Here is a 144,179-nt window from a genome sequence, read left to right on the forward strand (position 1 = left end):
TTTGAGTGCACCTTGTGTTCATTATGCCCTTTGTGTAAGGGAGCTTGTGTGTGTGTGTGTGTGTGTGTGTGTTTCTCTCTCATCCCCTACTTGCAAGGCTCGCCCCCTCCTTTGTAGGAGTTTTGAAGACTTTTTGGTACACACGCAAAGACCTTTGGACACAACCTTTGAATTTTGAAACCTTAGCATTTTGGAAGTCTTAATGGGCTGGACCTTAGGGTCTTTAAATCCCATTGTTGCACATTGCTCTTTTGCAGATGGCCCCCCCATTGGATCCCTATTTTCCCTCTTGTGGATACCTGCCTACTGTGGCCGGTCTGCTAGCTTAGCTAATATTCTAGCTTTTTCTCCCCTAGTACTTCCCCATATTAAATGATCAGTTTAACATGAGAAGATCATTTAGGAGAATTAGATAGTAGTTATTATGACAGATTTTGGACTTGAATGTTTCCTCTTGGATTGCCAATAAGAGAGGAGATGCACATAGATGTCCTCTGTTTTCCACTTGTATGGTGCAACATCCTTAAATACTAGAGGCTCTAGCTTGTTATGATTTTGTCGAATGTTATTCTCAATTTTCTCTCTCTCTTCTTTTTTAGGCGTAGGTCCTCAGGCACACGATACCCTTTGAACCTTTGTCGAACCAACCGATAGTTACTAAGCATAATAAAATGTTGATCTTCGAAGTGTTTTTGTAGAATTTCTTTTCCATACAGCTTGTTTTTAACCCTATTCTTGGTCTCCGGTGGCTTGAAGATTTTGTCATATGTGGATATAGGGATAGTATCTACTTTTGACATAGTTGGCATGGCTACATATACAATTATTAAAATATCAGTACTTGATTATTATAAGATTTATTAAAAATTACAAACAAAATTAATATATCAATTACAAGTGATTAAAGAAAATTGTACCTTCTTGCTGCTTCACTAGTGGACACGATGAAGTATTGTCATGCAACAATGAGAAAATCATATCTCAAAAGCTCTTATTTGTTTTCATTTCTCTCCTCATGGCCTCCATTGTATTCACATTGAAGCTTGCCATTCCAATCCTATATAAAAGAGACATTTCATCAATTAAATTGATACTTTATTGAAACTTTGGTTATATGTATTTTCACAAAAGTTGATCATACCATGTACATAGTCATGATTGCCACATAGTAGAAACTAACTTGGATCCTCCATTAACAAAGATAAGTTTCTTTTTAAGTATGTGCCATCTCTTTGGAGGATTTACACACAACCACCAATCTTTCCATTCATCATCCTCTTTCATTACCTTCCATCTCTTCTCCCTTTCATGTATTTGTCCAATCCACGCAACCTTGACCTTTTTGTGAGCATTGTCTACACTTTGTATGACTACATATTTGAGATCCTTTGAGGAGCATAGAGGATCACAATTTGGCTTCATCAAAACAAGATCATCTTCCTCTATCCATGGAGGAGTGCATCCAATGCATTCTAATTGGACTAATCAAGTTCTAAGGGCCAAACCATGAGCTTCATATGCAATAATATGAGAACCATGTTTCAATGGCACAAACTTATGTAAAAGTTCACTTATTGGTCATATACAATCCCATCTATAGGGCATGAAAGTGGGTTGTAAAATACTCATACCTATAGTTTTGTCAATATCCAGGCTTTCATGAGCTCTGACGAGAGATACTTGTTGCCGATAATAGTCAGCCCCAAAAAATAATTTCAAATCTTCATTGTGCTTGACAGAGAAAAAGACCTTAATGCAAGCTTTCCAATGTCCCACACTAGAGGAAGGAGTAGTCTCTTCATCACACGAAACCACTACATTGTCACCTATCTTGTACACCTCTCCTTTAAACATTACCTTATTGTGGATTATCACTCTTGAGATTTCAAGCTGCAAGCACTTTGCAACAAACCTTTTCTCTTCAATGGTGGAAACCCTCCTTATTTGTTTCTTGCCTCCAATGAGTATACCGTTATTTTGTATGATCTTCAAACGAGGATAGCTTGTAGATAAACCGATGGATGACTTCCATAGTGATTTTGTGTTCTATATGGAGGACACCTTGAGTAATCCAAACTCATGCCATGCTAGACAATGCAGACCATTCTTTTCTAGGTAGTACGCTTCTGGAGCTCTCAAAGCACAATGAAGCTCTTTGCATATGCGTTAGGGTGGAAGTAATATGTCCTTGTCCACTTGAACTTGAGTAAACACCCATGTAAAAATCAAGTGACAATGGTAGTTTATGAAAGAGATCTCATATTCCTTGTGGTTGGTCATGATATTCGCATATATAGACACCATGCACTCAAATATTTAACACCAATAAACATCATGACTTCCATCGCATATAATGTCATCCAAAATCTCTCCATTGCTTGAGCATAAGAAGAAAGTTGGAGATAAAGGATGAGAAAGAGAAGACATAGATGCAGTTTAAAATTATTAATTAAGACACAAGGTGAAACCTGCTGCATGCTCCAAAGGAGCGGAGTTGTACCTGAGTAATTATTCCGATTGTACTCTCCAAGAGGACAAGAGGGAGGGCACCACCTCTATTGTCTTTTGAGACCATCCATGCTTATGTGAGTAGTTATAGAAGATGTGGGCAATATCTATGACAACTAGACCCAGATTATAGAAAACCTTGGGAATTTTGGGGACCACACATAGAACAAATGGCAAGCACCATTGAATAAACTTTTGATTTTCCTCTGCCTTGTAGATTTCAAAATATTTTCTTGGAAATCTTGGCCAACACCCATGTCGGATAGATGGGGGTATGAGGCCAGCTACTCTATGGGTAGCATCATCCATTTTTCTTTTGATCTCATTACTAAGCACATTCATGAGGGAGCTGATGAACTTGGAAAACATATTCAATGATAGAATATGCATGCAATCATATACCAAATCTAAGTGAGGATCAAATCCATATAGCTCATACAATCTCCACAAGCTTGATCTACCAGAAAGTCCACCTAATTCTTTAAGAGTTTCTTCTCGTTGGGCTTGAGTGCATGCTTTGTCCACTTCACAGAATATTTTGTAGGAATCTTTTGCAAATCTTTGGAAGGGGGGATACTTAGACTAAAACCTGTTGTTATCATAAAAGTATCGCCCACATCCTTCATTTTCCAAGTTTGCTTTAGCTTTGTCCCTGCGACAAAAGGATTGGCCACCTTCCTTGAAACAACCAATTTTACATTGTGCTGGGTGATCACCCGTCACAACCATCAACATAGCACGAGCAGTGAACTTCTGAGAGAAAGAGTTGTCCAAGCCAGGATAATTGTAGTCGATCTCAACTCCATGGACAAATAGATCTTTTATCTCTGCTATTAAGGGAGCTAAAAAGACATGGAAAATCTTGGCAGAGCTTCCAATGATCTTTTTACAACTGAAAGGTATGAAAAGCACTGGTAACACGCCAACTTCTGAGTTCTTTCCATAATTCAAAACCTTCACCTCAACTGTACACCGCTATTCTTTTGTGTTTTCTTGGATGACTAAAAGCCATCCCAAGGTAGACATAAAGCAAAATTGTGTGGGTCTCCCTACAAGTTGGAAAAACACTTGGAATTATGAGTGCCATTTTTTTTGTTCAAAATCCTTTGATGAAAATGGTTGAAAATTATGTAGTAATGATCATTACCTAGCACTTTTTCTGTGTAGATATAAAAGGACATCAACAAGACTTGCCTCTGACATTGTAGATCACCATGTTCATGTGTTGTTGTTCACTTTCAAGGCAAGTGGATCTTCCATTAGGTGGCTATGCATGATATGCTTGCCTATAATGCTCTTTTGGGAATATGATAGGGAGTTCAAAAAGTGATTGAGGATCCCAAAAGTCTTTAAGCTCCTTGCACTTTGCCCCATCCCAAAATTCCTCAATGTTTGATTGAAGATTATTATTGGGATTTGGCATCCACCTGTCCTTGCTCCGCCACATTGCAAGAAATTCATGGCATATAGTCCGACTTCTTGAAATCCATCTCAATTGAGCTCCTATGGGTATGTAATTGAAGCAAAGCGTGTCCTTTCTAGGAGACCCACAAGTGGAGCATTTCTCACAACATACTAAGCAATCATGCTTCAATTCCTTTCTTGTATTTTCATGACACACATACACATCTAATTGTGTTGTGACTATAGTTATCTTCCAAGCTAGGTGGATAAAGAAGAGGAGCATGTGTGGAGTCCTTGATGCTTTGACACACTCTGTATCGCATAGACTCAACCGTGCCTAGGCTTGTAAATAGTGTATTTAGTTGGTCAAGGCACGCCGGTACATGTATGTCTCCAAGAGATCCATCCCATGTGTCTGGAAATTGCACAAGAAGCTTACTCAAACTTGGCTTGTTCACATCTTGTTCGTGTCCAATGACTCGAGGCCTCCCATACCACCGAAGAGGATTCTAAGCATGCTATCCTGAAACTCTAAGGACATTTGATGTTTGTCCCATAAAGCTTGCAATTCAATTATTCTCTGGACTATTTGATCGTCCGGGAGAGATCATTATCAACATTATGATTGGATCCACCAATCTCATTAAGAACCTCATCATTACTAGCTTTTATATTCTCTACTTCAATAGTAGCTTCATCTAAAAGGACACTAGAGAAGGTGGTGGAATTTGATCCCAATCCAAGGTTAGAAGAAAACTTTTCAAATCTTTCAAGGTCCTTTTGATGCCTTGCATAAGTAGCCAAGCTAACTAATTGTCCCCCTTTTGCAAAATGCCTTGCAAGAACACCACATGCTCCTTGCCTGATGGGATTTTGGTATTGAGGGACTACTAGTTTCCACAAATGTGTTGCTTTCATTGGTCATAGGAGGAGGTTTGTGCATTTGGATAGAAGGGTGAGTGTTCCCTTGCGCATCTTGTTGGTAATTTGCATAGAATGTGCTTCTACTAACATTTACATATCCAAGTCCAGAATGCGACATTTGTAGCTACATCGACATTGATAAACAATGTTGTTCCCTCCCATCTGTAGCAAATATTGAGAAAACATAACTTTTTAAAGAGTAATTTATGGGCATTATTGGGGTGCCATGACTTTTTATATCTTTAGATTTGAGCCAAAAAAATTGTTTTACTTCGAGAATGGATTTGAGTACATGGTTGTGGAAGACAAAAAGTAGCCTATTTAGTTGCAATTGGATAAAACTGTCACGAGAGAGAGAGAGAGAGAGAGAGAGAGAGAGAGAGAGAGAGAGAGAGAGAGAGAGAGAGAGAGAGAGAGAGAGAGAGAGAGAGAGAGAGAGAGAGAGAGAGAGAGAGAGAGAGAGAGAGAGAGAGACAGACAGACAGAGAGAGAGAGAGAGAGAGAGAGAGAGAGAGAGAGAGAGAGAGAGAGAGAGAGAGAGAGAGAGAGAGAGAGAGAGAGAGAGAGAGAGAGAGAGAGAGAGAGAGAGAGACTTCCACAAATTCTTAAGTAGGAGTTTGCATCTTGAAAATACATAAAGTACTATGTCTTCTCAAAACAATCATACATCACTAAAAATATGGTTTGTATGCACCTCGAGAAATAATGGGGTCGGATCACAAAATGTTATTTTTTTCCTAGGTAACATAGTCATCAAATATCTAAGCCTAAGGCCCATTACATAGGTGGGTACAATGTTGCAGCCGCGATAAAGAAATATTTTAATAAGACACAAGACCCATTGTTTCTTTGATTAAAGTCAACCCTAGATTCAAGTACCATTCCTTTGGGTCATCCAAGAAAATGGTAACTCCAATGGTGCCTGGCGTCTTCTTCGGCTTTAAGGACTCAATTGCTTTCTTGATTTCACCAACTATGATACCTCAGTCTAGTTGTACTGCTAAGTGAGGGGGGATCACTTGTTTCCTAGAATGTCTAATTTGGGCTCGGGCAGAGATAACCTCATCATTCAGAGTTTCCTTGGGAATGAAAATCAAGGAGAAATGCTCCTTGATAGTAACCAAATTCTCACTTTCATTACAAGCCTTGCCATTCGGTCCCCCAAACAATGGGATGGCCTCTCTACTATGTTTCTTTCTGAGAATTTGAAACATTTCTTTAGTAGGTTTGTCAACTTTGCCTGCCCACCAGTCCCTAAAAAAAATTGATGCATGTTTGAGGGTGAGGTCCTCTTCAAACCGAAGTTGGTGCCTAAGTGTAGCAATCTTGTCTTGAGTATTAGTGTTCAGGCTTTTGCTACACTCCAACTCAGCCAGTTCGCTATAGATTTGATCCTTGCGTTTCCTTCTTATTTCTGAGACTTTCTTTCTGAACATTATCAGATTTTTGTGAGTATTATCTATAGCTACTGTCCATGCCTTAGAAGGAGTGATCCCCTTGGAGAAGGCCTATACCCAGATTGCTTGTCTATACTTCTTCCAATTGAAACGGGGAAGGGTCCGTGTGAAACCAGTGATTCATTATTTTCTTACATTTGTCATCCAGGGTAATCACTAGAGGATAGTGATCCGAGGTACAAGAAGTGATCCTAGGTTTGGCCTTGATTCTGTTGAAGCTTTTGGCCAATGCAGTGCTAAGGTAGCATCTATCTAACCTTGCTTTTCTAGCATTAGGACCTCTGGAGCATCAATAGTTCCAACATCTCCCATCTCAAAAGCTTGAATGCCCAACTTGGTGGCCAACTCGATTGATAATTCTGCCAAGTGAATTCCCCAGGAGAGTCGACATCCCAAGGTCAAGGTGTTCCTTTAATCGATTCCATTCATGTTTCTCTGCTCCATTGATCACATTACCCCGGTGAAGAAATCGGTCTTCTATATTCTCTACCATATTGAAGTCCCCTATGAGAATGGTGGGCTCATTTAGGGTAGAGAGTTCCTACCAAAGTTGGGTTCTGTCTCTGACAGAACCCACTGCGTAGAAAGACAAAATCATACATTGCACCGGGGACTCAATAGCCACTCCTACCCAATAGGTACCTCTACTTGATTTGTCTGCATTTACTTTCCATGATAGAGGTGTGCCAATGGCAGTGCCTCCTGATCCCTTATCATGTGTCGAGCATGATCATTTGTGGTATTTGGAGATGACATTCAGCCTTTGGGAGAGCTCGTCTCCAGCAGTTTTTATTTCTTGCAACCCAATGACATCCACAGGAAAGTTTCTGAGCCATCCTTTGACTTTCTTGGCTTTGAGAGGGTCTGAAAGACCCTTAATGTTCCAAGAGATTACTTTCATCTAGGAATACGTTTCTCCTTGCGGTTTTTAGTCTTGGCTCGAGGAGAGGGTTGCGACACTGATTTGTGGCCCCTCTTATTGTCCTTCTGGACTTCCATAGGAGAGGTGAGTCAACTTTCTTTGCATCTCTTACTAGCTTAGCATTTAAGATCCATTACATCGAAAAAAGTTCGAGGAGGGTTGTCTCGACAGAGGAGTTGGCTAGGTGCTATGGATTGGAGGACCGCCAGGGCTTGAGAAAGAGAGTTGGCCGCATGGGGTGGTGGTGGTGACATCAATTGGATTGAACATATGAAATATGGTTGTATGCAAAAAAGGGCTAGATTTCTCGCATGCTTCATGCCGCCACCACAATTGCATCATTAACAGAACTACTAGTACCTTTGTCATAAGCACTGGATTCTGCATCTTTTGGAGGGATCGCACCTTGACAACCTTCAAGTTGCATCCTTTGAATAGAGATATTAGTTTCTAATGGATAATTGTTGTGCCCCTTACACGCGGAAAGTGGTTATTGGAGGCCCAAAATCAATGGATCTTTAGAGCGGAAACAACAAGACTTAGCAGCATTGCATCTACAATCCATTACCAGTTCAAGATACCAACCACAAATCAACAGTATCCCCTCTCTATTCATGAGACCGATGAGATATATTTGGACATAAAAGAGGCAAATATTATAATTATAGACAAGCTATCCATGCTAACTGAAACAACTTTTGACCTTATAGTAAGAAAAAATATCAACGTAACAAGCGTTACATTCACTACAACACGTCACACAAAAATCAAAGTTTGTACCGATGCAAATAAACATGATTTAAAATTAAAATGCATCGGAATAAGCATCCCTATATGCGTCGGACTTATAACATCGATATATGCATCGGTATAATCACTTTCTATATTGACGCTCATACCAATGTCTGTACAGACGCTCACACCAATGCCTTTATAGACTCTTATACCGATGCCTGTACAGACACCTGTACCGATGCCTGTAGAGACACCTGTACAGATGCCTGTACATACGCACATACCGATGTCTACACTTGCAAATTTTTTTTAGCAGAGAGTAGTGTCATTTTTTGCTACATGTGCTGAAAGGCACAACCTCTCTACTCAAAAGAAGCAGGTAAATGTAATCGCACTTTGCATTAATATAGATTCATAGTGCATCATAAAAAAATAAAGAAGTGTTAAGCAAACGACCATAAATATGAAACTAGAAATTTCAATAATCAAAACCATGATAACCATAACTATTACCATTGCCATAAATAAACACAAAACTATAAGTATAACCATAATGATAACCGTAAGAAAGATCATAGCCTTAAATTTAAACACAATGATTACCTTAACCATAAAAAACACATAATCTTAACCAATGCCAATGACATAATTATAAAAAAAAATCATGATCATTGCCACTATCATAACCATAAACAATATAAGCATAAGCATGACCATAAAAGGGTGTCAAAACCATGACCATTGCCACTAACATAACCGTATAAATACCATATCCAAAATTGTTGTTAACACCATAATCATTCCCACTATCATAAGCATAAGCATAAGCATAACCATGACCATGACCATAAAAGAGTTATCAAAACCATAACCATTGTTGCTAGCATAATAAAAAATAAACAATAACCATTGATAGTGACATAGCAAAAAATAAACCATAAACATTATCATAAGCATAAGCATAACAATAAACGTATTGTTAGAACCATAAACATTTTCATTATGTGCATCATAAGCTTAATCATAATCATAATTAGTTATGTGTGTATATTTATGTGTACATGTGTGTGTGCGTGAAAGAAAAAGAAGAAGCACTCACATTTAAACTATGTGAGTGTGCGAGACATACGAAGAGTCAAGCAAATACCTGCAAAAACAAAGCATAAACATTTTTACCCACACATAGAAACACAAATATTTATGTGTGTGTGTGTGTGTGTTCATGAAATAAAAGGAAGGAGCACTTACAACTAAAGAATGTGAGTGTGCAAGAATTACGAAGCAAGCAAATACCTGCAAAAACAAAGCATAAGAATTTTGTTATCCACACACCCAAACACGAATTTTCTCACACAAATACAACAAAAAAATGTACCTTCTCTATGTAGAAATTTGTGGAAGCATAGATGAGAAGTCAGAAGAGGCAACTCCATGAAGGTCTGCAAGGAGGAAGGAGGAGGAGATGGGGAGGAGCTATGGAGGCGGCCACGGTGTGGAGAAGAGAGAAAACAAAGAAAATGAGCTCTTGGGTATTGTAAAGCAGCAGGTCGTCGATACAGATGTCTATAAAGGCGTTGATATAGACGTTTGTATACACGTTGGTATATGCGTTGATTTAAAAAAACATTGGTATAGGTTTCGGTATGAGCGTTGGTATATGTGTCGGTATGGCGTCTGTATAGGCGTTGGTATGAGCGTCGCTATAGGCGTCAGTATACATGACGGAATTTAAAATTTGAATTTTGAATTGAGCAATGTCTCCCTCCATCTTTATGAACGCTTATACTGGCGCTCGCCAGTATATCGACGTTGGAAAAATGGCGTCGGTAACCAAGTGATCCCTTGCAGTGATTGGTAGATCCCTTCAGCAACAAATGTGCTCGCTTGCTTGATGATCTTGCCCAACTATCCCCAGTTTGTAGTCACGCACGGGATCTTTGTAACACATGCCATATCACAAGCTCAGTCCATTGGCTACATGCACCTTTGTACAAGATGTCATGCATTGCAAGACATGCAATGGACCCTGGATGGCTTCAATTGTTGACCATTATTCATGAAAGAAAACTAGTCGTAGATGAAATCAACTATACCTTGGGTGTATGTATTATAGATTAAGCTCATGTACATGGCTACATCAACAACTCTGCTGCGATAATTAATCTGTACTCACAAATCAGACGTCCAACACTATAACAACCTTGCCTTGAATAAGTTGTACAATCAAACTGACATTACAAAAGTTGAAATGAAGACAAATGCGGTTACCAAATGTCCTTCAGTAGTGGCTTATAGACCCTAAGTTCAATGAGCTAGATTTGATCGCAATTGGCGTGTGCTACATGAGCATTCTATAGATGTTATATAGTAAGGCCCACCAAGCAAGACTACTTCCTTGATAAGGAATAACTTTGATGAGGGTTGTTGTATAGAAGCTCTGATGAGGGTTGTCGTAGCCATCCTAAGTTTCAAAAGAAAACCCGGATGAGCTTATGAAGCTCTTTATTATATTGAAAGTACCATCCTCCATTTTGAGCGAGTGAGAGTGACATAGCTTCCTCAAATGGCATTGTCGTGCTGGATGGGTGGTACAGGTGGGAAAATGCGGGCAACATCTACGGTCACAAACTCTGGGTATTGCAATCGAACCTTTCTAGGTTGTCACATATGAAGGCCACTTTGCTCCACATATTATTTTCTAGGCCCCCACATCCTCTTTACATTCTCTGCCTGTATAGTGGACAAAGTTTGTGAAAATTGGAGCACATGAGGATTTCTCCTCCATGGGGGCACCAAAACGATGTCGAGTCCAAACGACAATGAAAATGAATGCCCCTATAGCCTTGCACCGATCACACCGTTGGAAAGAACAACAGCTGCACCGTCAAATTCACCTGTGTTAAACACGTGTAAAGCTTGGAGAAGAACAGCTCTAGCATAAACCAGACTTGGAATTAGGAGAATTAAAGAACATGAGTGTGTAGATTGGCTCACATAGATGTCCGTAGAGCATCCATATGCTTGATTCCGATAAGGAATGAGCAAATTACAAACATTTGAAGTTCGGGGGTTTTCAAAAAGCTCCAAAAAAGAGGTCTCTGGAAAGTGTCTCCAGGTGTGCAGAGAAATGCAGCTATTGAAGGGGGATTTTTTTGGCTCTTATCCCACGGGATTTTCTCTCCCCTCTTAGCCGACTTCATTTCCCCCTTTAGGCACCTTTTTATTGGTCCATTTTGAGCCTTTTTTGGGTAAAAAATGGGTTGTCGGCCACTTTTTGACCAAGGCAAGTGGGGGGGGGACAGTCTTCGGGGACCAAAAAATGGGCCAGGCGCTTGTCCAGGTAGTGGGAACACATATTGGGCGCCCCCTCCTCTCCCCAAAGTCCACGAGCCCTCTCAAGCAAGGCCAAGAAGCTCGATTAACTCCTTTGATACACTCATAGGGGGTACCCACTCCCCCCCCTTATACCCTCCATTTGTCATTTGCTCCCCCCCATGTGGGGTTATTCCATTTCCACTTGGCACCATCCTCCCACCTTCCCCAACTTCCCCATGTCCAAATCTGAAATTTCAGTTTTGCCCCCAACCTGAGCCATTTTCTCGGAGGCGTAGCGGGTGCCCCCGACCACCAAATGTAGCGCCGTAAAGCATGGCTTGGAGCTTATTACCCCGGCTAACTCCAGAAATTTCTAAACATACCATTGCTAAAAAAAACCGTCAAGTCGGCCCACCTGCCGTCTTTCCCCGTGCATCCGCCGCCACTTTTTAAGTGAAAAACCATCCACTTCGAGTGCGTGTAACTCATGATGTCGGAGTGTGATTTGCAATATATCAAGCACGGCTAGGAATTCTCATTAAAAACTATTTTTTGAAAGCTCGACCAACCCAAAACTCAACTAACAGCTTGACCAAAACCAAGCCTTTGTACATAAATTTTACAAGAGCACTCCAAAAAACTCAAAGCATTATGTACATCTATGTACTCGGGGCTAGTGAGCAAGATTTTTAGCATGGATTAGTAACTTCATTTCCACCCAAAAAATGCCTGAGCACATCAATATTTTGTGACACTGCCTCTGGACTGTCCACGTCCATGAGTGTTTGATCCCTATGCATCATTCATCTGCTATTGTTGTTGGTCTTGATTTTGGTTGCCACGGCGTCGACCTCGTCCTTGACCTGCACCACGTCCTCTACCTCTACCTTTGTTTGAGTAGAAGGCCTACTCAGAACTGTTTCAGCCTTGTGAAGAAGATGCGTCTTTACCAAGGTTCTTTTGTTCAACAATCAGCATGGGAATCCAATCTGAAAAGCTAGGAATATTTTCCCTAGTCTGAATAGAGGTCTTGAACTATTTGAATGCAGGTGTCAAGCCACGCAAACATACCTCAACTTTATCATTATCCTCAACTGTCACACGAACTGAGCCTAGAGATTCGCATATTGCTTTGATCTTCAAGGTGTAAGCATTAACTGACAAGTTGTCCTTGATTGTATTCAGCTCATTCTTTAATTGAATCTTCCTTGCCTTTGTGTTCTTAGTATCAAACGATACTAACCTATCCCAAGCCACTTTGGGTGAAATGGCATCTTGGATATGCCTAATCATGCTATCATGTATGCTCACAGATAGCCAATACATCACCTTCCTTGCTCCTTGATTCCAATCTCTGAATGCCTTTGTCTGCGCAGCAGTGGCATTTCACTCAGGTACAATTGGTCACCGTCTATGTACTCCCAATAGCCTTTACCCATCAGGAAGTTGGTCATCCTAAACTTCCAAGCATGGAAGTTGTTCTTATCCAACTTGTCACCAACAATCTTGCCAAGTGCATCATTGTTGTCCATTTCTACAAATAGTCAAAAATCTGCACAAGCACTCAATTGTCTGTTGTGGTACATGCTGTCACCACAATTTACATACATATACCAAGTAGCACCTGCAATTCTCCTGTGCAGTGCGTACACTGTCCGTATGCCAAAACCTGATGTCTGCACACAAAAAGTTTGAAACCTACAGAAAATCAAAACTTACTCGTGAGTTGGCGATAGGTGTGCCATCATTCTCGGTGGGTAGACTTGTCGCTCGGTGAAGTACATCTGTAGTATCACTGGCAAGGATCGCCAGTGATGAATGTCGGTCGGGAATCAGCTAGGTGGACCACGACCTGCGCTTGATGTCTTAACACAAGATCTCTGAACAATGTAGGATCTATCAAATCAATTTAAATCCTGAGAAATATAAATTTATGGTCCGCCAGGCCAAGATTCTAGGACATATAGTATCCGAAAATGGCATTTCGACGGATTTGGAAAAAATTGAGGTCATTGTTCATCTTCCATGACCAACAAATTATAAGGGTGTGCAAATCTTTATGCGCCATTGTGGCTATTATCGGCATTTTATTTACATGTACGCAGCAATTGCACGACCTTTACATGCACTACTAGTTGTTTTCAATTGGAGAAACTAAAGAAGGCTTTAGTTAGTGGACCTATTCTAAAAGCTCCAAACTGGAACACCCTATTCCATGTTCACATTGATGCTTCAAATTTTGCGATCGGGTGCATATTGGCTCAACCAGGGGAGCACAATATGGACGTCCCGATGTCATATGCCAGCAGGCTGTTGAACACAGTTGAAAAGAACTACACCACGCGTGAAGGATTGATTATGGTGTATGCGGTCAAGAAGTTTCGACATTACTTACTGGCAAACCATTTTGTCTTTTTCGTCGACCACCAAGCTCTCCTTTACTTGGTAAATAAACCTTGCAGCACAGGATGAATTGTTAGATGGATTGTCATTCTTGTAGATTTTGATTTCACAATGGCAGTCAAGAAGGGTTTAACGCACAAACATGCAGACCACATGAGTAGAATCAGAAATGATGAGGAGCCTACAGGGGTAGATGATGATCTACCAGATGCAAATCTATTTCACATAGAGTCGGTACCCAAATGGAGCCGAATGATTGCTGAATTCTTATCCACTACATCTTTAACACAAGGCATAAGAATGTCCAGGCTCAAGCCAAATTTCTTGGAAGCATGGAATCGCTTTCAACTAATCTCTGGACGGCTATATCATTTAATGGATGATGGAATCTTGTTCTTAGTGCTAAATTTAGAAGAATATCCTAGGATACTTCAGGACACGCATGTGAGTTTCACAGGCCAGCATAGATTGAGGCAAGGAACCATAACTCAAATATTATGCAGTGGGTACTGGTGGCCAACAATGAACTTTCATGTCGCTACTTTTGTTATAAAAGTATGCAAATCATGTCAACTTCACCCACTGTATTCACATGCCACTCTTTACAAGGTTACTCCTATTAGGGGATGGGCTAAAAATATTGTAGCATGTATCGTGTCTGGAAAGGACATTCTCTTACACATACAAAAACAATTGCAGGCTGATGCTAAGGACTATACATTATTCGGGGATCACCTGTATAAAAAGGACATTGATGGCCAACTCTTTTTGTGCGTAGGCGACAAAGAATATATTCCTATCCTTCACCAAGCTCACTCAGGAGTAGGAATACCAAAACACCCCTCTAATTGGTGAAAATTCCCAAAATACCCCCAATATTTTGTCATAAATTCTTAAAATGCCCTTCTAATTTTTCAAAATTCCCAAAATGCCCGTGGTTGTGAGATTAAATTTCTCCAAAGATTTTTTTTTCTTGTTTTTCATAAGAAGGCTGACTGTCTTTCAATACAAGATGCTAAAATTATAACTCGAGTTGGTTATGTAGGTTTCGGAAATGAATTGCTTTGCTATTTTTTGGACATAATTGACTTCTTTGCAAGGTAATTTGTGACAAATTACATGCTAAGCACTCAAAAACAGATCTCAATTGTCATAACGGAATAAAGATTAGAAAATCTTGAATAATCCAACCGAAATAGACACAAAGAGTATTTTATGAAATTTGAGGGGTATTTTGAGAATTTCCACAAATTAGAAGGGTATTTCGATAATTTCTCCTATTTCCTATCTAAGGAATATATTCACTTCATTTCCTAGCTAACATATGATTTCTCTATACAAGGAACTCAGTGGCATATTCAATTTCCTAGTCAACAATAAGCTTTCTCTATGTAGATAACTCAATTTTCCTAGTTGCACTATTCAATTCCCTAGTTGGTAACGTGCTTTCTCTAGATATATGGCTTTTCCTAGTTATACATATGGAAAACTTCTCCTCCTATCTAGCAAACGACCAAAGGATTCCCTGCATAAACATGGTTTTCATATATAGAAAACAAGTTAAAGTTTCTTGTGAACTTGTGTTGTCCATTTGGCCACCCCTTGCTTGGTTGTGCCCTGTTCAGTCCGTGCCTGTAATACACTTGCACCAGCAGTAGTACTGCTGATACCTGCCCGCCTCACCCAGTACTTGCAATTATTAATTGATCAACACAACACAGTTACGCGGCTCTCTCTCTCTCTCTCTCTCTCTCTCTCTCTCTGTGCGCGCGCGCACGCGCGTGCGTGTAGGTCTGCATAGGCAGTCATGGCGCCTTCTTCTCCCTAATCTCTACATGGTATCAGAGCGACGTTTCGTGGTAGCCTGATGGGCCCTTTAGCTTTCTCCGCCAATTCTCGTTGCCCACAAGCTGGCGTACGTGTAGCAATAATAGCCGAGTTATCCCTTCCCTTCGCACCTAGCAATGGAAGTTCCGTCGCCCATGGGGGGTTTACGCGCCTTCCCAAAAATTCTAAATATAGCTCCCTCTACCTCAGGAACCTCTTACTTCGACATTATTTCAACATGGTGAGTTTTTTTGTCAAGAAAGTGGACAATGGCCATCCCAAACAAGAAGGAGAAGACGCCGGAAATGCAGCTCAAGGCCTCAAAAAGCTCCTAATGTACCTTTGAAAGATGAAGCCCAAATCCAACTCTCAACCTCGCATGCAAGTTATGTGATGTCACTCCATTCTCACTCTAACTCTCACCTTCTTTCTGAATCCCTATTTCCAACCTACCTCACCAATCTCACTCATGCTGAACCTGTCATGATTTTCTCTTCCTTGAGGGGGGCAAATGTCGCACAAGTCTCTCTGTGTGTGTTCGTCTGTCTGCGCGCAAGTCTGCATAGGCAGTCATGGCGCCTCCTTCTCCCTAATCTTTACATTGCTTCTACACCCCCCAACAACAAGCGTCTCCTCCTGCTTGTAGCTAGCCTTCTCAAATTGCTCTCCCTCCCTCTCCTCGCTTGGGTCTTCTGTGGCCCGTTCAAAACCCTTTCAAGCCAAAGTCCCTACTACTAGCTGGCTAGGAGGAGGAGGGGGAAGGAGGGGGAGGAGGGGATGAAGGTGCCCGGATAAGAAAGCCAACTGCTACATAATAATAGGGCGCACAACTTCATGCCTCCTAAGTCCTCTGGACTCATGAGTCCTGAGTCCAGGCCACTCAACCCACATGACCATAGCTTAATCGCATCAGGCATATATACATCCCACACCGAGCATTGAACGAAGCTCTGGTCCGTGTAGGTCACCTCTCTATTACTTGCCTCCGCACACACAACTTCTACAACATGGCGGTCATCAAGGAGCTCGTGCTAGCTATTGGAAACACTTATGATCTTCCCGCAAACATATGATGATAGGGCAAGAGGTAGAGAGAGAGAAATATCTCAACAAAAGACAAAAAAGAGGACAAACGCCCTAATAGCCACAAAAAAGAAACGTGCCCCCTTGCTAATCAAATTAACAAGGTGAAAACTCACTATGGCCTGCAAAGGCAATTTATTAATTGTAAGAAAGAAAAGGCAACGAGAGGATTCAGGAATTGAGAGAGAGAGAGAGAAAGACTAGAGTCTATTGAGAGAGAAAGACACAGAAACAAATAAACAAAGGTTGAGCAGCTAGCACTTCTCTCTTAATGCATGACATAGGACATGTGCCATAGATTATGATTGTAAAGTAATAAAGGAGCCATGTGTCACAATCACATATATTAGATCCAACGGTTCAAAAAAAGAACCAAGATTGGGATGCTTTACTAAGGGCCTTATGCAGCCCAAAAAGCTCATTTTCTAATCAAATTAAAATCTCCGTTGTTTATCAAATTAAAAATATTAAATATTGCATCGTTGGCACACACGGGATAAAATTTATCTTTTGATACAATTAGGGGCTTTGGGTATTTTGAATCCCAGTCATATGTACATGGTAGAAGAGCCACATTCAGTTGTAAACTTGTTTGGCACAGCTACTTATTGGTATTTTATGCCACATGGACAAGTGGGGCAATTTGGGGGACTCCCGCTAGATTCCCCCTCCCCCATTGATCCCAAATATCCCACCACCCCCCATGCACCCCATGCAACACCTCCTCTGTCATTGCTCTATCGCTGAACCCTTTGCCTCTGTCGGACAAATCAGAGTTGTGGGAAGAAGGTCTCTTAGCAGATCGCAGCTCTCTCTCTCTCTCTCTCTCTCTCTCTCTCTCTCTCTCTCTCTCTCTCTCTCTCTCTCTCTCATGCGCCTCTCCTCTTCTACCTCTCCTCTCAGCCTGCTAGAGACATGATTAACGTCGCTTCCTTTGTAGATTGTGTGGGCTGTCTCACTGGCCAACGCCAGCAGAGGGCAACGTTGTCGGAAAAACCACCAGCAACAACATTGATGGCAAGGCATATGTTGGGAGCTTAGATAGTGGCTCGCCTTAGAGTAGCGCATTTAGGCAGAAAACGCTAGTTCAACTAGCTTGTCCCACCCAAAGCACAGTTGTCCTTGGTGGACATGACTTGTGCAACTTGTCGAGGCACCTTGTTTTCTCTCGCCTTACCCTAAATACCTAGAGACGGCAGAGCTTTGGACCTCTTCCGCCAACAATATTTTGTGCTGCAACGTGTTCCATGCTCTGCTCTCAGGTCAAAGTCTACTGCTCCGCCTCCTTCATCCAAGCCCTCATCAAGATGAAAGTGTGGTTGCTCAGCCCTTGCTCATGTCGCATGTGCATCACTTGAACCTCGGCACACACAGAGATGGAGAGATTGCTCACCTTGGGGCCTCCCTCTCTTGGGCTTAGCTAGAGTCAGCTCCTCCGCCTCTCAAGTTGGTCTCCAAACGTGGGACGCCGCGTCACACAGCAGAAAAATTGCTACACACGCGTCTACACACACACAACTCTCTACAGACAACAGACAGAGAGAGAGCTCCTAGATTCGTCTACCCTTTCCTATAGACACGAGAGCGAGAGAGAGAGAGAGAGAGATAGATAGATAGATAGATAGATTGGATTAACGTCCACGGAGGTCATATATGACCTATGGGACCAAAAACACAGACATTACAACGATTCATTCTCAGTGTGGGCTGATACATATCAGTTAAGGACTGAGGGTCCATCAGGAGAGTAGGGTAGGAAAAAAGGAGAAAACAAACAAAAACCTAAGGGTCGGTTGTGGAGAGAGCTGGTTTGGGATTTCGGAATTCTTGGATGATCGCTTTGCCTCCTCGATAGACTGCCCATTTGCCTTGCTTACGCGCTTCATGCACCTTCTTAAGCTCGCTCGCTTTACTCTTGAGTTGATTCATGGTTAGTTCTTCTGCAATCCAAAGCTTGGTTTCTTTGAGAAGGCGGGATTGACGTAGAAACTTTACCCGCTCCTCTTTGTTCTTGAAGGTAAGGACACAATGCTCGGGACGTACATGACGATGTGTGTCATTGATCCAAGCGACATTCTCTGACTTGATGTTGACTGGCTCAATAATATTGTTGAGTTTGATGATTGCCTCTTCAAGGGTGTCCTCAACAGTGCACCACTGCAAGGGGAGCCCACCGATGCGTACCTTGAGGGCATTATCTTCTTGAGATTTTTGTTCGGAGATTTCCTTTGTTACACACGTCCTTACTTGGGCGATGGTTGTTGAGTGAACCTGGTTAACCTTTGCCTCTACCTCCTTTACCTTGTCGGTGGTGAGGTCAGCCATAGAGTTGAATTGTTCTTCTAATTTGCTCAGGCGAGATTTGAGTTCAAAGTTTTCCTCCAAGACTCGATCAAGAGTTGCTTGCAACTGCGTGATGCGATCAAGTTTGCTAGGGGCTGCCAGTACTGTTGCAAAGCTCGGTCTTGCTTTGGCGGGGGTCTTTGGAGTAGCCATCCCTGTGCTTGAGGAGATCGAAGGGAACCGACCACTGACTCGCAAATTCCGGAGGGAAAAGCCTTTGAGAAAGCTCGAGGCTTCACCCTTTGAAGAAGTTTTGAACTCCTGTCCTCGGCCGAGTATCTTCTGAAGGGCACCACAACCTGTTGTACTTCGCAGGGCTGAGGCCGAAAACAAGTGCCGGCACCACAACCTGTTGTACTTCGCAGGGCTGAGGCCGAAAGCAAGTGCCGAAAACGCCTTAAAGCTTTTATGAATGCTAAAAGCTTCGACAAACCTTTGAAAAAGCTATTGTTCTTTTACTGTGTCGTAACCTGCAGGACAGGGGGTCTCCTGGCGGGCGTCGCAGGCTACTGTACTTCGTAGGCAGGGCGTCGCAGGCTGCTGTACTTCGTAGGTAGGAGATCTACTGGCAGGCGTCGCAAGCCAGGGGCCGAGGCCAATGCTGAGGCCATCGCACGGGCTGAGGCCGTTGTTGTAGGGGCTGGAACCACTTAACTGTGCGGGGCTGGGGTTGGGGCAGGCTTCGCCACAGAGCTTGGGCTGTTGAGGGGGGCTAGGCTCAAGCTTAATGCCTCCCCCAGGGCAGCCCTTCGCCCAAGGGGGGCTGAGGGAGACGATGTTAGGGTTACGGTGGACGTGAACTGCTCAAGCGAGAGAGAGAGAGAGAGAGAGAGAGAGAGAGAGTCTCCGCTTTCCTTGGATAGGCCATCCCACTTTCCTTGGGCATACCACCCCACTTTCCCTCGCGTCTTCACTTTCCTAGTTAATAGCCAGGGAATCTTTGTAAGATTCTCTATATTAAGGCCAAAAAACCAATCGAGAAACATACTGGACTCCATGTTTCCTAGGAAATGGATAACAATAAATGTGATCAAATATTCTCTTCTTTCCCTCAAGAACCCACGCTACTCAAGATTGAAACATCTAAGAATAGACTAGCATTATAGACCGGCCTTCCGACCAGTCTGTCTCACTCTTTTTTGGCCGCTTCACGAAAAAAAAAAGTTATCTTCAGTCGTTTTGCGGCACAATCTGAGTTTTATCACTTCAAAAATTTTACCACCTGTGTGTGTGTGTGTGTGTGTGTGTGTGTGTGTGTAACAATGGCCGGTTGGCTTTGCCCATGACACTCAAACTTTGCATCCTTGCCATGTTACCTGTTACAAACATATCATTGGCAACCCATCATTGCACTCAACTACCTTGTAGCTTGAAGTCCTCTCTCCTCTCGTTGACCAACCACCATTACAATTGTGCTAAGCTTTGCAGTCCATGTTTTGAAATTATAGAACTATTGTGCTGAGCTTCACACTCCATGTGCTAAGAAATTTATTAATTGATGATACTACTACAATGGATGCTTCTCTCTCTCTCTCTCTCTCTCTCTCTCTCTCTCACACACACACACACACACACACACACACACACACACACACACACACACATGCACGATTGCAAAGGTGAGACTGGAGGTTTGGATGGATTTTGTGTGGCTCGAGGCTAGAAGCATAGAGAGGAGGGCGGGTAGGGATGTAGGGAAGTTAAGCAAGCAGGTTGGGGCTCGAGGAGGCTAGGGTGAGGTACGGATGAGGGTTTACCCAACCGCAAAGGTGGCCAAGGAATAGATGAATCCTTGATTAGGAGGAGGTGCAAAGAAACAAGTGCAAGGAGGTGGAAACACTCACGTCTCTCTCTCTCTCTCTCTCTCTCTCTCTCTCTCTCTCTCTCTCTCTCTCCAACTAGCTTCCCCTCTACCTACTCTCATGCTCCAACTATAATCCTACTTTTGGCAACTACATATGTTATAGGAATCTTCATGTAGTTATAGGAATCTTTCAATGTTTATATCACATGAACACACTTGCACTGTGACATACACGGGAGACAAATTCACAAGAACTTTATAGGAATCTCTCTACACAGGAATCCCTCCCCCTTTATAAGTCCTCTCTCTCTCTCTCTCTCTCTCTCTCTCTCTCTCCACAGGAATCCCTCTCCCTATTATCTATAGTATAGATTATAATTTGTCCATGTTTTCTTCTCCATTCGATATTTAGATTAAATGTTCGTGTCTTTAATGCAGGTATGGATGATGATGAGTTTCTTTCTTCTTTGTCACCCCAGCATAGGAGGTGGTACAAGGTGGTCATCACTTTGGAGCACCATCATGTCGTTCCACTCCTTCAGTGTCTCCCTCTGTTTCGGAGCATTCAGCATGCTCTTAAGCTTTGGTGTCGACGAGACGATCTTCACACTCGTCTAGGCACCGATGAGACGATCTTCACACTCGTCTAGGCATCGACGCTCTAGTGGTGGCGACGGCGATTGCTGTGGGGATGCCGCCGCCGATGCCTCGGCACCGCCTTATGTTCCACGAGGCTCCTTACCTTCCCCTTCTTTGCCCTCCCCCACACCAGCCACGACATCGCAATCTATGTCAAGTTTTGCGCAGCTATATACCGGTCCTAGCTACACACCACTAGCTACTCCTCTCCAGAGTCACCCCACTCTTTTCTTTTGCTAATTTTTTGTGTCATTCTTGGTGCCTTTTTTGTGTCATTCTTTTATCATTTTTTGTGCCATTTTTCGTCATTTGTGTCATTATTTTTGCCATTCTTTTGTCATTTTTGTGTCATTCTTTTAGTCTATATTGTGCCATTCTTTTTGTGACGTCGTGTCTACCATCACCGTTTATTCATTCATACCAACCCAAAAGACTATCATTTTTTTTTTCCTTTTTCGCCTTTTTTTTTTCCTTCTTTTGTCATTCTTTTGCCATTTGGGTGCCATTCTTTTATGTTTAGTCTTGGATTTTTATCAACTTTATACCATTTTTATGTCATTTTTCTCATGTTTGTATCATTCTTTTGCCTTATTTATGCCACATTTTTTCATTTTTTGTGTAGTTTTGACATTTTCATATCTTCTTTTACCCTTTTTGTAACGATCATTTGGGTCTTCTATAGTATTATATGAATTCCAATAAAACTTATATGATGCAACTCTTCTTGATCACTTCTATTTGCTTTTCTACTCAAAGTCAACTGAAGCATGGAAGCAATAATAGTCTTCAAATTTTATCATCCAAGCTACTACATCCAAAAGATCACCTGAAACAACACCTTCAATGACAACCATACCAAATCTGAAAACCAAGATACAAATCGATGTTTCAAGTAAGAGCATTGACAATTTTATCTCAAAATTCTTAAAGAACATGATAAATCAAAATGCTCAAGAATCCACATCATTTAAGGTTTGGTAAGAGCATGTCCATGAGCTTGATTAGCATACAAATGCATGCACACTATTTAGCTAGCACAATACTCTTTAATACCAATACTAGTAGAAAGTAAATACCAGATTTTCTTTGGATGATGCCACAAATTTTGGATGTACAAATATCACTAAAACATGTCAAAAACTTGCTTTAACTAGAAAAGTATCTTTGGGATCAAGACCTTGGAAGCATCTTGCTTTAACTAGAGAAGTATCTTTAGGATCAAGACATTGGAAGCATCTATGAAAGAGTTGAGACAAGCTAGGTAACACAAATAATAAACTTCCACACTAGACGAGCTCACCCACACATAATCACCTAGGAAAATAACCCGTATTTATGGACCTTATATTACCAACATAACCCCTTAATTTTAGATACCAAACCGTCAAAATAAACCCTTTTCTTGTAACTTTCTCTTGGTGAGATGAGTCCCCCCATTATATATTTGGTCATTATATAAAGTACTTTAAATTAGATGAGACCCACTGTTTGATGCACACATGAGCATTTCTAATAGGTTGAGCGCCATATATAAAATGAAAAAAAAGTAGTTGGACAAACCTTACATCATGAGACCCCCCTCAATCCCCCTAGGAGATCAGTTAGCTCTTTGCCATGCTTGGATTACTTCCATAATAGATTTTCATCTCTAGATGCTTTGCACCCTACCTATAGGCTTCACATATTCACGTGCAGTAGCCCTTGTTTGTGGGTTGGCCACTCGTATACTTGTTGGACAGGGATCTCATTGTCCACTTAGGCCTCTTTCTTGGGTCACTTACACATTTTATATTGGATGGTTGCATTTTTTGGTCGTGGGCCCTTTTCTAGTCAATGTCCAACTTGGCCCCAAGCACTAGCTACAACAGCCCTTTTCATCGCCGGAAATACTCCCTCTTCCACCAGTGTTTTTCGTAGTCGTTAGCTTTTTGGGGTGCAATGCGTTTTTTGGACGGAACCTACGTTTTTCAAACGAGGAGGGAGGACGTTGGACCTTCTACCCTTTGATCTTTCTTACCCTCCCCCAACTTCGCATTTGGTGCTTTGCCAAGCCGCATCCTCTTCTTAAAGGCCTGTTTATAGTCATACATACCTATTGTTTTCTCTGTTCCCAACCCATTAGGGGCTACTACTTTGATTCACCATCCTCCCTAGACCCTCTGCATTGCTCCAAACCTTGTAGGGAGCGTACAAGCACACTAAAATTTGATGGACACCAACGTTATCATCACCTCACAATTTCATTTTTGGGTGGAAAACGACCACTTGGTTTTAGTTTTTCAGAAAGGATGAGGCTACCTCCTAACATGTCACCATCTGGTGGTGGTCCATGCGGTTTCTTGATGCAGCACACGGTAGCTTCGACAACAGCTTGATCATCTACGAGCATACGATACTTGGGAGATCCATTCATTCCAACCATTCTTCGATCGTTGCGCACTCCAAAGGGGGCGGTGGCTTGTGGTTTGATTTGGACACACCTATGAAGTCATCAGAGGAGTTCACACGAGATATGGCCATGCTCATGGCATATACGGGCTCATGAAATTCCCAGAGAAAACACCACCATCTTGGGTGGACAGACACTTACCACTTGACCTTGACACGTCAGATCACTTGCTTACACAAGAGCATCTACATGGACTTAAGGAGAGGATCTTGGATCTTTTCTTGGACAGGTTCATTGCCTACATCTACAGACTAGAGTGTGCTTTGGACTCTCTTTGGGAGTTCACCCACAAGATGCGGGAGATCAGGTATCGTATAACTACATTCAGATTCACCCGGAGCTTGACTTGGATGATAGGTAGTTTCTCTTCTACACTCTTGATCATTTGGATTGCTACCGTCATAGTTGCTTACACTCACCCTTAGTAAACCCACAACAGATTTATCCCCCGATCTGGGCAACAGGTCACTCCCAATTCATGCACATTGAGAGCCACGCCGAGTTGTAGTTTGGTGACGTTGTTGGCATGGATTTTGATTGGGTTGACACCGATGGATTGGAGGCAGGAGGTACAAGCAAGGCCACACAGACATATTGATCTAGCCACTCCTCTTCTCAGAGATGATTCACAGCTCAGATTGCCACATCTAGCTTCTCTTCTTCAAAGCGGATGATCACAATGCAAACAGCTTGGTCTGACCGCACCTCTTCTCGACGGCCTTCACAATGCAGACTATTTAATCTGGTTTTACCCTCATCTTGGATTATCCTACCTACTAACAAGACACCATCCGATGGTGGTCCCTGCGGTCTCTCAATGACTGTTACAACTTATGGTATCTTCTATAGTGCAGACTGCTTAGTCTAGCTTTCTTGTTTTGGAGGACATTTACGAGGTAGATTTCTACATCTGGTCTTCCTGGAGTTTTTCATAGCCTTAGCCACTTGTCCACACTAGGTTTCACGTTCATTCATTAACATGCTTTTGTGCATGCTCATGACGGTTCCTGGGCTTCCCCATTTTCTCTAGACGTTGTTTTGACTACAAACCCCACAGATCCTACTGGAGGAGGACACTTGCAAGCCTATTGGCACTTCTTTCATGACAAGGAGTTGTTTTCACACTTAGTTCAAGAACTTCACCCAGTACCACCACTTTGCATTGGTGGAGTATAGCAGTGTCCTACACTGCTCATGAAGGCATCTTAACACGAGATTTCTTGGCAGTTGGGATTCTCCATATTGTTGCTACACTCCCGGAGTATTGTCCTTCAGTGGACATCATAGCATACATCTTCATCATTTTCCTCACATCTTTGGCTTCACGCAATTTGTTCAACATCAAGTGTTTAGAGGGGGTGTTAGAGTTTATACACCACTCTGTTGCTTCACATAGGTCTAAGGCGGGTGAGAGGAACCTTGATCCATTTTTATACCAATTAGTCTCCCTATTCATTTGGTTAGAGGGACCTTGAGCCATTTAGTAACAATTAGCTTCTTACCTGACAATATGCAAGTTGCATGATATCAGTCTTCCACTTGCTTTGCCTAATCCAAACACCAAAAAATCTCTATTTTGTACACTTGTAGGCAAAGTCCAGATTGCAACAAGTTTCTCAGGAACATCCACATCTAGGTTGAGACTACAGAGAAGATTAATTGCCAGTGATTGACCATTATAAGAAGTATTATGTACCTCTGAGATCAAATAACACTCAGCACACCCTCCATGAGCGACAAGCAATACAGTTTGACCTTCAGAGAAGACTTATGGAAACCAATTCATGCTATTGGACTTTCAAGAACCAATTGATTGGCCGAAAGCCTTCCAAGAAGCACCAAAACTTGAATTTTCATTCTAAAAAGAAGTACGCCATACAAAAATGCACCCTTGACTAACTAATGTAGCAAGAAGTCCTATGAAGGTGAGAGGGTGTACAAAAATGCTTACAATGTCATCCAAATGGCCATTCAACTCTAAGCTTTCAGTCATCACACCCCAAGAATCCTTTTTAGCATTCACAACAAGACAGGCCACAAACTCTTGAAAAAAATCTCCACTTAAGGTACTAACCGGTGGCCATATCCGAGACCACTGGAAAAAACTAGGTTGCGACACATAAAAAAGGTCTAAAGTAGAAGGTGGGTCCGTACATCTACTACTTCACCTTCATGCAAAGACTTTCACTGACAACTGTCTCTCTTTGCTTCCAGTCGGTGGAACAGGAATGGATACAACTCCAGCAGCCTACTTCCACAAAAAAACTCGAGGGCACCGTGGGGGATATCTATCATCAAGACAAGATACAAACCACATGACGATAAAGCCCTCAAGGCCTAGTCCTACCCACCACTCACATGAGCCACTACTTTGTTTTTTGGTGATTGTACTACTACTACATGTAGACGCACTATCCGTTTTTGCGGTTCTACACTCAAGAGGCCAGCTTAAGGCGCGTTCGCACGTTGGGCTCGCACCCTCGCTAGCTCAACCCCCACCCCACTCCAGCCTGTACGCTGCCAGCGGACCTACAGAGCGCTCGTACACATCCCCAATTTTCCAAGTGGAGCCCCTAAATCGGCTAGAGCTCGTAGAGAGAGAGAGAGAGAGAGAGAGAGAGAGAGAGAGAGAGAGAGAGAGAGAGAGAGAGAGAGAGAGAGAGAGAGAGAGAGAGAGAGAGAGAGAGAGAGAGAGAGAGGGGGGGGGGGGGGGGGGATAAGAGAGAGAGTTTACTTGCAGGTGATAGCTAGTAATTTCCATTGACAGAGAGGGCAGACAAAGGCATTGAACTGCGTCGCCAGTTAACGATGGCAAAGAAAACCCAACTCTACCGTTTTAGGCAAAGTGGAGATTACCTAGGCTTTGTTCAACGCTGCCATGCTACCCCCAGCCACGCGAATGCCCTGATTTTGTGAGGGGCTGGAGTTAGAGCAGGGGTGGCACCACAACGCGCGAACCCGCCCTTACAAAGGTATCTGCTCAAAGAACTCCATGAAGGCACTGCTCAACTTCTATGATAGCACTAACAAAATATGCTAGCTTAAGATGCTTGGCAGATATGTCTTTTCTTAAAGCTTTATCCAATCTACCTGTTTGCGTTTTTTCCCATGCCCACTAATGTTTTCTTAACACTCTGCCAACGTTTTTTCATGAACCCGGTGGTTCGCGTGGTAATGGATGGTGCTTAAGATCACTTTTTCCATTCTTTTTATCGCTTAGTTTACGATGCTCTTTACCACAGTCTTGTGGCAAGTTAACAATCCCATTCTTTCCACCTCTTCCACTAACTATCTCTAGACATAACCGGACTGCAGCATCCTTGTATGCAGTCAGAAGAACTGGTCGAAAAGCATCATTCATAATTAACAGTCCTATTGAAGGCCTCCATTGAATGAACACTATCTCTTTAGGATGGATGAGTTCATATTCTAACAAACCCATAATATCTTCCCACCACCAAACTGTAACGTTGCCTTTTGTAGGACCTGCATTCATTTGAGTCGTATGGCTGTTGCTATCTTCCACAAGAAGATTTAGAAATTTTCTCATGCAAGAAAAGGGAGCCTTTTTCAATGTTTTTCGTACATTGCATAACATCATGAGCTTCTGCTGGGGAGGCACCGCATACCTAGCTAGATACGATTGGGGGTAGGGGACCATCGGCCCCCCCACCAGGCCGGCGGTCCCTTGCCCCCAATCGTACCTAGCTAGGTATGACATGACTTCCTCACAGAAGCTCATGATGTTGAGTTAAGTCATAATGTGGGAATTATTATGAGAATCTGTCCAAACGTTCTTGTGTTCCCGTACAAAGTTACCTTCTGCAGTTGCAGAGTTGCTGCTGCAAATACCTGAGGATGAGTAACAGAAGATTTCCATAAGCAATCCTAGCCAGACTCATTCAACCTCCTGCAAGAAAGGAATTCCAAGAAATAACATCCCAGACTAGAAGCCTATCAAACACTTCTTCAGCTGCTCCAACTAGGCCACACTTGGCATACATATCTAATAATGTAGTGCAAACAACGGTGTCTCTTCCCAGAAGTCTATTTAAGCTAATCTGAGTGTGTATCTCTTTGCCCTTCTTTGCTACTTTAAGGCTGCCACATGCTTTAAAGGCTGAGGCCAATGTGACACAATCGGCCAAAATGCATTCGGTTGAGATTGTCCAGTGTCTCCTCATTGTAACCACGTTGGGCATATCCTACAATCAATACATTCCAAGAGGCTATGTTCCTAATTGTAAGCTCCGCAAACACTTCTTGGCATTTTGACAATGCCTCACACTTGATATACATATCTATCAATGCATTGAATATAGCAATGTCCTTCACAGCCAAACCTTCTCCATCAGTTAAAGCATGTAACTCTTTACCCTCCTCTGCTGCACCTTTGGTGCCACAAGCTTTAATCACGAATTAGCAAAGGTAACCGTGTCCGGTAAGACACACTCCTGTTGCATCCGTCTGAGGCAAGCCAAAGTTGTTGGTGCTAACAAATGACATAAGGAGGGGCAGTAGTAGCAGGGGAAGGGAATGGTGGGAAGTGCTTGGAACCCTTGGGCTTCTCCGTGTGAGAAACCAAGAGATGGTACGATGCACACATCAAAACCATTATGCACACACAAGATGAACAGTTCTCTATGGTAGAACAAAGAAGAAACTTGCAAAACAATAGAAGTAAAAGGGGAAATTTTTTTGAGATCTTCATATAGGTCTATGAAACTCCGTTACTGCAAAATTATAGACAAAACACAATATAGGTATTGCAAAGTAGCAAAAGGCTAACAAACCATGTCTATTTGAGTTTTTACATGCGATAAGGTTGTTTACATACTGTGAGAAACACCAAAAAGCTTTTGTTTGCTATTACCACTCCTACAAGGTGTGAACAACTTCAACTTGCATGATATCATATACATACATCAAAGAACATGGAAGACTCCATTGTTGTGTTGTCATGTGCGCAACTAGCCCTTTGCATACATGGATGGCTACTTATTTCTTCTAGGGCTTAGGACAACTTAGGAATTGACCTGGCACCTTTGTGAGCCCGTTCACGGGACCTACATGTCCAGGCAGTTTCGTTAGTTGCATACCTCTGGTTGCACAGGATAAGACCAGGTGTTGTTACACATCAAGTGGGCACCTGGAATTGTCACATCGTTGCATTTAATATAGGGCATCTCACAGTTTAAAGGCCAAAATGATTGGATGGTTTTTCAGGTCAGTGAAAAGTCATTTAAGGTCATTGAAAGGTCTAGGTCAGTGAAGAGTCACTTAAGGGACTTCAAAATTCACTTAATCCTCAATAAACATGGTAGTGGGTTTTTCAGTGTTTGTCCGTCCTCAACTTAATCTCCTACATAAGGAGGACTTGGCTTCTTATCTTCAGCATCAGAGATCAGGGGATCAGCCAATGCATGCACTTGGAAGAGGTTCGCCCTATCTTCCTTCCTCTAGCGTTGGAGTTGAGCAAGGAATCAGGATTGTGGGGGCCTGGCCTAAATGTTGGACTCTCAGCCGACGTGGCAAAACCGGCAACCGGTGCGCTCGGTAAAAGCCCCCCCCCCCCAAATCATTTGTATAAGTGTAGTTTTGCAGGGTTGTTGTTCATCGCCGTGGTTTATAACCTGTTGGAATGAACCAAGCCTACGGGCGCGCCCACCTGGGTTCTAACCTCAGCCAGTGCAAACCAGCCTTGTGCTCATTCATAGAGTGTGTTTAAACACTTTTGGTGAATGAACATCACCGCGAATAAACCAACTTTTGACCGGTTCACCTACTAAACAGGTTGTCCCCGCGGCCACATGGCAGGCTCTCAAGGATGCCACATCCTTGAGAGTCCAATATTTAGAATGAGCCGATCGTGGGCAGCCAGAAGGGGCTATGGTTAAATATCGGCCTGCTAGTATACGTGCCGGTGGAGGTGACTACCACAGCCGATCACGACGCTTTTTGGGGGGGGGGCACCAGTTGTTCTCAGCATAACATGGGTAGGCCTACCTTTCCCTATAAGTGCACGCATGTAGCGCAGTGGTACGTGCAACGCATCAGCTCCAGACGTTGCGGGTTCAACCACACCGCATACAGACCGAGTGTTGAACTTTTTGGTCAAAGGCTTCCAGCTTGTCGCTTTCGACCGGCAACCGGGAAGGCTTGTTTTGCCACGAGGGCAAGCAGGCCAATATTTAACGAAAACCGCCAGAAGGACCAGCGTTTTTCCCTCTCTCACCATCTGCCGCTGATCAGCCAGCATTTTCAGGCCTCCACTCTCGTGAGTTCTTGGCCTCTTCTACGCTTGAGCCTCAGCACCCATTAGTATTCATCCTGCAGTCCATTCTCAACCATCAGTATTCAGCCTAAGTACATCAGCAGTTCAACAAGCACCTTCAGCATACATCCAACACATTCAGCCCAGTCATTACATTCGGCATATTCAGCCTACCGTACATTTAGCGTATTCAGCCATTCAGCCGCGTCAGTGCCACCAGCACCCCAGTATCTCAGTACCATCAGCACCGCAGACTTAGAGTACCATCAGCATACTAATCATTGCATTCATTGTGATCAGCCCAGTACAGTATTCATCATCATTGTATTTGGTTCGTGCAATCTCAAAGAAAATACCGCTCCGGTAACAGAGTGGAGCCGGGCCCTTGGAGGGGGTTTGGGACCCCATCTCCTCTCTCTCTCTCTCTCACACACACACACACACAAACACACAAAACCTGCTTATGCACTTATCTCATGCACTCTCTCTTCTCAGTATCTCTATATAATTCCATAAGAATCAGTATAAGGAACCTTAAGCTTTGCAGAGCACACTTCCTGAGTTTAAGTACCCTAAAGTCTTCCGTTGCACCTTACATTGGTATCAGAGCTTTGGAAGTGCTTTGGCTTCGTAGCTCAAGGTAGTAGCACCTATGCTTCTTAAAGAGTGGTTGATAACCCACTAAAGAAGGGCCAGCCTAGTCTCCCCATAATTTTCAGCTTCCACTCGTTGAGAGCAATCTTGCACTCGTGGCAGTAAGACCACTCGAAGTGAGGTGGGAAAAAGCAACCTTAGTGTGAGCGCAAGGCCGCCAAGGGGGTGCACTAATGGGATTTGGAAGTGGGTAAGAGAATAAAGAAAACAAAAAAAAGTTTTTTTTTTCCTTTTTGGGTGTAGGTAACAACATCGCATGGTCGTGGCTGGCAGCATCATGTGACGGGGATTTAACAAAAGTCTGAGAAGGGAGTCGCACACTCGAGGGGATCCCAAAAATCCTTCCTCTCCTCTCACAGGGAGAGATGCTCTTCCTTCTTCTCCATTTACAGAAACAGAACCTCTTGTGTCATCTGGTCCCTCTACACCCAGATCAGTACCCTCTTCAATTGTACCTTCTCCTATGGAGTTGGTCATGAAGGCCATGATGGACATGATGATGCAGCAGGATGCTAGGAGACTAGCAACAGAACAAGACTGAGAGACCCACCATCTCCTAGTAGAAAAAAAGCGAATTGTAGCAGAAGACAGAAGATTGGCTATGGAGCAGGAACGAGAAAATCGACGTCTTGCTCTTGAGAAGGAGCGTTTAGACCTCGAAAGACAACACGAATCTCCGAGAATATCCACAGAGAAGGAGCGGTTGGCTCTTAAATTGGATCGGGAGGCGAAATGGAACCGACACATACAGGAGTTGGTACGTAGTTGTCTCTCTACCAAATCGAAGTCTTCCGACTCAGGTGAGTCTTCTCACACCCACACCGACTCCACGTCCACGGTCTATAAAGGTAAGATGGATGCCGTTGTTATTTTTTCATGGATCCACCAATTTACTGCTTATTTTGCTACTACAAACAAAACTTACAATAACAAAGTATTATTAGCTGCTATGTATTTATGTGGGGATGCCATTAATTGGTATCAATCTTGGCAAGATTCTCAGATTCGTGCTCGTAGTGAGCATGATGACAGCTCTCATGACAACATTCCACTATCTTTTCGTTGGAATGACTTCATAGAGCACTTAAAATCGAGATTCATGCCACCCCAGTATAAAGACCTATTGAAAGAAGATTGGAGGTCTCTAAAGCAGAATAACTCTCCTATCATGTCTTTTTCTAACCGTATTTTGCAGCTTGGAGTACAACTTAGAAAATTTGAGGAGGATAGACTAGAGCCCTTCCTCTTTGGGTTGGATGAGTACATCAAATTCAATGTGCGAGTCATGCACCCTACCACTTTTAACAAGGCGGTGTGCATTGCGCTTGAGCAGGAAATGAAGCATAACAAAGGTAAGCCGAAAACAGACACAAAGAACTCTTCCAGTACCCCGCAGGACCAACAAAACCAGAATGGTAAGAACTGTGGTAAGAACACTTCTTCTTCTAATTCATCTTATTCTCAATCTTCTTCTTCATCTCAAAATCCCTCTAATAAGGAAACTAACTCCATATTCCATGATAAAAACTATTTTTGGTTGGTCCTCCTCAGCTATGGGTATTTGATTGTAGCCGGAGTAACCATCCAGAAAACTATAGGCTTCCTTTCCGGCCACTCTCTCAAGCACGTGTTCACTAAATGGGAGAGGGTAGTGATCATGGAAAGTAGATGCATTTACTTTCTTCAAATCAATGCATACTTAGATTTTCCCATTCTTCTTAGGAGCCACCACAATGGGTGATACCCAAGTTGGATGTTCTATCTCATATATGAATGTGCATTCAATAAACTTATTGATTTCTTCCTAGATTTGGGAAGCATACTTGGGATTTTTTGGGTAGGGTCTCTAATAGATAGGTTTGGCATCTAGTTTCATTGGAATTGTGTGTTCACAAACCTCTAGGGGAACATCTGTGCGCTCCTTGCCGCACTGTCGAAGCAAGGGACTTGCCGATACACCGTGTGCGAGCCACAAACGGCTCCAAGCACACAACAAGCCTAAACTAGCAAGCTCAAGAAAACAAAGGGTGTGTCACTCACCGCTCTACGCTCGCTTTCGTGGTGGATTCCTCGCCGCGATGAAGAAGAAGCTGCAGTCGTGCCGCGCTCAACCGCTTCGCCGCCGTCGTGCCTTCGTAATGCTCGATCGCACACACACTCTCCCTCTCTCTCTCTCTCTCACACACACACACAAGGAGGTGAAGAAGAAGAAGATGGAGATGGAGCAAGAGCACTCTTCAATTGCACAAATGAGAGAATGAGTAAAAATTAGGTTTAGTTGGCTTTTATAGGAGCTCACCCCATTCACACTTGGGCGCCCATGCTTAACCAACTAATCCCTTGAATGTCCAAGTTAAAGTGCGCCTCTCATCGACGATCACTCTACCTTTCCCTATTGGTCTGACAAGCCCGGTACCTGACTCTACCAAATACATAATACGCGTCCATCGTAGGTGATGGGTGTCCGTGAGCCGTGAGGGTTAACATGCCCCCCTTCCTGATGTAGATTCCGTCCTCGGAAGCTATTGAGTTGAAGCTGGATCGTCGAGGTGGAAGAGCATTTGAGATGAATGTCCTTAGCCTTCTTCAGTCACTGCAAAATCAAACAACATTGGCACAGTAATTGCATTCTCTTAAAAAGCATATGCAGTTTTAGGTAGATACATTGATTGGTAAAAGAATTTCAAACAATTTGTTAGCAATGAACATTAAATTGCAATGTAATCAAATGCATAAACAGATGTAAAGGCAAAAAATTAAACAAGTCTGGGGTCGCTAATTTGACGGTCGAAAAGCACTAGAGATCGAATATTAATACCATGGGTAAGCTTCTTAACTTTCTGTGGTCAATTAAGTTGTTTAATCGCGAGAGCCAAGTATTCATGTTCGAGGGCTGACTAGAGGCTATACCTAGAAGACTTTGTAGTTAAGCTACCATAAAAGGAATTTCTCATGAAATCATCGCCTGACTGATTACTTTTTCTTTGACCCCCCAAGGTCTTTTCACATTGATTCAGTTTTGTTGTGTGTGCTTATTTTGTATGCCTTGGGTTTTTTGCTTTTCAAGGAAAAGCGCCCACACTGGGAACCTCTAGGGCTCTAGTACCATAGGCAATACATGTGAGTGAAGTACCAAATCAAGCCGAGATTTCTCTTCCAGCTTAAAATTTTACATTGTGGCACTTTGATTTTTTGTTTGTTCATTTTCATCATTTTAATTTTGTAACTTTGGGGGGTCATATAACACTGTTACCCTCCCCAGGCTCATCACATTAGTAAACTCCCTTTATAATACTTAAGCTAAAGGTCAATAGGGTTAAGCCCACTAGAAAGCCCTAGTACATTTCATACAATGCTGCCTAAATCGGATTAAGAACCTAAGTAACCATTGATTATTAGGAAGGCATTCCCCATGGTATTAAGAGAAGATTTCTAACACCTAACTTGGTCAAACTAGCTTAGTCGGACTGCTTGATTTTTACACCTTAAACAAGTGATCATGACAAAAGATTGCATTGAATTAAATGTTGGATACTAAGCCAATGCGCTGCAAAGTATGCTACCAATCACAATCAAAGCAGACAAACATGGATGCAAAAAAGATAAGGGCAATGCTAATGGACAAGAAACACCTGTTTGTGTTGATGGTCGCGCTTGATATGAAGTGTGAAAGAGAGAAAGGTTCCATGAAGGTCCAAATCCTATCAATAGCAACACGCTCCTGTACACACTATGAAACACAAACAATACCTCTAGGAGGCACATCAGTGGGAAAAGAGAACTTTTCTAATCACTCAACTCTAAAACAGAAACACTCCTATCGTACTAATCTTACCTACCCTCCATCACTCAAGTGATGAGGATCAAAGGTGTTTTATGGCATAGGTTTCCGTTTCACTGTACCAGATGTGACATGTGTAGGTCTGAGTCAATGTTTTGACTTTAATGTGCATACTCGTTTGCTAATTGCTCTTGCTCTTTTTTTAAAAAAATGTTTTGTGAGTATAAAGCTTTATATGTACATTCCCTAAGATCGGAGATTAAGAGGTCAGGGAAAAAGGTTGAGAGGGAAACAAGTGAATAATGGATGTCAGCAAACACTCCCCCCTTCCTTGGGTAGATCATACCGTTTGAAATGAGCTTGTCACCCTTTGAAACCAATTGTTCCAGTTGGTAATAGGTGAGGATTTTTGCCAGTAGTTTGCTATTACCCTAGGTGCCTCGTCAAGTTGCAAGGGTGGTAAGGTACTCTCCCAGGATCGAACTTGAAGTGGTTCATTAGGTGATTCTTGAACACTGGGAGGTGTGGATTCTTTTGTAGCTTCATAGAGGTCCACTACTATAGATGGAGGCTGTGTAGAAGCTTTTACCTCTATGGATGTATTACATGAGGAGCTAGAAGCTTCATGGGACTCCCCCCTTCCTGAGCTAAGTGGAACAAATTGTTCTTTCTTTGGTACCCAAACTAGCTCGGGAGCAGGTGTGTAGCATTCTGTGATTTTTTTCTTTCCATGATCATTGATTCGTTTTGGAGCTACAGGATTGGGCTCACTTGGGTCAGGTGATAGGTAAGAGCACAATCTACGTTTTGGCACCCAGATTTGATCATTTCCTTGATAGTAGCCTTGGGCTTCCAATAGTCGTTTAGGGATCCATCGCAACATTTTCTTACTTTTCTTGGAGCGATTGGTACGTTTCTTACAAGGCTTCTATTTTTTAGCACTAGCTATGGTCACTAAAGAAGCTTTAGGGACCCACATGTATGTTTTCTTCGTTACCTTAGGATGAGTCTTGTCGGAAGCGATATGCATTGCTTGTAGCATATTTAAGGGTATACGCATTTCATCCCCCTCAGGTGTTACCCAGGTCGTCCCCCTATTTCCCCAAGTGTCTATGGTTGATGCTAGGTGGACCCAATCCACATTGTCTGATTCCGTCATACCCGGTAACACATCCATATAAGGAGAATCTTTGCCAATGTCTGTATCCTTCTTACAAGTGTAACAATATTGTAGTGGGGCCGAGTGAACTGTGGTGTCAGAGCGATGATCAATAATGGTTTTACTCCCTAAGGGGTGTACCTTACCAGTCACCAAATCCACTCTAAGGACAGAGTCTTGGAATTGCAAATAGACATGATTTTTAGACCAATCGTGAACCATTTGTGCTTCCCTCATGAATGGTCGTCCTAAAATCATTTCATATGACATAAGGTGTTTAGAGAAATCCATTACAATGAACGTATGTCGTACCTTGTGTCCTAGAACTTTGATCTTAAGATCCTTGAGCATCCCCATAGGTTTGGCTATGGTACCATTTGCCATCTTTACCACAATGTTAGTAACACTGAGGCGGGGTTTTCCCATGGATTCCCAACAATCTTTTGTAACGATGCTAACTCCCGCACCACCATCAAGAATTCCCTTTATAGTTAATCCCTTGGTAGTGATGGGTAGGGTCGCATTAGACTCGTCGCCTTCAAAATACTGCCCTAATTCGTTAATGGGTACCTCGATCACAGACTCGTGTCCATCTAAGTCAAGTGATTGCACATGATTTTCCTCATCAATCATAATCGAGTCAGGCCTATTTGGTTGCGCAAACTGCGGTAATCCCGTTCGTAGCTCTCCGTTAAGGAATGCTCGAAGTGCAAGGAATAACTCAGGATCTCCATACAGCTTTGCTATGATCGTGGTTCGGACCTCAGAAGACATGAAGTCCACTAGTTTGGCAACATTCATTGGCGTTTTGCAGGGTGTAGGTCCTTGACTAGGAACTGGTGAGGATGGAATCTCATATTCCTCAATGGGATCAGGTATTCCTTCGTTAAACATCCTTTCCAACAAGAAGGGTGTATGCTCACTTTCTGATGTCCCGTCCTCACTCCCTTCTTGGATGATACTAGATATGGCTAACGGTCTATGGTTCATGTGGGGTGGATGAACTTGCGTGGGAAACACTGTGTCATGAATTTTGACATGCATGGGTTCTGGTTCTAGTTTCCTTTGAGTCTCCTCCACTAAACCTCTTAGATGTTTCACCTGCTCAATCTCGTCTACTGGGTTTGGGTACGTCCCAATCTTCTTTTTACGATTTTTTCCTTTTTGCCCCTGCGGTTTATCTTGGGGGTCTTGGATTGGATTTGGAAACACTTGTGGTGTTTTCAGAGGCTCTTTATGGTTTTCTCTTATTCGGTTTTCATTTGGTTCCATGTTACGGTTTTCTTTGTCGGTCTTTCCCTTTGTGGTATTGGTTCTAGTCTCCATTGTCTCGACTGAATCTGAATCATCCTCGAGGTCATTCATATACACGGGGTCATCTCCTGTTCCTATGTTTGTTTTGGAACTTGGCTTTGAATTTTCCGTATTCTGCGACTTCTTCCTTCGTGTCTTCTTTTTCTTTGCTTGGATAATTGACGCGGTATCTCTCTCTTCGAGGATATGTCCTGGCCCTTGAAGCATGGACCGTGTAATCGCATAAGCAGGTGCGACGGGTGGTATTGGCGATGTCACACTAGCAATTTCGACCAAATTTAGGGGTGTGATTTTAGGCGCATTTGGGTTATAGGGGCATTGGGCAATCAAGTGATCTATGCCACAACGATTACATGTGAGTATTGGCATTGCAGACGTGCTCCCTTGATTCATTTGCATCTGTGCAGCATTCTTTTGCAGCCTAATAGGGCACTCCGCTACTCGATGTGGTCCACCACACTCGTAGCATTGAAGAGGTGGCCTCCTAGCCTGGGTGTTGATATTTTGACCTCTGGATGCGAGAGCAGCAGCTTGATAAACCGGCTTGACTTGTCCCCAACAATCTTCCATGTAGTATATAGGACACTCTTCCAATGTATCAAGTCCGTAGGCAATACTAGTGTCTATTTCCTCCTCACAGCCATCTGCATAAGCATTAGATGGCTCGCAACCCACTTGGTTCATAGGGGCGACTCTTGGATGCGGGGGCTGCGGTCCTAGCACAGGAGGTGGTAGCGGTGTAGCTTGTACAACATTTTGAGATCTAGGGACCATGTGTTGCGGTAGTTGCTCAACAGGTGGAGTAGGCATCAATACAGGAGCTCGAGGCGCATCCGTCCAGGCTACAGGTGGTCTATTTGCCATCATACGTTTGATCATTAAACAATCCTTAGCTTGGTGACCATACCTACCACATGCGTTGCAAGTTCCATTAAATTTTACTCTAAACGTAGGGCACTCACTAGTGCTATGTGGACCTAAGCAAATGGAACACCATTGTTGCTCCCTTCTTGGATACATGTGACTATTTTGAGGGGGTCGATTATCCTTAAGAGACTCTTGGATTGCCTTGGTGAGGTCTGTCAAGAATGTCTCAAATACCTTTGGCTCATTGGCAATGGGCTTTGCAGTCATGGGTTCATACTCAATGGCTTGTGAGCTAGTGGATCTCGTGTCAGTAGACACCCTCATGCCTGCTATCATCAAGTTGTCCTCTAATTGGATTGCATTGGCAGTGACATCTTCCCAGGTTGTGATACCTCTAATCACTAGTCCATTATAGATTCCTTCATTCCTCAACCCTCGAATGAATCGATCAAGCAGTTGGTTATTGTTGAAGCGCTCATTTACAGGGCAACGAGAGTTTAAGTGCTTTAGACGACTAATGAAGTCCCTTACTGACTCTCCTTCCTTACGTTCGGCCTTCTGTAGCTGAGATGCTACACCCCAAAGCACACCTTCTCGTATGTACTCCTTTAGAAACAACCTTCGAAGGGTAGGGTAGATTGTTTTCTCGTCCACCCTTAGGGTCCTATACCAATCTCCAGCCTTCCCACTTAATGTCAAGCTTAAGGCATTGCACTTATGTAGTTCGTTGCGTTCCCCTAAGGAATCACATACTTGTTCAAACACTTCAATGTGTTTCCTAGCATCTTCGTCCCCATTGAATTTTTGCGTGAGTTTGGCAATTTGTACTGCCTTACTTCTAGGCTCTCTATCAGATGCATGACGCATATTTTCCGCGATAGATCGACCTATGGTTTGAGCAAACGCTGCCAAGTCACCTATGTGAGGAGGCAGGGCCGGTGGAGGTACTCTTGGAATCATATGTGGGAGAGGAACGGGTACCGGTCTTGGCATATGTGTGGATGATGCAGGATATGGAACATAACCGGGCATAGGTCCACTCGGATAAGAGCTAGGGAGCGGCACTCGAGGAGCATAAGCAAGTGGTACAATTGGAGCTGTGGGGGCCATGTGTGCATAAGGGGCTAGAGGCACATATGGTGGAGGCCCCATATTAGGTACTACGACACTAGGTAGTGGCACTGCGCTAACCGTAGATGTCATCGGTACATTCTCTGTCAGGCTTATCCCTGGAGTGAGCACTGTGTTTTCCTTAATAGAGGGTTGAGCCAAGTTAGGGAAGCTAAAGTTTTCGCTCGGAGGCTCAGATTGCATAGAGACCCCAGGTGAAATGACGTAAGATGGGTCCATGGGACTCATTAGAGGAGTCTCCATTTGTGATAGAGTAGGCTGTTGAGCCTTACTCGTATCCAGAAATCTCATGGGGCCAGTTGAGAGTATATTTACCCCTCGGTTTTGCCTTTCTGATTGAATAATGCCATGGATAACATTACAGATCATTTTCTGTTGATCTTCGATGCTCGTGGCACTAGAGGTGGATTGTACAATCTCTATCCATCCTACATGGTAGGCGTGGCCAGAGTGTAGATCCGTCAACACCTCAGTGTGGAGGTCATATGCCCAATGATCATTAATGAACAATCCTTCTAGAGTCGACGTGTTAACGGTTTCTTGTGAGGTAGAAGCAATGTTGCTCCCCGTGGTTTTACTTGCCACCAACGGTACTCTAGAGGGAACTTCTGAAGGAGGCAGCTCAACAGGGCCTTCTTGGTAAGAAGTTGGTAGGATATTCACATGGACACTCTTTGGGGGTGTGGGGTCCACGTGCGATGTGAAAAGAGATTCCACTTCCCCACCCCCTTCGCGTGCTTCATCTGCATCAGGTTCCGAGCGAGTAGCTCTACCTAATGTTTCCATGAAACGGCTAAACATACTAGTACTAGGCTGTGGAGCTTCGGGAGGTGCATGGCGTTCTCTCTCAGTGTTTTGGGTAGGGTATGCTTCCATGATTTCTGAGTCGGAGGAGGAATCACTAGCGGCTATTTTAGGGTCTTGGGTGGTGCTACCTTGTGTCCCCGCTGAGGGTCTAGAGCTTATCGTGGATGGGTAATGGGTATCCGTATGAACAGAGGCACCCTCAATATGATCGTGTTCTAGCACCCGCCCAGAGCGTAAGTGCATGTGCTTTTGATACCCTTAGGTGTCAAAAAGCTGCTATAGGAGGCCTTGTGACTAGTTTTTAGCGTGTTTTTTGTTTGTTTTTTTTCTAGATTTTTTAGAGCGTGTCGTGGAATGGGCCGTGTGATAGCTCGAAACGAGCGTATCGGTCAGAGGGTCGTGCCGTGCTTTACAGCCCTCCGTTTGGTCACTCTATGCCCTCGGAATCCCTAAAACTGTCAATTTTCAGTAGGGAACTAGGCCCAAACTAGAAAGTCTAAGGGTGCAAGTGGGAAGAGAAAGGAGGAGAGTGGAGGACTTGTCCCACATGCTCTCATTCTCTCTTGAGGGAGTAGGGTATATATATAAGAGTGAGTCTAGTATATATCAAAAGACTGAGGACTGAGGCCTGGGCCTGGGCTTGGGCTTGGGCTTGGGCTTGGGCTTGGGAAAACGATCCCGATCTATCTTTTATACAAACCAACCCGTCCGTTTTAAGAGTCACGTTTTTTATTTTCGAAAAATATCGCCGCCCACTCGCTCGCGTTTTTAATTTCCGAATTTTTTTATTTTTTTTTTCAAAAATATTTTTTTTTCTCAAAAAACTTTTTTTTTTTGTGCAGAAAATACAGAAATTGAAAACGCAGGTATGCAAACAATGCAGAAATTGCAGAAAATTACAGAAATTGCAGAAAAAACGCAAAAATTACAGAAAATGCAGAAATTGCAGAAAATTAAAAAAACGCAGAAATGCAGAAAATTGCAGAAATTGAAAACGCCGAACTTGAAAATGCAGAAATTGCGGAAATTGAAAAAACGCAGACAATAGCAGAAATTGAAACTTGACAGCAATTGCAGAAAACGCAAAAAACAGAAATCTCCACACACTCCTTCCCTGCCTTTCCTATGATAGAAATTGCACCACAAGGAAGCGTAAAGTGCTAACCGAGCTTAGTGTAGGGCATATCCCCGGCAGCGGCGCCAAAAATGTGCGCTCGTTGCCGCACTGTCGAAGCAAGGGACTTGCCGATACACCGTGTGCGAGCCACAAACGGCTCCAAGCACACAACAAGCCTAAACTAGCAAGCTCAAGAAAACAAAGGGTGTGTCACTCACCGCTCTACGCTCGCCTTCGTGGTGGATTCCTCGCCGCGATGAAGAAGAAGCTGTAGTCGTGCCGCGCTCAACCGCTTCGCCGCCGTCGTGCCTTCGTAATGCTCGATCGCACACACACTCTCCCTCTCTCTCTCTCTCTCTCACACACACACACAAGGAGGTGAAGAAGAAGAAGATGGAGATGGAGCAAGAGCACTCTTCAATTGCACAAATGAGAGAATGAGTAAAAATTAGGTTTAGTTGGCTTTTATAGGAGCTCACCCCATTCACACTTGGGCGCCCATGCTTAACCAACTAATCCCTTGAATGTCCAAGTTAAAGTGCGCCTTTCATCGACGATCACTCTACCTTTCCCTATTGGTCTGACAAGCCCGGTACCTGACTCTACCAAATACATAATACGCGTCCATCGTAGGTGATGGGTGTCCGTGAGCCGTGAGGGTTAACAACATCCTTGTAGGTCTATGCAAAGCGATCTTGAATTTGCAAAGGATATCTAACAATTCTTTCTTTTCTAAGTGTGTGAGATCCATAGTGATAAAAACAACTTTTGTATCTTCACCCTCTATAGCGAGGTATACCTCTTTCACCTCAGCCAAGACATCATACCTAGAAAATTTATGTTAGGATGTTGTCTGTTTAGCTTTCTCAATTAAAAGGTGTCTATTCCCAATAGTAAAATCTTTAAATCTATCAGGGGCTGGACGTAAATCCTTTGGTGGACAATTGACTCAAGTTTTTTCTCGATTTCACATTGTAATGTAAGAACCTCACAATTACTCCTTCGTTACTTTGTTTTACCTTGTAAGGGATCTTTGCTAGTTTTTACAAGTTTAACTCCCAAAGGTAGGGGTTTACTGTACATCAACTTTTGAAGTTTCTACCCTATTTTTTTCATAATTTTCTATTAAATTCACAAGCTCCAACATATTGCAGCCATTGTGCTACGGTATGACATTCACTCAATTGTTTTTTGCATTTTGTTCTAGCGTTTTTGGAGTCTTCTCAACTTTTGCAAGATCTCTTACTATGAGTGGAACACTTATGTGATCCACCCTTGGAACTAGAGCTTCTAGCATGTAAGGGAGAATCTGAATTATCTGAGTCATTTGTATCATCGGGGTACGTACTTGAGAAAAAATTTAAGGATACAACCTCTGATAGATGAGTACCATTAGCTATCACACATGTGATTCTGTGCTTTTCCCAAACATCAAATATAGCAAGCAAATAAATCCAATTTTCATTATAGATAGATCTTGCATCCTGGACGTAATCCTTGGTCTCTAGGTCTGTCTCTTTCTTACATGTTTTTCAATAACTGATTGGCATTGTAGGCTCTAAATATGTGAATACGGTGGTATCTAACTTGGTCTTGAGGATTCCATGAGGCAATGGGTGGTATTTCCTATCCTGAGATCAACGCGCAGGTGCTTGTTATTAAGGGTTAAGTACACATGATTGGTTGACCAATCATGTATCATTTGATAGTCATGAATGAATGGTCATCCCAAAATCATCTCAAAAGAGCCTAGTTTGACATTGAAGTCCATCACGACAAAGGTATGGAGCACATAGTGTAACAAAACCTTAACCTTTAGGTTTTGCAATATTCCTATAGCTTTCATTGGCTAATTTTACACAAACGTTAGCCACTTCTAATTGAGGTAGTCACATTTTTTCCCAACAACACTTGGTAATTATACTGCCACCATCAAGTACTCCTAATATAGTATTGCCTTTGCATGCCACGGGGAGAAATGCATTGGACTCATCACCTTCAAAGAAATCACCAAGTGTTTAAAGATGGAATAGGGATTTTGGTTTGCCTTACTCTGAATCCTCTTCTACTAGCGTGATTTAATCGCTTGTGTGTTGTGTAGTTTATGTGGTGGTCAAATCTCAACTAGAGATGCATGTAAAATTTCCAAATTAATGGTTAGCTCATTATTTAAGAAAGAATTTAACATTTTGGCCAATTTCAGGTCTCTTTTTAGCTTGATCAACATGGTGGTGGTTGTAGGTGTTGCTAAGAAATTCATTAGTTTTGGTGCATTTAATTGAGCGTCTACTTCGGTCCTTCTTTCTGAATGGGGAAATGGAAATTTCCAAGGATTATGGGGAAAATGGTTTATGGGTATAGGTTAAGCAGGAATGATTGAGGGATTCTATTTTTCTTGGGGGAGGGCATGCTTGTGATGATCTTGCTCTAACATCTCAATGCACCACTTCTCAAATTGCTCATTGTGCTCTTCTTCTACTCCTTTTGAAATTACACTAGGAACTTACAAGGGTTTGCCAAAAGTCAGGCGGTGACTTTATGAAAGTCGTCGAGGTGTTCCATGCATTACAAATTGGTCTTGGTTGGGATTCTAAGGTTGCCTAGGTATCCTCAACCAATTAAATTTCTTCTTGCAATGCCTTTATCTCATACGCAAGGGTAGGGTATACGCCATGCCTTTCTATAGTTGTTTGTTTATGTTTTTAATGTAGGGCTAGTTTAGAGGTAACTCTTTTGGATTTGGCAATATGTCTGGATGACAAGGGGTGGTTTGAGTCATCGCTTGCATTTTGGATGGTTATGGGGTCAATAGGTGTGTCTACAATTCTCTTACTTGATTTTTTCTTTTTTCTTTTTCTTGATTTTGAGCTTAGTGGATGTGATTGTTTTGTCATCCTTAGCATTTGATGCTTCTACAATAGCCTTTGTCTTTTCTTGTAGCCTTGTGATAGCATTTACACTATGTTTTCTAGTTGTTTTTAGGGTCTGTGCTAATCCACTTATCATATTGAGGGGTGTGATGACTAGGGCATCCGGCGATTGTTGGGAGCATTGTCTATACACATGGTCGGTGCCACAGCCTGCATAGTATGGTTTAGGTGCCAATTTTGGTTGGAGATGCACGGTATTCATTGGGTCAGGTTTGTGTGGTAGGTAGGGATAGTTTGCAATCTTATAGGGTTTATTGCAACGATAGCACACTTACTCTATTTGTGTGGGCCTTTACATTCGTAGCATTGAAGGGGTGGATGTCGTTCAACATTATTCATGGCCTTCCTCGTTCCTATAGTGTTCACATGGTAAACAAGCTTGGGTCCTTCTTCATCTTGAACATAATGTTCAAGGTAGACTCCTTGGAAATCCTCACCCTTGAGTTCCTTGTATTCTAGCTCTTCTTCTTCTTTAGTGGCCACTTGATTTACTGATGTGATTTTTGGTTGGGGGTAAGATAGATAGGGGAAAGGGTGTAAATAGCCGATATATTCTGTCATGCAGATATTGTCTTGGTGCTTGCATGGGCACTATTGCCATTGCTTGCATAGGAACTGGTGCTTGTGGTTGAGCTTGGTGATACACAAAGTGGGGTGGTAAGTCTATCCTTCATAGCCTTGTCTATTGCCTTGGTATTCATATGTTCTATAAACTGGGAAAAGTGTGGGACACTCACTCATAGGGTGGTCTCCATTATAATGTGAATAGAATACTAACTCATGTGTGGGTTCCTTGCATTGTTGATTCCTATTGGCATATCGTATTTTCTATAAATATGAAGCCACAATTTGTTCAACCAAGGGAGAAACATTCTTTGCAGATTTAGTTGTTGATGAATCACTTGGAAGACTGATTGCATCTTTCATTGCAAGGTTGTGTTCCTATTGTATGACTACAGCTATGTGTCATCCCAAGTTGTGATCCCTTGCATGATCAATCTATTGTACAATTCCTTATGGTTGATACCATTAATGAATCAATCAAACAATTGATCACCGTGAAATCGTTCATGTGTTTGGCATCTTGAATTTAAGTATTTTAGGCGGTAGATAAAGTCTCACATGGATTCACCTTTGTTTCTCTTGGTTGAGTGTAATTGGAATCTTGGTTCCCAAAAAATTTACTCATGAGCTTGGCTATGTCGATAGCTCATCAAGAAGTGTTTTGGCTTCCCTCTCTAGTGCAAGGGGCCATTTGTTTGGCCATAGCTCTTCCTACAAGTACGGCTATTGTGATGATATAAACAGGGGCAGCGACTAGCGAGGGCGAGTAGTAAGGAATACCACATACAACTAGAGGGGGTCCATATGATGCAATGTTTGGTGCGCATGGAGGAAATCCTGGGGGTGGTGTCAAGTGTTTTTCTTGCTAGGAGTGATGTCATATGTATATAGAAGGCAAAAGTCTAGCTTTGAGACCGGGGAGATATTGCCAAGATCACTTTTATCTCTATTACAGCAAGATGAGACACGAAAGGAGAGCAATGAAATTCAAGTGTGCAGGGACATTGATGAGAAGCATACCACAGGTCCAACCCATTTAGCACAAGTGAATAGTAACACCGTTGTTCAAGTGGGAAGAAATCTTGCCCGTCAAGACATTGACAAAGTTGCGATAGGAAATTTTGCGCCAGAAAATAAAGTAGTTCAGTGGCATCTGACGTTACACCAGATTGGTGAGACTTTTTTCAGCAATGCATTTTCATCTTGTTCATGGATACTCAATGCCCTTGGCATAGTGGTTGATATGGACCACTTATGTGCATACTGCAGTCTGGTTGATTGTTATCTGTCATCGATATGTACATACCTTCTTGGGGGGTTGGACACTATATTTGGCTCTTAAATTTTCTTGGGATTTATCTAATGTTTATGTAAATATGGCTTTTGGTTGGATAGGCTCAAATGCAAGATGGTTTAGTACTTATTTTGCATGGAAAGATGTGCAAGATTGCGGGACAGTTTGGATTGTGGCAGTGTATATCCCCTAAAGATCGCCTTGACATCGATGGAAAGTGATGGGAGATGATTTGAAAAGCTTGAGAATGTCTTGGCAAGTATGCATAGAAGATTTGGTGCTCTTTGATATCTAGTTGGCGAAACTTCCATAAAAAACGGTGTTTCACAAGTGAAAAATGGACAGGTTCCATCATTATCTCCTCCCCCCCTCATCCATTTGCTTGTTTAACAAGCTACACTTTCTTGCCCCAATTGATCAATGGTACAAACTTATCCAAAGCGGTGATGAAGTGGATTATAGAGTTACAAGAATTTACATTTTCTTTCTTGGTGGAAGATAGTACAAGAGCCACCTTAATAGATTTGCTCACATATAAGCAAAGCTCATTTCTATTAAAGGAGTCTATGGTTCAAAAGCCAAAGGTTGAAGTACATGATTTAGAGGGAGCTTACTTGATTTTCTTTTATGGCTCTTATCAAAAATCTCATAATGCATCTTCAGGTGGTGTGGTACTTTATGATCTAGAAGGGAAGTGCTCATAAAAAAGGGAGTGAAGATCAATGCACATACCAACAACAAGGCAGAGTATTTGACCTTAGAGTTGGGTTTGCAAATGTGTTTGGAATATGGAGTCAAAAGACTGCAAATCAAGAGGGATGCACTCTTGGTGGTGAAACAGGTGTTGGGAATTTGGTAAAACTAAAAACACTAATTTAAAGATTACGTGCGTCAAGATTAAAGGATTATTGCAGAGATTGAAAGCTTGGAATATCAAGCACATTGACAAGAAATTGAATGAAGAATCTCATAATGCAGCCCAAGACATGATAATGGAAGTGTTTGCAATGAAGGCAGATGCTCCTATGTATATGGGAAGAGAGAGTCTTTCCAAGGAGACTAATTTTTTTTATAGGTGACCTACTAGAGGGAATTGAAACATCAAAGAAGTATGCATTTGTCAGGAAAGCAAGCATGTATAAAATGATTAATGATGTTCCCTTTATGAAAGGGGCGGATCTTGTTTTGAGGAGGGTACCTTGGAAGGAAGAAATTTATAGGGTTTTGGAGGAAAACCATGAGGGAGCATGTGTTGGAAATTTTGCAATGAAGATTACTCTTCATAATTTTGCAGGAAGGATATTTATGGTCATCCATTCAAAAGGATTTGTATCATTGGTGCAAGTCCTACGAGAAGTGTTAAGCTATGGGTATTAGAGTTTTAAAGAAAGAGTTGAGGAAGACCATTATAGATTTTGATGAAAAGTGGGGTATTGATGCAATAGGCTCACTGTCTGCAACTCAGAGATGAAAGACTTACATTTTGATATCAGTGGATTACCTATCAAGATGGGAAGAAGCAAAGCCTATGAGACAGATAACAAGCAAGGATGCTGCTAAATTTGTGTATGAGGATATATGTTGTAGGCATGGGAAGCCTTTGGAGATTCTTAGTGATAATGGTCCAAGTTTTAGAAGTGAATTGGTGGATTATCTATGTGACAAACTCAAAATTAGACACAATTACACTATACCCTATTACCCATAGTGTAGTGGTCTCAATGAGCGCTTCAATGGAGAGTTGATTAGAATCTTGAAAAGATGACTGAACATCATGGGAATAATTGAAATCTGGAGTTGCCATGTGCATTATGGGCATATAGGACTGCGGTGAAGACAAGAACCTCTTTCTCACCCTTTTATCTAGTTTATGTCAAAGAGGCTTTATTGCCAATTGAGGTGGAAATTCCCTCCTTGACAATGCCTACTAAAATGATGGATGAATTGCCTAATTCTTTGCACAAAAGATTTTTGACTTTGCAATAGGTGCAGTTAGACAAGTTCCTTGCATATGAGCACTATGGATATATGCAAGAGAAGAATTTGAAAAGGTTGAATACCAAAGTTAAAGATAAAGAAATCAAGGAGGGGGATCTAGCTTTGAGATACAACAAAAAATTGGATAATACTTTTAAAAAGAAGTTCCAGATTAAGTGGGAGGGACCATTTAAGGAGGTAGAACTATTTGCAAATGGTACTTACCAATTGGCTGATATGGATGGAACTACACATGGTTCACATGTAAATGGATTTACATGGAAGAAATATGTATCTAGGTTGATGAATATTGTGGAGGATGAGGTTGCAGATGACATACCTATGGTGCCTTCTCTCACAGTAGTGGAGGACTATGGCCCAACATTACATCTTTGACCTCCTAGATCATGAATGAACTACAAGCTGGGGGTGGGTGGGCAAAATATGTCAAGGTTTTTTCTTGCTAGGAGTGATGGCATATGTATATAAAAAATGCATTTTCGTCTTGTTCATGGATGCTCAATGCCCTTGGCATAGTGGTTGGCATGGACCACTTATGTACATACTGCAGTGTGGCTGATTATGATCTATCACCAATATGTACATACCTTCTGGGGGGGTTGGTGGACCTTGGATTCGGCTCTTAATTTTCCTTGGGAGCTCTCTCAAGTTTATTTAAGTATGGCTTTTGGTTGGATAGGCTAAAATGCAAGATGTTTTAGTACTTATTTTTCATGGGAAGTGTGATGTGCAAGATTGTGGGACAGTCTCGATTGCGGCAGTGTATATCCCGTAAATATCGCCTATGACATCAATGGAAAGTGATGAGAGATGATTTGAAAATCTTGAGAATTTCTTGACAAGTATGTGTGTAGGATTTGGTGCTCTTTGGTGTCTAGTTGGCCAAATTGCCATAAAAAATGGTGTTTCACATGTGAAAAATGGCAAAAAATATCACCAAAATGGACCACATTTGAGGGTTTTTGGACCAAAATGGCTCACATATGCCACATCACTCATATTTCCATGTTTGTTATGAATTAGGGTTTTTTTTAAATAAAAAATATCATCTCATTTTGTGAGGATTCATGAGAATACTAGGGTTTCTCTCAAGCTCATGTAGTGTTGTCCGACACTTGTAATCATCATTTTCTTCAACTTTGGAATGAGAAAAGCATGAATCAAAGCTTATTATTGTTAATTAAGTGATTAGGGAGGTGTATGAGAGTTTTGAGAGGGTGTGGTTTTAAGTGTTCATGGGAATTTGGGGAGGAAGAAGAAGCTTTCTATCAAGCAGTTTGTGGCTGTGACTACACAATTGTAGGTGGAAGGCAGCAAGAAATTTGAGAGGGAGATTGTTTATGTATAGTTTTGAAAGTGAGATTCCATGGCTGGTAAAATGGTTTTTTTGATGGAAATTATTGCTTTGTTTGGTGTGTGATAGCTATAAATCCAAGCCTCGAATTACCTCGACTAGCTTCGCAGCCTGTTTGGGTTGGTGATTGCATGTAATCCCCAAAATGAGAGGCTTGTGTTTCTTGAAGGAGTGATCCTCTTTGTGGGTTTGGTGAGGGTTTTATGTTGGAAACATCTTAAAAAATCTTCACTTTGATAGAGGTTGAGAAGAGACTGAGAGGGTTTTGTTGATGTGTTTGAAGCTTTGACTCCTTTAGTTTGCTCATGTTGATGTGCCCATGAGCAATTTACTCTTGTTTTTGAAAGCCTTATTGCTTTTGTGGTAATTTTATGATGTGGAATTTGAATGTTTTCAACCATGTGAATGGATTGATATGTATGGGTATTAACTTGTTGAGGTGCCCAAGCTATAGCCCACTTTGAATGCTTGTGTTCAGTAATTTCACAAGCCTAATTTCTTGTGTTCTGTGCTTTTTTTAGGATTAAGTTGGTTGTGTATGGTGAAGTGTATCTCCTTGCATTACAAGTCCTTCTATTTTGGTGTGTTTGGAGTGGTGATTGAAATATTATAGAGGATTTGTGTGACTTACTTGCTTTTGGAGAGCGTCTTTGCTCTCCAAAAGTACCAAATGTGCTACCATAGCGCATAAGGACATACCCGCTGTTGAGAAATTTGCGGTCTTGCACCGGGCTTTTGGCTGTGAGAGTTTGTGAGAGACCTCCAAAAAACTATATGAAGGAGTTAAACCATAGATGCCATGAAGTATAGGGTTTGGAAGGAAGTGCAATCAAAGAAGCCCCACTCTTTCTCTCTTGCACTCACACACACAAAGAAAGAACACAAAAGAGAATATCAAAACAACACAAAGATGAAAACATCAAGGCTATGGTCATATCATATCATGTGTAATATGAAAGGATTAATAGATAAGTTAATGGCATTCAATATTTTCCGACCAAACAGGCTACGAATTGTTCTTTGAAATTGTAGTTTTGTGCTTACCATAATATATATGTTTTGTTTAGTGATTGGGATTAATTATGTGTACAAATCCTCTTGGTTCATAGCAAGATAACTACACTTACGTCAAAAGAAAGGTTATAGTCTATAAGAGGTAGTATGATGGGATCTGGTGAAAGAAGTATTTCATTGAGCCTTTCTGAGCCAAAGAGAAACACTATACGTTGTTGAAAGTGTATTTTGCGGCTAATCCATAAGTTAATTCTAATAGATCGCACAGAGTGGAAGCGATAGAAATGCTCATCATGTAGATTATTTATCTAGGATACCTCTAGTATGTGCAAAATATAGATATGAAAGAAGAGAAGAGAAGAGAAGAGAATTTCCTTCCCAAGCCCTATTCTTGCCCGTAGGCAATAAGGATACTGCGGGGAGAGATGTACCTAGAATTTGTAGAGATAATGAATTTCTAAGAGTGAGAGAGATAGGCTTGGTTAGAGAGGGAGATGAGATTAGAGATATATGTTGGATGAGAAGTGAAAAAAAAAACAACAAGAAATCAACAAAATATAAAAGTAGAACACATCTTACTTGACAAACCCTTCGGGAGTTATTCACCATTTTTTATGGAGAGAGAAGAAGTGGGGCCTTGATTGATGCACCAAGTTCAATTCCTTCTTTGATTAGAGCTTATCTTCCAAGGATAGCTTCCAAGAATGCCTAGTCTTCCTCTAGGAGTAAGTGTAGGCTTAGACTTATGTTTATGGCTAAGTACAATTAGGAATTACTACTCTCACTCCCTCACGAATTCCTCTCATCAATGGCTTGAACGAATGTCCAGGAAGAAGAGGTTCCCTTTTATAGGTGAAGGGAACCCCCAAGGGTCTACACAAGAAGAGAAGAGCCAATGTGAACAGAAACTAGAAAAGTTTAAAATGAGTTGTCCCTGCATGATGTGGGCAGACTGGGGTCCAGTATTTTGATTATATCTCCTCAACCGTGGCTCCAAATTAAAAATTAAAAATATGGACAAAAAATTCAGTTCATTAGCTACGACTTCCATTCATATAATTTTTCCAATTCAGATTGGAACCTTGTGTAAAAAAATCATCAAAATAGGGTACAATTTGGGCAGCAAAAGTCTTCTTGTGGTCCCCTTAGCCTAGACTTTTATTTGATTCCAATGGACACCTCATGCCATACGAAAGCATGACATTGCTCCTTTACAAAGTTTTATAATCATGGTTGCAATAATGCATTAAAATAGGTGTATCTTTGAAAATCATGCCACCTAGTGTCTCACTAGGATTTGATTTCTTCCTAGTAGCTATTTAAAAGAAATATAAGAAAAATATAAAAAATACATAGAATATATATATATATATATATATATATATATATATATATATATATATATATATATATATATATATATATATATATATATATATATATATATTGGAAGTTACCCTAGATATAGGATCTAGCTAGGATGTGAGATAATAATGAGATAGTAGAAAGAAATGCTTTTTGCCCCAAGTTAAAGAGGCGGATCTATTGATGCTTTTTCCATACTACTTTTTGACGGTAAAGTAAGAATATATTACCCTTGAGATAAATAATCAGATGAGATAGAAATCTTATTTCTATACTTAGATATGCATATGTAAATTATAGGAAATATAATTATGTGTCTAAAAAGTTGCAAGATAGATCTTGTAGCATGCGTTCCCACTATGTACGTGTCACATCATGACATCCACCCCCTCTAAACCTGCACATCCTCCGGTATGTGCCGCATTCTCTCTTTGTAAGATCAGCCCTCTTGTACATCTTCCTTGCTTTCTTCTTCACTGGATGATTCTAAAGCTTCATCTTCACTTTGATTTTCACCTGTGTTTTGCTCTTCCTCCTCATCAACATCTTCTGGACCATTGTCTCCTCTTCTCTTAAACATTTTGATCCTTTTTCCTGCAATGGGAATATTTACTTCTATACCATCTAGTTCAGACAAGTTGTAAGTAGCATTTTCATTCACATACTTTACAACATACGGTCCAAACCATCTTTTTGAGAACCTACGCATGACTGTGTGTTGGTTATCAAGGCTACTATCGTACACTAAAACCCAGTCACCTTTGTCAATTGCTTTGCTCCTGAACCGATGTCGCTTATAAAAGTAGTCCTTGTTTTTCAACCTTGCATTTTTGAGTCGTTCTTTTGCACCCTCAATGTCTCCAGGTCTTCTCTCTAGTTGCCTTATGCGCAACGCAAGAAGACCTTGCCTGCTAAGCCCCTCTTGCCAAGGTAGTACATTCCATGTGGGAATTGTATCTTCAATTGGCATCACTGGCTTTTGACCATACATTAGCTCCGCAGGCATATAGCCAGTTACTGAGCTATGTGTTGTACGATCAGCCCATAAAGCATATGGTAACAATTTTTTGGCCACTGACCAACTCTTCCTTCACAAGCCTTGGCCAAAGCTTTGATGATAGGAGGATGTCCTCTTTCACTCTTTGCATTTCCTTCAGGGTTGTAAGTTGTAGTAAGAGAAAGCTTAAATTCTTAATCTAGAAAGGAACTCCCTTGCTTCCTTGGCATCCAGCTCACCTCTGTCTGCAGTGATCTTTCCCACACAACCATAACAACAAATCACCTCATCAAGAAGAAATTTGCACACAGCTTCTGTGGTTTTAGCTCTTAATGCTCTTCCTTCAACTTGATTAGTTAGGCCCTCTCGTGCAAGAACCAAGTATCTCATCTGCTAGAGTCCAAAGGCATTGTGACTAGATCCACAACCCATTTATAGTGCATGGCTAGTGGATATGTAGGGTGCAATCCATCACGATATCGGACATTTGAATACATTTGACAAGTTATACATGACTCTACAAATTGAGATACATCTTTATACATACCTTTCCACCAATATTTTTCTTTCAACTTGGAGAAGGCTACCCACACACCCCTGTGCCCAGCCCATAAACTCTCATGAAACTCTTGCATGAGCTTTTCCTGAGTCTCTTTTTTACATATAATCCTTTGTGGTGTAGCACCCTTTTGTTTAGGATGCTTCCACAAGTAACCATCCCTCAAAAAGTACCTGTATGCTTTCCTGTGTATCCTCCTGAATTCTTGTTCAGACCAATCATCTTGTTTTGTTAGAGTACTCGAGTAGCTTCCAATAAGAAGCCAATCACCTTCATAAAGCTCTTTCAAGAACAATTCAAGTGGATTAGTCATGCAAACATTGTTAGCTTTGACATGAGAAATAGAACAGAACTTTGTGCCTACATCATCTCCCTCGTCAATCATTTGTGACTCATCTTCATACCTTGCCCTTGATATCATATCTGCCACTGTATTGTCTTTACCTACAATGTGCTTAAACTCGGGATTTAAGGACTTAATGTATGAAATCCACCACAACATAGCAATTTCTGGCGTTGAGCAGCTTGTAGTCATCCCAAGAAGTGGTAGAAAATCTGTTTCTACAACCACACATGCACCAATTAGGTACTCTTTCCCATTTTTTCAAAGTTGTAACCATACCCCATTACTCTCTCTTTATTTGTGGATAGTTTCTCTGGCGAGCACTTAGTACCTTTGCTTCAAATCTTACCACATACATGTGTCCTTCTTCGTCATCTTGCCCTATTGCCCATCCAATCCCTATAGGACTAGTGTCTACTGTCACAATTACTAGCCTTTGACACTCATAGTCTACCTTTCTCAAAGCTAGTGTTGACTAAAGCAACTCCTTTAGCTTTCTCATGGCTTTTACATGTACTTCTGTTCATTTAAACTTTTGATTCTCTCTAAGCAATTGATAAAGAGGATCAGCTACATGTGCATAATGTGGAATCCAAATATCATAAAAGACACATGCTCAAAGAAACCTTCTAACCTTGGTGATGCTAGTGCATGTTTCTTTCATTCTTTGGATGGCATCTACCTTTGTTGGACAAGGTTTCCTACCATATGGCCCGCACATGTGCCCCACAATGTGCACCTTATTGACACCAAACATAGACTTATTCCCTGACAATGTAAGATTCACTTCTTCCAACCTAGACAATATTTTATCACAATCATTTACTATGATTTACCACAAACCTGTGACATCCCTTGAGATCCAAAGCTTCATCTTTCTCACTTTCTTCACATCCTTTGATAGACAAATCATCAATGAAAGGCATTGAGATTGGAGGAATAAAGTCATGTAAGACCTTATTCATCCCATTCATCATATGTGCAAACGAATTGGTTGCTCCCTGCGGCGGCAAGGTACACATCCTTACCAAACCCAAAGGTGTCCTCATGGTTGTCAAGTCTCTGCTTTCAATTGCAAGCTGAAATTGATCATACCCTAGGTAGAGATCCCCCATTGAGTAGATTGCCCTCCCTGCAAACGCCTCTGCAAACTCATCCACGATCAGTCATGTACCTACATTTCTAATTGTCACCTTGTTCATTGGTTACATATCTTGGAAGAAGCGTAGAGCACCATTCTTCTTTGGAACTGTGAACCACCTGTTTGAGTATGGAGCACAAGAAGGCTCCAAAATCTCATTTTGATTTTTTCATTCAGTATCTCTACTAACTTTGGCAAATGAGCCTTTGAAACTGGAATAGGCCGCATATTCTAAGGCAAATGAGGTATTGTGAAAATTACCATAGGAGTTACAATAGAAGGATCAACACATCCTATCTCATGTGGCTCAAATGCAAAAGCCTTACCATGCTTTGAAAGCATTTCTTTGAATCACTTTGTCTTCTCCTCCTGTGTTAGAAACTCCTTGCAACCAATCTGCAACTCTTGAAAAGACTCCTTTGTGAAGGTATGCAACCAATCCTTTTAGGATTCCTTAAACTTGGTTGCAAAGAAGCCTGCTCAATCTTGTTCCTATTGTTGGGTGGTAAGGGTGAAGCTACTGGTTTCACCTTCTTTTCTACACTCTTGTATTTAGTTTCAACATGGACTTCTGGGCCAACTGTTTGCTTGAAACATTGGTTTTCTTTAAAGGCTTCTATGACTTGATACATTTCCATAGAGCATACTTCTACAACTTCACTTTCAAGATGCAGGCTAGACTCCATTATAACATCAAGATCCCCCATAGTATCTACAAAAGAAACTTGCTCACACAAACCCAAAATATTTTCAGTAGGCTCTAGCAACCCACTCTCTTTCATGCCTATTTGTACATTATGTACATATTGCCTCTCACATCTCTCAAATCTTTAAGTTTTGTAAAACATACTAATCCATTCCTTGTTACAAAGGAGCTCGTTGAGAAAGTTTCACCTATTTTTGGATCAGGCGAGACCCTTTTCCTTTCTGTACCACTGCAATCCCACTTTACAATGGTACTTGGCCAAAACCCATCATTTCCCTATGATCATGAAACTCTTTCACCTTTGGTAGAGGATGTTCTTTGAGGTTGTCACGATTTCTTTCATGGTTTACACAAACTGTGAGAAATTAGACAGCACGTTTACCATCTTTTCTTCGTACCCTGGCATATGCTGAACCATCGTCCATTACCTTTGTTTCCATTTGAACTCCCACAATGTAGGGATGTCCAAGGATGAGATGATATGAAGATGTATCCTATACAAAGAAGTTTTGGTCAATTTTTACATCACCTATTGTCACCTTCACACCTGGACATACTGCATAGAATTCACTGGATGAATTGTTTGCCACTTTCACCATCCAACCATGATCTGTGTCCATCGGCCATTTACACTTGTTGTAGAGACTCTTTGACATTATGTTTATTTATGAACCATGGTCAATCAAGGCAACAAATGGCTCTTCAAGATCACCTACCTTGACCAAAGTTTTTATAGTAGCCCTTGCCCAGTGACTTCATGAATAGTAGCTCCTAGGAATAGCTTCAACTTCTTCATCATCATTTGAGAAATACACTTGCTTCATTGTCCCACTAGATTGGTAGGATCCCACCACACCTCCATCATCCTCCTTATATCGCAATTGCATCCCTTGTGTCCTCAAGGTTTCTCCATCAACCTGTGGACGAGCAACATCAGTAAGAGTTTGTCTCTTTCTCTTTATGATGTCAATGATCTCCTCGTGGAATTCACGCTTTGCAATGCCAAGGACTTCTCCCATAGTGAACTCAATCTTGCTATTCAAAATCTTCTCCTCCAAGACTTTCTTTAAATCTGTAGCAACCTCAATATCAGATTGTAGTTTATAAGTTGGGCCTTTTGTCTTACCTTTTGTTGACTCTTTCTTCTTTCCTGTTGTTGACTCCTCCATGAGTACTTCAAGTGGAGATGCTCCTTGTGCTGGGGGTGTTTGGGAAGGCATTGAGTTGCTTCTTTCTCCACTTTTAAAATCTCTTTTTGATGGTCCTTCATCAGCATTCTCACGTCTGCGCTTCTCTTCTACAATAGCCTCATTTTGTTGGCATTTTGTAATGTAGGCATGCACTGGATCATTCTATTCCCTTCACAAGCTCATCTAGTATGGACTCATCAAACTTAGGAGCTATAAAAGTAAGCTTTACCATTTTTTCAGAAGTTGAGGTTGAAGGACTTGTAGTGTTTAGTATCATCTTGTCCCTCCTTCTTTGTCGTTTGGCAAGCAGTGAGACAGCACCTTCAACTTCATTCCAATCGGTCTTTAGTCCTTGCTCAGCATCTTTATCTTCAAGAAGAAGCTCCAAATTTTCTTGAAACTCTTTACTTACAACTTGTAAGAAAAGATCTGTCTTCTTTGCATTTAGTGTGGCCGTTTCTGTCCTGGTGAGTTGTGCATAGCGCCGCCTAAATTCCCTAAGTAGCTATGTTATTGATAGTCCTTGCTTTGGCTTGACTACCCATTCTAAGAATGCCCTTTTGGTTACTCTCTCAGAGTCCTCCATGAAATATTCCTCCTTTAAAGCTACTTCGAGTTCTTCCCAGTTTCTCCCATGCCCGTCTTTAATTCCCCTAACATGTTCCCTAATTTCGGGAGCAACAACTAGCTCAAAGCTTTGAATCATCTCACCTTCTGACACGCGATGCAGCTCCACCTCCTTCACATACTCGTGCAAGTACTTGGTTACATCTTTGCCATTGAATTGATCCATTCTCTTGACAACCGCTTATATGGCTTTGATTGCTAAAATATTCCTTCTTTCAGTGGCATGTTGTTGTTCCATAAACATTGCAAATGCTTTTCTGCATTGTTGCTCGGTCAAAATGCATACCCTGTTGCTTCACATGATCACCCATGGTTACGCACAAAATCTCACCTTCACATATTCGCATCGGGTTCACCAAATATATGTCGCGAAATTTGCGGTCTTGCCAAGTGGCTGTGAGAGTTTGTGAGAGACCTCCAAAAAACTATATGAAGGAGTTAAACCATAGATGCCATGAAGTCTAGGGTTTGGAAGGAAGTGCAATCAAAGAAGCCCCACTCTTTCTCTCTTACACTCACACACACAAAGAAAGAACACAAAAGAGCATATCAAAAGAACACAAAGATGAAAACATCAAGGCTATGGTCATATCATAGCATGTGTAATATGAAAGGGTTAATAGATGAGTTAATGGCATCCAATATTTACCGACCAAACATGCTACAAATTGTTCTTTGAAATTGTAGTTTTGTGCTTACCATAATATATATGTTTTGTCTAGTGATTGGGATTAATTGTGTGTACAAATCCTCTTGGTTCATAGCAAGATAGCTACACTTACGTCAAAAGAAAGGTTATAGTCTATAAGAGATAGTATGATGGGATCCGGTGAAAGAAGTATTTCATTGAGCCTTTCTGGGCCAAAGAGAAACACCATACGTTATTGAAAGTGTATTTTGCGGCTAATCTATACGTTAATTCTAATAGATTTCACAGAGTGGAAGCGATAGAAATGCTCATCATGTGGATTATTCATCTAGGATAACTCTAGTATGTGCAAAATATAGATATGAGAGAAGAGAAGAGAAGAGAATTTCCCTCCCAAGCACTATTCTTGCCCATAGACAATAAGGATATTGTGGGGATAGATGTACCTTCAGCAAGGAGAACCTAGAATTTGTAGAGAGAATGAATTTCTAAGAGTGAGAGAGTTAGGTTTGGTTAGAGAGGGAGATGAGATTAGAGATATATGTTGGATAAGAGGTGGAAAAAGAAAACAACAAATCAACAAAATATAAAAGTAGAACACATCTTACTTGACAAACCCTTCGGGAGTTATTCACCATTTTTTATGGAGAGAGAAGAAGTGGGAAGACGTCAAGCCTTGATTGATGCACCAAGCTCAAGTCCTTCTTTGATTAGAGCTTATCTTCCAAGGATAGCTTACAAGAATGGCTAGTCTTCCTCTAGGAGTAAGTGTAGGCTTAGGCATGTTTATGGCTAAGTACAATTAGGAATTACTACTTTCACTCCCTCATGAATTCCTTTGATCAATGGCTTGAATGGATTTCAGCGAAGAAGAGGTCCTCTTTTATAGGTGAAGGAAACCCCCAAGGGTTTACACAAGAAGAGAAGAGCCAGTGTGAACAGAAACTGTAAAAGTTTAAAATGAGTTGTCCCTGCATGATGTGGGTAGACTGGGGTCTAGTATTTTGATCATATCTCCTCAACCGTGGCTCCAAATAAAAAAGTAAAAATGTGGACAAAAAATTCAACTCATTAGGTACGACTCCCATTTTATATAAATTTTCCAATTTGGATTGGAACCTTGTGTAAAAGAATCATCAAAATAGGGTACAGTTTTGGTAGCAAAAGTCTTCTTGTGGTCCCCTTAGCCTAGACTTTTATTTGATTCCAATGGACACCTCATGCCATATGAAAGCATGACATCGCTCCTTGACAAAGTTTTATAATCATGCTTGCAATAATGCATTAAAATAGGTATATCTTTGAAAATCATGCCACCTAGTGTCCCACTAGGATTTGATTCCTTCTTAGTAGCTATTTAAAAGAAATATAAGAAAAATATAAGAAATATATAGAATATTTATATATTGGAAGTTACCCTAGATATAGGATCTAATTAGGGTGTGAGATAATAATGAGATAGTAGAAAGAAAGAATCGATGTTTTTTGTCCCAAGTTAAAGAGGCGGAGCTATTGATTCTTTTTCCATAGTACTTTTTGACGGTAAAGTAAGAATACATTACCATTGAGATAAATAATAGGATGAGATAGAAAGCTTATTACTATACTTAGATATACATATGTACATTATAGAAAATATAATTATATATCTAAAAAGTTACAAGATAGATCTTGTAGCATGCGTTTCCACTATGTACGTGTCACATCACGACACTGCATGTTTGTATGCACTATGGTAGTACATTGAGTGCTTTTGGAGAGTATCTTGGCTCTCCAAAAGCATCAAATGAGCTACCATAGTGCATATGGGCATGCTCGCATGTTTGTATGCACGATGGCGGTGCATTGGATACTATTGGAGTGCGTCTTAGCTCTCTAAAATAACCCAATGCATAACCATAGTGCATAAGGACATGCCTCTATGTGTGTCTGTGCTATCATAGAGTAATGGGTGCTTGTAGTGTATTGGGTGCTATTAGAGAGCGTTTTAGCTCTCCAAAAGGACAAAATGTTCTACCATAGTGCATACGGACATGTGGGCATGTTTGTATGCACTATGGTAGCACATCGGGTACTTTTGAAGAGCCAAGACACTCTCCAAAACTCGGGGGTTCACTTACCAAAAATGTGTCTATCATAAGAGTTCAACAGAAGGAAATTTTAAATAGTAATATATATATGTATATATATTTGAAGAAACTGCCCGTTCATGGATATCAAAAAGTAATTACATATGTATGCATATTCGTGTCCATTAATTACAAAGGAATCCAAGGACCAAACATGTCAATCTGTCTTAAAATGCCTCCCCACAACCAACTTGCTCCTTTTGCATGCCGCCTACTCCAACACGTCCCTGCGCTACCTTCAGTGACTACAACAGGTCACTTAAATTTCGGTGCCAAATTACCGGGGTCAATGGCGGGCGTTGGTATATGTGTAGGTAAGTATGGAGGGAGATGAAGTTTAAAATTAATTTTAAATTTCCGAGGCATGTTTCGATGTATTTTTTGATGCACGTTCCGTCGCCCGTACGAATGCTTTTTTCGATGCCTGTACCGATACATGTTCCATCGAACCCTACAAAAAACAAACTACGGGATTTCTCTGCTCATTTGTCTTCTTCTTGCACCTTTTCTCTTGCTCTCTTCCTCCTCACCTCTTACAGATTTGGTGCGAAACAAGTTGTCGGAGGTGCTAATCTTGCTCGTGGACTACTCCATAGCACTAAGGTGAGATTCTTTTCAAGTTTACTTGTAGGTTTAGGGTTTAGGGTTTTAACATGGTGTGTGTGTGTGTGTGTGTGTGTGTGTGTGTGTGTGCATTTTTGCAGGTTCGAGGACGTTTACAATACCTTTTCTTGCTCAAATAGGCCGCATGTGAGTGCTTGAACTTTTAATGCATATTAAATGTATTTAAATTAATTTGTATATTGAAAAAAGAAAATTTCATGCTTTAAACTTTCAATGCTTTAAAAGAAATTATGGTTTGTGTTGTGAAATTTTGTTTTAAATTATGAAAAAAAAAATCTTATGAAAAAAATCTTGTTTCGAAGAAATTTCGTTTTGAATTATGTCGTTTTTCAAATTATGCGACTGATGAGGTTTAGGTTTTAGGTTTCGGTTAGGTTTAGTTTAGGCTATATGTTAGGTTATGGTATATATAGGTTATATGTTAGGTTTTACGTTAAGCTACATTAGGTTAGGTTAGCTCATAGGACGTTAATTATGTTAAGTTATCTTATAGGTTAGGTTTTAGGTTAGGTTTAAATTAAAAGTTTATAAATTAAGTTATAAGTTAGGTTATAGGTTAGGTTAGATTAGGTTATAGTTGTACTTAAAAAGCTAGGTTATGTTATATGTTAAGTTAACTCATGTTTAGGTTATAGATGGACGTTGTGTTCGGACAGTTAGAACTTATGTTTTTTTATGTTAATCTAAACACTTATCGGTTAAACGTGCAAATACAACCATCTACCAATGTCTAAACCATAACCCTCTAACCCTATTAGCAGACTGAAATGGTCAAGCGCTACACTAATTGCATTTGGAGCAACCAAATCAAAAGTTTCCAAACCTAAACGGATTTACATAGGCTACCCTAACTCCAAATATAGTAATGTATTAGCGGCCAAAACAAAAGTCATTCATCTAAAGCCGATAACCCTTAGCACCAATCCCTAAGCAGATTAAATGGCCTAACGATACCCTAATATGTTTTAGAGCACTTTACCTTAGCGGCTTTATATAGTGTGCCCTAACCGTCCGAACACGGTGCGCCATCTATTAGCCGGCCAAAATCCATAGAACCCTAAGCGGCTAGCCCTAAGCAGATTGAAATGTAAAAATGCTACACTAATCTAATTTGGAGCGGTCAAATTTACATAGCGCACCCTAACACTCCAAAATACGGCTATCTATTAGCACTTAAACCAACACTAATCCTAAGACGCTAACCCTAGGTGGCTAGCCCTAAGCGGATTGAAATGTCTAATTGCTATCCTAATCCAATTTGGAGCAGCCTAACCTAAGCGGCTTTATACACCATACCATAAGTTCTAACTGTCCGAACACAACGTCCATCTATTAGCGGCCAAACGAAGATGATTTGTGTACTTCTTAAAACGCAAACGGACTTCGGTTAGGTTAGGTTATAGGTTAGATTTAGGTTATAGGTTAGGTTATGTTAGGTTAGTTTAAGTTTAGGTTATAGATTAGGTTATGTTAGATTATAGTTTAAGTTAGAGCTAGCGACAAATAGTAGAAAAAATGCAAACGGACTTTGAAGATGACTTGTGTACTTCAAAAAATGCAAACATACTTCGGTTAGGTTAGCCTACAGGTTAGGTTTAGGTTATAGGTTATGTTAGGTTAGGTTATAGGTTAGGTGAGATTGTAGGTTAGGTTAGAGCTAGCGGCAAATGAATAGTAGAAAAACGCAAACGGACTTCGAAGATGACTCGTGTACTTCTAAAAATGCAAACGGACTTTGGTTAGGTTAGGTTATAGGTCAGGTTTAGGTTATAGGTTAGTTTACGTTAGTTTACGTTAGGTTTAGGTTATAGGTTAGGTTAGATTATAAGTTAGAGCTAGCGACAAATAGTAGAAAAAAAGCAAACGGACTTCAAAAATGACTCGTATACTCTAAAAAACGCAAACGGACTTCGATTAGGTTTTGTTATTGGTGAAGTTATAGGTTAGATTTAATTTGGTTATAGGTTAGGTGCACACAAACTTCAAAAACACTAATATATAGTCATTGACCCTATGGTTGTAATCTCCGTGCACCTCTAGACTAAGGTGTGCGGGGATCGGACATGGCTAGAGAATGTGAGATTGTCAGAGCTCGAGCTAGTAGCAAATAGTTGACAAAACACAATCGGACTTGCAAAGTGCACACAGACTTCAAGAACCTTAATATATAGCCATTGACCAATAAAGACGAGATTATTACCCTGTGGTCCTAATCTATGTGCACCTCTAGACCGAGATGTGCGGGAATCGGGCCTTGGGTAGAGAATGTGAGGTTGTTAGAGCTAGCAGCAAATAGTTGAAAAAACGCAATCGGACTTCCAAAGTGCACACAGACTTCAAGAACCTTAATATATAGTCATTGACCAATAAAGACGAGATTATCACCCTGTGGTCCTAATCTCCGTGCACCTATAGACCGAGGTGTGTGAGGATCGGACCTGTTGGCTAGAGAATGTGAGGTTGTTAGAGCTAGCAGCAAATAGTTGAAAAAATGCAATCGGACTTCCAAAGTGCACACAGACTTCAAGAACCTTAATATATAGTCATTGACTAATAAAGACGAGATTATTACCATGTGGTCCTAATCTTCGTGCACCTCCAGACCGAGGTGTGCGAGGATCGGGCCTGGCTAGAGAATGTGAGGTTGTCTTGTATTGTCGTGTACTTAGTAGTGTGTAGTTATAACAACTAGAGTGTTTTAATTATTTGTTGCATCATTGGTAGATAAAGTATGGACAATAGGATGGCATGTCCTTGTGTGCATTGCAAGCATCTGATCTTTCAAAAACAAAAAATCTGCGACCAACACATACGCAATCACGGTCTCTTTTCGATTGAGCAACTACAAGACCTACGTTATCGATCTCATGGTCTAGAGACTGAAGGTCAAACTCCACAAGTAGATATTGCTCCAACTTCATCCCAGCGAAGACGATTTTCAAACTAGTAGCCATCAACTAAGTCCTCCCAACAAGTACCTGATGTGGCATTTCAAGAAGTATAGATGGAGTAGGTGTTGGATGCGTTATTTGACATGGATCCCATCATTGAAAACATAGAAGACGACAACATTGAATGCAATACTGTGAACAAACCTTAGTCATCCCGTTCATATCGACGGCATGATAACAACGCTAAAGATGGCAAGATGATGCAAAGTCTTGCATGCATGCCGCTTTACAGTGGTGTAAAAATCTCAGTTCTCCGTACCGCGTTGGCAATGCTTAATTTGCAGTCTGTCTACGATTGGTCTGATGCCTCAGTCTCAGAGCTTTTCAGGTAAATACATTATATCCTAAGCCTGATAAAGTGAAAATTATAGTTCAAAATGTGATCAAGGGACTGACTTGTTCATGTAACGTCAGGTTGCTGAATGAGCAAATCTTGCCAGAAGGGAATCACATGCCCCCTACCCGTCCAATCGCTAAAAAGCTTCTTACTAATTTGGGCTTGGATTATCACAAAATATAATCGTATACTTTTTCGCAATGAGTATGAAAATTTGGAACATTATCTCAATTGTGGATCAAACACGCACAGGGAGGACACACAAGCAAAATTTACCCCTGCAAAGGTCCTTCGCCACTTTCCTATCATTCCAAGAATAAAAAGCATGTTCAGGTGCAAGTCCATAGCCGCTTTGATGACATGGCACTCAAATACTAGATTGACAAATGATATGATGCGGGTACCTGCTGACTCTCATGCATGGAAGCACATAGAGGAAAGTTCGCCTACATTTAAGAACGAGCCTCGATGTATCCGCTTTGGTCTAGCAATGGACGGAGTACACCCATTCGGATTACGGAGTTCGTCATGGAGCACGTGGCCTATTTGTCTGGTTAATTATAATCTTCCACCATGGCTAGCTATCAAGAAGGGCCGTTTGTTGTTGTCATTGATCGTCCCAGGAAAGCAAGAACATGGATGTTTATTTGGCACCACTTATAGAAGAGCTCCAAATCTTGTGGACATGAATCGATGTGGTTGATATGTCCCAACCAATCAGATGACAGAATGTACATGTGCAAGGCATTCTCATGTGGACCATGCACGATTGGCCAGGCTTCGGTGAGTGCTCAGGTTGCCTTTGAAACCCTCACACACATGTGATTCATGGATATGCCAACACTTTTATATTTTAATTTTGTGATGTTTCAGGCTTGAGTTACTCGGGCAATCATGCACGTCCGAAATGTGTTCCTTGACTTGGCTTCCGTCGCTCTGAGCATTTGAGCAAGACAGTTTACGAGGAGCATCATAGATTTTTACCTAAAGACATGAGCTACGTGGACCAAACATATGCAAACATGACATGCATCCATTGAAAGCGAGCGATTGGAAAAACATGTGGCTAGAGAGGGGAGATTGGATGCCACCTGGAATAAAAATACTTTCTATTTTTCATGAACTCCCGTACTGGAGTGACCTACTGATTAATCATTTGCTCGACCCAATGCACATCTTCAAGAATGTGGGGGAGTCATATGAAAAAACATGACCAGAAAAAGAGAGAGCAAGGGCCAAAGAGATGACCTACAGGCTGTGGGTCGAATTCCAAAGATGTGGCCTCGACTTAAACCCAATGGAAAGTTTGCTATACCAAAAGGTCCATGGGTTTTGAGTCGTGCAGAAGAGAAACAAGTGAAGAAGACTATAATATTCATTCAAGACTCCCACAGGGTACATGCGATGGCTTTTACAAGAGATGACAATCTCAGTGGTCTTAAGTCCCACGATTGGCACAAATTTTTATAGATCATCTTACCAATTTCCATAAAGGGTTGTTTGACATATGACATTAGAAAAACAATCTACAAAATCAATGAGTTGGTACGCTAGATCAGTTCAAAAGAGATAAGAGAAGACAATATTGATGCAGCACACTTAAATGCTATTGAAGCATTCTGCATAATGGAGAAGTACTTTCCAACAAACATTCTTACCATCCAAATGCATGTACTTGTGCATGTGGTCGATGAAGTTGCAGTTGTTGGGGTGGTCCGTATAGCAGGTGAATGTTCTTCTTGGAGAGATTTATGAAGACTTAAAAGGGGTTTGTTCCTCAAATGGCTCGTCCGGAGGGTAGCATGGCCGAAGGATGGCTTGTACAAGAGTCTCTTGTCCTCACCAATGATTTTTTGGTCTCAATTGATCCAGAGATGCCCTGAATGTAGACTACTGAGGTCAACGTTGTCGTGCCGTGGCACGTACATAGTGTGAAATAAAACATTCATCTCACTCTTGAAACTTCTCGATGTATGCAAATAAAAGCAATCATGTACATATTGTGATGTATGTTGAAGCGTCTACTGCGGTCATTATCATGTACATACCTATCCGGGGAGTCGTGGCCCTGGATGTGGCGCATTTGCATGCTTTTACACTTGATAAGATGCTTAATTTGGTTTTACAATGTATATATTCCAAGTGTTTCATGGTGGCACACTCATCTCGCCTATAAAGATTGATGCAGACAAAAATTGCCAAAAATAGCAGCTAACAGGTACCGTTGCAGGATTGCATGGAAAGTGATCCAAAATGGTATATTGATAGAAAATGATGCTTATCTATGGTTTTTATTCTTATGCAAGTGATCCCACAAATTTAGGGATTTTTCTGACTCCGTTTGGGATTTTTCGCATCAAAAATGGCATTTTTGGGTAAAAAATGAGCTGAAAATGACCTAGTTTTGGTCCAAAGTGGCAAAATGGCCCAAAAATTGACACATCAGCTGAAAATTCCATGGGGAAGAGAGAGAAGGGGGCTTTTTACAGAAAAAACTAGCAATTTTGCTCTACTGTGTAATAGCTTCCATGGTTGCCCAATCTATGTGTGCTACAGTCCCGCCTCTTCGCAATCTTGTATGTGAGCTTGTAAGCGAGTGAATTAGGGTTTCCCCTTATCAAAATGGTGTGTGGGCTTCAATTTAGAAGCTCTTAAATCTCTGCAAACTCAGCAAATGGTTGCCGTTAAGGTGGAAGCTTGTGTATTCCTTTCAACTGTTTGATGCTACGACTATGTAATTAGGGGTGAGGCTACATGATACCACCAAAGAGGTTTGGGTTTTGATTGAGAATTGTGCTTGTATGAGCATCAAGGTTTCATGGTTGAAACTTTAGTTTTTTTCAATGGTCTTTTTAAGTGAAATTGAACGTGATTTGATGATCATCTCATCATAATCTCGACTACGAAAACAAGCAGACTCCAAGAACGATAGGAAAGAGGGTTTATGACTTTGTTGTCACGAACTCTCTTAGACTTTTTGTCACCCTTAGAAAGAGGGTTGGTGATTCTCCACAAACACTTTTTCACAAAGTGTTTGTGACTCTCATCACGAACTCTCACAGCCAAAGTTTTTGCACCTTCCCAGCTAGACTGCACACTTTCTGACATTTCAGGTGAACCCGACGCAAAGCAGCTGGGGTGGGGGTTCAAATACTTGTTTTGAAAGGTTTAATTACAAATAATTAAATCTATGGATCAACAAGAGCAACAAGGCATGCGTTTTGATCAAGGTACAATGCAAATGTTTCAAGCATTCGCCATGTTTATGCAACAACAACAGGCTGCAGAAAGAAGGGAGGAGTCATCAACCAAAGCCCTTCAAGCTATTGTGAATAAAATGGACCAATTTCAAGGGAAATATGTCACAAAGTTTCTTCGTGGTTATGTAAAGGAGATGGAGCTACAACGGGTTCCAGAGGTGGACATGATTCGTAGTTTTGAGCTTGTTGTGGTCCTTGATATTAGAGACCATGTAAGGGGAATCAGGGAGGAGCATGGAGAAGGTTGGGAGCAATTAAAATTATCCCTAAAGGAGGAATACTTCATGGAGGACTCTGAAAGGGTTACAAAAAGGACCTCCTTGGAATGGGTTGCAAAGCCAAAAGAAGGACTTTCCATCACCGAACTGTTGAGAGAGTTTGAGCGACGCTATGCTCAACTGTCAGGAACAGAGCGGGCTACTTTGGATAGTGAAAAGATTGAATTGTTCCTTCAAGCTGCAGGTGGAAAGCTAGAGCTACTCCTTGAAGACAAGAATACATAACAGGGTCTAAAGGCTAAGTGGAAAGAGGTTGAAGAAGCAGTCTCATTGCTTGCTAAGAGGCAACGTCGTAAGGACAAGATGGTGGTGAATGGTACTACCTCTCCTCCTAGCACGTCAGAGATTCCACCAAAGCTTACTGTTGTGAGTCCAAAAGGTGATAATTCAATGCTTGATGAGCTTATTAAGGGCATGCGAGAAATGAAGTTAAAGCTAACAAGGCTGAAGAGAAAGGACAACCTCTTTTTAAAGAACAAAAATCCCAAAGCAAAGAAGAATTTGTGCACAGATGCATATGGTGTGATGGCATAGACCATGGTAGAAGGGGTTGGGATAGCTTTAGTGATGCCTTAAAAAGAGATCTTGTGTTTTTTAAGGATGGCAAGATCCATCTGTGGGAGACAGGTATGCCATTAGGAACTAACTTTGGAAAAGGAGGTATGCAGAAGTTAGTGGAGGATATGGCAACTAGTCATGCTATTTCTGCAGTGGAGGGTGCTACCTATGGGGCAAATATAGAGCTAATTCCAAAGAAAGTGTTAAAGTGTACTCCAGATGATTTTGAGGAGGTTGATAGCTTGTGGCCATATGCAGTAGCCTCATCCGAAAAAGGGAAGGTAACTAAACAGGTATTACATGAAGCCAGTGATTGCATACGCCATACAACAGGTTGGGATGACCCTGTGGACTCAGTGCATGCCTATCTTGCAAAATGCTATAACAATGAAGCAATTGTGGAAGAGAAGCGCAGACGTGAGAATGGAGATGCAGGTCCTTCTACTTCAAAGAGGGTTACAAGAGCTGGTGGAAAGTTTGAACAAATATGCGATTCTCTAGGAGAACACAATGACCTGCATAAGAGTAATGCTTTAAGCCTAACCTTAAGTGGGAAGGCAGGGGATTGGTATAGAACCCTAACGGTGGAAGAAAAAACGATTTACCCTACTCTTAGGAGACTGTTCTTGAAAGAATACATACGAGAGGGAGTGCTTTGGGGTGTAGCCTCTCAACTCCAGAAAGCCCAACGAGAGGAAGTAGAGTCGGTGAGAGACTTTATTAGTCGCTTAAAGCATTTGAATTCTCGTTGTAATCCAAATGAGCGCTTCAACAATAACCAATTGTTCGATAGATTCATTCGGGGATTACGACATGAGGATATCTACAATGGCCTAGTCATTAGAGGTATCACCACTTGGGAAGTAGTCACTACCAATGCGATCCAATTGGAGGATAATTTAATGATTCAAGGAGAAAGAGTGTCTGTTAAGCCTAATTATATTAGCTCGCAAGCATCCGGGCAACAGCCAATGACCCTAAAGACTATTGCTAAGGAGCCAAAGATATCTGAGATGACTTTAGCATATCTCACCAAGGCTATTCAAGAGAGTCTTAGAGACAATCGTGCTCTGGAAATCAATCATATGTATCCAAGAAGGGAGCAACAATGGTGCTCAGTATGCTATGGACCGCATAGTACCAATGAATGCCCTACTTTTAGAGTAAAATTCAATGGGAACTGCAATGCCTGTGGGAGGTATGGTCATCAAGCTAAGGATTGCATAGTATTTAAGCGCGCGATGGCCAATAGACCAACCTTAGCATGGACAGACACACCTCGAGTGCTTGCATTGATGTCGGCCCCACCTCTCGAACAAACAACACAACACATGGTCCCTAGGGCCCAAAATTTTGTTCAAACAACACCCTTACCACCTCCGGTGCTAGGACCGCAACCACCACATCCGAGAATCACTTCTGTGAATCAAGTGGGTTGTGAGTCATCTATTGCTTGTTTGGAAGGCTATGAGGAAGATATAGATCCTAATATTGCCTATGCGATGGATGTGCTTGAAGAAAGTCCACAATACTACATGGAGGACTATTGGGGACAAGTCAAACCTGTATATCAAGTAGCTGCTCTTGCGGCAAGAGGCCAAAATATCAATTACACTGCTAAGAGACCACTTCTTCAATGCTATGAGTGTGGAGGTCCACATCGTGTAGCCGAGTGTCCTATTAGGCTACAAAAGAACGCCACACTAATGCAAACCAATCAAGCGAGCACGTCTACAATGCCGATACTCATGTGTAATCGATGTGGCATAGATCATTTGATTTCCCATTGTCCAAATAATCCAAATGCACCGAAGATCACGCCATTAAACTTGATTGAGGTTACCGAGGAGCCATCACAAAGTACACCTGTGGTACCGATAAACTTAGTCACACGATCGATGCTCCAAAAACAAAATTATATTCTTGAGGAAAGAGACACGGCATCAATTGCCCAATCTCAGAAAAAGAAGAAAACATGAAGGAAGAGATCGCAACGAAGTCAGACCCCAGTTCAAAGACCAACATAGGGACTGGTGATGACCCTGTATATATGAACGACGCTGAAGAGGATTTTGATTCAGGTGAAACCATGGAGACCAAAACGACCACTAAGATAGAAACCAATAAGGAAGATCTTCATGAGACACAATGGCCAGGATCCAAGAAGAAGATAGGAAATTATCCAAACCCTACAGAGGAGATTGAGCGAGTCAAGCAATTAAGGAGTTTGGTAGAAGATACCCAAAGGGATCTAGAACCAGCACCTGGGCAGATCCAGATTACAGACACCGTGTTCCCTACGCAACAACAACTTCACCAAGTCCATAGAGCCTTAGCCATACCTAGTGTCATCCAAGAAGAAAGTGACTTAAAGTCATGGGAAAGTGGGTGTACTCACTTCTTGATGGAAAGAATGTTTACAAAGGGACTACTTGATCCTATCGAAGAAATGGAGATCCCATCTTCCCCACGTCAAGGGACTGAAGCCCAAAAGGTGCCGTTAAACATTGCCAAATTGATGTATTTCATGTCTTCAGAAGTTAGAACCACCATCATGTCTAAACTATATAAAGACCCTGAGCTAGTCTCAGCTCTTCGAGCCTTACTCAATGTAGAATTAAAGTTTGGGCTACCACAATTTGCACAGATGGATGGAGCTGGGGAGATGAGGAACACTTAGATCCACAACCCAACATAGATGAGAACCTTGTTATAGAAATACATGTTAACAAGTTGGAACAATACTTTGAGGGTGATGAATCCAATGCGACCATACCAAATACTACTAAGGGATTAACTGTAAAGGGAATCCTTGATGGTGGCGCTGGGGTTAGCATTGTGACTAAAAATTGCTGGGAAACTATGGGAAGACCTCACCTTACGACCACAACCATAGTAGTGAAGATGGCCAATGGGTCTATTGTTAAACCTATTGGGATGCTAGAAGATCTCAAGATCAAGGTCTTTGGACATAAAATAAGGATTACCTTCATTGTTATGGATTTCTCCAAACACACTATGGCATCGGAGATGATCTTAGGAAGTCCTTTCATGAGGGAAGCAAAAATGGTGCATGACTGGTCTAAAAACCATGTCTACTTGCAGTTCCAAGATTCTGTCATTTGAATGGATCTTGTAACTGGTCGAGCACATCCTCTAGGAAACATGTTTATAATTGATCATAGATCTGATACCACAGTTCACTCGGCCCCATTGCAGTATTGTTACACGTGTAAAGCGGACACTGATGTTGGGGAAGATTCTCCTTATATGGATGTACTACTTGGGATGATTCAGTCAGACAATGTGGATTGGGTCCACCTAGCAGCAACCATAGACACTTGGAGAAATAGGGGGACGACCTGGGTAACACCTGAGGGGGATGAAATGCCCGTACCCTTTAATATGCTACAAGCAATGCATATAGCTTCTGACAAGATTCATCCTCATATAACAAAAAGAACATACAAATGGGTCCCTAAATCTTCTTTAGCGACCATGGCTGATGCTAAAAACCAAAAGCCTGGTAAGAGACGTCCCATTCGCCCCAAGAAATGTAAAGAAACGTTACGCTAGATTCCTAAAAAACTATTGGAAGCCCAAGGCTACTATCAAGGAAATGATCAAATCTGGGTGCCAAAACGTAGATTGTATTCTTACCTATCATCTGAACCATGTGTGCCCAATCCTGTAACTCCAAAACAAATTGACGATCATGGAAAGAAAAAAAATCACAAAATGCTACACACCCACTCCAGAGCTAGTTTGGGTACCAGAGAAAGAACGATTTGTTCCACCTAGCTCAGGAAGGGGGGAGTCCCATGAAGCTTCTAGCTCCTCATGTAATGCATCCATAGAGGTAAAAGCTTCTCCACATCCTCCACCTACAATAGTGGACCTCCATAAAGCTACAAAGGAATCCACACCTCCCAGTGTTCAAAAATCACCTGATGAACCACTTCAAGTTCGATCCTGGGAGAGTACCTTACCACCCTTGCAACTCGATGAGGCACCTAAGGTAATAGAAAACTACTGGCAAAAATCCTCACCTATTACCAACTGGAACAATTGGTTTCAAAGGGTGACAAGCACATTTCAAACGGTATGATCTACCCAAGGAAGGGAGGATTGTTTGCTGACATCCATCATTCCCTTGCTTCCCTCTCAACCTTCCTCCCTGACCTCTCAATCTTCAATCTTAGGGAATGTATATATAAAGCCTTATACTCACAAAAAACAAAAATAATAAAGAGCAAGAGCCATTAGCAAACGAGTATGCACAATAAAAGTCAAAATATTGGCCCAGACCTACACATTCACATCCGGTACACTGAAACAAAAACCTATGTCATCAAACACCTTTGATCCTCATCACTTGAGTGATGGAGGGTAGGTAAGATTAGTACGATAGAAGTGTTTTTGTTTTAGAGTTTAGTGATTAGCAAAGTACCTTTTCCTTTCCCATTGATGTGCCTCCTAGAGGTATTCTTTGTGTTTCCTGGTGTGTACAGGAACGTGTTGCTGTTGTTAGGATTTGGACCTTCATGGGATCTTTCTCTCATTCACACTTCAAATCAAGCGCGACCATCAACACAAACATGTGTTTCTTGTCCATTAGCATTTCCCCTTATCTTTTTTTCATCCATGTTTGTATGCTTTAATTGTGATTGGTAGCATAATATTCAGTGCATTTGCTTAGTATCAAACATTAAATTCAATGTAATTTTTTGTCATAATCACTTGTCTAGGTTTAAAAATCAAGCAGTCCGACTAAGCTAGTTTGACCAAGCTAGGTGTTAGAGATCTTCTCTTGATACCATGGGGAATGCCTTCCTAATAATCTATGGTTACTTAGGTTCTGAATCCGATTTAGGCAGCATTGTGTGCAATGTACTAGGGCTTTCTAGTGGGCTTAGTTCCTATTGACCTTTAGCTTGAGTATTATAAAGGGAGTTTACTAGTGTGATGAGCTTGGGGAGGGTAACAACGTTATATGACCCCCCAAAGTTACAAAATTAAAATGCTGAAAACGAACAAACAAAAAAATCAAAGTGCCATAATGTAAAATCTTAAGCTGGAAGAGAAATCTCAGCTTGATTTGGTACTCCACTCACATGTATCGCCTATGGTACTAGAGCCCTAGAGGTTCCCAGTGTGGGCACTTTTCCTTGAAAAGCAAAAAACCCAATGCATACAAAATAAGCACACACATCAAAATTGAATCACTATGACAAGACTTTGGGGGATCAAAGAAAAGAAAATAAATCAGGCGATGATTTCATGAGCAATTCTTTTTATCGTAGCTTAAGTACAAGGTCTTCTAGGTATAGCCTCTAGTCAGCCCTCGAGCATAAAATACTTGGCTCTCGCGATTAAACAACTTAATTGACCAGAGAAAATTGAAAAGCTTACCCATGGTATTAATAGTCGATCTTTAGTGCCTTTCGACCGTTAAATTAGCGACCCCATACTTGTTCAATTTTTTACCTTTCCAACTATTTATGCGTTTGATTATATTGCAGTTTAATGTTTATTGCTGACAAATGGTTTAGAATTTTGCTACCAATCAAGTTGTCTACCTAAAACTGCATATGCTTTTTAATTGTATATGAGAATGCAATTACTGTGCCAATGTTGTTTGATTTTGCAGTGATGACTGAAGAAGGCTAAGGACATTCATCTCAAATGCTCTACCACCTCGACGAACGAGCTGCAATTCAATAGCTTCTAAGGACGGAATCTAAATCAAGAAGGGGGGCATGTTAACCCTCACGGCTCAGGACACCCTATCACCTACGAAGGACGTTGTATTAATTACTTGGTAGAGTCAGGTACCGGGCTTGTCGGTCCAATAGAAAAAGGGTAAGAGTGATCGCCGATGAGAGGCGCACTTTAACTGGAACATTCAAGGGATTAGTTGGCTAAGCATGGGCGCCCAAGTGTGAATGGGGCGAGCTCATATAAAAGTCAACTAAACCTAAAATTCACTCATTCTCTCATTTGTGCAATTGAAGAGTGCTCTTGCTCCATCTCCATCTTCTTCTTCTTCATCTCCTTGTGTATGTGTGTATGCGTGAGAGAGAGAGAGAGTGTGTGCGATCGAGCATTGCGGTGGCACGACGGCGGTGAGGCGGTTGAGCGTGGCATAGTGGCGTCTCCCTCTTCTTCGTGGCGAGGAATCCTCCACGACAGCAAGCGTAGAGCAGTGAGTGACACACCATCGCCATCTTTGAGCTTACTAGTTTAGGCTTGTCGTGTGCTTGGAGCCATTTGTGGCTCGGACACAGTGTATCGGCAAGTTCCTTGCATTGACACGTGCGACATATGCGCACACCCGCATGTTTGTATGTGCTATGGTAGTGCATTGATGATATTGGCATCTTGGCTCTCCAAAATCACCAAATGTGCTATGGTAGCGTATAAGGACATGCCTGCATGTTTGTATATGCTATGGTAGGACATTGGGTTCTTTTGGAGAGTGTCTTGGCTCTCTAAAAGCGCTAAATGCACTATCATAGTGCACAAGGACATGCTCGTATATTTGTATGAGTTATGCTAGTGCATTGGGGTGTCTTTTGACAGCATCTTGGCTCTTGAAAAATACTAAATGTGCTACCATAGTGCATTCGGACATGCTTGCTTGTCTCTATGCGATATGGTAGCGCATTGGGTGCTTTTGGAGAGAATCTTGGCTCTCTAAAATCAACAAATGCACTATTGTAGCACATAAGGACATACTCATGTGTACTATGCACTACAATAGCATATTGGGTGCTATTGGAGAGCGTCTTGGTTCTATAAAAGCACCAAATGTACTACCATAGCACATAAGGACATGCCCTCATTTTTGTATGTGCTATGGTAGCCCATTGGGTGCTTTTGGAGAGCGTCTTGCCTCTCCAAAAGCACCAATTTGGCTAACATAGCGCATAAGGACATGCCCACATGTTTGTATGCACTATGGTAGTGAATTGGGTGCTTTTGGAGAGTATCTTGGCTCTCCAAAGCATCAAATTTACTACCATAGCGCATACAGACATGCTCGCATGTTTGTTTGCACTATGGTAGTGCATTGGGTACTATTGGAGTGCATCTTGGCTCTCCAAAAGAACCCAATGCGCTACCATAGCCCATAAGGATAAGCCTCCATGTGTGTATGTGATGTAGTAGCGTATTGGGTGCTATTGGAGATCATTTTGCCTCTCCAAAATCACAAAATGCACATACAGACATGCTTGCATGTCTGTCTGCACTATGGTAGTGCATTGGGTACTATTGGAGTGCATCTTGGCTCCACAAAAGAACCCAATGTGCTACCATAGCGCATAAGGACATGCCCGCATGTGTGTATGTGCTGTCATAGCGTACTGGGTGCTATTGGAGATCGTTTTGGCTCTCCAAAATCACAAAATGTGCTACCATAGCACATACAAACATGCGAGCATGTTTGTATGCACTATGGTAGCGTATTGGTACTTTTTGGAGCAACAAGACGCTCTCCAAAAGCACTAAATATGCTAGCATAACGCATAAGGACATGCCCACATGTTTGTATACGCTATGGTAGCGCATTTGGTGATTCTAGAGTGTAGCTCCATATTTATGTCTCCCTATCATGCATGGCCCCAGACCCATGGTTTCGGGACATTTGTCCTCACATTACCTATATATATACACTTATGTTCATATATAAATAAATAAATAAATAAATATAGATATCGATAGGTGTATATCTAAAAGCTTATGTGTAGATTAGTAAGCAATCATGAAGTAGATGATAGTGTGAATTAGGAGTGGTAGAGAACAAGAGAAAAGCCAAAAGTATAACTTTTGAATTGCTGCTCTAATGAAGCTTTTGACCACTTTCTTGGCTTTGAAAGGGAGGCAAGATCCTAGTAGGTTTGTTCATAACACTTTCGACTTGCTCGTTTTCCTCTCGGAGTCTCCGGAATGTATTTGTTGCCTAAAAAAGTTCTTGGCAGGTTTGGTAATAACAATTTCGAGTTGCTCGCTTTCCTCTCGGAGTCTCCGAAATGTATTTGTTGCCTACAAAAGCAAGCAAGCTCGACTATGTGAGTTCAAGATCTAATATGCTCACTTACTTTTGTGCATCCTACTGAAAATAGCGGTTTTTCTCAGAAATGTTTGAAAACAGTAACCATTTTCCAAAAGAGAGAGAGATGCTGCTGTTCTACCAAGCTTCCATAGCTAGCTTCAGTTCGCAAGATAGGTCACTCTCACTTCACTGCTGTTTATTAATGCTTTATCTTTTTTTTTTCTTCCTTGCCATATAAATTATTTGCTTTTCCATAAATGAAATATTTACATGGCATAGCCCAAAATTTGGATAAATCAAAACCCCTCCCATTGCTAACTTGTCTAAAGAGCATATCCAATCCATAATCATGTTTAGAGACGCTGTCATTAATTCGCCCTTGTAACTTGTAACTTGCAATGGGGAGAGTCTCCCACTAACTATGATTTTTTAGCTAGATTTCTGTGAGTCAAGCTTCGCCATTTGATGTAATTAAATTCATTGTCTTTTTTGAAAAAAATTATTTTTGATTTTTCTTTTTAAGAGAAATGCTAGTTCCTTAATTTATGTTTTCTCTCTACTCCAAAGCAAAATATATTTTTAACCTTTTTGGCCTGCCAGTGACAAAGGCCTTAGTGTTCGTTTCCTCCCTTTACCTTAGGAATTTAATCTTCATATCTCAAGCATCATGATAACACTTTCTTATAGTAGAATTTAATATTCCTATATTATTTTTTTAATAAAATAACATTCTCTCTCTCTCTCTCTCTTTCTCTTTTTTTTTTAATGCTTTCTTACAATGGAATTTAATATTCCTATATTATTATTATTTTTCTTTCCATCTGCTTTTTTTGAAAAGTAAATTAAAAAATCATAGCTTTCTCTTCTCTTTCTCACACACATGGTGCAAATGATGTTTTATATATTAGTATCAATATTAATATTTATAACTAAAAATTATGCTTATTAAATATAAATTATATTTATCTATTGTTTTAGTAGGTGATACAATCTTTAAAAAAGAAAAGAAGAGGCGAATAAAGAGAGATGCTCCTGAGGAGGCGATTTTTAGTCGCGCGGAGAGAGAGAGCGAGTGCTACAGAAAGTATATGCCTGCTCGATGAAGCTTTCCTTTAGCCTTTGCCATAGCCAGCTACATTAGACGTACTTTCTGCCTGCGGTTCCAATGGCAGAAACTCTGAGTAAGACTAGTTTTCTTGCTACTGCTCTGCGAGGTCCAATAAGAATCTAGAATCTAGCTTGACGAGCTTCCAGCATCATCTCTTGGAGTCCATGGCAAGGCGGTGGGCAAAGCGAAAGGCTGTGCTGCGAGCAATTTTTTGTAAAAGAAACTAGGATATCCTGGAAAAACTGTCGACTGTTGCCCGAGTGGTTAAGTCATAGCGCACGGAGTCATTGCTACACCCGCGTGAGTTCGAGTTCAAATCCTTTTTATGAGGCAAGGGCAATACCTTCAATTATAATGGAAGGAATCGTAAGGAATCTCTATAGAAATGAATATAATAAAGGGAGAGCCAGTAGTATGTCCTTACGATTGGAAGCCATCTTTATTAACCTTTTCTTTTGGAGCAAAACCTAAACGCAAAAGCTCGTCCTATTAACCTTTTCTCTCTCTTGCCAAAGCCAAAACACGCAAACGCAGAAAGCCTCTTCTCGATCCCCATCATCCTGTGCGCTTCGTTTCTCTCTGTCCTCACAGTCCATTGATGCAAAGGACGCCAGTGCCTTGAAGGAGAAAGATCCAAACTTGAGCTTGCGGCTTACTTCAACAGAAGAGCTTTCTTCTAAGGCGTTGAGGGAGAACATGAGGCCTGGCTTTGCCTTCTCTGTCTGGCCTTCTCATACCGGCCAAACCAATAAGGTATTCAAGGAACTTATGAGCTTTAGAGATGACTATCTGCTATATTTTCATCTTCTTCAAACTTCTTTACTTCTTTTGTACAATGCTTGGGAGACTCTATTGGTTTTGTGCTTGCCATTCTTGACCATTGCCTGAGGAGACTTGCCCGCACTGATAAGAGCTTTGAAGTGATTTTTATAGGTCCTTATGCCAGGAAACCCTTTCAGTCAGACAAGACAGAGCACATAACCTATCTTATCTTGCTGAAATCTATCGGTTACTTTCAGGAAGGGGGGGATGATGATGGGCAGGCTGAGGCAAGTGCATTTCTAGCAAGATGTTTTTCTTTGCTTGAGGCAACAGAAGATAGCCTCATCAATCTTATGGAGAATCTTGGTGCTCAAGTGGAAGATCGTAGGGTATTTGCAAAATTCCTTCGCAATGACCTCCTTGTTTACTTTGCTGAATCATCAACACCACCACACGAAGAAGCAAAGGACAAGGATGACCGCAACTTGAGGTCACATCCTTTCACCATGTTGTTGTGTACACAATTTAAAACTCCCCTAGTACAACTATTTGAAATGAAGGAGAAGTTTCTTTAAGTTCACGATAAAATTTTTAAAGAAGATATCTTGGGGAATCTTGCACTTTTGCTTGCAGATTTGGAGAGCAAATTCAAGATGGCTTTATTGGCTTTATATTTGAGTGTCTTTCCTTGGAAGATCCGTTCTGAAAAGATGCATATATATAGATGCATGTCTCTAATGGTGTGCAAAGAATCTCATTATGTGTGAAGTTGAGGATTGAATCAATTTGTGGGAGTTCGGATGTTTGCTGAGGAGGTGTGAAGTACAATGCTACATCCTATTCGATTTTGAAATGTGAATTAGCTTGAGCTAATTTTGTCTTCAGATCTTTTGTATCGTAAGAATCTTAAGTAGTATTGATAATGTCATTTATGCGCAACACACTCTCTTGGTGAAGCTTAGTTTGGCTGCATGACTGCTTCTTGGGATTATTTCTGTGATGTTTTTGCCTGCACTGCTTTTCGTGGCTTCTTGGGCTCGGTAAAGCCTATTCACAATCTTCAACTTCTATTTGCTTGATGATTACTTCTTAGGGCTTCTTTCTGTGAATTTTTTGCCTGCATTGCTTATGTGGCTAAACAACACTGACCTGCATTTCATTCCCGTTTTACCTTTTGTGCTATGGTGCTTGTAGCAAATATAGTTCGAATGCTGCGAAAATCAGCGTGCTCATGGTCTTATAAAGTGCTGATGGTCCTCTGAATTAGTTATACTTGACGTATAGGGTTTCTAAACTTGATGATCAGGTGCAAGCGATGTCGGCTGCTGCGACCTCTGGGAGTTTGCGTTCTTTGCAAACAAGATTTTTGCAGTATTCCGATGTGATGTGTGATGAGTGGTCTTCTCCTATCCTCTAAAATAGGATTTCAATCATTGATCAGAGCTAGTAATGAATTTTTCACTGTAATACTCATGGATTACAATGGCTAATTTCCGTGGGAGGTTGGCGGTCCCTACTACACCCAACTGCACCTAGCAAGGTATGCATTGCCTCCTTGCAAAAGATCATGATGTTGAATACTATTAGGGGAAAACATTGTGCCTTTCCCATACGGTAACTTCTTGTGGAAACTGCTCACTATGATAAAAAGAGGCACCATTGGTTAGTTTTGGGCAACATCAATCCTGTGCATCGATGCATATATTCTTTACTGTTGTTACAAGCCTATGTACACCTGTTTTTCTATTATTCTACAATGGCGTTTACTACAAGGTCGATGCTGATTTCACGCATGGTGGTTTGCATTGCGCAGCGATAGGGAGCTTAACAATTTTTTAAATCTGTGAAGCATGTTTATGATCTTGTAGCCTCACATAATACCTCCATATCTGCAAATATATTGGTCCTATAGCGAAGTCAAATGCTAGGCCTGTATTTGGGTCATCATAGATGTGTCAGTTTGTGCGTTGGTGCTCGATGTCTTTAAGAATGTCCAGACATGCTCTGAATAGTCGCATGAATTTGCATATCATCTGACATGTAAGTCTGGGACATCTTTAAATTTCTCTTCATCCAGGTTTCTAGGAACCTAACATGAGAAAGTGGAGTCTCCTCTGATGGCGAGGGCAATGCCAGGTAGTTAAGACCTTCGGATTTCTTGCACTGACCCTCCCTTGCGTATCTTCTCTTCACCGGGTAAAAAGACGGATCAATCTGTAGTCCTTGTGGTGCCTGGGCGTATTCTCTGATGGTTCTATATTTTTCTATGAAAGGCTTTCTCCACTCAGGCTGGTTGCCTGCCATCTGTCTGCATCCAACTTTTCATGGCCACCAAGTGTAGATTTGTCCTTGTGTCAGCGGGGGAAATCAGCGGTCATGTCTCTTACTTTAGCCTTGAGCATATAGATGGGTAATTCTGTAGTTGGCTTGTAATTCGCTACTGGCCAAAATCTTCTAGCTAAGTAGACCACAACCTTCTCATGTTCATAGTGATCATCATTCCTCTTCCTTATCATTTCCTCATTGTACCAGCTGGCAGTAGAGGGTTGTGTGAGTTCCACAATCCTGTCCGTAGAGTTCTAAATCTTTTGAGAGGGATAGTCTCTGTTGTTCGCGTTTCCTTCTGGCGTGTGGCTATATTCACATCTTTGACCATGGACTTGGTCTCGGAGCTCTTTCTTTTCAGTTGCAAAAGTAATCTTCTGCTCTCTCAATAAAGCTGCGGCATCTGCATAAAGCATTTCATCCACTTTCGCATTGGCGTAGTAGATTGCTCTCTCTTTTTTCCCTCTCATAAGCCTCTTTCCATCGATCTTTGCATTCTCCGTCTTTCTTGATGACCATCTACTGCTCCACTAAAGTGGCCATGGCTTCATCTTGGAAGATAGCATTCCCTATTTACTGAATTGCTGCCACATTACATCATATCGGGGTTCTGAGGTGGTAATTTAATTGTTGGTCAAAGTATCACCTCTTTTACTCTTGTGAATTGAACCTTTGCATAAATTTTGCGGTTGCCTTTGATCTTCTCTTGTAGTACATAGTTTCATCCCATCTTTGTTCCTTTTGGCATTCCTTTCTGCCTGATCTTGAGCTTTTGGAGCTGGAGGAGTAACTGGGATGACACAAGAGGAGGTACCTCTGTTGGGGTAAAGCCCTATGTGGCCGGTTAGGCCAGGTGCCCGCCCACTATACTTATTCATTATGTACATAATAGAATAAGGGGGCTCACATGTAGAGAGTGAGTTTTAGCCCCTGCAAACACAAGGTCTCTTCTCCTCTCTCGTCCATCGTTGTACACACTCACACACGCTCCCTCTCGTGCACTTCAATTGGTATCAGAGCTCAGGGATTGGGAGTACCGTTGGAGCTCAGCGGGGAGGCAAGCGGAGAAGCAGCAAAAACTGCAGCACGTTTTTGCAGATTTGTTTTGGCCTACCAAAATGTCTTTATTCAAGCCGATTTTCGCATCTTGAAACGATTTTTTGTCCTCTTCAACTTTGCAGAAGAAAGTTCTCTCAAAATATTTACCAATTTTGAGATACGTCACTCAGACTGCCTGCACGTCTAGGGTACACAGGTGCAGATTTTTACAGGTCTGTTTCGACATGTAAAAACAACACATTTCAGGTCCATTCCTGCGAAGCTCAATCGTTTTCGCGTGGTCTACAACTTTGCAGAAGGAAGTTTCTGCAAATTCTGAGCGGTTTGGAAGATTTGGGTTGACAGGCTACAGGGTATTCGAAAAATTGAAGATTATGTATGCATATTGTGGTGATTTGCTACATTCAGAGAGCTTGGATTGAGCTTTTGTCATTCTCTTGTTTTGTACATTGATGTTTTGCTCTCAGTGAAGAGAGTGTTGGTTGATATTTTCAACACATTTATGCGCACACATTGAGAATAGATTGTGGATGTATGCATTCTTGTGGACTCTCAGGTTTGAGAGTGGTTTCATCACAGGTTATGTGCATTGACTTATGCGATTGAGCAGATTTCGAAAAGTGTGGTGCACGGATTTGTAGAGATATTTGCAAGCATTTATAGCATGATTGTGAGCTGAATTTTCATTTGATTTGGATGCTCTTTGATACACATTTGGTACATGCTTGATACTCGTTTACAATGCCATGTGGATGCACATGATGTGCACTTTGCGACGGATGGTATTCTTCGCCTTGCAATGGCATATGTGGGTTGATTTTCAGCTATTTTGAGCATCAATTTGTGTCATAATTTGGTTGGTTTGCATCCAAGTTTATGCTAGTATGTGCTTCGCTTCTAGAGTGCGGTTGATGCACTTTGTGTTTCGGATTACAAGATTGTTTTCCAAGTTTAAGGAGTTGAGACTTTGGGGTAGCTCATGTATGCTTGAGTGCGGATTTTGCACATGATTTGCTCATGGTTTTGAGCATGTTTATGGCATGTGTGGTTATTATGGTTAGATAGCCAAATACTGTGGAAACTCTGCCGGATTTTTCTTGCGAGTTTATTTGTTTATGCGTATGGTTTGCAATCGTGTTTTGATTACATTTAGCACTCAGTGGTTGCTTTTCCATAGTGTTTTGGCATCGCATTGTGAGAGTGTTTGCTCACCGGATTATGTCATTTGACATACATGTGGTAATCTCTTCAGGAGGGAGATTGTTGATGATAGTTTCATCGATTACCACATAGTGCTCTTGGATTAGAGCGGGTGTTTTGGCTTTATTTGAACGGTTTTGCTCACTTGTTTCGTTACATTGATCGCCATATTTGCTGATACTTCTCTAAGACAGCTTATGCCAGCTTATGTTGTATTTTGATAGTACTTGGTGTATGAGTTAGCCAGGCTTTGGCTATTGTCAGTTGATCGATTTGTGCTTGGTCTTGTCACAGGTTATCGCCATGGATTTGGCATGTACATCATTGTCAGGGTTTATGTTTTTCCATACAAAGTTTGATGGTTCAAACTTAGAGCATTGGAAAGCAGGTATGCATGATGCATTGAATCAGTTGGGCCAAGTGTTGCCACTACAGGGCATGGATGCTAGGTCAGAGTCAATGACTGACGATGAGTGGGAGGACTTGGATGAGCTTGTACGTTCGACGATCATGTTACACCTTGGTGAGTCTATCTATCGCATTGGTTTGGATGCATGTACAACTAGAGAGTTATGGCAAAGATTGTGCAATGCTTTTGGCACAAATGAGTCTAGAAAGATGCCTACAGTCAAAGGACGATCTTGCAGACAGAGATGTTGTGTGTTGGCATTGTGGTCATACAGGGCATGTACGTAGGCGTTGTTTTCGACGGATGAGACAGCGCAGGAGACAACACAAGAGGGATGCTATCACTTTGGATGATGTGGGAGCAGATGTAGCGTATGTGGCTACACATGACGGAGATGTCGACTTTGCTTCCATGTTTACTCTTGAGTTTCTTATGTCGGTTTTTGACGACACATTACCTTCGCATTGGATACTAGATGTGAGTGCTAGGTTTTACGTCACGCCAAGTCGTGAGTGGTTCAGCACATATGCTAGTGGTATGCTTGGACGTGTGTGTCTAGTTGATGGTTCAGTGCATGACATAGTTGGTGCAGGAGATGTCAGACTATCATTGTTGAGTGGTGCATCATACGTGTTGCGAGATGTACGCCATGTGCCAGGTTTGACGCAGAGTTTGATCTTTGTGAGTCACTTACGAGATAGTGGATGCCAGGTAGTGTTGGATGAGTACAGTTTCAAATTGCATCGTGGACAACTAGTTATAGCTAGAGGTGCTAGTGTTGGCACGATTCATGCGATGCGAGTACGTCATGTGCGAGACGACATAGTTTTCGTGAGTATGCAACCATGCAGAGAGATGAGGCATGTCTCCTTTGTGGATAGGTTGCATGATGCTCCAGTTTGTGAGCATGTTGAGCCAGTTGTGCAAACAATTGTGCAACAAGGCATGTCATTCGTGGATACAATGATGGATATGGATGACTTGAGTGCCAAGGATTCAGCCGTGATTCAATCATTCATGGATATGCTTAGGCCAGAGGTTGATGTATGTGAGTTAGAGCTAGACATTGCTCTTGCCACACATGATTCAAGACAGACAGATGCTCTTGGTGCGCATGTGACATGCGATGGACATGAGGATGGATTCCAAGGATCGGAGTTCGGGTGTCAAGGTGATTTCCATGAGCGGAGTTTTGAGCCAGATTTGACTGAGATGGTCAGATTGGCAGATATTGCTAGGATTGCATCAGCATTCGGGAGTCTCATGTACGAGATACTCATCTCGCGACCCGACATTGCATTTGTAGTGGGAGCAGTTAGCCGTGGAGTGACTGACGTTGGCCTTGAGCATAGGGGTACTTTGCAGCGTATGGTGAGATACCTGCAGGATGTGTGCGGCTTTGGTGAGGAGTATGGTGTCGACCACTCTATACTTCCTCTACGATTAGAGCAGGATGCACACAGATTCAGTGAGCTAGTGGGCGTTGGTTGAGGTCATACTTGTGATGGCCTTGTACAGGTTTTGTACGGTTTTCTTTTCTCTCTCACGGCCACATTGGCCTTTACGTGGGAGGTTGTTGGGGTAAAGTCCCATGTGGTTGGTTAGGCCAGTTGCCCGTCCGCTATACTTATTCATTATGTACATAATAGAATAAGGGGGCTCACATGTAGAGAGTGAGTTTTAGCCCCTGCAAACACAATGTCTCCTCTTCTCCTCTCTCGTCCATCGCTGCACACACTCACACACGCTCCCCATCATGCACTTCAACCTCTACTTCATGAATGGGCTCTTTTCCTGGCTTATGTGCTCGGGGAGCTTCTAAAAGTTTCTGTTGGTTGCGAAGGCCCCATCTGTCTGTAAATATTGGCCTTGGCGGCAAGATCATCATACCTATGTTTGGTCCTTGGCTCTGCATACCATTTGTTAGCTTCAGCTTCTTCATCATCCTCTTTATCTTCTTCTTCTTTATCAAAAACCTTGTCCATGTGGGCTTTCTCTCGCTGTTCCCAGTAAACAGGCATCTCTTTCAGCTTTTCTGGGTCCATTATATCCTTATTGTCATTAGATCCTGATCCTTCAGATGGATTATCATCATGATGCCTGTCAGACTCATCAGAACCTGCTAGTGGAGTTGGATCTCTTGGCAGGCCACTTGGGCGTGTACCATTCCCCGTTCCATTACCTGGTTGCTCTTCTGATTGCATCTGACCTCTCATCCTTTTCTTTGGAGTAGTAGATCCGGATCTTCTTCTCTTGTTCTTTTTCTTGTCCTCAGCTTGTGCTTCAAATGCTTTCTTGTAAGGCCTGTTTGTGGTCTCAATAACGTCGAGTACTGGGATGGGCTTGGGTAGATGGTCTAGAGCATCTAAAGCATGGTATGCTATCCGCGTGAGCATCAATGAACCACCCAGGAACTGTTCTTCCTTCTTCCTCTTATCTTTGCTTTCCTGTCTAATGCGCTTGCTTAAGGAGACCACCTTTATACTCTGAAGTAGGTACTTGGCCAAGTTGTATCTCAGTAGCTCATCCATTTCGTGAGCTTGAGCGTAGAAATCCACCACCTGGAGGTCCACGGCCTCGTGAACCTATGAGCATAGGCCGAATTGAAGTGCAATTGTAAGCCGGCTTGATCTCTGAGTACCTTATGCGTTGAAAGGTTGGCCTTTGCAATGTAAAAATAGTTCTTTAGTGAGCGCTTTAGCTATAAATTTTATATCTCCTCCTCCAAGGTTAAGCGCTTAAAAAATCAGGGTACCAGGTATTAGTACTTGTTTAGGATGCCTGTCAAAAACTGTTAGGAGGCATGTGACTGAAGTTCCAAGGCCCTTTGTAAGTCCACGCCCCACGGTGGCGTGTTCTCTCGAACAGAGTTACGGTACGGTGTGCAGGTCCCTTGTGTGTGGTTGATTAGTCGGGATAAGAGCAAGCACCTCTTGGTTGTCTGCATTTTAGCTCCCGCAGCTTTCTATACTGTGTCCTCCACCCATGTTTTCGCAGTGTAGTGGACACTCATACAATGTCAGATTGATGCGAGAGTCTTTAATGTCCTGCTGTGATGGCCGGAAAGACCTGCGTTTGTGAGCTCTCTGCGTGCCCTTTTCTCTGTGAGGTTTTTAGGTGAATACCCATTCTAACCCGTTTTTGTGGAATTGTTGTTGAACACTTCTGTGAGAATGGGAGAGAATTCCATTCTCACAGATGAGTAAGTTGAACACATGTTTTTTTTCATGAAAAAAAAATCATGATAATGCTGAAGAAAAATGTGATGTTGATGTCGAAGAAACGGCTGCATCTGCTGTATGTCTCATTTCAAAGTTCCTTCTTCCTAGGAGCTGCAAAACTCGTCTCCTTAATTGTAACAGCTTATATTTTTTCTGTGTTTGTTTGAACAGGCCGATCACACCATCAAGGCAGATTCTTGTACATAAAGATAAGCTATTTACAGCATACAAGAGCTACACAAGTAGTAAGGTACTTAACCTTACATACAGTATAGCTTTACGTACAAGAATGGGTAAATAGATACAGATAAATCACAGAAAACCTTCAGAAAAGCCTTGAGACTTTTGTAATGTTACTTTCGAGCTCAGCTGCAGCTATGCAGAAATCATATACAAAATATGAATGATAATACAAATATACAAGCTTGTTCACCAAAACTGTCGATAATGTCAAAAGTATTGTGCAACTTCAACAATGCCCATACTTACTAGCTCAGCTGCAGCTATTCAGCTGCAGCTATGCAGAAATTATATACAAAATATGAATGATAATACAAATATACAAGCTTGTTCACCAAAACTGTCGATCAAAGTATTTTGCAACTTCAACAATGTCCATGCTTTCTACTTGAGGGTGTAATTTTTCTTCCTTCCAGTTTTAATGACTCTAGAGGCAATTGTTATTAAGAAAGTAAGTAGGGAATGGGGCCAACCTTCTCTGTAGCACTTGCAAAACAAGCTTTTACAGAGGATTAATTTAAGTTGAAGAGTCAAAAAGAAGCTGATCAGAGATATCAGTTTACGAAAACATTTTTGATGGCAGAAAAAAAGTTTTACTTTCTATTTCTGTGATGGCTGGTTCATATTTTGTATATTCACATAATTTTTAAATGTATTTTAATCTCATTGGTTTAAATGCTTCCTTCTATGAGCTGTTTTTTATTTAATATTTAAGTGGAGACGCGAGAGAGAGAAATGAAATGTTATATTTGACGTCTTCAAAAGGCCAAAATGACCTATGAGACCAAACTAGTACAATCCTGGTGAATCTGATACAGTGTGCGTGTGAAAAATAAGATGAAATGAAATGAAACACACTAGGGAGTATAAGGCTATTGTCCTGAGTCTAAGCAGCTCAGTGCTGTGTTTCACTACAAAGTGTGTGTGGGTCACAGATACAGTGGGTAGTGAAACTCAGTGTAGAGAGAGAGAGAGAGAGAGAAGGCAGCATATAATTGCAAGAGAGAGACCGAGAAATTATGCAGCCAAAAACAGACTAGACAGAGAGATTGTTGTGTACATGTGTGCGGGTGCGACACGTGTGTGTGTGTGTGTGTGTGTGTGTGTGTGTGTGTGTGAGAGAGAGAGAGAGAGAGAGAGAGAGAGAGAGAGAGAGAGAGAGAGAGAGAGAGAGAGAGAGAGAGAGAGAGAGAGAGAGAGAGAGAGAGAGAGAGAGAGAGAGAGAGAGAGAGAGAGATTCCACGTTTTACAGTAACGGTGGCTTTTTCGGGGATACCTCTTCAGTTCCGCCACCTTATATCCACAGTGGCCACCAGGATGGGCACAGTGGTCCTTGGCTCTTTGGTCACTGGAGTTGGCACCCCCAGGATACAGGTGTGGGCTCTTGTTGCTATAGTGTTTCCAGATGTGGCAGAGTTCCTTTGGCGAGAATCCTCTTTTCGGCAGCGAGTATCCGTCTCGGGCCACCTTGACCAGTGTTTGTGGTGTCCGTCCTTCAGTCACCACGTAAGAGATTGTCCTCGTCCTGCTCGGCACCCCAGACCCCAGGGTCGGGCACAGCGTCAGGGTCGTCCTCAGCAGCAGCAGCCTCAGCCTCCTCAGCAGCAGCCGCACCAGCCACCACAGCCGCGAGCTCCTCAGCAGCCGCGAGTTGCCCCCCCTCGGACACAGGGGAGTGGCACCCTGTTGACCGTCGGCATCGTTTCTGTGGTCCTCACATCCAGGACCCCTTGTCTTCTTCTAGAGTTCCGAGACAGCAGCAGCTTCCACGTCCTCCTCCTCTTTCCCGAGTATTGGAGGAGGAGGGCTCTCAGGAGGATCTGTCTTTCCCTAGTGCCTGCTTCTCCACTGGAGGGTCACGGCTCTGCTCCACCTCTGGGACCTCCTTTGCCTCTTCCTTTTGCTAGTTTTGGGGCTATGGACACAGAGTTTCCAGAGCTCCCCCACCCCCCCCCCCCCCCCCCCCCCTCCCCGACTTCCAGGGCACTGGTCTTAGCATCGCCACTAGGGCAGGCTCCCCTAGTGGGTCCACATGTCTCAGTTATTCATGGATTGTGCTCCACTAGCTCGGAGATTTGACGTGGCACTGGGTCTCTTGAGATACGTGTTTACATTGCTTGTTAGCAGTGTCTGGTTGTGCCTCAGAAAGGAAAGACTCCCTTTCTCTCTTTCTTCCTACCTTTCACTGGGCAGGAGGACTGGTTGGAGGACTTGGTTCTTTCCTTCACTTGTACTCAGATCCAGCAGCACCTCACTTCTTGGCATCCTGCGTTGGCTGGTAGTTATTCCTTCTCCCAGATTACCTATTGCTTTGGCAAGGTGAAATGGGAGAATGGTCTTTGCAGATTTGTCTTACCCGTTCTCTTTACTTTTGCATAGACTACTCCGTGGTCTATCAAGAGGATATCCAAGGCTCTTAGCTACCCTGTGGCTTAAGCTACCCTGTGGCTTACACGACGAGATAGTTTTGTTGCGCTCATGATTTTAGGCCTGGTGGGGACATTCTCATGCTTCCTCTTGACGCAGGGAGGTTTGATCCACCGGTCTCTCGCCTTGAGGAAAAGCGCCAACGCAGCCAGCGCCATGACTATGTATTGGTCCTTGTGGTTTGACAGAGATGTATACTAGTGTGGTTTTTTATTGGTTTCATGGATTTGCACATTGTTACTTGGAATACCAATGGGTTGCATACTGCAAGGAAGTTTTTATTGCGACAAGATTTGCACAGATATGTGGTGGATGAGATAGATGTTTTATTTGTGCAAGAGCCCAAACTCTCCCTGGCAGATACTCAGTCTTGTGGGAGGATTCTTCCAGGCTCTTCGCACACTTTTAGGGAGCCTGCCATGTGAGTGATATCTCGCAGTGGGGGTGTTGCTATTTCTATTGGTCCACGTTGGGTCTCATGCATTAGAGACCGCGGGACTTTGGTTGATGGCCGTTGTATGTGGGTATCGATGCAGATTCAGGAACAGTTGGTTGGCTTTCTTTGTATTTATGTGCCTACAAATGCTCGGTTGAGAGCTGGTTTTTGGTAGGAGATTGTGAATGTTTTGCCGATTGTGTACTCTTGGATAGTAGGTGGGGATTTCAATAACTTGAAAGGTCCCTCTGACTATCGCACTGACATTCCTCCTCACCTGCCTGAGATGTGCTACAGTTGAGATTGATGCTTTGGATAGTTTTCTATTTCCACTGCGCATTTCGGATGCTTGGCATGAGCAGTCTTTTATGCACACTACGTGCACCTAGCGTCCCAGATCAGCCCAAAACACTACAGTACCCCTCAGCGTTTTTCAGCCAAAACGTTGCAGTACCCCCTTAGTGTTTTTCAGCCAAAATGCAACAGATAAAAACAGCGTTTTCTCAACAACTAAGACACTGTTTTCACAGCAGTTCAAAACAGCCATTTTCAGCGTCAAATACGACAGCAGATTCAACTTAGCTGAATGCAGATATCCCCCATTTTCAGCCATAGAATACGCAGCCAAAACAGTCATTTTCAGCCATCGAAACAGTCCCGAAATTCAGCAGATAGAAGACCACATATTTTAGCCCTAAAGTCGTCATCACCGTTGTCGTCACCAACATAGTCCCAGATTGCATCAGTCCATTGCATCGTCATTGTACCACTTTGTGCAATCAAAAGTAGACCACTCTCGTCGACGAGAGTGGGGCCTTCGGAGGAGGGTTTTACAATGTCTCTGGTGTCGTATCTCTCGTCTCTCTCTATCTCTCAGTCTCATACACTTGCACGGACAGTGTCCATTCACTTTGTTTGTGATCATAGCACTTTCCATTAAGAACGGAAGGCTCTCCCTTCCATAAGAGCTAAAAGGAACCTTGAGCACAGTTCAGAGCACTCATCTTGAGAAAAGCGCAAACAATCATTCCGTTGCATCTAACATTGGTATCATTGAATTACCATTCTTACTGTTCTTACCATTCTGTGTGTTCTGAGAATTCTGAGAGGTACTTGTGGAAGTCTTGTTCTCCTTAGGCTTTCCCTTCTTGTGCTTCATCTCCTGTGTGAGAGCAATCGCTACCGCCTTGTTGAGATCGATTGAATCGAGAACCTCGACATTGTACTTGATATACTCGTCCAATCCACAGAGAAAAGCCTCTTTGCGTTCATCATCCGATTTTCGTAATTGAGTGCCTACTTGTAAAACACGATTAGAAAAAGAAATGACTGACATACCATTTTTCTTGAGAGAGCGCCAATCGTCCTTCAATCGTGCGAGGTATTGAGGTGGCATAAACCGCGCCTTGAGCTTGTCTTGGAAATCAGCCCAATTGAAGGAAAGGGGCGTGAATCCGTTGGCTTCCTCTAGGTGCGCGGCTAGCTGTGCCTCTTGCCATGAGTGGTACCAATTAATGGCATCACGGGCAAGGTACATAGCTGCCGTCAAAACTTTGCTAGTTCCTGTCTTCTTAGTTGTCGCAAAATAAACATTAAATTGATGCAACCAAGAATGGATAACCGTAGCATCCATCTTATCGTCATACTTACTGAAAGTCATCTTCTCTGTGTTGGAATCTACATCGTGGCTTGCACCACTTGAGGAACTCCAACGATCTTTGGGTTGTTCGATTTTCGAGGCAAGCGTTTGTCGAAGCAGTTCTTGAATGCGTAGCTCTCTTTGAACTTCACGCTCGGTCTCCAATGCCAATCTTTGAGCCGCCTCGTCCGTCTTTCTTTGTTGTTTTCGTTCTTTGCTTGCGTCGTGCTCACGTTCTAAAGCAAGGCGATTGTCTTCTTGTTGTGCGGCAAGTCTTGCGTTTCTTTCGTCGCGGTCACTGTCGTCAGCAAGGCGATTTGCTTCTTGTCTATCCATAGGGTTTGGTACACTTGGTGGTGTACATGGCGAAGGGGGAGGGTTGAAAAAATCTCCTGGTGGGGAAAAGTCTTTGTCGCCTCTCTTATGCTCATCACCTGTATGCAAAGTATCCATTCCGCTTCAGGTTACGACCATGCACTAGGATCTTTGGTTCTTAAGTTCACGAGGAACTTGGTTCTTGAGGGTCTTGAGGTTTTCTTTGGCTTGCAAATCGCGTTAGAGAAGGATCTTCTCTTCACCCGAGTTCTACTCTTTTCCGCGGGCGCACCCCTTGGCGGCCTTGCGCTCACACCAAGGTTGCTTTTTTCCACCTCACGCCGATTGGCCGGCCGTTAAGTGCACGATCCGCTCTTAATGAGTGGAAAGGGACACAAGGGGAGACTGGACAAGCCCTTCTTTCTTGGGATTCCTATCATTCTTCAACAAAACACGATTAGGAATCGACACGCCCAAGCAAACTTGGGTTCGTGCAATCGCAACAAGCAAAAAAACATTCTTGTGGTCCTTGTAGTTCTTTCCTTGAGTAATACAGAACAGTGCCAAAGCTCCGATACCAATGTAGGGTGCAACGGAATGAATGTTGTATTTTCTCAAGATGAGAAAATATGGATCACTCATCTTGAGAAAATGCAACATTCATTCTGCTGCACCTTACATAGAGAGAGAAGAGAGATACGACACCAGAGATGTTGTAAAAGCCTCCTCCGAAGGCCCCACTCTCGTCGACGAGAGTGGTCTACTTATGATTTCACAATCTGGTACAAATGGAATGCATGAAACTGATGCAAGTCTAGGCTCTATATCGGTGATGACGAAGTCGACCTAAGGGCTGAAATCTGCAATCTTGCTACTGCTGTCCAAAAACGTTATGGGTTGAAATCTGCGACTGAGCCAAAAACGTTGATTTTGGGACTGTTTGTGTAGTTCCTTGACACTGAAAATCTGCAGTTCAATGGCTGAAAACTGAGGTCTTTCTGGGGTTGAATCTGCTACTTCTTCATGGGTTGAATCTGCTATTGTTCTAGGGTTGTATTGCAGATTTTCCATGCTGAAAAACGCTGCTTATGCAGGTCAAAAACGCTAGTTGGATGGTTTTCCAAAAACGCTAGCTTGCTGGCTGAAACTTCTTGCGATCCCTGCTGATGCAAAACGCTAGGCAAGGGGGTACTAATGCGGTGATGGTGATGCAAAACGCTCGTGTATGTTCTTGCTGGCGATGGGTAGATCTTGAAAACGCTAGAGGATGGCTGATGCAGAAAACGCTAGCATGGGGGTTCTTGCTTGGAGGGGAAACCGCCAAGGTTCTGTTGAGAAGTTGCCTGCTGAGCTTGGCTCCTGTTGCCTCTTCTGCCAAATAGTGCTAGCTTTGGTTTGCTTATATAACTTCTTACTCAATTTGCCCTACCTACTTTCCAACAAAAGTCACTTAAAACTAATAAGTGAAAAATGTCAAAAATAGGGAAAATAGGCTAAATGCACTGGAAAATACCCCTGATGGAATTTGATGAATTTTGATGGGAATGCTTATGATCATGCTGTGTGCAACAAGAGGATATGCATCTACACTAAGTGACCGGGCATGCACGGTCTACGAATAGACTCACAAAAGTGCCAGATCACTTCTAATCTAGACTGACTGGACTGACTGAACCCTTGTCGTGCTATAGCTTGTCCACGGACACATAGGGTTGGATGTGTCACGTGACACTTGTACCTGCTCACACTGCCATCATTGTTATGCTTCAGTTTGTACACTCATTTGCACCCAATCACATTCTTGTCTTTGGGCAAGGGAACCAAATCCCATGTTTCATTTACATCAAGTGCAACCATCTCCTCATCCATGGCTTTATCCCATTTTACATTTCCAACTGCATTCATCGAAACAAGTGGGTTCTACATCCTGCACAATTTTTGCCATATATGCATAGTGATGTGCTACATATCCATCATACGCCAAATACTCCACGGGCTTCTTGACTGTAGAAGACCTTCTTAGCTTTGTATGCATGCCTTCCAAGGCCTTTTTAACGCTAGGTGTCTTTAAAGAGGATATCCTAAACACCTCATCAAGAATATGCTCAGAACCACTCGAATTTCCATCTACATCATCATGACCTGCACTCAAGTTTGGTAGCTTTGGGGCATCATCAACCTTTTCCTTACCCTTTCTTGATACATTAGATGAGCTAGCAGGGCTTTCCTTTTCATGCAACCTACCACCCCAAGGCTTCTCAATAGCACTTATACTAGGTGACACTTGCGGTCCACTCAAAACCTGAGAAGAAGGACCTGATTATTTTGTCACCACATTCTCCTTTACATCAACCTCAATATCATGCTCTACATTAGCATACCAACTTGCCATCTCATTAAAAACCACATCCCTGCTCACCCTTAACTTATGCGTGACAGGGTTGTAACATTTGTACCCTTTTTGCTCAAGAGAGTACCTAATGAAAACACATTTTTCAGCCTTTGGATCGAGCTTAGTTCGTAGCTCATCTGGCACATGCACATAAGCAATGCATCCAAACACTTTTAAGTGTGCCATATCAGGTTTTCTTCCAAAAAACTTCTCCTTAGGAGTCATATCATGTACTGTAGCAGTAGGAGTCCTGTTCATGACATACACAACTGTAGACACAGCTTCAACCCAATAACAATGGGGCATGCTCTTCTTAGACGTCAACGCTCTTGCAATTTCTGCAATGTGCATGTTCTTTCGCTCAGCAACACCATGTTGCTGTGGAGTATACCTGCATGAAAATTGCCTTTGAATTCCATGTTTTTTCAGAAAACTGTTAAACTCATTGGAGAACTATTCTCCCCCTCCATCTGACCTCAGGCACTGTACATGTTTCCCTATCTGTTTTTCAGCCATAGCCTTGAAATTCTGAAAGTGAGTAAACACCTCACTCTTCTCCTTCATGAAATACACCCATACTTTGAAAGTATGGTCATCAGTAAAGGTAACATAAAACCTGCATCCACCCATAGACGCAGTCTTTGTTAGACCCCATATATCTGAGTGTACCAACTCTAGTACATTGATGCTTACATGCTTGTCTTTTGGAAATGGACCTCTTGATTGCTTTCCAAAATGACATGCTTCACAAAACTTTTGCATATTAGCAACCTTAAACATGGGCAAACCTGTTACAAGTTCTCGGCTTTGCATTGTTTTTAGCCTTTGGACATTTACATGTCCAATTCTTTTATGCCAGATTTCTACATCTACAACAACACCTAAACCTTGTGCAAACGATGCAGCATTCATCTCAGGCACATTTACATCAAGAGTAAACATTTTTCCCTTCTTCTTTCCTTGCACAACCAGCTTTCCATTCTTCTTGTATTCTTCTACATACAGTCCATCCGCATTGTGTTGGGGTATAAAGCCTAATGTGGTCGCCCAGGTAAGTGGGCGGGCCGCCAGGTATGTACACATATTCTTTTGTAAAAACCTAATAAGAACTCACTATGCTCTACACATTAAAGTAGAGCGAGTTCACCATATCGTCGTGCTCTTCTTCTCGCACTCTCTCTCGCGTCGCACTTCCGCTCGTACTCCTTCAACTGGTATCAGAGCTCAGATCGAGGCTCGGGGCAGCACTGCAGGAGGCTAGAGTCACCAGCTCAGATTGGAGTGAAATTCGACAGGAGAAGAGACGGCCCCAAATCTCGTGGGAGGTCATTCTGAGGTCATCTCGGCCAACGTTCGGCTTCGACAAAGGTCTGCGCAGGCCATTTTCGACTACGTGGTCTCGGCGGGTGCAGATCCGACTCTGCAAATTTGGGGTTTTCGGCCTACGACTGCAGGAGCTAAGGATATCGACACTCCCAGAGTGTTGATTTGTGGCTGTCTACACATTGAAGGACGACTCACAGTTCTTGGAGGCGTGTCACATACGACACGGACGCATCTACACACAGACTGTAGGCGACATCCATTAGTTCATCAGGTAGCTTGTGTTTGCTGCTTGATATTCCTGATTTCATCCTGACATTGCAGGTACTTCCACATGGGATGTATTGTCAGAGATGATGTATGTCTGTTGAGGGTTTGCTGGCTGTGAGTCACGCAGCAAACAATCGCCGCAGCGGTTACAACATACAGTGAGAAATTTGTGAATGTATGACTTTGTGGGAAGTCTATGTACTGTCAGATTTACTGCAGCCTTTGTTGAGGGTCGAGTGAGGTTTTATTGAGCTGGGGGATTCTCGAATGTTGAGATCCTTTCGGTGATATAGGTCTTGGAGCGATCCCTCGAGCACCCTTAGATAGGCAGCTAGGATGTATTGACTATGAGTTAGACAGTTGGGATTGCATCTTTGCTTTACTGCCGTTGTGGCATTGTCGCAGTCTATGCTTATAGGACAATGACAGGACAGTCAGAGACAGTACAGGTGCAGGATAGGTTTACCCACAGCTTACAGTGTTAGAGAGAGAGTGGTTTTTTGAGCTATTTTTTGGTCTGTTTTTAGTACACTAGAGCCATTTTACAAAGGAGAATCTACCGAAATTTATGCAGAATCTGAAGCTTTCTTGGACAGGTTGATATTGGTTCAGAGGTCAGTTTACAGGGGAAACTCTGTCAAATTTTTCCCAGGAAAGTAAACCACTGTGAAGCGTAGCTATGGCTGGATCACAGGACACTGCTCTTTACAATATCAAGAAGCTGGATGGAACCAATTTCCCATTGTGGAAGAAGCAGATTTGGCACGTGTTGGTACAAAAGAAGCAGATAAAACCTATAAAGCTCAAGGGGATAAAACCAAAAGATATGGACGAAGATGAATGGAGCGAAATGGATGAATTGGCACTTTCTACCATTATGCTGACTTCAGCAGAAAGCGTTTACTTCAATGTAGCAGACGAGATGTCGGCTTATCAAGCATGGTTAAAGCTGAGTGATCTTTATGAGAAGCAGAGTGCAGCTTCACAGGTATACTGGCTTAAGAAGCTTGTTGACTTGAAGATGAAAGAAGGGACACCTATGTCCAATCATCTGAATGAATTCAACACAATCTACAGTTAGTTGTCAGCTCAAGGTGTCAAGTTTGATGAACCTGTTAGAGCTATGTTCCTGTTGATCACATTGCCGGAAGGTTGGGACACTTTTCGCACAGCTTTGAGTAATTCTGCACCTCCAGATGGTTTGAACATAGCAGGTGTAGAAGGAAGTCTGCTTACTGAAGAAACCAATAGACAGACAATGGACAAAGGCAAAGGAACAGCCTTCGTTGTCAGGGGAAGGACCAAAGAAAAGTACAAAGGTGGAAAGAGGAATCAGTCTCGTAGCAAGTCCCGCAGTGCTAAAGGCAAGAGTGACATAGAATGCTACCATTGTGGCAAGAAGGGTCACATGAAAAGAGACTGCAGAGAATGGAAAGCAGAAAAAGGCAAAGAGAAAGCTGAAGACCATGGTGAGAAGAACAAGTCCTCAGTGAAGATTCAAGAAATAAATGTGACAAACACTGTTGCAGAGGATGACAGTCTAGTGTCAGGAGACATCTACTTCTTGAAGAATACAATGGACTCAGCTCTTCTTACAACATCTGATAGAAATGCACTGAGTGACTGGATTATAGACTCAGGGGCATTACTTCATGTGTCTCCAAACAAGGAGTGGTTTACCTCTTATGTGACCACTAAAGATCATGTTCGGCTAGGCAATGGGCAGACATGTGAGATCTTAGGTGTTGGAGATGTTCAATTGAAGTTTCAGAACGGCTCTTCTTTCACGCTGAAGAATGTGAGACATGTTCCCGCAATTACAAAGAGCTTAATCAGCACAGGTTTACTTGATGATGCTGGCTACGTCACCATTTTTGGACAGAACATGTGGAAGATATCCAAGGGTTCTATGACAGTAGCACATGGAGTAAAGCTTGGAGGACTTTACATGATTTATGTATCAAATGTCTCTAAAAATGTAATCAATGTAACCGAGCAGCCGAACGTTTCTTTGTGGCATAGCCGGTTAGGACATATGTCCAAGAAGGAAATGGAAATCTTGTCTCGTTCTGGTTATTTGCCTGGCTTTTCATTTAATGATTTTGAATCCTGTGAACATTGTCTATATGGTAAACAAACACAGTAGCCACATAAGCATAGAAGCAGTAGAAGAGATACACAGTTGGCACTTGTTCATAGTGATTTGTGTGGACCTATGCCTAACCTTTCTCTAGGGGGAGCTTCTTACTTTATGACATTTATAGATGATTACTCGAGGAAAGTATGGGTTTATTTTCTCAAGCACAAGGATGAAGCGTTTAGTGTTTTCAAAACGTTTGTGACACTTGTGGAGAATCAGAGTGGCAAGAAGCTTAAATGCTTACGCACTGACAATTGTGGAGAGTATGTTTCAAAGGCCTTTCAAGACTTTTGTGAGTCAAAAGGTATAAAACGTGAACTTACTGCTCCTTACAATCCTCCTCAAAATGGTGTTGCTGAGAGGATGAATAGGACCATACAAGAGAAGGTCAGAAGTATGTTGTCTAATGCACAACTGCCAAATGGGTTTTGGGCTTAAGCTGTATCAACAGCTGTTCGTCTTGTAAATAGATCTCCTAGCAAGGTTTTGCAGAAGGATTCAGTGCCAGAGATGGTATGGTCAGGCAAAATGCCCTCATACAAGCATCTCAAAGTCTTTGGCTGTGAGGCATAAACTCACTTTCCAAAGGAATTTAGGAACAAACTTGAGCCAAAGAGTAGAAAGTGCATCTTTCTAGGCTATGGTAATTCTGGTGAGATGGGGTACAGACTTTGGGATCCCGAATCCAGAAAGGTTGTCCGCAGCAATGATGTTCACTTTAATGAATCCAAATATCATTCTAAACCAGAGAGGGTTGAGGAGATTAGAAGAGTTGTCTTCCAAGAAGATGGACCTGCACGTGCAAGACAAAATGTCAGGGCTCAAGAGGAGCAAGGACAGGATAGAGTGGAACCACAGGTTGTGGCTGAGCCTGAGCCACCTATTGTGCGTAGATCTGGACGTGTCACGCGACCTCCTGATAGGTTTGTTCCATCTATGAACTATGTCATGTTGACTGATTGCAATGAGCCTTCATGTTACAAGGAAGCAGTGCAAATGAAGGACTCCGGGAATTGGCAATTGGCCATGCAGTCAGAGATGACAGCTCTGCATAAAAACAAGACATGGAAGCTAGTTAAATTACCACAGGGCAAAAAGGCTCTACCTTGTAAATGGGTTTACAGGTATAAGATCACCGCTCATGATAGTCAGCCAAAGTACAAAGCAAGGCTTGTTGCCAAGGGCTTTAAGCAAGAACAAGGCATTGACTTTGATGAAGTCTTCTCTCCGGTGGTCAAGATGACTACATTGAGATGCTTTCTTGCATTGGTTGCCATATTAGATTTGGTGTTGCACCAAATGGATGTCAAGACAGCGTTCTTGTATGGTGATTTAGATGTGGAAATTTACATGCAGCAGCCAGAAGGGTTTGTTGAGAAAGGCAAGGAAGATTGGGTATGCCAATTGTTAAAGAGTCTTTATGGCTTAAAACAATCACCAAGGGCATGGTACCATAAATTCCACAAGTTTATGCTTTCTCAAGGCTACAAACGTAGTGAGTTCGATCACTGTCTATATACAAAGAAGGCTATGGATGGTAGTTGGTTGATCCTTATTTTGTATGTGGATGACATGTTGATTGCTGGCAAGCACTTGGAAGAAATTTCAGCTTTGAAGTCAAAGATGGCAAAATCGTTTGACATGAAAGACATGGGTGAGGCAAGTCATATACTTGGTATGCGCATTGAGAGAGACAGATCAAAGAAGTTGATTTGGTTATCTCAAACAGAGTATATTGACAAGGTTTTGCAACGTTTCAATATGGAGAAGGGAAAGGCACTGAGTGTTCCATTGCCACCATATGTGAAAGTTAGCAAGCAAGATTGTCCTGTGTCTGAGGAAGAACAGGCTGAAATGGATAAGATTCCATATGCGTTTGCAGTGGGTAGTTTGATGTATGCAATGATTGCTACTCGCCCAGACATTGCATTTGCAGTGGGAGTAGTAAGTCGATACATGTCAAACCCAGGCAAGAAACATTGGGAGGCAGTGAAAGGAATATTGAGATACATGAAAGCTACAAAGAGTATGCGTATATGCTATGGGAGTAAGGAGCTAAGTGTAAAGGGTTTTACAGACTCAGATTATGCAGGTGACTTAGACAACCGAAGGTCTACGTCAGGGTATGTCTTTACATTGGCTGGTGGAGCAGTATCATGGCGTTCTAGATTACAAGATTGTGTTACTCAGTCTACTACAGAGGTTGAATATGTTGTAGCATCAGAGGCATGCAAAGAATCAATTTGGCTTAATCGACTAGTAACAGATTTGGGAATCAAAGAAGAGATGCCTGTGTTATATTGTGATAGTCAAAGTGCTATACAATTGGCTCGCAATCCAGTTTATCACTCAAAGACAAAGCATGTGGATGTGAAGTATCATTTCATCAAGGAAATGCTCGAGGATAAGCAACTTCAGCTTGTCAAAGTTCACACCACAGAAAATCCTGCTGATCTACTTACAAAAGGACTTCCCTCAGAGAGCTTTGCACATTTTCGCAAGCAGTTAGGTGTAGGGTAGTACATCACTTCTCTACATCTCTTGTATATTAGCTTGTATAGTAGCTTCTCTCACACTTAAAGTACCACATTGGACTTTAAGTGGGAGGTTGTTGGGGTATAAAGCCCAATGTGGTCGCCCAGGTAAGTGGGCGGGCCGCCAGGTATGTACACATATTCTTTTGTAAAAACCTAATAAGAACTCACTATGCTCTACACATTACAGTAGAGCGAGTTCACCATATCGTCGTGCTCTTCTTCTTGTACTCTCTCTCGCGTCGCACTTCCGCTCGTACTCCTTCACATTGAACCTTACCGGCAAACCCTGCTCAACCATTTGCCCAACTAAAACCAAGTTCTTTGTAATGTTAGGAACATGAAGTACATCAGCCAAGTACTTTACATTGCCATCCTGTAATGACAATGGCACATTCCCTGTATGCGCAATAGGATGTGTGGTATCATCCCCAATCTCTACATAACTAGGATTCTGCAAGGTCTTCAATTCCTTGAACCATTCTCCATGGCTGGTCATGTGATTCGAAGCACCCGAATCCACATACCACACATTTTGACTGCATTTTGATGCATTTACAGACATGTTATTCATCAAGTGTTGCATCAAAAATAGCCTCTGGGAATCATCTATATTCCTGCTGGTAGACACATAATCGTTCTGTTGCCTTCTTTTACCTTGCTGTCTTGTTGGACAGTCATTCTGAAAATGACTTGCTCCTCCACAATTCCAGTATTCTCTGCTATCATTTCCTGCATTGTTTCTTTGGAAATATCTGCGACCTCTCCCCTTGCCTGTCACAAGACGGGCACCACGTGCCAATAGAAAAGAACAGACTGAACAGACTTTTAGCACTTCAATAACAACTGAACTGAAAGAGAGATGACACGCGACATGGAGTGGCGGAATTCCACCCGAGAGAGTATTGGCCCCAAACCTTGGTGCCCCTTTCGGTATCTCTTTATATTGCATCCACACAGTACAAGCCGGTACTCCAGACTCTACACCTTTTCCAGGAAGCATGCCAGAGCCCCTAACCTCATATTTAAAGTCCCTAGGCCCCAAAAGCAGTTTATAGTGAAAAGCCTTCAAACTCAAAAGCATTTCGTCCAAAAGCAATGCCAAAAAGTTGCCAGCGTAATTTACGAAAATCCATACATCCTCCCATATCATCATGCCAGCGCAATTTTTGGAAATCTGTTGCAAGTATCTTATTGTGTGTGTGAGAGAGTCTTGCTATATTTTAATCCTTTATCACTTGGGGCCCCATCGGACATTGTCCCCATAAGTTGGTAGGACTTCTTCTTCTATTACTTGTTCTTCTTAGTTAGGGTTTAGGCCCCTCGGCCAACATTTGCAAGTTGACTCCCTTCTTTAGGGCTTTGACACGTGAGCAGCTTGTGACATCTCTCCTTCTTGAAAGAGAGTAATCGCGGATAATCGTCCGCGATTACAACATATCCGCAAAACAACTCAAGTTAGCTCAAAAATTTCTGAGGGACATTTCGAGGGACAATCAGTTTTCTCTTTTTGTTAAGGAGTTAGCTTCTTTTTTCGGCTCTTTTGATCAAGGAGTTAGCTTCTCCTTTCAGCTCTTTTGATCAAGGAGTTAGTTTCTCCTTTCGTCCAGATCGGAACTCTCGATATTCCGGCATAGTAAAATTAGCCATCACACCCAGACCGTACTGATTTTCCACGGGTGTCTTGATGCACTAGAATTACATACCCAGGCAATCTCATCCAATTAGGAATATTCAGTTGTTGGCACATCAAAATGCAACACAAATGCTCACATATGCATGTTAGAAGACATAAAAACATGAAGCCGTCGATGAACACTTCCTCCCGCATAACCTAACAAGGTCCGGGTCGGGATATATTCAACGACTCCTTCATCACTCTCGCATAACCTAAAAAGGTCCGGGCTGGGAGATATAGAGGCCTTTTACAACCAAATGCCCCCCAGACCACAGCCTGCGTCGATTGGAGGTGCTGAGAGTAACCACTGCTGAGACTTCTTAATACTCCTCCCGCACAACCATCCAGGTCTGGGCCGGGAGTCACAACAACAATACTCCCCCACGTAAAATAACCACAAGGGTCTGGGCCATGAGTAAAAACAACACTTTTCAATCATCATTTCTCACTACTCCACCCGGGAGTAAAATCACCAATCATTGAAACTAGTATTAAAACCAGAGTCAAACATTTTAAATCAGCACCAAAACAAGTTCAAAACAGATACCATCCATTTCAAACAAATTTCAAACAAGATCACCAAACAAGTTCTCAAACAGAAGTCAAACTTAAAAAGCAATCTCGACATCGATCGAGCTCGAAAAGTCGACTGAATTTACATCCTGAAATCTGCACCAAAAATTAGGGTTAAGTTCTTTCCATGAGGTCGTAGCCGAGCACAGCATGGTCCATCAACTTTTGGACATAGAGTGTTTTCGTTGGCGGTGATGGTAGTCCCAAGATAGCAATCGCACTGGATCTCCAAGGTCATCTGCTCGTGAAGAGACATCTACTGAGAGATGTTGAGAAGTTTCAAGTTATAGTCTGCTAGGGTTTCCATGGCAAGCATTTCAGGATACCCCACTTTGCCAGAAGTTGCACTCCGAAGGAAGATGTCAGAAACCATATAACTTTAGGCAAAAATTTTCTTGAAAGCTTGCCAAGTACTTGGAGTATGCTGCTTGGTAGCTATCAACATTTGCATAGCACTTCCTCTGAGAAAAACAACAGCTCGAAACAAATCTTGGATCCTTCTCTTGTAAGTGATCATTATGGCTTATGCCCTGTAAGACATGAGCGGTGAAGATGGGAGCACACCCGATGTGCGATGAAGTAAGGGCGGGAGTGGCTAATAATTCCGGATTGTAGGGCAAAGATACCTCGAATAAAGTCTCTGGTTTGCTCTATCTGCTCTTTTGTGGGACCGGTATGCTTTCACAAAAGCACACGCGTGATGCTCTGATACCACTGTCACAAGACGGGCACTACGTGCCAATAGAAAAGAACACACTGAATAGACTTTTACCACTTCAATAACAACTGAACTAAAAGAGGGAGACGACACGTGACACGGAGTGGCGGAATTCCACCCCAGAGAGTATTGGCCCCAAACCTTGGCGCCCATTTTGGTATTTCTTTATATTGCATCAACACACTACAAGTCCGGACTCCAAACTCTGCACCTTCTCCAGGAAGCATGCCAGAGAATGAGCCCTAACCTCATATTTAAAGGCCCTAGGCCCCAAAAAGCAATTTACAGTGAAAAGCCTTCAAGACTTCTCCAAAGTCTCGCGAAACGTGGCAAAAGCCATATCCAAATCTCGCGTATATTTATCAGCTACACTCAAAAGCATCCCGTCCAAAAGCAATGTCAAAAAGCTGCCAGCGTAATTTATAAAAATCCGTACAGCCTACCAATTATCAGCCAACGCAAAACGCGAAAATCCGTACAGCTTGCCATGTCATCATGCCACGTCATCTTGCCAACGCAATTTTCCGAAATATACCGCAAGTCTCTTTTTGTGTGTGTGTGAGAGTCCTGCTTTATTTTAATCCTTTATGTCACTTGGGGCCCCATTGGATGGGGTCCCCATAAGTTGGTAGGACTTCTTCTTTTGTTACTTGTTCTCCTTAGGGTTAAGGCCCCTCGTCCGACATCTGTAAGTTGACTCCCTTCTTTAGGGCTTTGACAGGATGTGGAGTGCAAACGACAATGAACATGAATGCCCCTATAGCCTTGCACCAATCACACCGTTGGAAAGAACAACAACTGCACCGTCAAATTCACTTGTGTTAAACACCTGTAAAGCTTGGAGAAGAACAGCTCTAGCATAAACCACACTTGGAATTAGGAGAATTAGAGAACATGAGTGTGTAGATTGGCTCGCGTAGATGTCCGTAGAGCATCCATATGCTTGATTCCGATAAGGAATGAGCAAATTACAAACATTTGAAGTTCGGGGGTTTTCAAAAAGCTCCAAAAAACAGGTCTCTGGAAAGTGTCTGCGGGTGTGCAGAGACATGCAGCTATTAAAGGGGGAATTTTTTAGCTCTTATCCCAAGGGATTTTCTCTCTCCTCTTAGCCGAATTCATTTCCTCCTTTAGGCACCTTTTTACTGGTCCATTTTGGGCCTTTTTTGGATAAAAAATGGGTTGTCGGTCACTTTTTGACCAAGGCAAGTGGGGGGGACTGTACGAGGACCAAAAAATGGTCCAGGTGCCTGTCCAGGCAGTGGGAACACATATTGGGCGCCCCCTCCTCTCCCCAAAGTCCACGAGCCCTCTCAAGCAAGGCCAAGAAGCTCGATTAACTTTTTTGATACACTCATAGGGGGTACCCACTCCCCCCCTTATACCCTCCATTTGTCATTTGCTCCCCCCCATGTGGGGTTATTCCATTGCCACTTGGCACCATCCTCCCACCTTTCCCAACTTCCCCATGTCCAAATCTGAAATTTCTGTTTTGCCCCCAACCTAAGCCATTTTCTCGGAGGCGTAGCGAGTGCCCCCGACCACCAAATGTAGCGCCATAAAGCATGGCTTGGAGCTTATTACCCCGGATAACTACAAAAATTTCTAAACATACCATTGCTAAAAAAAACCGTCAAGTCAGCCCACCTGCCGTCTTTCCATGTGCATCCGCCGCCACTTTTTAAGTGAAAAACCATCCACTTCGAGTGAGTGTAACTCATGATGTCGGAGTCCAATTTGCAAGCTATCAAGCACGGCTAGGAATGCTCATTAGAAACTATTTTTTGAAAGCTCGACCAACCCAAAACTTAACTAACAGCTTGACCAAAACCAAACCTTTGTACATAAATTTTACAAGAGCACTCCAAAAAACTCAAAGCATTGTGTACATCTATGTACTCGGGGCTAGTGAGCAAGCTTTTTAGCATGGATTAGTAACTTCATTTTCACCCACAAAATGCCTGACATACTTGCCAACCCTCCCTTGCCTGCTTAGTCATTCATGACAAGCAGAGGTCTCTAGGGTGAATAACTGCGGCATTTCATCCCCAGAAACCTCGTCTACATTTTCAGATGTTTCTGCATTGTCTTCTTCTATTGATAGCATTTCATCAGTCACAATTGTCATCAAACGTGCCAGATACTTCTTCAATATGTAACCATTAACACGGTATTTATGCTCTGCACCATTTAAGTTTGCCAATTGATATGTGCCATTTTCAAATTTATTTACAATAGTAAAAGGACCTTCCCACTTAATTTGAAACTTTTTGTGGAAAGTATTGTCTAGTTTACTATTGAACCGCAACACAGGATCACCCTTTTCAATTCCTTTATTCTTGACGCATTCATTGGCCTTCATTTGAGCCTTCTTTGACACTTCTTCGTAATGACTCAAGGCCAAAATTCTGTCTAACTGCAAGCATTGTAAATCCAACAACCTTTTCTGCCAAGCATCTTGCTGCTCTTCATCTTTCAATGACAACCACTTAAGTGCGGGGATTTTCACTTCAATGGGCAATAAAGATTCCTTGCCATAAATAAAGTGATAAGGAGAAAACCTTGTGCTTGTTTTGATAGTGGTTCTATAAGCCCATAGTGCACAGGCAACTATGAATCCAAAGTCTTCCCATGTGTCTGAGTCATTTTTGTCAAGATGTTCACTAACTCTCCATTGAATCTCTCATTAAGACCATTGCATTGTGGATAATAAGGAGAACTGTACCTATGTTGTATATTAAGCTTTCCACAAAGGAAATCAAACAACTCTCCTCTAAATCCTGGTCCCCAATTAGAAAGTAGTTCCAAAGGCACACCAAACTTGCAACATATATCTTCGTACAAAAACTTCCCCATTTCTTTACTGGTAATCTGTTTGACAGCCTTAGCTTTTGCCCAACGTGACAAATAATCCACTGCTGTCGGAATGTAAACATTTCTTGTACCAGTCATAGGTAAGGGTCCAATGGCATCAAGACCCCATTTTTCAAATACATCTAAAGCTAAAATCGTCTTTCGCAATTCAGGCTTCAAAATTCTCTTTCCCATCTTCTGGCAAGACAAACAAGACTTGCACCAATGGTTCAAATCCCGCTGGACACTCGGCCACACATAGCCTTCTTGTAAAATCTTATGTAGCATAATTTCATGGCAAAATGTCCTCCACAGGATCCTTCATGGTTCTCTTCCAAAATCTTATAGATTTCTTCTTTCCAGGGCACACATTGCAATATCAAATCACTTCCTTTCATATAAAGCACATCATCAAGCATTTTGTACTTTTTGACTCTTCTCATAAAAGCATACTTTTTGGATGATGGCAAATCTTCAGGTAAAAAACCTGTAAGCAGAAAATCTGCTTCCTTTGATAGCACTTCTCTTCCATGATATAGAGGGGCATCAACCTTCAACACAAACACACAAGTGATCATTTTTTGGGTAGCATCATGAGCTTCTTCATTCTGAGACCTCTCAATATGCTGTAAACTCCATGTCTCAAACTTTTTAAGCAAAGATTTCACTTTGAAACACAAATTTTTCAACTTAGGGTTCTTATTCTTCCACACCCCCAATACCTGCTTCACAACCAACAAGGCATCTCCTTTGACTTGCAGGCGTTTAATTCCCAAATGTAAACAAATGTGCAGACCGCTCTCAAGGGCCATGTACTCTGCTTCATTATTACTTTTCACATCAAGCTTTAAGCCTTGTTTCCTCACAAGATTTCCTTGCGCATCATAGACAACAATCCCTCTAGAAGCAGCTTCATGACTTCTTCGATAAGAGCCATCAAAATATAACAGTGAAGCATTGGATATAGGAGGAGTTTCGACCTTCTTCCTTTGCACCACCTCTTCCTTAACCAAAATAGGAGTCTCCTTGTAAGTGAGTAAATCTGCCAGGGTAGCCCGAGTACTCTCTTCCACCAAAAAAGTGAATTGAAATTCGTGCAGTTCTATAACCCATTTCATCAATGTCTTTGATATATTTGAGTTATTAAACAACTGAGGCAGCAATGAATAGCTGGTGAGAAAAGTGAACGACTTTTGCAATAGGTAATGCCTGAATCATGTGCAAGAATAGACCATACTGATCATCACCAACTCAATCTCTGAGTACTCTCTTTCATGAGGGGTTTTAACTCGGCTAGCATAATAAACAGGCTTCATATACTTGGACTCCTTCCCTCTTTGCAATAACATAGCCCCAATGGCATCATCTCCAACGGATGGGTTAACATAAATTTTTTTCTCCCAATCAAGAGCTTGCATAATAGGCAATGTGCTCAAAACCTCTTTGACCTTATCGAAAACTTCTTCACAATCTTGTGTCCACTCCAATGGATCATTTTTAACCACTTGCTGCAGTGGGTACAGTAACTGTGATGCCAAAGGTATGAATCGAGACAGATATTTAACTTTCTGAATGAAAGTAGCCAATTGTCTTGTATCCTTTGGGGATGACAGCAATAATAAGGCTTCCACTTTCTCTGGATCTGCCTCAATCCCATTTTCTGAAATCACATGTCCAAGAAGCTTCACCCTTGGCTGCGCCAAATGACATTTTTTGGGGTTTAACCGACCCCCGCATTCATACCTTGCAAACGTCATTTCAAGCTTCTGAACATGCTCTTTCCTTGAACTGTATACACAGAAATCATCTATGAACCCTTTGACAAACTTCCCAAGAAATGGAGCAAGGGCCTAGTCTACTTTCCTTTCAAAGGCTCCTAGCCCATTTGTCAACCCAAAAGGAAGACAACAAAAGCAGAAACAACCCCATGGCGTGATAAACGTAGTATTTTTCCTATCTTCAGGAGCAAGGATAAGCTGAAAGTATCTTGAATACCCATCACAGACACTGTATCTCTCAAAACCAGCCACTGCATCTAGCAATTGATCAATAAAAGGCAAATGGTAAGGGTCTTTCTTGGTTACCGCATTTAGTGGCTTGTAATCAACACATACTCTCCAACGCCCATCTTTCTTTGGGGTGACTACGACAGGGCTCACCCATTCAACATTATCGACTGGCACAATGAATCTTGCATCCAAAATCTTATCCACTTCTTCCTTTAAGGCATTCATCTGCTCCTTGCCGATCCTCCTTAACTTCTGTCTGATTGGTTTTGCCCCTTCAACTAGCTCGATCTTCACAGGATCCCCAACAAAACCTCTTATTTCCTGATATGAGGTAATGAAAAGATTTGGAAACATGTCCAACATTGCTAAGTACTCCCTTCTTTCTCCTTGTGTTAGATCAGTACTCAACATATTTTGAATCAACTCTTTCTTCACTGGCTGTTCATGTTTAGGTTGCATCAACTCTTCAAGTTTCTCTAAATAGCTTGAAGCATTTATATTCCCTGATAATTATAGCACTTCACTAACTTCTCTCTGTTCCTCGTCTAACAACAAGAACGACACTTCACCCTCATCACTGGAACTTGAAGTAGTGCTACTTTTTGAGTCTTCAGAACTATCATCACTAGTAGTTTCGGACTCATCATTCTCACTAACATCTTCAAGTGCCATAGGTTGTTTGGTAGTCATATCAAACACCCTCTTTTCACCCTTCTTGCCATGCACACCGATTGTGCCCTTGCCTCAATCTTGCATGGCACCAACAGCTCTCAACCAAGGTCGTCCCAAAATGAGAGGAAAGGATCCTAGACCAGTTGCATGACATGAAAGTTCACCATAACTTTCACGTTAAAGACTTCAACTTCCAAATTCTTGATCATCCCCAAACATCTCACCTTCGCATGGTTTGCTAGTCAAATCCGAAACCCAGAGCTTCCGCATGTAATGAGACCCAGTCTCTCGACACATGACTGTGTGATCACACAAACTTGAGCACCTCCATCAATGTAGGCTTCTCCCATGCCCACACCTTTGTGCCAAGAATTCACCACAGGGCAGATATCGGGTAACTCTCCCACGGAGAACACTCTAACTTGTCCATGCTTCGGCTCTTTTTCTGGATTCACTAATGACTTCCATTGCCTTTTGAGTTTGGGCACCATATTCATCAACTGTCCAAAAGTACAATCTACTTTCCTTCCAATCAGGTCTTCCTTTAAACTATAAGTTGTTTGGCCTTCTCCCAAAGGCAAATCTGCCACTTCAAATCGTCTACGAGGCTTTCTCTTTCTCTTGAATTTTGCATCTTCACCCTCCTTCTCCTTCCCTTTCTTTCGACTAGGCCCTATTGCTACATAACCTTCCCTCTCTCTTTTGCCTACTGACCACACATCTGCGGCTTTCTTTTCCACCTGCACAATACCCACATGACCATCAGAGGTTGAGGCTTGATTTTCCTGTCCAGTACCTTGATCTCCCCGTATATCCAATGCATAATCATTAGCTCTATTAGGAATATGCTGAGGAAGTAGAAACATATCCCCTCCCATCCTTGTTAGCTGATGTGACCAAGATCACCACAATTATAACAAGTAGGAATGAACCTCCTCTGCGGCTCAAATCCACCTTGCCCACGACCCTGGTTAGCATTAGGATGAGCTTTACATGCCTGAGCCATCCCTCTACCACGTCCATGACCACGACCACCTCCACCACCAAGAACGCTAAGTCGTAATTCCTGCATCATGGTCATCATGTCTGGTATATTTCGTTGTAATTGTTCAGTACTAACAGCCCTTTGAACAGGTTGGCCTCCAGCTTCTACGTGATTCTCCTCCTTTTGGCTACCATTATTTTGCTCGGGGATCGCTTTCCCGTATTCATTAAGCCTTTGAGCTTTCCATTCTTTCTCTCTGGCAATGGTGACTGCCTCCTCGAAGGTGGCGGGCCTTTTTAGCTCAACTTTGAACTTCAAACTTTCTTTTAAGTTTGCCACAAGACGGTCCTTCTTTAACATGGATGGAGGGATCTCGTTTCCCAAAGCTCGGGCCCATTTATCCCATAAACGGGTGAGCTGCATGACAAAATCATCAACACTTTGACTAGCCCTTTGAGTGTATCCTAGAATTTCATGCCAAACTTCATCTGGTACTTCAATGGATCGGTATTGTGCCAAGAAAGCTTGCTTCACACGATTGTAGTCCAAAACCACCCCTGGGTTTTGTACCTGCATCAACTCCTCAAAATTGTGTAACCGGACCTTTGCCTCATCGTGTAAACTATATTGCAGCAGCCGCAACAATATAGCTTGGTTTAGTATATTGCACAATAAGCAATTGACTTCCACCTTTTCAATAAACGTCTGTGCATTTTCATTAGGCAATCCATGAAACTGTGGGAACTCGTCTGCCATGTTTGATTGCCACAAAAACACTTACATGTGACGTCGAAAACTCAAGGGATGTCGATGGATCGCTCCAGTACCTAATCCAACTCACACTCGATAACTCGGTCCCCAGTGCTTGGCTTCACAAAACATCACGACCCTCACAAAGGCTGCAATCCAAATTAAAAGACCACCTCAAATACTATCCACAAATAGCACATACATAGGCGGTTGTCCATAAGGACCCACATCCCCTTTACATTCTCTGCCTGTATAGTGGACAAATTTTGCGAAAATTGGAGCACATGAGGATTTCTCCTCCATGGGGGCACCAAAACGATGTCGAGTGCAAACGACAATGAAAATGAATGCCCCTATAGCCTTGCATCGATCACACCGTTGGAAAGAACAACAGCTGCATCGTCAAATTCACCTGTGTTAAACACGTGTAAAGCTTGGAGAAGAACAGCTCTAGCATAAACCAAACTTGGAATTAGGAGAATTAGAGAACATGAGTGTATAGATTGGCTCGCATAGATGTCCGTAGAGCATCCATATGCTTGATTCCGATAAGGAATGAGCAAATTACAAACATTTGAAGTTCGGGGGTTTTCAAAAAGCTCCAAAAAAGAGGTCTCTGGAAAGTGTCTGCAGGTGTGCAGAGAAATGCAGCTATTGAAGGGGGATTTTTTTGGCTCTTATCCCATGGGATTTTCTCTCCCCTCTTAGCCGACTTCATTTCCCCCTTTAGGCACCTTTTTATTGGTCCATTTTGAGCCTTTTTTGGGTAAAAAATGGGCTGTCGGCCACTTTTTGACCAAGGCAAGTGGGGGGGGGGGACAGTCTCCGGGGACTAAAAAATGGGCCAGGCGCTTGTCCAGGTAGTGGGAACACATATTGGGCGCCCCCTCCTCTCCGCAAAGTCCACGAGCCCTCTCAAGCAAGGCCAAGAAGCTCGATTAACTCCTTTGATACACTCATAGGGGGTACCCACTCCCCCCCCTTATACCCTCCATTTGTCATTTGCTCCCCCCCATGTGGGGTTATTCCATTTCCACTTGGCACCATCCTCCCACCTTGCCCAACTTCCCCATGTCCAAATCTGAAATTTCTGTTTTGCCCCCAACCTGAGCCATTTTCTCGGAGGCGTAGCGGGTGCCCCCGACCACCAAATGTAGCGCCGTAAAGCATGGCTTGGAGCTTATTACCCCGGCTAACTCGAGAAATTTCTAAATATACCATTGCTAAAAAAACCATCAAGTCGGCCCACCTGCCGTCTTTCCCCGTGCATCCGCCGCCACTTTTTAAGTGAAAAACCATCCACTTCGAGTGCGTGTAACTCATGATGTTGGAGTCCGATTTGCAATCTATCAAGCACGGCTAATAATTCTCATTAAAAACTATTTTTTGAAAGCTCGACCAACCCAAAACTCAACTAATAGCTTGACCAAAACCAAGCCTTTGTACATAAATTTTACAAGAGCACTCCAAAAAACTCAAAGCATTGTGTACATCTATGTACTCGGGGCTAGTGAGCAAGCTTTTTAGCATGGATTAGTAACTTCATTTCCACCCAAAAAATGCCTGACAGCATCAGTATTTTGTGACACTGCCTCTGGACTGTCCACGTGCATGAGTGTTTGATCCCTATGCATCATTCATTTGATGCTGTTGTTGGCCTTGATTTTGGTTGCCACGGCCTTGACCTCGTCCTTGACCTGCACCACGTCCTCTACCTCTACCTCTGTTTGAGTAGAAGGCCTACTCAGAACTGTTTCAGCCTTGTGAAGAAGATGCGTCTTTACCAAGGTTCTTTTCTTCAACAATCAACATGGGAATCAAATCTGAAAAGCTAGGAATATTTTCCCTAGTCTGAATAGAGGTCTTGAACTGTTTGAATGCAGGTGTCAAGCCACGCAAGCATACCTCAACTTTATCATTATCCTCAACTGTCACACGAATTGAGCCTAGAGATTCGCATATTGCTTTGATCTTCAAGGTGTAAGCATTAACTGACAAGTTGTCCTTGATTGTATTCGGCTCATTCTTTAATTGAATCTTCCTTGCCTTTGTGTTCGTAGTATCAAACGATACTAACCTATCCCAAGCCACTTTGGGTGAAATGGCATCTTGGATATGCCCAATCATGCTATCATGTATGCTCACAGATAGCCAATACATCACCTTCCTTGCTCCTTGATTCCAATCTCTGAATGCCTTTGTCTGCGCAGCAGTGGCATTTCACTCAGGTACAATTGGTCACCGTCTATGTACTCCCAATAGCCTTTACCCATCAGGAAGTTGGTCATCCTAAACTCCCAAGCATGGAAGTTGTTCTTATCCAACTTGTCACCAACAATCTTGCCAAGTGCATCATTGTTGTCCATTTCTGCAAATAGTCAAAAATCTACACAAGCACTCAATTGTCTGTTGTGGTACATGCTGTCACCACAATTTACATACATATACCAAGTAGCACCTGCAATTCTCCTGTGCAGTGCATACACTGTCCGTATGCCAAAACCTGATGTCTGCACACAAAAAGTTTGAAACCTACAGAAAATCAAAACTTACCCATGAGCTGGCGATAGGTGTGCCATCACTCTCGGTGGGTAGACTTGTCGCTCGGTGAAGTACATCTGTAGTATCACTGGCAAGGATCTCCAGTAATGAATGTCGGTCGGGAATCAGCTAGGTGGACCACGACCTGCGCTTGATGTCTTAACACAAGATCTCTGAACAATGTAGGATCTATCAAATCAATTTAAATCCTGAGAAATATAAATTTATGGTCCGCCAGGCCAAGATTCTAGGACATATAGTATCCGAAAATGGCATTTCGACGGATTTGGAAAAAATTGAGGTCATTGTTCATCTTCCATGACCAACAAATTATAAGGGTGTGAAAATCTTTATGGCCCATTGTGGCTATTATCGGCATTTTATTTACATGTACACAGCAATTGCATGACCTTTACATGCACTACTAGTTGTTTTCAATTGGAGAAACTAAAGAAGGCTTTAGTTAGTGGACCTATTCTAAAAGCTCCAAACTGGAACACCCTATTCCATGCTCACATTGATGATTCAAATTTTGCGATCAGGTGCATATTGGCTCAACCAGGGGAGCACAATATGGACTTCCCAATGTCATATGCCAGCAGGCTGTTGAACACAGTTGAAAAGAACTACACCACGTGTGAAGGATTGATTATGGTGTATGCGGTCAAGAAGTTTCGACATTACTTACTGGCAAACCATTTTGTCTTTTTCGTCGACCACCAAGCTCTCCTTTACTTGGTAAATAAACCTTGCAGCACAGGACGAATTGTTAGATGGATTGTCATTCTTGTAGATTTTGATTTCACAGTGGCAGTCAAGAAGGGTTTAACGCACAAACATGCAGACCACATGAGTAGAATCAGAAATGATGAGGAGCCTACCGGGGTAGATGATGATCTACCAGATGCAAATCTATTTCACATAGAGTCGGTACCCAAATGGAGCCGAATGATTGCTGAATTCTTATCCACTACATCTTTAACACAAGGCATAAGAATGTCTAGGCTCAAGAAAATATCTTGGAAGCATGGAATCGCTTTCAACTAATCTCTGGACGGCTATATCATTTAATGGATGATGGAATCTTGTTCTTAGTGCTAAATTTAGAAGAATATCCTAGGATACTTCAGGACACGCATGTGAGTTTCATCACAGGCCAGCATAGATTGAGGCAAGGAACCATAACTCAAATATTATGCAGTGGGTACTGGTGGCCAACAATGAACTTTCATGTAGCTACTTTTGTTATAAAAGTATGCAAATCATGTCAACTTCACCCACTGTATTCACATGCCACTCTTTACAAGGTTACTCCTATTCGGGGATGGGCTAAAAATATTGTAGCATGCATCGTGTCTGGAAAGGACATTCTCTTACACATACAAAAACAATTGCAGGCTGATGCTAAGGACTATACATTATTCGGGGATCAACTGTATAAAAAGGACATTGATGGCCAACTCTTTTTGTGCGTAGGCGACAAAGAATATATTCCTATCCTTCAACAAGCTCACTCAGGAGTAGGAAGCGGTCATTTTAGTTCACGAACAACAGCCAAGAACATTCTATGATCAGGAATCTGGTGGCCGACATTCTTCCATGATGCTGAAGCATTTGTAAAACGTTGCGAAGAGTGTGAATGCTCCAAAATACCCAACATGTTTGATCTCATGCCTCTCAGACCAATGATAAACACATGTGCTTTTGCTAAATGGGGTTTAGACTTTGTAGGTCCCATTAAACCACCTGCCAAGGACACACGCAAAATACATATTGGTAGCCACAGATTATCTCACTAAGTGGATTGAAGCTAAGGCCACGGTCAAGAATGATGTTTGTACCACAACAAAATTCTTATATGAAAATATATTCACCTGCTACGGACTACCAATTGAGCTTGTGAGTGATGAAGGCACACATATCATAAATGAAGTGATTGAATATCTCCTCTAATAATTCATGGTCATTCATCATAAATCCGCTCCTTATCATCCCCACGCTAATGGTCAGGCTGCAAGCACAAATAAGGTGTAAGGTCCTATGCACTGCTTTAACGAAGGTAGTGGAAGGATCACAAAGTGACTGGGAACTTAAGCTAAACAGTGTCTTATGGGCATACGACACAACTTACAAAACAACCATAAATCGCACACCATACGAACTTTTGTTTGGCTTGAATGCAATCATATCCATCAATTTTTTATCCCTACTCTACATGTTGCAAAGTCCTTGGAATGGACGTGTCACGTGCTATCAAACAGAGTGGAGGAATTAGAACGACTTGGGGAATGATGCAGAATGGCTATCATGAGCATTTATGGGAAAAAATGAAGGCAAAAACATTGGTATGATACCAATGTATGCACTAAAGAGTTTCAAAAGGGGGATTTAGTTTTGATATATACTCTCAACAAACACAAGTGCAAATTGAAAATGAGGGGCTTAGGGCCTTATGTCATTAACGACGTTACTTCAGGAGGTGTAGTACGTCTAGAAACTTTGGATGGTGAGCCCATGGCTAATTTCATTAATGGAAGTTGTTTAAAACGTTTTCATGAACCACTAACAGAAGAAATGTTTGAGAAAATGCATGCTGCTAAGACCAGGAAATTAGCGCTGGAAACCATGAAGAAGGAAGCTCAAGAGGAAGCCCGACTTCACGCAACAAAAGCTAAAGCGAAATGACATCAAGTTTGACTATGTTGCACCAATGCTTCTCAAGGTTGGAATCGACAATAAAAACCACACTTCTGCTGCCCTTTTGGATTCAGGAGCTTCAGTGAATGTAATGGCGGAACACACTTTTGAAGCATATGTCCAACAGTCAATGACTTCCACAACCGTGAATCTCAACAGTGTCACAAACCAAACGATCGATTGCAAAGGCACATCAAGCGTATCAATCTATGTGGATGGCTATAAGGAGGCGTGCCTTTTTTATGTCACAAAGGAGAAGGACAGTGCACATGACATCATACTCGGGCATGCGTGGATGCATAAACATTGGTGTCAATTTGACTGGGAGGAGCGAAGTATCAATCTTGAATTTGGTACGACAAAAATCAACCTTTCGGCTGCCACGACAACTACTGCCATTCCTGCCATCTCAATTGCAACTCCGGATGCTACAACACAATCACCAATACCATTGAAATAGAAAACAAGTGTGCCACACAAACAACACCTTCAAAGCAGATGGTTGCCAAAACCGTTGCTACAAGCACAAAACTTCTATGAAGGCAACAACCACATTTGGGTGCCAAAAGCCAAAGCTGTCTCAACCACCAAACACCAGTTTCATCAAAGATCGAAGCTAGTGCCAACAATAGCCACTCAAAAATGGTGGATACCAACAACGCTGCTACATGCACAACACTTCTATCACGGAAACAACTACATTTGGGTGCCAAAGGCTAAGAAAAGTTCAACTATACCAGGGTATAAGTTCAAATCAAAACCTACTCCCCAAATGCATCTGCCAACATCAAAGCCAATTGTTCTACCAATTTCTACCCAAATCCAAAAACAAAAAGCAATGGCAACAAACACACAACTCCAATAGAGCAAGGGAAAAAATACTACGGAGGTGCCCTATTCATAGGCCAAATTGAACAAGATAGGCCAGAACATCACAGCCCTGCCACCCAGCTCAACCTCAATCTACCTTCCGGATTTGCAAATACAGGATTCACGAGTCCATTTCCGCTAAAGAGCTCTACTCTTGCAATGCAAACTATTTGGTCAAAGCTCTTTGCCCACGGAAAGTCAAGTCGCTGTTAGCTAGCGCAAACAACATAAGAGTCAAAAGTCGGGCATTCCGAACCAAAATGTGTTCAGATTTTAGTCCTAAAAGCTTCAAGTAATAAATTGTGCATAGATTGCCAGCATTTATAAACTTTAACATGTGCTGGACTATTTAAATGTGTCGCTTACGCCGGAAGGGTAAGCATAAGTGTCAAAGTCTGGTATTCTTAAAAAGACGGATGTTGAAGTGGGCAGTTGTCTAGACACACATAAACACCCCCCACTCATATATGCACACCACAAGTGAATCAGAGAGGAAATTTTTGTGAGGCGAGTGATAATCCTCTTCTACAAATGCCACTTGACGATGGTTGGACTCTGACACTTGTTTATATTTGGAATTGTTCCGTTAATGACTTGAGTACCTTTAGCAAGACTACTTGCACCGTATAATCTTCCCCATGCATGAATTGCAAGTGCATATAGGGTATTGGCATTAACAATAATTTCATTAGACACATTTCTTAACAAACCCATGCATAGAAACATGCACAAGAAAGACAACAGCCATTAGCAAACTTCAGAGACAAAAGGGCAAGAAACGACAGTTTTTGAGAGGACTAAATTTTCTTGGATCTCACTCATGGAGATAGCTTTGTCGGAGCTGATTCTAAGGAAGCATATATACAACCTAAGAATCATACCTACAAAAGGGTTTGTCCATCAGACATTGTTTGCCCCTCTCTCACTGCAACAATTTCTAAAACTATGCCTGCAAAACAACAAAAATAGGGCATTTCGGGACACAAAATGAGGGATAAAAAGGGAAAATAGAATTCAACAACCACCAAAATCTATTATATATCTCTTGAAATATCAAACAAGAAGCCTATGAAGTGGTTACTCAACTTGAGGTCATCTTCCCATGCAACGCATCTGTTCTTCAACAAGGTCATCCTGCAAAGTGAAGCTGCTCCGACTGCAGACATTCAGAGCCATGGGAAAATTTTTACACAGTTCATAAATGATGTTTAACATTCTAGGACTCATCTAGAAGTGTTCAACTATGGCCAAAACAAACCTCAACCCATTTGAACCTCATTTACCATTACATTGAAGACCAACAAAATTAGAGAAATTCAAGATGCACGCAGCTTGTCACTTATGCCCATTTCAAGAAGAGGATAATTGTGATCCAACTCTATCATATTCTCTACAAATCTTTGATCTAAGAAAAAAGGAGAGAATCCAATAATTTGGATGCACCAATGGTCTGAACTTTCATGAATACGGGACAAAAAGACTCAAAACGGGATATATTTTTTGCTCATTTTGAGACTGTTTCTTAGTGAATAGGTCAAACAAAGACCAAATATCGCAAGAATGGATATGAGAATTCCAGGAACTTTATTTGAATCAAAGAAGCTGAGAGTCAAAGTCTAAGTCTTATTTATTAAGTTCGACAGAGAGAAGAAGAGCCTTACACTCATGCACTGGTGAACAACGAGGACAAAGAGGAAAGCCTTGACAACGCAAACCCTCTCCAGACACATGGCAACTCTTTTGACACTTTAAGTGTTTCAAACTTGCTACATTTAATCTTTAGAGCACCCATCACAAATCTTCTCTTGCACAACATGCTTTTTAATGATTGCTAATTTTGTATGCATCAATAGGGTGTCCCACATTCGGCAACATGCATTAGACACACTTCAATTGTTTTACCCAAAACACTTCATATGCACAATGCAACTCTCCAGGTTTTAGTAACTCTAATAAAGGATGAAGGCACTTTTCTCCCGATGGGTTTTTCCCCTTCATCAACCTTTTTCATTTTCTTTGTACTTTTTTCAAAAATTGAGAAGCCATTTACAAGGTACGACCAAGTCAAGACAGGGGGGAGCTCCACTTCACCCATCCCTTACATAAAGAGGACTTCCCAAAACTATAACCTCACCATTAGCACTTCAAAATCAAAAATATTGTAACCTAAAGTATTCAAAAAGAGCAGCAACGTTGTCACCAACAGACTTCCAAGCTATCTGGCCACCAAGGGCTTACACACACACACACACACACACACACACACACACACACACACACACACACACACACACACACACACACACACACACACACACACACACACACACACACACATATTATTTTGTTAAATTAGTGAAATATAAAAAGTGTAGAGAAGCTTCAACTCTTGCTGTTGTATTAATCCAATGAAGAGATTGCATTGATCCAAGCTATGGATTACAAGTGACTTACATACCTAGGTCTAAAATCTCTAAAATCTCATGTAATTTCACATTGAGTGGAAACATTACCCAAAAAATGAAACTTATCATGAGCCCCACTCACGACATAAAAAGGAAAGGTTACTATGGTAAAATGAGTTTAGTGGGTTAACTCATCAGAATAATTACAAAAGATAGTGCTAGCTCTTCTTGTTACGTCTGTTGTCAGCTCATCAAAACACTATTTATGATCCAATGTCATTGAACACAAGCACCATATCATCTACTTCATTAACATAAGAGCATTTAGATGCAACTTTATATTCCCTCTCATCATCACTAAATCTCTCCTCATGTGTTTGAAAGGAACCTAAGGAATCTTCAGCTTCCTAGTTTGCTATTTTAGATGGTGCATAAATCAATGACATATTACAAGACACATTCACTAGATCTGCAACATGGCTAGGATTCAAGCAATTACGACATTTTGCATTCGCAAAATCCAAAGCATACCAATTTATTTCACAACTTCCATTAGAAGCAACCACAAATAATGGGTAGATAATATTCAAATAGCAGTATATAGCAACTCTACTTTTTCACCACTATATTCCTTCCATCATAGAGGAACACTCATCTTATTTATTGTTTCAATGTGCCAAGGATATCAAAACAGTCCATGTCTATTAGCATAGTCAACACATTGATGAAATGCCTCTCGTCCTTCATCCTCTAGAAGCAATTGTTGGCAAACATCTTTGAAATTTCATCACCACATAAGTATTTATAGCCTATCCATTCATTTGAAAATTTGGTTCCAAGACATGCAACAACATGGGTGTGTGCATCTAAAACCAATGATATTTAGCCACAACAACCAATTGTGACTCCTCTCTAGCTGAGAATTGATTAAATTCTTTATGTGGCAAATAACTATAGAAAATATCCAATAAACTTTTCCAAAAATATCTAGGGTTGACACTCCATCTAGGGTTTCCATTTTTTTGGGCAACCAAATTTCACTTACTTATGGGCTCACATTAGGTACAATTTGGAACTCTAATGAGCCCACCAAAAATAGAAGAAAATCCCACAATAGTATTACAATGAAATTGGGATTTTAATTGAGTGACGGGAATCCTATGAGAAATAATATATAAATATTTTTCATAGTTGCAAAATGGGTAAAATTCCTATTTGTAGCTCAGTAATCCATTTGATGAAGTTGAGGGCTCCAATAAAATAAATTGATGTATACTTCACAATGAATGAAGCCACATGTCTATCCAACTTCATATGCTCTATCTTTGGCTACAAATAGTAAAATTATGAGTAATTTGTGTACTTGACATTCCAATCTGCGCTTGCTATGCTTTAATGCCAAAATTGAAAAGGTTGAATCACACTTTATCTTGGACCCATCCTAGACCTCGATCCGATATCCATATTGGCTAAAAATAATAACTGCCTAAAAATAGAAAGTACCATCAAAAAGCTCAATTCCTCCTCTTTCACTACGCTCCATGCTCTTGTTCTACAATTCTAAAATTATTTTCCCCTTCTTAAATGCAATCACGCCATTTTGATTGTGTATTGTAGAGTGAATTTACCCACCATGGCTATTTGTTGATGTCGTGAAGTTCTTGCTCTTCTTCTTTGTCTTGGTGCGATGTTATGATGGTTGAATTTGTAGTTGGGTATGTTTTTGTATTTTTTCAATGCAATGTACTCTGTATTGAGAATTTGCACAAAAGTGGCCTTTGAAATTGGATGTGTTTGAGTGTGTCAATGCATGCCCGAAAGTAGCCAAATCTGCATAAAATTTTTCATGATAAGGCTGACCCTTTGACATTCTCTTCTTCTACGCCCTCCAATGTTTGCATAAAGTTGTTCCTTGTCTCTTTGATTCTTGGCCAGTTCTGTAAATGTGACTCTTTGTTGGGATACCCATGAAGATGATTCATTGTTTTCTGTTACCCCTGGTGGAGTTTAAATATGTTCTCGTTGATTTATCCTCTTGTGCTTTTCTTATGATACTATTGTCCCCCCTTCCTAATTTATGTAGTGCTGTGAAGTAACGTGAAGTATACAAGTAGCTCCTTCCTTCTTGAATTAGAACATAGGTTGGTTGTTCTTTGAACAATGTTTCTTGAAGCTTATTTGGAGTTCCTCATGTGCCATTAGGGGAAGCGCATTTGTTGGGGAGGGCCTTTTAAGGGTTTGGAAAAATAGGATCTCCACCAATGAGTATGAGCCTACCGTTACGGTCCACCTAATTTAAATTTTCAAAGTTTATAATAAATGGTATAGTATAATGGTTTAATTATATTATTTTGGAGGATTATATTTTGAGAAAGATATAAAATGAGAGACATTCGGGTCAACTCTTGATAGAACATTTAACAAAGGATTGAATAGAAAGAAATGTAAGAACATCAAAAAATGACTAGCATTGAATGAATAGTATTGTACAAGAAAGAAACCACACCATCTTCCCGCCTATTGTATGTTTCCTTCATTTGCTAACCTATTGGTTAGGCACTTCACACTAATCTCTTGGTTAATCGTATCTTCTATCTTCTAAAGCATGGTTACTCCACATAGATCTAGAAGGCCACACCCTAACATTGAAGCTATAACCTTGTCCAATGTATTAGATGCTAATAATAATTGGATAGCTTTAAGTATTACTAAGGGAAGTTGGGTGTTACTACAAACCAACAAAAGGAAAGCACAAAGCGCTAACGTGTTCATATTAGGCTAGAAGGCAAGAGTCCTTGTTTTCTCATTGAAGGATAACAAGAAGACTATCAAGGAAGTTCTTGTGCACCATGTGTACATGCACAAAGAGCTTAATCTTGTAAAGCGACCTAAGTATCTTCCAATTCATAGGCCAAATTGTAAGTTTTCTCAACCTATGTAAGTAAAATTTTAATGTATTAGTTAAGGATGTCAAAATATCATTGTAACCAATTTTTTTTGTGTATTTTTAGATGTATATCCCTCATCCTAGAAAGAATGGGAACCAATAGAGAGTGTCATGGGTGTATTCAATTGGTGAACAACAATATACAGGAAGGTTACATAGCTTATTATCCAAGTGCGGTATTTATTTTTATGACCACTTCTATCATGTTGATCAATCACTATCACCTGGTTATTTTCAAAAGTTTCCATTGCCAGAGTTTAAATTTTAGTGAGGCATTTAGGTGTAAACAATTTTATGAGGTTCAAAGAGGTGTAGTACCAAATAATGCATCTTTGGTTGTAAAGATCAAAGCTATTATGCCCATGGATGTGTTCGTGGATTTCTTTGCAGGGTGCTCTATATCATTAAGGACACAATGTTGTTCTATAGAGACATTGACTATGAAAGATGCTTAGAATTTCTAAATGATGGGTGGGACTGTAAAATTCATAATGGTATACATGTGCAGCCTGTCATAAATCCATCTCTATTAAGTACATGATAAAAACACAAAAGTATATCATGTCTTACTTTTATAAGAGGTCTCATATCGTTAATGGAAAGATGGTTTCTTTAGATCAAGATCCTCAAGATCTTATAGTAAATCCATTAGTATATATATATATTTTTGTTAATAATGAGATTCAAATTTTCATATCACTTGGGCAAGAGTGTAGCATGCAACAATTACGATCTAACATAATCATTTAAGATGAAGTTGAGCTCCCGGATAAATTTATGTTTCAGATAGATGGCCACCGGGTATGCACAATTATGTTAATTATGCCATCTCAATATAAAATAACCACGAACTTTAATTACACTATTTTTTTTTCCATTTTACATAGGTTTCCAGAAGAAGGGATAAGAACATTAAGTGCAAGGAATCGCAAGGGAAGATGGCCTCAATCACAACATTTTAAGGTAAAATATATTTTTACAAATTTTTCAATCTTAAACATTTGGTTCTTGAAAACTAAGCTATGTCATTTCATGTATAGGGACATTAAAGATGTAAGAAACTCTTCTCTACCAACATTCACTAGTAGCACACCCTTTTGCCTCCACCACTCTCTTCACCCTGGTGTCACTAAGGGACCTTAAGTCTTCAAAAAATATCCCTCCAATTCCTTTTTTATCTCCATTTTGTTGTCCTTAACTTCAAGATTTTTTTTGGTGGCTCCAACTTTGATGATAGGGTGCAATTTCCACCTTAAGTCATATTTTTGTAATACCATTTTGAAATACAAAGAAAACATTTTGCTTTGATCATGTGTTGCCTCCCTCCCTCTCTCTCTTTCTCTTGCAAATGATTCAATAAAATTTAGAGTTACTATGAATTTGAAAAAAAAGTTGACACAGTCATATAATAATACTATTTTGTTCAAAAATACAAACGAGGCAATTATAAGCCTAAGGTTAAATCTAGATCATCTGGCTCCTCAATAGCCTCTAAGGGTTTGTCTTCTTCCAGAGTTATGTTCCCCTTTGATTTCAAATAATCATGTTCTTCGGTAATAGTATCTTCTATATTCTCTTCTTTCACTGGATCATTTGCTTTCTCCTCATTCATTGCACTCCCTTCTTTCACTAGATCATTCTCCGTGTTAGCAGTTTGTCCCTCTAGATGTACATTCAAATTGTCATCATCTGTATTTTACTGCATCATAAGACCATTCGAGACAAAATTTAAAAGTTCTGAGAATCCCTTCAACGTCTCATTCATTGGTGGAGCTACAAAATTGTCAGCAAATTGCACTTGAGGGTCTATGGCCTCTTCTTGAATCATTGGGTCTATTTTATCTTCATTACCCTCCTCTTCACTACTTGCCATGTCAACTTATTCAGATTGTTCTTTAGGTTCTTGAGACTCCCCTTGTCTGCTCCCCCCTTCATCACTTGCCATGTCATCATCTTCATATTTATACTCTTGATCACTCCTATCCTCTATGGCGTCATCAATTTCTTCCTTTGTTAGTTTCTCAGTTTCTTGGTTGGGGTCCCTTCTTCATTTGTCTCTTAATCACTATATTGATTGGACGCTTCTTCCTTTGTCACTCGATCACTGTATTGATTGGATCCTTCTCCCTTTGTCACTCAATCACTGTCTTGTATGGATGCTTCATTGTCCTTTTCATTTACACCTTCTATCAGGTTGTCTTGCCAACTTGGTGGTTCAAAAGCATGTATCATAATTGAAATCATGTTGAGTCAAAAATCAAGGAGATTTTCATGCTGGTATTCTATCTTCACCTACAATATGCCAAGTTAACTTGTGAACTATTTTAGTGCTGCAATTAATTCCATGTTGAAATATTGCTATCCTTCTTTCTTGTTATTACTAATGAATTCTCCAAAGAAGAAGTATGCATGGTATATGACTCTCCAACCACATGTATTGCTATCATTTTGGATAGGTATCTTCAATTATAAGAAAAAAATTATAAGGTACATGAACTGGTTTCTATATAAACTAGAGCTATATTTTCATCTTACCTTAAATGTTTTAAATGCTACATCTTTGAGAATGGGTATATTCAAATATCTCCCAATAGTTGCCACCATCAATCTCTTTAGATGCATGCAAGTGTACATAAGTTTCATCACTTTCTACTTATGATACAACTTTTCACTGGAAAAATTCCACAGATATATTACTTACACTATTATTCCTAGATGAGTACTTGGTAAAGAGTTTGCCAAATAAATTGTACTTTGTGGGAGATTGATTACAACAAGACTCCAATGAATCTGGCCATGGTTTGATAGTGTGTTAGAATAGCCATTGGCAATACATATGTAAGAGAAAACCGTGAGTATGGTTACTTATGTTGTATGACAAGGAATAAAAATTATTCGTACACGAATATTGCAATATGTAAACCATACAATAAGGTCACTCTGACTCTTTCTTTGTTCAAGTGCTACGCACACGTAACTTTCTAGTATAAAAACTTGGTGATACAAATCTTGAGGAACTAGGTTACTCTTCAGTAAGCTTTTCAAAAGATACACATGAATTAGAAAATTAAGTCAAAAAAGAAACTTTTAAATATATCAAAACCTTTAAATTTATTACCAAATTGCGAAAAACATGATTATATTGGTGACCTCCTTCGGAGGAGTCTTCAAGACATCAATATTCTCAAGCCTGAAGGATAATAAATTCATTTTTCTCTCATCATAGGTAACAAGCTTGACATTTGGTCCAAGATGAGTAATTTACTCATCAATGGTAGCTTGCCTTTTATCAATATCTTTGAGCAATTTTTTGAGTGATAATTTCTTATACCCTTTTTCTTCACAACCTTTTCCTTTTTCCTTTGATTTGAGATAATCCTAATGTTCTTGTAGTCTTTGTTTTTTCTCCTCATTGACCTTGGTTGTCCTGTCTCATGGATATCTTTATCTCTTATCTCCTCAATCTTGAAACTACTTGGTTTCCTTGCAAGAGGAACAAGAAGAATATCGCACACCTGCTTGTCACTAAAATCCACTGGGTGAACCAATTGATACATATATATATACATACATACATAATATATATATATATGTCTAAATATATATATTAGAGTGTGTAAGCAAGTTTTTTTGTGGCCATATGTTTGTGTGTCAAATTTCTCTTTGTTTTTGTTTTTGTAGTGATATGGCAAGGACAAAGTCCAAAGCAAGAAAAGTTAGCCGCCGATGACCAAGATTTGCAAAGAAAGTCGCTAAGGGCATGGCATCAAAACCTGCCAAATTTCTAAGAAAGGGAAGCCTATACACACATAAGAGAGAAGAAGATATCGTGTTAAATAGAAGATAGCTTGTCTAAGGGAGATTCGCAAAGCCTAGAAGTGACCATAATTTGTATACCAAAGGCTCCTTTTAAAAGATGTATTTGTGTTTTGAGTGATTTGTGTCCATAAAATCTTAGATGGTACACCACTGGATTGGAATGTGCCATAGAGGATTATCTCATGGAGTGGTTTGTAGATGCCATGTTGCTTGCAGCTCATACACATTGTGTTACTGTAATGCCAAGAGACTTTAACACATTGACATTTTTGTGGGTTTGATTTGATATATATATATATATGTGTGTGTGTGTGTGTACACAATCATATATATTTGTACACACACACACACACACACATACTGCAAAGCAAAATGGGTGATACTTATGTTGACATTCCAACAAGAACTGCCATGTGGTTAGCTGACAGGGGTTGTCCACATGCAACAAATTCACCAGATATATGTGCAATAGGTTTCAAAAAAGTGGCCCTTGTAGGTGGTGAAGGCACCATAAAGGCTCTACTCTCCCGTTGCATATATTGAATTGTTGAATCCATGAACATTTTTTGAGACATCAGGACCCGTAATTCACATTTCAAAGCATTTTTGCTATCCTGCTAACCATAGCATAGACAACAACATAGAATAAGATCATTTGATGCTTGATTGCACCTAAATATGATTTAATGCTGCTACCCAACTTATTCTTAACAATTTAAAGCAGATTGTTGAATGCTTGGCAAGCACTTTTGAAACACCTACAAAGCACTTTTTGTGCACTTTTTTATTTCTTCCAAGCACCAAGTAGGCACTCTCCAATCACCTCATAGCAATTTTTTGCTTTTTCTAACCACTTCTAAGTACTTTCTTAGCACCCTTGATTACTGTAAAGAATTTCTAAGTAGTAACTACACCACTTTTTGTACCTTTGCTAGACAATTCCTACCACTTTCCAAGTAGTTCCTAACCACTTGCTAGACAACTTGCAATGCACTTCTTAGCACCATTTTAGCACTTTGAAGCCCTTCTAAGCAGCTCATAACCACTTGCAAGCAGTTCCTAACCACTTACATATAGCAACCACTTGTGAGCACTTTGAAGCTCACTATAGGCACTTCTTAGCACCCATGAGCACTCTTAATCTCTTTTAAGCAGTTTCCAACCACTTGCAAGCACTTTGAGGCTCTTTCAATGCATTTCTCAGCCCCATTAAGCACTATGAAGCTGTGCTGCTCACTTCCCAACCACTTGCCAGGCAATAAATAACCACTTACTAAGCAGTTACCAACCACTTTCATAGCAGTTTCCAGCCAATTACAAGCACTTTAAGGCTCTTTCAATGCATTTCTCAGCCGCATTAAGCACTATGAAGATCTTCTAGTCAGTTCCTAACCACATACCAGGTAGTAAATAACCACGGTAAGCAGATACCAACCACTTTCATAGCAGTTTTTCCAACCAGTTGACAACACTTTGAAGCTCACACTATGAACTTCTTAGCACCCATCAACACTATGAATCTCTTGAAAGCAGTTTCCAACCACTTGCAAGCAATATGAAGCTCTTCTAGGTAGCTCCTAACGACTTGTTAGGTAGTAAATCACCACTTTCTTAGAAGTTACCAACCACTTTCATAGCAATTTCCAACCACTTGTGAGCACTTTGAAGCTCAATCTATGCACTTCTAAGCACCCTTTAGCACTATGAAGCTCTTTTGAGCAGTTTCCAACCACTTTCCTAGCAATTTTCAACCACTTGCAAGCACTTTGAGGCTCGTTCAATCCACTTCTCATCCCCATTAAGAACTATGAAGCTCTTCTTGGCAGTTCCTAATCACTTGCCAGGCAGCAAATCACCCCTTGCTAAGAAATTACCAACCACTTGTGAGCACTTTGAAGCTCACTCTATGCACTTTAAGTACCCTTTAGCACTATGAAGATCTTTTAAGCAGTTTCCAACCACTTGCAAGCACTTTGAGGCTCTTTCAATGCATTTCCCAACCCCATTAAGCACTCTGAAGGTCTTCTAGGCAGTTCCTAACCACTTGCCAGGCAGTAAATAACCACTTTCTTAGCAGTTACCAACCACTTTCATAGCAATTTCCAACCCCTTGTGAGCACTTTGAAGCTCACTCTATGCACTAAGCACCCTTGAGCACTATGAAGCTCGTTTAAGCAGTTTCCAACCACTTGCAAGCACTTTGAGGCTCTTTCAATGCACTTCTCAGCGCCATTAAGCACTATATGAAGCTCTTCTAGGCAGTTCCTAACCACTTGCCAGGCTATAAATCGCCACTTGCTAAGTAGTTATCAAACACTTAGTAGTTCCAACTACTTGTGAGAACTTTGAAGCTCACTCTGCACTTCTAAGCACCCTTTAGCATTGTGAAACACTTTTAAGTAATTTCCAACCACTTTCTAAGAAGTTTCCAACCACTTGCAAGCACTTTGAGGCTCTTTCAATGCATTTCTAAGCTCCATTAAGCACTATGAAGCTCGTCTAGGCAGTTCCTAACCACTTGCCAGGCAATAAATAACCACTTTCTTAGCAGTTACTAACCACTTTCATAGAAATTTCCAACCACTTGTGAGCACTTTGAAGCTCACTCTATGCACTTCTAAGCACCCTTGAGCACTATGAAGCTCTTTTAAGCAGTTTCCAACCACTTTTTAAGTAGTTTCCAACCACTTGCAAGCACTTTGAGGTAGCTGCTAAACCACAACTAAGAAGTTGCATCACTTCTTGGTGCCCTTGAGCACTCTAAGCACTGCTTAGCATTTTTTAAGCTCCATTGGGCAGTATGTGTCACTTCTCAATATTGTCTAAGCACCTCATAAGCTTTATGAAGCTATCTCTAGGCACTTTCTATGCACATTATTTAGCATGATAACCACTCATGCATACCTCAAGTAGTTTCTCAATAATTTGAGAGCAGTACAATAACTTTTCTTGCACTTTGAGCAACAAGCTTACTTGCAAGGAGTCCAACTCTTCTTTAAGTCGGGCCACATCACTGTTGGCACCTACTCTGGATAGCATTTTGGTAATGGCTTTGACCTCCGCCTCCTTGCATTCAACCTCTCTTTGATTTGAACTCGGTTAGTTCTTGGGCACCTCAAGCTCCGTGTTTAGTTTCTCCAACTCAGTGTAGAAGTCACCGTAAGTAGAAAAAAACCCTTCATTTTTGAGCAAGAGGTCCCTCTTCTCATGTAGTTGGACTTTCACCCCAACTAACTGCTTTTGCACGTCATCCTCCTTGGCATTGATTCCGTTTGCCATGTCCAGTACCTGCTGAATATACATTGGATTCTGTACTCCCTGCAACTTGCTTGCCGACATTGTCGGTATTGATGATAAGGCGCCGTCACAGACAGATGGTTCTCTATTGAGGACAAAGCCATAATCAACATAGAACTTGTTGATCGTCCTCTCGAACCCCCCTTTCTGTAGCTTGCAATTGTGAAGGACAGTACCACCAAACCTTGCCCATGAAATCCGATGTGTTGTTGGATTAGTCAATGCAGCTCGACACCTTTCATACACGAGCCCCCATGCAAATTTTGCTAGCAGCTCACTATTAGATGGGGCCGCCTGATATACCTTCCGGTACAAAAGCCTGCAGTCATCGACAAACTCCTCCTTCACATGGTGAAGAAATAACTTCGTGTTTTTCATGTGCAAGCACTTGAAAAAACTCAGCCACTCCTCATAAGGGATATCTTCTTCTTTGAGCTCTTTAGGTAGCCTCCGGTCTAGGCTGAGGCCATGCTCCTTATGTAGTTCCTTGGCCAAGTAGCACAATCTGGATAGGCGTGGTGTTAGGAGTTTTTTGGAAGAAGTGATTGTGCATATGTACATACACATACATATGTACATACACATGCATGGTGCATCGAATAAAGAATTTCCCATTGTCTAGAGACAGGTGGTTACGTGGGGCCCACATGTGTGCATGCAGGACAGCGTGTACATAGTACATCAATTTTCATCGTCGCCAGTATCAGTGTGTTTTTCTATAATAATGAGGAGTTGGTGGAGCGTAAAAACTCTCGAGGAAGCTATCAGCGGGCCGATGCCATGAGGTAAGCAAGTGCGTTAGATGGCATCCAGTGGCGTCATGAGGTTGAATGGGGTCAATACTTGCACGTGGTAAGTGAGGACACAATGGGGGTGTTTTCTTGTGATGAATTATGCAGAAAGGTCATCATGAGAACTGTATTTGGGGGCCACTTCACGTGATTGCAGGATGCATTATTGGAAAAAGTTGAGTGCCAGGTGTGTGGATGGATGTAGAAGGTCAATCAAAATGCGCGCGTGTGTGTATTATCCCAAGAGTGCGTGTCGGGTGATTATAAAGGCGTTGTGTGTGTTTTCATCCCGCTCACATTCTTTTGGCACCCCGCATCCCCACGGAGGATCTTCTTCGAGTACCTTCATTTTCGAGATTACAGGTTACAGATTCCAGATCATAGATTATAGGTTGCAGGTTACAGGTTTAGGTACAGGTGATTCACATAGGTACAAGTAGCTGGAGTAGAGTTATATGCTGGCAATTGGGAGTCACTTACAGTTTCCATGGGTATGCATCATTTGGCACCTATTTGAGCGCATTGTCTTGTATTGTATGCTACTTGCGGATACTGCCATTATACGCCTTTGTGGAGCCATACTTGGTTTTATTTGGCAGTCCTAGCCATTTTTGAGACTTGGTATGGAAGATAGTCATTTCCGAGACTTGACTATACGATATTTACATAAACGTTTGTGAAAGGGTCGTGGGGAAGTTTTATTGAGCTGGGGGATGCTCAAGTGTGAGATCCTTTCGGTGATATAGGTGGATGAAGCACCCTTTTTGCGACCTCGTCATAGGCTATGTACTAATGATTCCTACTTGATGCTCGAGCTCCATTGTTGGCAGGTTATGCATACATATACACTCTATATTTTGGATTCTTATTGCTCTACTTCTGGGGAAACTCTGCTAAAATTTTTCCAAGTTGTGATGGCTAGTTTTTTGGTCTTTTGAGCCATTTATGCTGTTATGCTGCTGAAATTCTGGCAAAATCAGAGGATAAGTGAGGTGTGCCTTCTTAGGAGCTGCATGGTTGGCTTTAATGGATGATAAAAATGAGCCTCAATTCACTCCTTTTCATTTAATAAAAACAATCCAGATAAATGTTCATGTGTCCAGGAAGAAATTTTTCCAGTAGCACATAGTCTTTATGTTTGGGCCAAGAAGATTAAGAGATATACTGGAATCCCCTTTGCATGTTGTAATTTTGAGGATTAACTATGAAAACTCATTTGATGTGCATATGTTTGTCCTTATCTAAAGATGAGCTCCATTGAAGTTTCTGGGGATTGAGTCAGTAAAAAGTTTTGGGTTCTTACACATGTGTTAGAAGGGGTTCTCAAAGCATCAAAACTTGGGTAGCCATGGATTTCTCTTATCCGGAATTTCATTGAAGAAATGATAAAGATGTGTAAAACTTTTTGGAGAAGATGGAGGTTGCCTGCATTAGCAATCAGATTCATGATCCGGCACAGATGTTACATCTTCTCCAGATTTGTTTGAAGAGTGATGCACGAGTTTGGTCCAAACCATTTGAAGAGGAGTTGCGTGAAGACAGAAGATTAAGTTGCGTGAGATTAAGTTGGGACAATTTAAGGCATGGATTGGAAGTAGAGTTTGTGAAGACAGAAGATCCTGACAAAGTGTGGCAAGAAGTACAGGGTTTGGTGCAAAGGGAAGGTGAACCAGTAGATGCGTACACATGTAACTTTTCAATGGAATGGGAAGGGATGTGCAAGGCCTTAGCACCAGAGGTACCTTCACCTGACATGATGAAGAAGGATAGGTTATTGGTGGTCCTCAAGTTATGCCAGCAGTGGTCAGTACAACAGTGTAAGATGATGGACTAAGGCAAGACATGAGGCAAGTGGTAGATTTAATATAGAATCTCAGCCTAAACATGGTAGCTAATGTGGGAAATAATCGAGGTTGGGGGAGGTTTGAAAATCAGCCAGGAGGTGAAGAAAAACCCAAAAATGGTGCTGGACAAAGCAATGGTAGATTCTGGATGCAAACGTCCACATGTTATAATTGCAGAGAGTTGGGCCACATTAGCCCGTAGTGTGATAAGCCACCAAGGGAGACATGTATCCATTTCCAAGACAGGTGCTAGGTCAAATGATTATGGCATATAAATTAAGGGAGAAGAAGGAACTAATGAATTAACCCAAGAGGTAAAGGGAAAGACAAAAGTGATAAGTGTGGTCACCTTGGAGAAGGCAACAAGATTGGAGGATACATTAGTGATGTCTATTGGGAAGAGGACCACACAGGATAAGGAAGGAAAAAATGCCCCAGGTCCTAGTAAGAAGAAGGGAAAGAGCCATGAAGACAAGGATGTCAAGGCCAAGAGAAAAAGAAGGGCTCGTCACAAGTTTCATGTTTCAGATTTTCCACTAGGGGATGGGCAATTAAGCTACGACTTGAAGGAGGATCTGACAAGCAGGAAAGTAGATGTTACTTTTGGGCAGCTTATATAGATGGTGCCTAAGCTAAAGCGATAGTAGAATAGGATGGTTAACCCAATGGAGAAAGAACCAGAGAGAGGTTCAGTGAAGGTGTTAGAGATGGATGAGCTACCAGACACTTGCCCAATAGTAGATGTGTGGCACAAAAGAAAAAATCTGGGACAAGGTTATGTTGATGGCAGAGCCCAAATTTGTGTCATAACACACTATGGCGTGGAGAAGATGGGTCTTACAATGATTGGGGTGTCAGGCTTTCGGATCATATTGGCAAACCATCAAAAAGTAAAATGTTTGGGTGTTGTAAAGAGCTTAGGAGTGGAGGCATATAATGAAAAGGTGGTGGTTGATTTTCATGTGATGCCAGCGGGGTTGGGAGCATATCCTATTATATTGGGCAGACCATGGTTACGTGCAGTGGGAGCTGTTCAAGATTGGAAACGTGGTACGATTAGCCTCTAAGGAAAGACAAGTGCCAAGAAGCTATATAATATAAACACAAGGAAAGTATTGGAGGAGCTTTATGAAGATGAGGATGAGTCTACTGAGGAGGACTATTCCACAGTGTCTAGTAAGGACAATAATAGTACTGCCAGCAGTGATGAGGATGTTGATGTTGCATTTCTTTTGATGGACAAAGAAATCCATGTAAGGTCTCTACTTTCAAATTTCACACAAGCTCTATTACGCAGTTGAATTTTTTTTAACCATCACTCATTATTTAAGATATTCAAGTTCAAATTATGAATCGTAGGTTGAGAAAACCTAGAATTTAAAATTTATGCTACAAAATTCTGACATGTTTAGCTATATGAATCACTAATTAACTTATTGTAAGACTTAATTCTATTGATTGTAGAATTTTCTTTTACTACTGTAAAGTTAATATAAGACTGTAAAGTTTAACTTAAAAATGTAAAGTAAATTATCATTAAGAAAATAAATAAAATAATTATAAAGACAAAAGAATACACAGGGATGACAAATGAAGGCACATTGGACTCACCTGGACTCACATAGGAGGAGACAAAGTGGGACACACTGTCACATGAAAAGGAGAGGCTAGTCTTGACTAATCATAATGAGAGGGGGCTGTGTGGCCTTATCTTTTGATGATAATGACAAAGTGGTCAAGCTGATGGGTACCACAAGGGTACCAAAAACGCGGGTATGATTTTTGGAAAAGAAAAATTATGACTTTTTTTTTTTGGAGAAAAAAAGTTGGACGTTTTTTTTCTGCTATAAATAGAGCATCCATGCTCACACTTTAGACATAGAGATTGCCTCTATAATGCTCACGAAGTGTTGTCACTTCTCTTAGAGAGAAGGCGTCCATAAACCACTAAGAGAGAAAAAACTCTAGTGGACTAATAAGGTACGTATTAATTAAGCATTCAATTAACTTTAAGAATGATGTATGTGTGCTATCTCTTACTCTAATCTCTCTAATAGATTAGTAAGATTCAATTAGCTATGTGTGTGTGTGTGTGCTATCCCTTACTCTAATCTCTCTAATAGATTAGTAAGATTCAATTAGCTATGTGTGTGTGTACTATCTCTTACTCTAATCTCTCTAATAGATTAGTAAGATTCAATTAGCTGTATGTGTGTGTGCTATCTCTTACTCTAATCTCTCTAATAGATTAGTAAGATTCAATTAGCTTTAAGAAAGATATGTATGTGTGTGTGTGCTATCTTTTACTCTAATCTCTCTAATAGATTAGAAAGATTCAATTAATTTAAAGAAGGATATGTGTATGTGTATGCTATCTCTTACTGTAATCTCGCTAATAGATTAGTAAGATTTAATTAGTTTTAAGAAGGATATGTGTCTAATCTTTCTAATGGATTAGTAAGATTCAATTAACTTTAGAAAAGATGTGTGTATATGTTTTCTCTTACTCTAATCTCTCTAAGTATACCTACTCTCTCTAATTAGTACATCTTCACTATTAACTTATGCATAGTTAATTGAAAGTTAATACATAAGAGAACTCATCATATTCTTATTATACATGATGAAATTCTCATTCACCAATTTTATTGTCAATTAGATTAAGTAGAATTTCGAATAATACTAAAAATTGATTTAGTTGAAGTATATAAATTGAAGTTAGAATTGGATTAGAAATGTGAAGCATAAAAGTAATGCATTCCTAAACTTTCACTTATAGTTTACACACTTAATTTTTTATTACTTACGATTAGCAAATAAAAAATTAGATGTAGAACAACAACAATAAGTGTGAATCCGAGTTGGCGAGGATTCAAATTATAGACTCTCTTTGGAAACAAAAGATTACTAGGGAAATTGACCAATTTAAAGTTCTAAGTGTATAACATAAGTGTAGTACAAAAAATTGCTCGAAAGCGTGCTCGAACCCAAGGCGCTAATGATCATGAAGCTGGAACAAGTAAGGGTGGAACTCCTGCGGAACATGTTATGTCTCCACCAATCGGACCAATCGGAGCTATGGTACAAGTTAGTATTGCAATTTCAAGTTATGCATCATTGCATATGCGAGACCATAGGAATATATTATTTACCTTATGAAAAGAAAACACGGACCGAAACCACGGGGCTTAACCCCAAGAAAGTCGTCATATGTTTGACAAGTAGGAAAGATTGTCTGGTTAAACTGGTTGCTATAGTAAAGAATGTTTGTCCAAAACCTTCGGTATGGTTTCTCTCAAGTCTCTCTACTTATTAGCGCTGGTATTATGTGGCAGTTGCCGAGGCGTGAGATGACGCCCAAGATGGCACCGCTGATGCTGTGGTGGGAGTACACCCAGATTAGCTCAGCTGGATACTGCAGTTTTGTTTTGTCGTCGCGTGAGGATGACGCCCAGATTGGCACCGTTGTTGCTGTAGTGGGAGTACGTCCAGATTAGCACAACGAGTACTTGTCGAGCGGTATGGGACGCTTATGAGGACAAGGGTTTTTATAAATAATATATATACCGATCGGACATAATAGCGCTAGTACAGATTCGTGAGTGAACCTAATCCAAGGGTTGTTGGTTTAAAATTGGACGACTTCTTGTTTGACTATTGTTTGTAATACTGTTTGAAGGGCTGTTTTAACGAACCAGTATCATAAATAAAGTAAAGGAACATGTATGTTTAAATAGTGTGGTAGTAATTAGATAACAAAAGAAGGGTGAGTGTGGTGTGAAAAGTGAGAGAATGATACCCCGATGATATCATTCTATGGACGGGTGGATCCGATGAGTCGGGTAACTTTCCAGCGCTAGAATTTTTTTTTTAGTCATAAATCTTAAAAGAGACAAACCTTGGCGGCTGTGCTTCTGAAACATGGGGAGAAAAGCGCACAGGTTGGTCACTCTAAGATTTATACTTTTAGGTATAATTGATTATAGATAGTTTTTAGATAGGGTTATGGTGGTCACGCTCCGCCATAGCGAGATAGCACCAATCCTTCACTAACGGTTCATGCCCGTGGCTACGTAGTAGCTAAGGCAATGTCCGTTGGTTTTTCTTTTTCAGGATTTGAGACCTATCAAAGGTACTCCGCTCCTCTCAAAAAGGGGCAGGGACCTCACAATCCATGAGTCTGGTTTAGTGGAATTTGCAAATGAGATTGAAGATAAAAGTGAAGGTCCTTATGAAGTGATTGAAGGGCTGATGTAAACCAAGGTTGAATTGTCAAAGAAGCAAGAATTGCTGACACAAATGATCATTGGAGACCTCTCAACTATGGAGAAGGAGATATATTTGCACATGTTGGCTAGTTTTCCTGATTTTTTCATTACTTCATATGAAGAGATTAGAGGGTTCAAGGGAGAAAAGATGCATATAGAGCTGAAAGAAGGTGTTAAGCCACTGCGACAAAGGCTAAGAAGGATGGGTCAAGAGCAAATGGAAGCCTTGCAGGAAGAGGTGGACAAGTTATTGAAGGCAGGGTTCATAGTCCCAGTGGAAACCACAGAATGGGTGAGTCCAGTAGTAGTTAGCCGAAAGAAGGATGGAAAGTGGAGGATTTGTGTAGATTTTAAACCCTTACATGTAGCCACTAAGTGTTGGGGTATAGACGCCTGTGCCTTGCCCGGCCCCCCCAGAGTCTGGGCGTCCACTGACTTGTATACCTTATACATAGCATAAGTGTATAGGGGGCTACTCACTCTTTGATTCTCCCCACCCATATCTGTGTGTCGTGTGTCTCCTTCTCTCTCTCACTCTCCGTCTGTGGTGCTCCCTGATCCCCTTCAATTGGTATCATAGCGACAGGTGTGAGAGCGTAGATGGACGGCTTCGCTGAACTCGTCGGGCTATGGCGGAGGGGTCACAGATCTGAGCAAAGAAATAGAGGAGTTTTGTGGAAATCCATATAGAGGCTTGCAGGAGAGATCTCAAAAGCTTCCTAGTGCTCACAGATCAGTCCACAGTTCCTCTACAGATCATCCCACTGTGTACAGCATTTTTCCTCTTCTCGGCAAGCTTTGCAACGGCTACATCGGCGACAGATTGAAGCTTGGAGCTTCCATAGACATGGAAGCATTGTGAGATTGATACATTCTGCTCACGCATCGAGGTGGGAAGTGAGTTTGAGCCTTTCTATGAGCTCAAAGAAGCACAGAAGAAAGTCGTTCAGTTTTTAACAGTTTGACAACAATATACTGTTTTGCTCATAACATGAGCTAAAAAGCTTTGATTCCAAAACTTTTTGGTTCAAAACAGAGATGGATTCAAGCTCTACTACTTTGTAGAAGGAATTGTTTTCTGATTCGGAGTGCAAGTTGGTCTGAAATAAAAAACACAGAGACTGTTTTTCAGGACAGTTTTGGGCTCTATTGTTTTATTTGCTGCAGACAGCTTACCCGTGCACACTGCAGGTAGCAGGCACATATGAGGTGTTACAAGATCAGGTTTGACTCCCAGGTACAGGTTGAGTCTAGTACTCCCACAGGTGTTGCCAATTGCAGTTGAGTGGTTCTTCTGCAGTGTTGTGGCTTTCATACATGGTCTTTGAGTGGGTAATGATCTATGTATGCTTATGTGGTGAGTAGTAGATCTTGTGAGCAAGTGAAGAAGTTGGTTGTGGATAACATGTATGGTCACCTGTGGTACTTTTTGTAAGCATTTTTTGGACACAGGTTTGCAGAGCTTATGCATGTACGTTGAGTGTAGTTTGATGCACATTGAGTGCTCATTGTATTGAGCTTGCACGACAATGGTTATTTTGTGTTGATAGCCATTATGCGTCGAAACTCTAGCGAAAGTTTCCCAGGAGTTTTATGCGTATCATTTGTACGATCTAGGTAGAGATTGCGGGTTGCACTCAGCATTTGCGTGCGGTTTTCTCTGTAGGTGGGAGATTTGTGCGTGTGTATGCATTGATACCACATAGTGTGGGCTTGGTGATTAGCTCACGGTTTGACAGGCATACAATTATCTTGGCACACTCACATGAGTGAGTATTGTGACGTATGCTTGTGTGGCTATGAGCTAGGTAGTTGGATTTGAGCACTACTGGCTTGAGGTTTTTCAGCAGGTTTCAGCTATAGGTTTACAAGTTTACAGGCAAGTTTGAGGCTTATTTGGGCACTGAATTTTCAGCCATTGTTTCCTCTTTGCACGTGTCCATGTATGGCTTAGTTGTAGGCTGATCTGGGACATATTTGTGACTTGTTTATGCAACTGTTTAAGAGCTGAATTTTGGGGCTATTTTGGGGCTGATTTGCAGCCATATTTTACAGCGGTTTACTCTACAGGATCCTCGTACACTTGGCATTTGGGATTTGCATCATTGCCATTTGTGGAGCACAGTGTGGTTACACTACTGCGAGATATTTTATGCGCGGATTCGCATGAGCATTGTAGGCGCTGGTGAGATCTTTTTTTGAGAGCATTTTCTCGTTGGAGGTTTCTTCTTTTGGATTAGTTGAGTGCATTTCACTGCTACCGTACCTAGAGTAGAGTTACAGCTCTTGGTTATTTTTGACATTCACTTATAGTAGTCAATATGTGTGAGAATTTCTAGTCTAGGACAATGACTCATGAGAGACGGCGTTCTCGTTCGTGTCGACAGGTTAGATGTTGTCATTGTGGTCACACAGGGCACATTAGACGGCGATGCTTTCGTCGTATGAGACAGCACAGGAGAACTGCTAGTCTCAAGGATGCAGTAGATGTTATAGGCTCTGTTGACTTGACAGCTGCAGGATCAGATACAATGTCTGAGTACCCTAGTGACAGTGAGGTCACATTTGATTCGTGTATTACTCCTAATTTTTTGACGTCTGAAGATAGTGCACTTCTTTTGCAGTGGATGCTAGACAAGGACGCTACTTTTCATGTCACTCCGTATCGTTGACTGGTTCAGTAGCTATTCTAGCAGAGTGCATGGTAGTGTGCGATTGGCAGATGTGTAACTGCATGAGATTGCTGGTTCAGGAGACGTGAGACTGTCATTACCGAGCGGTGCATTGTACGTGCTCAGAGATGTGCGTCATGTGCCAGACTTGAAGATGAGTTTGATCTCCGTTGGTCAGCTCAGGGATAGTGGATGTCGGGTATCGCTGCTTGAGCGATCTTTTGCGTTGCATTTCGGTTTGCTAGTGATTGCGAGAGGTGCTAGAGTTGGCACATGGTACCCATTGCACGTAGTACTGGTGCGAGATGGTCGAGTCTCAATCTTGTTACAGCCATACAGAGAGCGAGAGACCCGGACAGTCTCTTTTGATCATGGGTTGCAGGGTGCTTTGCATGCAGAGTAGTGAGCTCGTTGTGCACACAGTTGGGGCACTACTTGAGCAGTCACATAGAGAGGTGACAGAGTCAGACATGCATGCTTTGCTAGTGACTGATCAAAGCAGAGAGTCAATTGTGCGAGATACTTATATGTAGGATAGATAGGTAGAGTGGTCTTTCTCTAGTGAGTCACGACAGGAGGAAGTTGTGCAAGAGTCTATGCATAAGGAGTTAGAGCATGAGAGCTCTAGTGAGTCACAACAGATTGAGTGGTCATTTTTGCAGTGGATGATTGTAGAGGAGGCTAAGACGTTAGCGATTATCCAATCATTCCTTTCTATGCTCGACAGTGAGCATGGGGATATAGTTGTGCAGGATATGTCTTCCAGCAGACACCTAGAGCAACTGGTTTGCTCTGAGGTTTCACGATAGGTTGATGCGTCTTTTGCGGACAGTCAGGAGATGAATGTGGCTGACACGCCTTGTCAGTCAGAGATGCCTATTGCCAGGGATATATATGTTGATGCATGCTCCGCCGAGCTAGCATGGCCCGCTAACATTGCATCGGCATTCGGTGGTCTCATGTATGAGATGCTGATCTTGAGACCGGATATCGCAGCTGTAGTGGGAGCATTTGCAGTTGGGGTTGTCAGCCGTTTGTTGATTGATGATGGCATAGTGCACGAGGGAGATATGCAGGTATCGTGTACATACTTGCAGAATGTGTGCGGTACGTCTGGTGATGTATGGACTTACACGGGAGCAGGACAGCCAGATGCACACGATCACAGCCAGCCAGTGGGCATCGGTTGAGAGAAATTTTCTCTCGCTTTTGTAGTCTTTAGACTAGGTTCCCTTGCTTAAAGGCACAATCGCCTTTAAGTGGGAGGTTGTTGGGGTATAGGCGCTTGTGCCTTGCCTGGCCGCCCAGAGTCTGGGCGCCCACTGACTTGTATACCTTATACATAGCATAATTTTATAGAGGGCTGCTCACTCTTTGAGTCTCCCTACCCATATCTGTGTGTTGTGTGTCTCCTTCTCTCTCTCACTCTCCGTCTGTGGTGCTCCCCGATCCCCTTCACTAAGAAGAACCCATATCCTCTCCCATTCATCGATCATATCTTGGATTCAGTAGCAGGTTATGAGAGGTACAGTGTGTGTGATGGTTTTTCAGGCTATGTTCAATTTAGATACCTCCACTATGGAAGCATATTGTGAAAGTACTGCAACCCACTTGAGATGTCTCAGCAAGAAGATCATGAAACCGAGGTCCGAGCCAAATGCTTGAACAACGAGTTGCTATGTTCCTTTTGTAACTTAACTTTAAGTTTCTCCTTTTTATCCTTTGGATTGCATTGTTGATGTAGCATTCCTATCTGTGCTCCTAATCATTTTTTCTGCTAGTACAAGTAAAACTTGTACTTTATAATGCAAAAAATGCTATTTATCTCTTTGAAATTTGAATTACAAACTGTTGAATGCATATAGATATTTGTTAGTTGTTGTTTGTTGGTTTCCAAAATGTAAGCATACAATGTTGTGTCAATGTTAGTGGCTTCGAAATATTCTTTTATGAGCTTGGAGGTCATCATGGTGTTGTCCCTCACACATGTAATTTGTCCAAATGTGCTGATCATCGTTTTTCCCTCAAAAAATGACTACACTCGCATTGACGTGATCATTGGAGTGGAATAATTGTGCGACACAACAATAGTCAATGAAAAGTGGGTGAAGATGGGACTCTATAAGTGGTTGCTGGAATGCAGCACTAAATGTGTCAACTACACAAGCATGATATGCTAAACTAGCTCCACCTGAGATGGTATTGAGGTACAATATGGTGTATATCAATAAAAGAGGGCGAGGATCTTTTGCGGATGATGGATAGAAATGGAGTACTTGATGCCAGCAAGAGAATGGCTGAGGAGAGGCTTGATGGACTGCCGAAGTACCGAGTTGCAATGGGATGACTAGCGAGTGCAAATCCAATCCGGTTCCAGTGAGAAAAGGGCTGAAATATGAAATCTAAAGTCTGAATAACTACTTCAACTCATCCCTCGAAAAAGGGAGGATTCCACCTACAAGAAGAGCTCGGCCTCAGACTAGCACATCCACAACAGCACACGAGATAGCTCGATATGCGAGATGGATACAGACAACCATATAGGAGGGGTGTTACTTTAGAGATGGCTATAAGCACTTGAGACATGGGACAACCACATCAATCAAAGTCAGAAACTCCACATCGCATACAACAGTAACCCAAGAATTTCTAGCTAGACATCAAGTGAAGACAACATACATGAGACCAAGAGGTTCTGTTGAGATGCTACCGGAGATCCTCTTTCTACAATTAGCGATGTACTCTATCATATTTCCCATATATCTACCAAATGGGAGGATCTTTTTTCCTAGTTGAGCATACTTGTACACTAAGCATAGGATCATAGAGCTAGACATGCATGGCATTGGAATTGCCATTGATTATTAGATGCACCCATAGACTCACGCTTTCTACACCTAGGAGCTCATTTCTTTGACCACCTTATTCAGGTTCACAAGGACATGGATCAATTGTAACTTGTATCAGCTTTTGTCTCATAGGACAATTTGGCTTTTAGTAGACAGTAGTACACGCGAGAGAGAGAGAGAGAGAGAGAGAGAGAGAGAGAGAGAGAGAGAGAGAGAGAGAGAGAGAGAGAGAGAGAGAGAGAGAGAGAGAGAGAGAGAGAGAGAGAGAGAGAGAGAGAGAGTCTCAACTTTTGAGTAGTCAAAGCACGATCATGGACTTTTCTCTATCTGCATGACAGAGTACAAATGATGTTGATACTACAAGAGCTTCATCGAGAGTAGCAGAGATGCACCACCAGGTGCCGATGCCTTCACCATCAAGAGGAGTGATTTTTGGACAAAGCAATAGCCCTTAGTCGAATAAGACACCCACAAAAGCTAGAAAGGAGACCCAAACATCCTCATTTCCATTTCTACTGGAAGAGCCCCGCTCTCTATGATAGCTTCTAGAGACTCTTGATTTTTTCAGATTGGTCAATTCTTACTACAGATCCAACGATACAAAGAGACATCTCTATAGACCAAGAGGTTCATGAAGGGGAGTTCCAATAGAGATAGATAACAAGCTTCTTCAAAAGATCAAGCCCCACGTGCCACCATGCAGCACAATGTCAAACTAGATCATGAAGACAATCTTGGAGCCAATAGGAGAGAGTTTCTAGCTTCAAGCTTTTAAGGCTCCACCATAGGAAGATAACCGAGAATAGATCAGATATGACATAGAGAAGGAGGAGAGACTCGTTCGATTCCGTGCTAAGCATGGAAAACTTCATTCCTCTGACATAAAGAGAGAAATTCAGTGGTACCCATAGCCCCCAATTGAGAAGGATAGGAAGGCGCATCAAATCCGCCCCGAAGGTGCCTCGCCTCGAGGAGTTACTGCAATGACATTCCCCATTCGAGATAATAGACTAAGTTGCACTTGAGGTATTGCATGTGTGTACATTCCATGTATGCAATCAAAAGCAAACACCATATCAGCAATGGCGTGTGGGGCCCTTGAGAGAGTTTCTTGGGACCCCATTGGGTGTCATTCTCTTCTTTTCTCTATTTTTCTCTCCCTCTACACATCTCTACCGCTCTCTCTCATTCCCTCTCTTCAAGGAAAGGTAAAAAGAATCATCGTTCAAGATAAAAGCAATCACTAATGCAAGGAAAGAAGTAAAGATTTGTTGAAGTATAAAACCTAGATCTTCACCATTTCAATTCCACTTCACCTGATAGGAAGGGAGAAATGCCCTATATCTAGTCCATGGTGTGAGAACCATCGCAACACCGATGCACACCATGTGTACTATGTGTCTTGCTCTGCCTTCGCTCTCGATGCTAGACATACTCTATATGTGATGTGTTTTGATCCATCTTACTCACTTTGTGGATGAAATTGGTGGTTTGTTGAACGAGAGCCGATGTATGGAAGACCATAACCTTCGTTTTACCAAGGTCAACTGTGAGCATCCTCTCCTTGCAAAACTCTTCCAATGGAGTCATATGGCATTGTAGTCCCTCTTGTGAGTTTGCAATAAGCCCAATTTCATTTCTATACAACAGAATAGAAACTAAGGTCCTTGTAATAGAAGATCCACCTCCACTACCTCTCTCAATGGAATCCTCTATCTCATCTATGTATAACCCAGTTAGTGTGGGGGAGAGGGGGCAACCTACTTTATCCCCACAGTGGTGCTCAACTACTTAGACATACCACCAAAACATCGCACTCTAGCAATGACATGCTCATGTAGTGTCATGTTCATCTAAATCATCTTTTGATGAGATCCCAATGTCTATGGTCTCTATAGTAGTTTGGTGTGGGATACCATGTCGAATGTCTTGAGGTGCGCACAGACACAGCCACCCCAAACAAGCCCTTTTTAAAAAAGAGAGCACTCCACCGTGATTAAGTTGCTCAAGTTAAGCATTTTTTTAAAAACAAGAAGGTATCCTTAGCTTACAAGTAGAACCTTTGCTCTCTTATATAGAACTCAAGAAAGGGACTTGCCTGCTTGAATCACACAAGTCTCATGAATGTTCAGTTGTTTATGTGATTTATCTTTTTCTCTTGTCGAGAATAAAAGGCTTTTGACACGCAAGATTTTTCTTTGTTGACTTTTGTTGAAATGAAGTTTATGTAGTCACTCCCTCTTACTTGTGATATTTCTTGCTTTGGCAAAGGCTCTGAAGGCATTTGTACTAATTTGAAATTTTGTATTAATTAGTTTATGTTGTGATTAATGTGCAGGTTTTAGGTTGGAGGCTCTCTCTTATTTTTTCACACGAGTTTTGCCTTTTTGTGGACAAGTCTATCTTGAGAAAGTAAACTAGCTTTGGCTAGGCAATCTTGCTTACTGTCTATTTGGGAACTAGTACTTTTGTAACTCTTTTGTAATTTGTCTCTTACTATTGATGTGTACGTCCTACCAGGAAAGATAAGCTCGTTTCATAGTCATTTAGAGATTGGTGTATTGTATGTTTTTTGGTCTCACAAACTATATTTATTGGGATCTTCTTGACTCATGGTGTTTTGCTCTCGTTGTCTTATTTTTTCTTTATGTATTGAGATAACCATATTGGTGTATAGTTTAACTATTGTCGTTGGAAATAGGAAGACAAGGATATTGAGTTAGTTTTCAAGTTTCAACTTTAACATGTATATTCAAGTTTTTTGAATACCTTTTCTTTTAACTGTATCTTATACTACATATTGGCACTTGCCTTATATGTTGTGGATTTTTTTTTTATAAAGATCAAACTTTATAACTTGATTGTCTGAACATTTTCACTTTCGCTCATGAGACAGTATTAATAGGTGGATTGGGCTATACACGAACTCATGGAAGGTTTGTTAGCTTGGAACTTCAAATCAAGTAAATTGTAGTTTTTTTCAATGGACTTTCTTTAAATACCATATATGTTGAGTGAAAATTCTTCAAATCAACTAAAGTGTAGCTTTTTTCAATGGAGTTTCTTTAAATACCATATATGTTGAGTGAAAAGTCTTTGTGATGAGAGAATTTCTTCAAAACATATGAAATTTAATCCTAGATTATACTTGTTTGTAAGCTTCTTTGGATTCAGAAGGTCTTGTTGCTTTGAGTTGATGATGGATTTAAAATGAAAGGTTTTAAAAAGCTAAAAAAATAACTAATCATATATTATGCTACAAGTGTGTTCATATAATAGCAACATGATTTGATAGATTTT

General features: G+C 41.5%; 1 protein-coding gene and 3 pseudogenes across 1 annotated transcript; 2 read left to right on the forward strand and 2 right to left on the reverse strand.

The window, feature by feature from the left end:
• LOC147421150 (uncharacterized) overlaps positions 1-959 on the reverse strand; it is a 23,717-nt pseudogene extending 22,758 nt beyond the window's left edge.
• A 10,617-nt stretch (positions 960-11,576) lies between these two features.
• Positions 11,577-16,111, forward strand: LOC147421151 (uncharacterized). The gene has a single exon (XM_086505058.1). The coding sequence runs from the start codon at positions 13,780-13,782 to the stop codon at positions 14,521-14,523; it is 744 nt and encodes a 247-aa protein (XP_086361184.1). The 5' UTR covers positions 11,577-13,779; the 3' UTR covers positions 14,524-16,111.
• Positions 16,112-18,317: 2,206 nt separating this feature from the next.
• On the reverse strand, positions 18,318-19,512 carry LOC147421152 (uncharacterized; annotated as a pseudogene).
• Positions 19,513-31,342: 11,830 nt separating this feature from the next.
• Positions 31,343-88,231, forward strand: LOC147421153 (uncharacterized; annotated as a pseudogene).
• Positions 88,232-144,179: the final 55,948 nt, after the last annotated feature.

This window comes from Adiantum capillus-veneris, chromosome 28 (assembly GCF_014529385.1).
Source record: "Adiantum capillus-veneris isolate H3 chromosome 28, ASM1452938v2, whole genome shotgun sequence".
Taxonomy (NCBI): Eukaryota; Viridiplantae; Streptophyta; class Polypodiopsida; order Polypodiales; family Pteridaceae; genus Adiantum; species Adiantum capillus-veneris.

Excerpts from the sequence above, each read along its gene's own strand:
- LOC147421151 (XM_086505058.1), top strand. The coding sequence starts at position 13,780 with ATGGCAGTCAAGAAGGGTTTAACGCACAAACATGCAGACCACATGAGT.